The 144,179-nt window shown below is 41.2% G+C and overlaps 2 protein-coding genes across 5 annotated transcripts in view; both read right to left on the bottom strand.

Moving 5' to 3' along the window:
• Positions 1 to 5,703: 5,703 nt before the first annotated feature.
• LOC139765618 (kelch domain-containing protein 4) lies at positions 5,704 to 112,747 on the bottom strand. The gene is made up of 11 exons (XM_071693283.1): positions 112,509 to 112,747; positions 108,071 to 108,241; positions 101,076 to 101,192; positions 99,982 to 100,100; positions 67,699 to 67,865; positions 65,353 to 65,502; positions 51,082 to 51,300; positions 50,775 to 50,866; positions 30,789 to 30,866; positions 11,729 to 11,918; positions 5,704 to 5,904 (listed from the first exon to the last, which is right to left on the bottom strand). The coding sequence occupies exons 1-11, from the start codon at positions 112,722 to 112,724 to the stop codon at positions 5,750 to 5,752; spliced, it is 1,674 nt and encodes a 557-aa protein (XP_071549384.1). The 5' UTR covers positions 112,725 to 112,747; the 3' UTR covers positions 5,704 to 5,749.
• Positions 112,748 to 138,740: 25,993 nt separating this feature from the next.
• The window catches only part of LOC139765620 (WD repeat and SOCS box-containing protein 1-like), a 193,098-nt gene continuing 187,659 nt past the window's right edge, over positions 138,741 to 144,179 (bottom strand). For all 4 annotated transcript variants that reach the window (XM_071693289.1, XM_071693287.1, XM_071693290.1 and 1 more), the window contains one exon: positions 138,741 to 144,179. This exon is cut by the window's right edge and continues 8,737 nt beyond it. The gene's annotated coding sequence lies outside the window, so the exon portion shown is untranslated.

The following is a 144,179-nucleotide window of genomic DNA, read 5'->3' on the forward strand; positions in this document are numbered from 1 at the left end:
CTGCAGAAGTTGGTTACTGAGTTTGGAAGAGTGTGTGAAAAGAGAAAGTTGAGACTAAATGTGAAAAACAGCAAGGCTATTAGGTTCAACAGGGCTGAGAGGTAAGTTAGGTGGGGTGTGAGTTTGAATGAAGAAAAATTGAAGGAAGTGAAGAGTTTTAGATATCTGGAAGTGGACTTAGCAGCATATGGAACCATGGAAACGGAAGTAAGTCACAGGGTGGAGGAGGGGGCGAAGGTTCTGGGAGCTTTCAAAAATGTGGAACAAGAGAACCTTATCTGAGAGGGCAAAAATGGGTATGTTTGAAGGAATAGTAGTCCCAATGATATTACGTGGAGGTTAGGCCAGGACTCTAGATAAGGTTGTACGGAGGAGGGTGGAAGTGTTGGAAATGATATGATTGAGGACAATATGTGGTGTGAGTTAGTTTGACTGAGTAAGAAATGGAAGAGTACGAGAGATATGAGGGAAAGGTTGTCAGTAGGGACATTTGGTAGGAGCCTCTACAAACACTGCGTTAGACTTGCCCTCTGCCAGTGGCCTGTTATAAGGTTGAGGCACTAAAGGCAAAGTGGGAGTAGAGTTCAGTAGTTATGGAGACTCTATTAACATGGACACCCACCTTCAGGGAGTTCCAGGAAGGAACAGTTATGAGAGATATAGATACAAAAGTGTATTAATAAAAATGTTGTACGGTAGAGGGAACTGAAGAGAGTATGTTGACATGGTTTGGACATATAAAGAAAACGAGTGAGGAAGGTTGACAATGAGGATATATATGAATTGGAAGTAGAGGAAAAAAGAAGAAGTAGGAGACAAAATTGGAGATATAAGGAAGGATTGAAAAAGATTTTGAGCAACTGGGATCTGAACATGCAGGAGGGTGAAAGGCAAGCATGGAATATTGTGAATTTGAATGATGTGGTATACTGGGGTCGATATGCTGTCAATGGACTGAAGCAGGGCATGTGAAGCATCTGGTATAAACCAAGGAAAAGTCTGTGGGGCCTGAGTGTGAATCGGGAGCTGTGGTTTCAGTGCACTACATATGACAGCTAAAGAATAGGTGCAAGTGGATATGGCCTTTTTTAGTCTGTTCCAGGCACCATCTCACTAATGCAGGAAATGGCAATCAAGTACGAAAGTAAATGGTAATAAAGAGAGTGTGGTTGAGACAGCAAAGGAGGGTGTTGAAATGGTTTGGACACATGGAGAGAATGAGTGATGAAAGATTGACAAAGAAGATATATGGGTCAGAGGTGGAGGGAAGAAGGAGAAGCAGGATGGAATGGAGTGAAAAAGATTTTGAGGGATCGGGGCCTGAACATACAGGAGGGTGAAAGGTGTGCAAGGAATAGAATTGGAACAATGTGATGTATGGGGTGGATGTGCTGGCAATGGATTGAACCAGGGCATGTGAGGAGTCTAGGGTAAATGTAAAGGTCTGTGGGGCCTGCATGAGGAAAGGGAGCTGTAGTTTCAATGCATTACACATGACATCTAGAGTCTGAGTGTAAACGAATGTAACTTTTCTGTCTGTTCCTGGCACTACCTCGCTGGAAGGGAGGGTGAATGCTATTTCGTGTGTGGTGGGGTGGTGATGAGAACGGATGAAGGCAGCAACAAAGCAAAATGAAATAAAAAAATATAAAATATATATATATGTTGAAATACAAAGGTATGTATATGTGTGTGTGTAGACGTGTATGTATGTACATGTGTATGTGGGTGGGTTGGGCCATTCTTTCGTCTATTTCCTTGTGCTACCTCGCTAACGCGAGAGACAGCGACAAAGTATAATATATATATATATACATATATACAGGGGAGAAAGAATACTTCCCACGCATTCCTCACGTGTTGTAGAAGGCAACTAAAGGGGACAGGAGCAGGGGGCTAGACACCCTCCCTCCTTGTACTTTAACTTTCTAAAAGGAGATACAGAAGGAGTCATGCGGGGAGTACTCATCCCCCTCAAAGGCTCAGATTGGGGTGTCTAAATGTGTATGGATGTAACCAAGATGAGAAAAATGGAGAGACAGGTAGTATATTTTAGGAAAGGAACCTGGATCTTTTGGCTCTGAGTGAAAAGAAGCTCAAGGGTTAAGGGGAAGAGTGGTTTGGGAATGTCTTGGGAGTAAAGTCAGGGGTTGGTGAGAGGACAAGAGGAAGGGAAGGAGTAGCACTACTCATGAAACAGGAGTGGTGGGAGTATGTGATAGAGTGTAGGAAAGTAAACTCTAGATTGATATGGGTAAAACTCAAAGTGGATGGAGAGAGATGGATGATTATTGGTGCATAAGCACCTGGGCATGAGAAGAAAGATCATGAGAGGCAAGTGTTTTGGGAGCAGCTGAGTGAGTGTGCTAGGAGTTTTGATGCAAGAGACCGGGCTATAGTGATGGGTGATTTGAATGCAAAGAGGAGTGATGTGGCAGTTGAGGGAATAATTGGTGTACATGGGGTGTTCAGTGTTGTAAATGGAAATGGTGAAGAGCTTGTAGATTTATGTGCTGAAAAAGAACTGGTGATTGGGAACACCTGGTTTAAAAAGAGAGATATACATAAGTATACATATGTAAGTAGGAGAGATGGCCAGAGAGCGTTAATGGATTATGTGTTAATTGATAGGCGCACGAAAGAGAGACTTTTGGATGTTAACGTGCTGAGAGGTGCAACTGGAAGGATGTCAGATCATTATCTCGTGGAGTCGAAGGTGAAGATTTGTAGAGGTTTTCAGAAAAGAAGAGAGAATGTTGGGGTGAAGAGAGTGGTGAGAGTAAGTGAGCTTGGGAAGGAGACTTGTGTGAGGAAGCACCAGGAGAGACTGAGTACAGAATGGAAAAAGGTGAGAACAAAGGAGGTAAGGGGAGTGAGGGAGGAATGGGATGTATTTAGGGAAGCAGTGATGGCTTGCGCATGAGATGCTTGTGGCATGAGAAGTGTGGGAGGTGGGCAGATTAGAAAGGGTAGTGAGTGGTGGGATGAAAAAGATTATTAGTGAAAGAGAAGAGAGAGGCATTTGGACAATTTTTGCAGGGAAATAATGCAAATGACTGGTAGATGTATAAAAGAAAGAAGGAGGAGGTCAAGAGCAAGGTGCAAGAGATGAAAAAGAGGGCAAATGAGAGTTGGGGTGAGAGAGTATCATTAAATTTTAGGGAGAATAAAAAGATGTTTTGGAAGGAGGTAAATAAAGTGCATAAGACAAGGGAACAAATGGGAACATCAGTGAAGGGGGCTAATGGGACGGTGATAACAAGTAGTGGTGATGTGATGAGATGGAGTGAGTATTTTGAAGGTTCGTTGAATGTGTTTGATGATAGAGGGGCAGATATAGGGTGTTTTGGTCGAGGTGGTGTGCAAAGTGAGAGGGTTAGGGAGAATGATTTGGTAAATAGAGAAGAGGTAGTAGAAACTTTGCAGAAGATGAAATCCGGAAAGGCAGCGGGTTTGGATGGTATTGCAGTGGAATTTATTAAAAAAGGGAGTGACTATTGTTGACTGGTTAGTACGATTATTTAATGTATGTACGACTCATGGTGAGGTGCCTGAGGACTGGCGGAATGCTTGCATAGTGCCATTGCACAAAGGCAAAAAGGATAAGAGTGGGTGCTCAAATTACAGAGGTGTAAGTTTGTTGAGTGTTCCTGGGAAATTATATGGGAGGGTATTGATTGAGAGGGTGAAGGCAAGTACAGAGTATCAGATTGGGGAAGAGCAGTGTGGTTTCAGAAGTGGTAGAGGATGTGTGGATCAGGTGTTTGCTTTGAAGAATGTATGTGAGGAACACTTAGAAAAGCAAATGGATTTGTATGTAGCATCTATGGATCTGGAGAGGGCATATGATAGAGATGCTCTGTGGAAGGGAATAAGAATATATGGTAAGGGAAAAGTTTTTATAGAGGATGTAAGGCATGGGTACATGTAGGAAGAGAGGAAAGTGATTGGTTCTCAGTGAATTTTGGTTTGCAACAGGGGTGCGTGATTTCTCCATGGTTGTTTAATTTGTTTATGGATGGGGTTGTTAGGAAGATGAATGCAGGAGTTTTGGAAAGAGGGGCAAGTATGCAGTCTGTTGTGGATGAGAGGGCTTGGGAAATGAGTCAGTTGTTGTTCGCTGATGATAAAGCGCTGGTGGCTGATTCAGATGAGAAATTGCAGACGCTGTGACTGAGTTTGGTAAAGTGTGGGAAAGAAGAAAGCTGAGAGTAAATGTGAATAAGAACAAGGTTATTAGGTACAGTAGGGTTGAGGGACAAGTTAATTGGGAGGTAAGTTTGAATGGAGAAAAACTGGAGGAAGTGAAGTGTTTTAGATACCTGGGAGTGGATTTGGCAGCAAATGGAACCATGGAAGCAGAAGTGAATCATAGGGTGGGGGAGGGGGCAAAAGTTCTGGGAGCACTGAAAAATGTGTGGAAGTCAAGAACGTTATCTTGGAAAGCAAAAATGGGTATGTTTGAAGGAATAATGGTTCCAACAATGATATATGGTTGCGAGGTGTGGGCTATAGAAAGAGTTGTGCGCAGGAGGGTGGATGTGCTGGAAATGAGATGTTTAAGGACAATATGTGGTGTGAGGTGGCTGATCGAGTAAGTAATGAAAGGGTAATAGAGATGTGTGGTAATAAAAAGAGTGTGGTTGAGAGAGCAGAGGAGGGTGTTTTGAAATGGTTTGGTCACATGGAGAGAATGAGTAAGGAAAGATTGACAAAGAGGATATATGTGTCACAGGTGGAGGGAATGAGAAGTGGTAGACCAAATTGGATTTTGAGTGATCAGGGCCTGAACATGCAGGAAGGTGAAAGGCGTGCAAGGAATAGAGTGAATTGGAACGATGTGGTATACCGGGGTCGACGTGCTGTCAATGGATTGAACCAGGGCATGTGAAGCATCTGGGGTAAACCATGGAAAGTTTTGTGGGGCCTGGATGTGGAAAGGGACCTGTGGTTTTGGTGCATTATTACATGACAGCTAGAGACTGAGTGTGAACAAAAGGCCTTTGTTGTCTTTTCCTATTGCTACCTCGCACACATGAGGGGGGAGGGGGATGTTATTCCATGTGTGGCGAGGTGGCGATGGGAATAAATAAAGGCAGACAGTATGAATTATGTACATGTGTATATATGTATATGGCTGTGTGTGTATATACATGTGTACATTGAGATGTATAGGTATATGTATATACACGTGTATGGGGGTGGGTTGGGCCATTTCTTTCGTCTGTTTCCTTGCGCTACCTCGCAAACGCGGGAGACAGCGACAAAGCAAAATAATAATAAAAATATATATATATGTATACGCTGAGATGTATAGGTATGTGCGTGTGTGGAGGTGTATGTATATACATGTATATGTGGGTGGATTGGGCTATTCTTTCGTCTGTTTCCTTAAGCTACCTCGCTAACGCGGGAGACAGCAATAAAGTATAATAAAAAAAAATAACAAAAACAGACCTGTGCAATGCCTGAGACTATCTAACTTAGTGATCCTCTTATGCATAATTTCATTTGGAACCATTCAACTAATACCCTTCACAATATCTGAAAGACAAGAGTTCTCAAACATTACCTCCACATTTAGATGTAAAACATTATCCATCCTCTGACTTTAATAATTTCATAATATACGTCCTTTTTCACTGTGCATCCTCATATTTTGGTAGCATGTTTCTATCCTGTTGTTTCTCTTACAAAAATGAATTTGCATATCAATATTTTAATGACATATTAGACACATAATCCCAAATTAATCTGTATCCATTGCCTCCTCATCATCAATGTCATCATCATCATTTTCATCGTCCATTTCATCATCGTCATCTTCAGATCCAGACTCAAACCATTCAAGGTCAATTGTCTCCAAAGGAATGATGGTCTGCCACTCATCTAGTTTCTTCAAGTCTGCCAAACAACAGAAGAAAAGATATAGTTGCCACAAAGCCCACTGGTAAACTTAGGTGAATGACTGTAAATAAATGTTAAAAGGCTGTGTTTATTCTCTGCTCCAACTAGGTAATTCATTCAAGAATAATGCAAATATAAAAAAGGAATAGAGGAAAAATGAAGAAAAATGGCAGAAAACACTAAATATCCAACATCATAATTGGTAGGTAAAAAGTATAGATGGAGAGAAGGAAAAAATATGCACTTATAATGTTACATTTGGAGTTCTTGCAATTATAAGATCATATGAAAGTTTAGTTGAAAGAAAAACTTTCTCCATTACTATCAAACTTCTTAGTAAGATGCATATTCTTCATCAGGTATGGTTGAACAGATATAACTATATCATGAAAGAGATGCCTTCATCTCAAGGTAGGCAGCAGTTGAAAGACAGCCACCAACCAATGAGGGTGCGAGTTTGAAGGAAGAAAACTGAGGTGAAGTGTTTCAGATGCTTGGGAGTGGACATGGCAGCAAATGAGATCATGAAAGCACAAGTGAGTCATAGGGTGGGTGAGGGGGCAAAAGTTCTGGTGGTGCTGAAGAATGTGTGGAAGGAGTGACTGTCATGTGGGAGGGCAAAAATGGGTATGCCTTCATCCATTCTCGTTGCCACCCCGCCACACATAAAATGGCACCCCCTCCCCCACACGCGTGTGAGGTAGCGCTAGGAAAAGACAACAAAGTCCACATTTGTTCACACTCGGACTCTAGCTGTCATGTGTAATGCACTGACAATACAGCTCTCTTTCCACATCCAGGCACCACACACCTTTCCATGGTTTACCCAGACGCTTCACATGACCTGGTTCAATCCACTGACAGCATGTCCACTCTGGTATACCACATCATTCCAATTCACTCTATTCCTTCCACGTCTTTCACTCTCCTGTATGTTCAGACCTCGATTGCTCAAAATCTTTTTCACTCCATCCTTCTACCTCCAATTTGGTCTCCCACTTCTCTCCACTTCTGACATATGTCCTCTTTGTCAATCTTTCCTCACTCATTCTCTCCATGTGACCAAACCATTTCAATACACCCTCTTCTGCTCTCTCAGCCACACTCTTTTTATTACCACACATCTCTCTTACCCTTCATTACTTACTCGATCAAATCCCCTCACACCACATAGTCCTCGAACATTTCATTTCCAACACATCCACCCTCCTCCGCAAAGCCCTATCTATAGCCTATGCCTCACAACCATATAACATTGTTGGAACCACTATTCCTTCAAACATACCCAATTTTGCTCTACGAGGTAACATTCTCATCTCCCGCACATTCTTCAATGCTCCCAGATCCTTCATCCCCTCCCCCATCCTGTGACTCACTTCTGCTTCCATAGTTACATCTGCTGCTAAATCCACTCCCAGATATCTAAAACACTTCACTTCCTCCAGTTTTTCTCCACTCAAACTTACTTCCCAATTTACTTGTCCCTCGACCCTACTGAACCTAATAACCTTGCTCTCATTCACACTTACTCTCAGCTTCCTTCTTTCACACACTTTACCAAACTCAGTCACCAACTACTGCAGTTTCTCACCCGAATCAGCCACCAGCGCTGTATCATCCGTGAACAACTGACACTTTCCAAGCCATCTCATCCACAACAGACTGCATACTTGCCCCTCTCTCCTAAACTCTTGCATTCACCTCCCTAATAACCCCATCCATAAACAAATTTAACAACCATGGAGACATCATGCACCCCTGCTGCAAACCAACATTCACTGAGAACCAATCACTTTCCTCTCTTCCTACTCGTACACATGCCTTACATCCTTGGTAAAAACTTTTCACTGCTCCCAGCAACTTACTTCCCTTACCAAATACTCTTAAGACCTTCCACAAAGAATCTCTATCAACCCTATCATATGCCTTCTCCAGATTCATAAATGCTACATACAAATCCATCTGTTTTTCTAAGTACTTTTCATACACATTCTTCAAAGCAAACACCTGATCTACACATCCTCTAAAACTTCTGAACCACACTGCTCTTCCCCAGTCTGATGCTCTGTACATGCGTTCATCCTCTCAATCAATAACCTCCCATATGATTTCCCAGGAATACTTAACAAACTTATACCTCTGTAATTTGAACACTCACCTTTATCCCCTTTGCCTTTGTACAAAGGCACTACAAATGCATCCCGCCAATTCTCAGGCACTTCATAATCCACACATACATTGAATATCCTCACCAACCCGTCAACAACACAGTCACCCCCTTTCTTAATAAACTCAACAGCAATATCATCCAAACCTACCGCCTTGCCATATTTCATCTTCCACAAGGCCTTCACCACCTCCTCTTTCTTCACCAAACCACTGGGTCTTCTAGGCATTAAACTTGGCCAGATTTCATCTACCCTACTGAGACATCCTGTCCAAGTCTGAGTTTACTGAGGGAGTTGTGTTGTGATGCTAATCAAGTGAGAGGAGGAGCAGAATTGAAGGATGTGTAGGAATGCAGAACTGATTCATCAGCATATGAGTACATTTTGTTATTTCTGGAAGAAATGAAATCATTGAAAAAAAGGCAAAAAAGTGGAGAGGACAGGACAGAATCTTGTAGGACGCCTCAGCTGATAGAGAAAGGGAAAGAGGCTGATCCATGGAGATAGATCAGCCTGAGAGAAAGCTAGATATGACAGAGGAAAGTGAGGAAGGGAAGCAAAAAGATGGAAGGTTAGAGATGAGACCCAAATGCTACAACCTCTCAAAAGCTTTGGATATATTAAGGGCAACTACACAGGATTCCCTAAAATCTTTCATGGGTGATGATCAGACATTAGTTAAGAGAGAATATCACCGGTGAATCTCACCTTACGGAAGCCATACTGGTGATATGAGAAAAGACTGAGAGTTTCAAGGAGTCTGAGGATATGGGATTTGAGGAGGGATTCAAAATCTTTGGAAGTGATAAATGTCAAAGCAACAGGACAATAATTAATTAGTGGGGTTAGAACAGTTATCCTTCTCGGGTGGGATGCACGATGAGTGCTTCCAAGAAGGGAAAGTTCTGGTTTTTAAAATGAAATAGAACAAATAAGCTAGTTCACAAGGACACTCATTCAGTACATGGGGATGGATGTCACCGGGATGATACATGCCTTCCTCATTCAGAGAGGCCCTTTCTAGACAGTCCAAAAAGGGATTACAAAGAGGGGTAGTGTTACTAAGAGAAGGATCAGGGGTGAAGGAATGTTAATGTCATCCCGGGTAAGGTTTGAGAAATGGGAACTAAAGAAAGTTTTGTCTACAGGAGAGACGGCCATAGTACCATCAAAATGGAAAAATGAAGGAAATGCAGAGAACAGAAGTTCTTAGCAATGCCCTTAGCTAAAGATAAGACCTATAAGTGGGTGATGAGAAGGGGTAACTACACTTCATCTGAATAAAGGAACACTTTACCTTAAGGATAACATACCTGCAGTGATAAAAACTTAATTTGAGACAGAGGAAGGAGAGTTTTTCCAAGCCTGATATGCCTGATCCCTTGGCTGAAAAGACTTGGAATTGGAAGAATAGGGGATGAATGCTTCATTCCTACAGCAAAATCCTCTGTTATGTATTAAGCATAGACAAAAGCATAACCACATATGATTGATGAGACTAATTTACCCAAGGAAAGTCAGAAAAGAATTTTCTTAAGTAAATGCAGCAAGCTTTGTTAAGGTGCCAAAATTTATGCCGACAAGGGGCTACTGAAGGAGGAGCTGTTGAAAAAGATATATTTATGAGGGTGTGATCACATGAACCATGGAAAAGACAGTGTAGTTACAATGGGATGGACAGATCTAGAATATTTGGAGAATGGCCAAGAATAATATGGGTAGGGAAGGAGATAATTTGCTCAAGATCACCGAGAATGGAGAATGTGTGAGTTTCAATCCCCCCAACATCTGTATGAGAGGAATTCAGCCATTCCTTATGATGAATGCTGAAATTCCCTAAGTAGAGGATCTCAGTTTGTGGATGAAAGGATGCCCATTTCATGGCAGGAGATTAGATGACCAAAGATTTAAAATTTGTAAAATGAGAAGAGCTGTAGACAAAACAATTGATTTCCTTTCTTCTACAAAAACCAAATGCACTCATATGCAGACACCTCAACACTGCATTCCTCCACTTCCTTAAGTTAGGAGAACAGGGCAGTACCAGTTTATAAAAAATAGTACTTTTAATGTTGTCTTCCAATATAACAACACTGTCAGTAAGACCTAAATTAAAAGTAAAAAATGTGCTTTTAATGTTGCCTTCCAATATTACAACACTACCAGTAAGACCTTAATTAAAAGGCCAAATTACCAGAAAATCAATGGTGCTTACACCATTAAATGTAAGGCATATGAAGATGTACATGTTGGCCAGACAGGTAAGATGGAAAATAAGAAATGCTATTGACACTCATTCAGTAAGTAGAGGTGACCACAGTGATGCTTCTGCTAAACACTAGTAAGAAAACAATCACCGTGCAGATCAAAAACCCAGTTATCAACTTTGCTTTTATTCACATTTATTCTAAACTTCCTCCTTTCACACACTCTTCCAAACTCAAGACACCAACTTCTGCAGTTTCTCACTCGAATCTGCCACTAAAGGTGTATCACCAACAAACAACCAACTGACTCCCACACCCTCTTATCCTCCACAGTCTGCCTACTCATCCCTCTCTCCAAGAATCTCTCATTTACCTCCCTCACCACCCCATCCATAAACATACTGGACAACCATGGTGACATTACACACCCATGCAGCATACCAACCTTCTCTTGGTACCATTCACTCTCCTCTCTTCCTACTCGTACACAATGCCTTACACCCTTGATAAAAAGCTCTCTGCTTCTAACAGCTTACCTCCCTCACTATATATTCTTAAGACCTTCCATACGACATCTCTATTGACTCTATTATATGCCTTCACCAGATCTATAAATGCCACATACAAAAACCATCTGTTTCTCAAGGCATTTCTCATACACATTCCTTAAAGCAAATACCCAATCCACACATCATCTACCACTTCTGAACCACACTGCTCCTTACCAGTCAAATGCTCTATACATGCCTTAACCCTCTCAGGTATGCTCAACATACTTATACCTCTGTGGTCTGAACATCCACCTTTATCCCCCTTGCCTTTATACAACAGCACCATACATGCATTTTGTCAATCCTCAAGCACCTCAACATGACCTTTACAATGAAAATCCTTACTAACCAATCAAACAACACAATCACCCCCTTTCTTAATAAATACAACTGCAATACCATCTACTCCAGTTGCTTTGCCTAATTTCATCTACTCCTCTCTCTTCACCAAACCACTCTCCATGACTCTTGCACTTCGCATATCACCCAACCAAAACACCCTACGTCTGCCCCTCTAAGATCGTACACATTTAACAGTCCTTCCAAATACTCATCCCATCACTAACTGTTATCACTTTCCCTTTTGCCTCTTCACCTATTTTCCCATTTATTCCTGTTTTCCACACATTATCAACCTCTTTCCAATCATTTGATTCTAAAGTTTACTGATACTCACTCAACCCATGCACCATCCTCTTGACCTGCTGCACGGTCTTATGCATCCTCCAATCCTGGGCACTCCTTCTCTGTAAGTGCTGCCTACAGTTAATATTTACACAACATTAAAAGTGTCATATCTAATGCCTACCCCACTCCAGTCTTTCCATTTAATTTTGAGGAAAGTAACTAGAGCTAGGCAGATACATTTCTTTTTATCCATTTGCTTTTTTCTTACCTAATGCATAGAAGTCATTAAGAGTGAGCAACTTATCTCCATCTTCAAACATGCCACCAAAGAGATAGAGAATTCCGCGTTTGATGACCATCCCTGCATTAATTCTTGGTGGTGGGGAGAACACTCCTGTTGTCATACTGCTTTCTGCATAAGTAAAGGCTGAGGATGACTGAGAAGGTCCCACTGTAACCTGGGGTGTAACAGTAACAAATATTACTTTTCCCAAAGGAACATGGGAAACTCACAGAAATGTTTCTTTAGCAGCTAAAGAATGTAACAGTTACCAAAGAAACCTTGTTCTTCCCTTCCATGAAAGTTTTCTTGAATGTGTTCACATTCTAAAAACACTTAACATACAAGAAGTATTCAAATATGACAACACCATCAAGAAAGCCCTCATCAAAAACAGCCCATCAAATAATACAGGTGATGTTTATAAAGTCCCAATTTCATATTGGACAATTGGGGAAAGATTTGGAGATTAGGATCCCACAACATAAGTAGAGTGTTAGGATAACCCAACAGAGCATTGGCTTATTTCAAGACAGCTCCTTCGACTGAGAAGGAGCTATGACAGTAGCTAAATCAAATTGTTTCAGGGAAAGGAATGTAAATGAATCATGCTTGATTTCTGGCATATTTGATCACAATGTTAATATGTCTTTTGGCCATTTTAAACATGACAAACTATTAAATGAAATAAATTTATTAAGAAATATTCAACAGAATAACCCTGTCCACACAACACGTAAAGAGAGAGTGTTCAGACATAGGTCACATAATTAGTGTCCACCTGCTCACCACAGGGATTAATGAAGCCCCGCCTCACTGCCACCTCTGTGCTTTGAAGGACCTCACCTCAACACTTATATCTACCACACTACGTCTCAGGATGTAATAAACGAAAGTACTCTGTTTGTTATTTTCTCCTTCCAGTGGTGTTTGTGCATATGTCTTTTCACGAAGAAGTGGAGGTTCAAGTACATCAGTTATTATTTTACTTTGTCACTGTCTCCCGCGTCAGAGGTAGCGCAAGGAAACAGACGAAAGAATGGCCCAACCCACCCACATACACATGTATATACATACATGTCCTCACACGCACATATACATACCTATACATCTCAACATATACATATACATATACACACACAGACATAAACATATATACACATGTACATAGTTCATACTTGCCGCCCTAGTTCATTCCTGTCGCCACCCCACCACACATGAAATAACAACCCCCTCCCCCAGCATTTGCATGAGGTAGTGCTAGGAAAAGACAACAAAGGCCACATTTGTTCACACTCAGTCTCTAGCTGTCATGTATAATGCACCAAAACCAAAGCTCCCTTTCCACATCCAGGTCCCACACAACTTTCCATGGTTTACCCCAGACGCTTCACATGCCCTGGTCCAATCCAATGACAGCACATCGACCCCGGTATACCACATCATTCCAATTCACTCTATTCCTTGCACGCCTTTCACCCTCCTGCATGTTCAGGCCCCGATCACTCAAAATATTCTTCACTCCATCTTTCCACCTCCAATTTGGTCTCCCACTTCTCCTCGTTCCCTCCACCTCTGACACATATATCCTCTTGGTCAATCTTTCCTCATTCATTCTCTCCATGTGACCAAACCATTTCAAAACACCTTCTTCTGCTCTCTCAACCACACTTTTTATTACCACACATCTCTCTTACCCTATTATTACTTGCTCAATCAAACCACCTCACATCACATATTATCCTCAAACATCTCATTTCCAGCACATCCACCCTCCTCTGCACAACTCTATCTATAGCCCATGCCTCGCAACCATATATCATTGTTGGAACCACTACTCCTTCTAACATACCCATTTTTGCTTTCCAAGATTGCGTACTTGACTTCCACACATTCTTCAACGCTCCCAGAACTTTCACCCCCTCCCCCACCCTATGATTCACTTCCGCTTCCATGGTTCCATCCGCTGCCAAATCCACTCCCACATATCTAACACACTTCACTTCATCCAGTTTTTCTCCATTCAAACTTACCTCCCAATTGACTTGTCCCTCAATCCTACTCTACCTAATAACCTTGCTCTTATTCACATTTACTCTCAGCTTTCTTCTTTCACACACTTTAACAAACTCAATCACCAGCTTCTGCAGCTTCTCACCCGAATCAGCCACCAGCGCTATATCATCAGCAAACAACAACTGACTCACTTCCCAAGCTCTCTCATCCACAACAGACTGCATACTTGGCCCTCTTTCCAAAACTCTTGCATTCACCTCCCTAACAAACATGGAGATATCACACACCTCTGCCGCAAACCTACATTCACTGAGAACCAATCACTTTCCTCTCTTCCTACATGTACACATGCCTTACATCCTCGATAAAAACTTTTCACTGCTTCTAACAACTTGCCTCCCACACCATATATTCTTAATACCTTCCACAGAGCATCTCTATCAACTCTATCATATGCCTTCTCCAGATCCATAAATGCTACATACAAATCCATTTCCTTTTCTAAGTATTTCTCACATACATTCTTCAAAGCAAACACCTCATCCACACATGCTCTACCACTTCTGAAACCACACTGCTCTTCCCCAATCTGATGCTTTGTACATGCCTTCACCATCTCAATCAATACCCTCCCAAGAATACTCAACAAACTTATACCTCTGTAATTCGAGCACTCACTTTTATCCCCTTTGCCTTTGTACAATGGTACTATGCAAGCATTCCGCCAATCCTCAGGCACCTCAACATGAGTCATACATACATTAAATAACCTTACCAACCAGTCAACAACACAGTCACCCTGTTTTTTAATAAATTCCATTGCAATACCTTCCAAACCCACTGCCTTGCTGGCTTTCATCTTCCACAAAGCTTTTACTACCTCTTCTCTGTTTACCAAATCATTTTCCCTAACTCTCTCACTTTGCACACCACCTCGACCAAAACACCCTATATCTGCCACTCTATCATTAAACACATTCAACAAACCTTCTCACATCACCACTACTTGTTTTCACCTCCCCATTAGCCCCCTTCACTGATGTTCCCATTTGCTCCCTTGTCTTACGCACTTTCTTTACCTTCTTCCAAAACATCTTTTAATTCTCCCTAAAATTTAATGATACTCTCTCACCCCAACTCTCATTTGCCCTCTTTTTCAACTCTCGTACCATTCTCTTGACCTCCTGCCTCTTTCTTTTATACATCTCCCACCCATTTGCATTACTTCCCAGCAAAAATCGTCCAAATGCCTCTCTCTTCTCTTTCACTAATAATCTTACTTCTTCATCCCACCACTCACTACCCTTTCTAATCTGCCCAACTCCCACGCTTCTCATGCCACAAGCATCTTTTGCGCAAGCCATCACTGCTTCCCTAAATACATCCCATTCCTCCCCCACTCCCCTTACCTCCTTTGTTCTCACCTTTTTCCATTCTGTACTCAGTCTCTCCTGGTACTTCCTCACACAAGTGTCCTTCCCCAGCTCACTTACTATCACCGCTCTCTTCACCCCAACATTCTCTCTTGTTTTATGAAAACCTCTACAAATCTTCACTTTTGTCTCCACAAGATAACGATCAGACATCCCTCCAGTTGCATCTCTCAGCACATTAACATCCAAAAGTCTCTCTTTCGTGTGCCTATCAATTAACACGTAAACCAATAACGCTCTCTGGCCGTCTCTCCTACGTACATCAAAAACTTATGTATAATCTCTCTTTTTAAACCAAGTATTCCCAATCACCAGTCCTATTTCAGCACATACATCTACAAGCTCTTCCCCATTTCCATTTACAACACTGAACACCCCATGTATACCAATTATTCCCTCAACTGCCACATTACTCACCTTTGCATTCAAATCACCCATTTTTATAACCTGGTCTCGTGCATCAAAACTACTAACACACTCACTCAGCTGCTCCCAAAACACTTTCCTATCATGATCTTTGTTCTCATGCCCAGGTGCATATGCACCAATAATCACCCAACTCTCTCAATCAACTTTCAGTTTTACCCATATCAATCTAGAGTTTACTGTCTTACACTCTATCACATACTCCCACCACTCCTGTTTCAGGAGTAGTGCTACTCCTTCCCTTGCTCTCGTCCTCTCACTAACCCCTAACTTTACTCCCAAGACATTCCAAAAACACTCTTCCCCTTTACCCTTGAGCTTCGTTTCACTCAGAGCCAAAACATCCAGGTTCCTTTCCTCAAACATACTACCTATCTCTCCTTTTTTCTCATCCTGGTTACATTCATACACATTTAGACACCCCAATCTGAGCCTTCAAGGAGGATGATCACTCCCCGTGTGACTCCTTCTTCTGTTTCCCCTTTTAGAAAGTTAAAATACCAGGAGGGTTGGGTTTCTAGCCCCTGCTCCCATCCCCTTTAGTCGCCTTCTACGACACATGAGGAATGCGTGGGAAGTATTCTTTCTCCCCTATCCCCAGGGATAATAATATTATTATTATCAATAATGATAATCATAATAATATATCCCTGGGGATAGGGGAAAAGAATACTTCCAACATACTCCGAAAGGGGAGGAAGCAGGGGGCTAGAAATCCTCCCCTCCCATTTTTAATTTTCCACAAGAAGGAACAGAAAAGGGGGCCAAATGAGGATATACTCTCAAACGATCAGTCCTTTGTTCTTAATGCTACCTTGCTAATGTGGAAAATGGCTGGTGGCTGATTCGTGTGAGAAACTGCAGAAGCTGGTGACTGAGTTTGGTAAAGTGTGTGAAAGAAGACAGCTGAGAGTAAATGTGAATAAGAGCAAGGTTATTAGGTACAGCAGGGTTGAGGGACAAGTCAATTGGGAGGTAAGTTTGAATGGAGAAAAACTGGAGGAAGTGAAGTGTATTAGATAACTGGGAGTGGATTTGGCAGCAGATGGAACCATGGAAGCGGAAGTATCATAGGGTGGGGAAGGGGGCAAAAGATCTGGGAGTGTTGAAAAATGTGTGGGTCGAGAACGTTATCTTGGAAAGAAAAAATAACAATGTTATATGGTTGTGAGGTGTGGGCTATAGATAGAGTTGTGCGGAGGAAGGTGGATGCGCTGGAAATGAGATGTTTGAGGACAATATGTGGTGCGAGGTGGTTTGATTGAGTAAATAATGAAATGGTAAGCGAGATGTGTGGTAATAAAAGGAGTGTGGTTGAGAGAGCAGAAGAGGGTGTTTTGAAATGGTTTGGTCATATGGAAAGAATGAGTGAAAAAAGATTGACAAAGAGGATATATGTGTTAGAGGTGGAGGGAATGAAAAGAAGTGGGAGACCAAATTGGAGGTGGAAAGATGGAGTGAAAAACATTCTGAGTGATCGGGGCCTGAACATGCAGGAGGGTGAAAGGCATGCAAGGAATAGAGTGAATTGGAACGATGTGGTATACCGGGGTCGACATGCTGTCAATGGATTGAACCAGGGCATGAGAAGCGTCTGGGGTAAACCATGGAAAGTTCTGTGGGGCCTGGATGTGGAAAGGGAGCTGTGGTTTTGGTATATTATACATGACAGCTAGAGACTGAGTGTGAATGAATGTGGCCTTAGTTATCTTTTCCTAAGTGCTACCTTGCACTTTGTTGTCTTTTCCTAAGCGCTACCTTGTGCACATGCGGGGGGAGGGGGTTGTTATGTCATGTGTGGCAGCGTGGCGATAGGAATGAATAAGGGCAGACAGTATGAATGTATGTACATGTGTATAAATGTATGTGTCTGTGTGTGTATATATATGTATACGTTGAGATGTATAGGTATGTATATGTGTGTGTGTGGACGTGTATGTATATACATGTGTATGTTGGTGGGTTGGGCCATCCTTCCGTCTATTTCCTTGCGCTACCTCGCTAATGCGGGATACAGCAACAAAGTATAATAAAATAATAAATAATATAGTGAGTCAGTTGTCAGTTAGGAAGTGAGTCAGTTGTTGTTCGCTGATGATACAGTGCTGGTGGCTGATTAAGGTGAGAAACCGCAGAAGCTGGTGACTGAGTTTGGTAAAGTGTGTGAAAGAAGAAGGCTGAGAGTAAATGTGAATAAGAGCAAGGTTATTAGTACAGTAGGGTTAAGGGATAAGTCAACTGGGAGGTAAGTTTGAATGGAGAAAAACTGGAGGAAGTGAAGTGTTTTAGGTGTCTGGCAGTGGATTTGGCAGCGAATGGAACCATGGAAGCAGAAGTGAGTCACAGGGTGGGGAGGGGGCGAATGTTCTGGGAGCGTTGAAAAATGTGCAGAAGGCGAGAACTTTATCTCGGAAAGCAAAAATGGGTATGTCTGAAGGAATAGTAGTTCCAACAATGTTATATGGTTGCGAGGCTTGGGCTATAGATAGAGTTGTGCGGAGGAGGGTGGATGTGTTGGAAATGAGATGTTTGAGGACAATATGTGGTGTAAGGTGGTTTGATCAAGTAAGTAATGAAAGGGTAAGAGAGATGTGCGGTAATAAAAAGAGTGTGGTTAAGAGAGCAGAAGAGGGTGTTTTGAAATGGAGAGAATGAGTGAGGAAAGACTGACAAAGAGAATATATGTGTCAGAGGTGGAGGGAACAAGAAGCGGGAGACAGCGACAAAGCAAAATAAAATAAATAAATATATATATATATATATATATATATATATATATATATATATGTATTGATTGAGAGGGTGAAGGCATGTACAGAGCATCAGATTGGGGAAGAGCAGTGTGGTTTCAGAAGTGGTAGAGGATGTGTGGATCAGGTGTTTGCTTTGAAGAATGTATGTGAGAAATACTTAGAAAAGCAAATGGATTTGTATGTAGCATTTATGGATCTGGAGAAGGCATATGATAGAGTTGATAGAGATGCTCTGTGGAAGGTATTAAGAATATATGGTGTGGGAGGAAAGTTGTTAGAAGCAGTGAAAAGTTTTTATCGAGGATGTAAGGCATGTGTACGTGTAGGAAGAGAGGAAAGTGATTGGTTCTCAGTGAATGTAGGTTTGCGGCAGGGGTGTGTGATGTCTCCATGGTTGTTTAATTTGTTTATGGATGGGGTTGTTAGGGAGGTAAATGCAAGAGTCCTGGAAAGAGGGGCAAGTATGAAGTCTGTTGGGGATGAGAGAGCTTGGGAAGTGAGTCAGTTCTTGTTCGCTGATGATACAGCGCTGGTGGCTGATTCATGTGAGAAACTGCAGAAGCTGGTGACTGAGTTTGGTAAAGTGTGTGGAAGAAGAAAGTTAAGAGTAAATGTGAATAAGAGCAAGGTTATTAGGTACAGTAGGGTTGAGGGTCAAGTCAATTGGGAGGTGAGTTTGAATGGAGAAAAACTGGAGGAAGTGAAGTGTTTTAGATATCTGGGAGTGGATCTGGCAGCAGATGGAACCATGGAAGCGGAAGTAGATCATAGGGTGGGGGAGGGGGCGAAAATTCTGGGGGCCTTGAAGAATGTGTGGAAGTCGAGAACATTATCTTGGAAAGCAAAAATGGGTATGTTTGAAGGAATAGTGGTTCCAACAATGTTGTATGGTTGCGAGGCGTGGGCTATGGATAGAGTTGTGCGCAGGAGGATGGATGTGCTGGAAATGAGATGTTTGAGGACAATGTGTGGTGTGAGGTGATTTGATCGAGTGAGTAACGTAAGGGTAAGAGAGATGTGTGGAAATAAAAAGAGCGTGGTTGAGAGAGCAGAAGAGGGTGTTTTGAAGTGGTTTGGGCACATGGAGAGAATGAGTGAGGAAAGATTGACCAAGAGGATATATGTGTCGGAGGTGGAGGGAGCAAGGAGAAGAGGGAGACCAAATTGGAGGTGGAAAGATGGAGTGAAAAAGATTTTGTGTGATCGGGGCCTGAACATGCAGGATGGTGAAAGGAGGGCAAGGAATAGAGTGAATTGGAGCGATGTGGTATACCGGGGCTGACGTGCTGTCAGTGGATTGAATCAAGGCATGTGAAGCGTCTGGGGTAAACCATGGAAAGCTGTGTAGGTATGTATATTTGCGTGTGTGGACGTATGTATATACATGTGTATGGGGGGGGGGTTGGGCCATTTCTTTCGTCTGTTTCCTTGCGCTACCTCGCAAACGCTGGAGACAGCGACAAAGTATAAAAAAAAAAAAAAAAAAAAAAATTTATATATATATATATGTATGTATATTTGCGTGTGTGGACGTATGTATATACATGTGTAGGGGGGGGGTTGGGCCATTTCTTTCGTCTGTTTCCTTGCGCTACCTCGCAAACGCAGGAGACAGCGACAAAGTATAATAAATATAAATAATATATATATTTACTTATTTCATTATTTATTTTGCTTTGTCGCTGTCTCTAACATTAGTGAGGTAGCGCAAGGAAACAGACGAAAGAATGGCCCAACCCATCCACATACATGTATATACATACACGTCCACACACGCAAATATACATACCTATACATCTCAATGTATAAATATATATACACACACAGACATATACATATATACACATGTACATAATTCATACTATCTGCTCTTATTCATTCCCATTGCCACCTCACCACATGTGGAATAACAACCCCCTCCCCCCCTCACGTGTGTGAGGTAGCGCTAGGTAAAGCCAACAAAGGCCACATTCGTTCACACTCAGTCTCTAGCTGTCATGTAATAATGCACTGAAACCACAGCTCCCTTTCCACATCCAGGCCCCATAAAACTTTCCATGGTTTACCCCAAACGCTTCACATGCTCTAGTTCAATCCACTGACAGCACGTCGACCCCGGTATACCACATCGTTCCAATTCACTCTATTCCTTACACGCCTTTCACCCTCCTGCATGTTCAGGCCCCGATCATCAAAATCTTTTTCACTCCATCTTTCCACCTCCAATTTGGTCTCCCACTTCTCCTCGTTCCCTCCACCTCTGACACATATATCATCTTGGTCAATCTTTCCTCATTCATTCTCTCCATGTGACCAAACCACTTCAAAACACCCTCTTCTGCTCTCTCAACCACACTCTTTTTACTACCACACATCTCTCTTACACCATTATTATTTACTTGATCAAACCACCTCACACCACATATTGTCCTCAAACATCTCATTTCCAGCACATACACCCTCCTTTGCACAACTCTATCCATAGCCCATGCTTCGCAACCATACAACATTGTTGGAACCACTATTCCTTCAAACATACCCATTTTTGCTTTCTAAGATAATGTTCTCAACTTCCACACATTCTTCAATGCTCCCAGAACTTTTGCTCCCTCCCCTAACCTATGATTCATTTCCGCTTCCATGGTTCCATCCGCTGCCAGATCCACTCCCAGATATCTAAAACACTTTACTTCCTCCAGTTTTTCTCCATTCAAACTTACCTCCCAATTGACTTGACCCTCAACCCTACTGTACCTAATAACCTTGCTCTTATTCACATTTACTCTTGACTTTCTTCTTTCACACACTTTACCAAACTCAGTCACCAGCTTCTGCAGTTTCTCACATGAATCAGCCACCAGCGCTGTATCATCAGCGAACAACAACTGACTCACTTCCCAAGCTCTCTCATCCCCAACAGACTGCGTACTTGCCCCTCTTTCCAAAACTCTTGCATTCACCTTCATAACAACCCCATCCATAAACAAATTCAACAACCATGGAGACATCGCACAACCCTGCTGCAAACCTACATTCACTGAGAACCAATCACTTTCCTCTCTTCCTACACGTACACATGCCTTACATCCTTGATAAAAACTTTTCACTGCTTCTAACAACTTGCCTCCCACACCATATATTCTTAATACCTTCCACAGAGCATCTCTATCAACTCTATCATATACCTTCTCCAGATCCATAAATGCTACTTACAACTCCATTTGTTTTTCTAAGTATTTCTCACATACATTCTTCAAAGCAAACACCTGATCCACACATCCTCTACCGCTTCTGAAACCACACTGCTCTTCCCCAATCTGATGCTCTGTGCATGCCTTCACCCTCTCAATCAATACACTACCATATAATTTACCAGGAATACTCAACAAACTTTTTTAATTTTATTTCATTTTGATTTGTTGCTGTCTCCCGCGTTAGCAAGGTAGCACAAGGAAACAGACGAAAGAATGGCCAAACCCACCCACAGGCACATGTATGTACATACACGTCCACACACAGCACATATATATACCTATACATCTCAATGTATACATATATATACATTTATTTATTTATTATACTTTGTCGCTGTCTCCCGCGTTTGCGAGGTAGCGCAAGGAAACAGACGAAAGAAATGGCCCAAACCCCCCATACACATGTATATACATACGTCCACACACGCAAATATACATACCTACACAGCTTTCCATGGTTTACCCCAGACGCTTCACATGCCTTGATTCAATCCACTGACAGCACTTAAACCCCGGTATACCACATCGCTCCAATTCACTCTATTCCTTGCCCTCCTTTCACCCTCCTGCATGTTCAGGCCCCGATCACACAAAATCTTTTTCACTCCATCTTTCCACCTCCAATTTGGTCTCCCTCTTCTCCTCGTTCCCTCCACCTCTGACACATATATCCTCTTGGTCAATCTTTCCTCACTCATTCTCTCCATGTGCCCAAACCACTTCAAAACACCCTCTTCTGCTCTCTCAACCACGCTCTTTTTATTTCCACACATCTCTCTTACCCTTACGTTACTCACTCGATCAAACCACCTCACACCACACATTGTCCTCAAACATCTCATTTCCAGCACATCCATCCTCCTGCGCACAACTCTATCCATAGCCCACGCCTCGCAACCATACAACATTAGAACCACTATTCCTTCAAACATACCCATTTTTGCTTTCCGAGATAATGTTCTCGACTTCCACACATTCTTCAAGGCCCCCAGAATTTTCGCCCCCTCCCCCACCCTATGATCCACTTCCGCTTCCATGGTTCCATCCGCTGCCAGATCCACTCCCAGATATCTAAAACACTTCACTTCCTCCAGTTTTTCTCCATTCAAACTCACCTCCCAATTGACTTGACCCTCAACCCTACTGTACCTAATAACCTTGCTCTTATTCACATTTACTCTTAACTTTCTTCTTCCACACACTTTACCAAACTCAGTCACCAGCTTCTGCAGTTTCTCAAATGAATCAGCCACCAGCGCTGTATCATCAGCGAACAACAACTGACTCACTTCCCAAGCTCTCTCATCCCCAACAGACTTCATACTTGCCCCTCTTTCCAAAACTCTTGCATTTACCTCCCTAACAACCCCATCCATAAACAAATTAAACAACCATGGAGACATCAAACACCCCTGCCGCAAACCTACATTCACTGAGAACCAATCACTTTCCTCTCTTCCTACACGTACACATGCCTTACATCCTCGATAAAAACTTTTCACTGCTTCTAACAACTTGCCTCCCACACCATATATTCTTAATACCTTCCACAGAGCATCTCTATCAACTCTATCATATGCCTTCTCCAGATCCATAAATGCTACATACAAATCCATTTGCTTTTCTAAGTATTTCTCACATACATTCTTCAAAGCAAACACCTGATCCACACATCCTCTACCACTTCTGAAACCACACTGCTCTTCCCCAATCTGATGCTCTGTACATGCCTTCACCCTCTCAATCAATACCCTCCCATATAATTTACCAGGAATACTCAACAAACTTATACCTCTGTAATTTGAGCACTCACTCTTATCCCCTTTGCCTTTGTACAATGGCACTATGCACGCATTCCACCAATCCTCAGGCACCTCACCATGAGTCATACATACATTAAATAACCTTACCAACCAGTCAACAATACAGTCACCCCCTTTTTTAATAAATTCCACTGCAATACCATCCAAACCTGCTGCCTTGCCGGCTTTCATCTTCCGCAAAGCTTTCACTACCTCTTCTCTGTTTACCAAATCATTTTCCCTAACCCTCTCACATTGCACACCACCTCGACCAAAACACCCTATATCTGCCACTCTATCATCAAACACATTCAACAAACCTTCAAAATACTCACTCCATCTCCTTCTCACATCACCACTACTTGTTATCACCTCCCCATTTGCGCCCTTCACTGAAGTTCCCATTTGCTCCCTTGTCTTACGCACTTTATTTACCTCCTTCCAGAACATCTTTTTATTCTCCCTAAAATTTAATGATACTCTCTCACCCCAACTCTCATTTGCCCTTTTTTTCACCTCTTGCACCTTTCTCTTGACCTCCTGTCTCTTTCTTTTATACATCTCCCACTCAATTGCATTTTTTCCCTGCAAAAATCGTCCAAATGCCTCTCTCTTCTCTTTCACTAATACTCTTACTTCTTTATCCCACCACTCACTACCCTTTCTAATCAACCCACCTCCCACTCTTCTCATGCCACAAGCATCTTTTGTGCAATCCATCACTGATTCCCTAAATACATCCCATTCCTCCCCCACTCCCCTTACTTCCATTGTTCTCACCTTTTTCCATTCTGTACTCAGTCTCTCCTGGTACTTCCTCACACAGGTCTCCTTCCCAAGCTCACTTACTCTCACCACCCTCTTCACCCCAACATTCACTCTTCTTTTCTGAAAACCCATACAAATCTTCACCTTAGCCTCCACAAGATAATGATCAGACATCCCTCCAGTTGCACCTCTCAGCACATTAACATCCAAAAGTCTCTCTTTCGCACGCCTGTCAATTAACACGTAATCCAATAACGCTCTCTGGCCATCTCTCCTACTTACATAAGTATACTTATGTATATCTCGCTTTTTAAACCAGGTATTCCCAATCATCAGTCCTTTTTCAGCACATAAATCTATATATACATATATACACATGTACATAATTCATACTGTCTGCCTTTATTCATTCCCATCGCCACTTCGCCACACATGGAATAACAACACCCTCAAATTACAGAGGCATAAGTTTGATGAGTATTCCTGGGAAATTATATGAGAGGGTATTCATTGAGAGGGTGAAGGGATGTACAGAGCATCAGACTGGGGAAGAGCAGTGTGGTTTCAGAAGTGGTAGAGGATGTCTGGATCAAGTGTTTGCTTTGAAGAATGTATGTGAGATATACTTAGAAAAACAGATAGATTTGTATGTAGCATTTATGCATGGAGAAGGCATATGATAGGGTTCATTGAGATGCTTTGTGGAAGGTTTTAAGAGTATATGGCATGGGAGGTAAGTTGCTATATTCAGTGAAAAGTTTTTACCAAGGATGTAAGGCATGTGTACGAGTAGGAAGAGAGGAAAGTGATTGGTTCCCAGTGAATGTTGGTTCGCAGCAGGGGTGTGTAACGTATCCATGGTTGTTTAATTTGTTTATGGGTGGGGAGGTTAGGGAGGTGAATGCAAGAGTTTTGGAGAGAGGAGAAAATATGAAGTCTGTTGTAGATGAGAGGGATGTTGGTTTGCAGCAGAGGTGTGTAATGTCTCCATGGTTGTTTAATTTGTTTTTGGATGGGGAGGTTAGGGAGGTGAATGCAAAAGTTTTGGAGAGAGGAGCGAATATGATGTCTGTTGTGGATGAGAGGGCTTAGGAAGTGAGTCAGTTGTTCACTAATGATACAGCGCTGGTGGCTGATTTGGGTGAGGAACTGCAGAAGTTGGTGACTGAGTTTGGTAAAGTGTGTGAAACAAGAAAGTTGAGAGTAAATATGAATAAAAGCAAGGTAATTATTAGGTTCAGTAGGGTTGAGGAACAAGTTAATTGGGAGGTAAGTTTGAATGGAGAAAAAATGAAGGAAGTGAAGTGTTTTAGATATCTGGGAGTAGAGTTACCAGTGGATGGAACCATGGAAGGGGAAGTGAGTCACGGGGTGGGGGAGGGGGCAAAGGTTCTGGGAGCATTGAAAACTGTGTGGAAGGTGAGAACATTATCTCAGAGAGCAAAAATGGGTATGTTTAAACAAACAGTGGTTCCAACAATGTTATATGGTTGCAAGGCATGGGCTATAGATAGGGTTGTGTGGAGGAGAGTGGATGTGTTGGAAATGAAATGTTTGAGGACAATATGTGGTGTGAGGTGCTTTGATCGAGTAAGTAATGAAAGAGTAAGAGAGATGAGTGGTAATAAAAAGAGTGTGCTTGAGAGACCAGAAGACTTTGTGTTGAAATAGTTTGGATACATGTAGAGAACGAGTGAGGAAAGATCGACAAAAAGGATGTATGTGTCACAGGTGGAGGGAAGAAGGAGAAGCGGGAGACCAAATTGGAGGTGGGAGGATGGAGTGAAAAAGATTTTGAGTCTACTCATAAATATCTAAATCAGTTCACTTCCTCCAATTTTTCTCCATTCAAACTTACATCCTAATCAACTTGTCCCTCAACCCTGCTGAACCTATCAACCTTGCTCTTCTTCACATTTACTCTCAACTTTCTCCTTTCACACACTTCCCTAGACTCAGTCACCAACTTCTGCAGTTTCTCACTTGAATCAACCACCAGTGCTGTATCATCAGCAAACAACAAGTGACTCACTTCCCAGGCCCTCTCATCCCCCAATAGACTGCATACTTGCCCCTCTCTCCAATGCATTCACCTTCCTAACCACTTCATCCATAAACAAATCAAACAACCATGGAGACATCACACACCACTGTCGCAGACTGACCTTTACTGAAAACCAGTCACTCTCCTCTCTTCCTAGTTGTAAACTTTTCCCGACTTCTAGCAGCTTACCTCCTACACCATATACATTTCATCTTCCCCAAGGTTTTCACCATCTCTTCTCTCTTAACTAAACCATTTTCCCTGACACCCTCACATCACATACCACCCTGACCAAAACACCCTACAACTGCCATTCCATCATCAAACACATTCAACAAACCTTCAAAATACTCACTCCATCTCCTTCTCACTTCATCACTACCTGCTACTTCTAACCCCCTTGCCCCCTTCACCGATGTTCCCATTTGTCTTTTGCACGTTATTTACCTCCTTCCAAAACATCTTTTTATCCTCCCTGAAGTTTAATGATACTCTCTCACCCCAAATCTCATTTGCCCTCTCTTTCAACCCTTTCACCTTCCTCTTAACCTCCTGCCGCATCCTTTTAGACATCTTCCAGTCATTTGCACTCCTTCCTTGTAAGTATCATCCAAACACTCTCTTTTCTCTTTCACTAACAACTCTACTTCTTCATCCCACCACTCACTATCCTTTCTAATCTGCCCACCTCCCACCTTTCTCATGCCACATGCATCTTTTGCATATGCCATCACTGCTTCCCTAAATATATCCCATTCCTCACCAACTCACCTCACATCATTTGCTCTCACCTTTTGCCATTCTACACTCAATCTTTCCTGATACTTCCTGATACAAGTGTCCCTTTCAAGTTTACTTACTCTCACCACTCTCTTCTCTCATCAGTGAGGTAACACCAGGGACACACAAAGAAAGGTTATAACTGGTCACGTCAATTTTTTAAATGTCATGTGTAATATAACAAAACTACATTTCTTATCCACAACCAAGCTTTATGGACCATTCCATGGTTTACCCCAGACACACTGCATGCCCTGATTCAGTCCATTGACAGCACATCTACCCCAATACACCAAATCATTCCAATTCACTCCATCCCATGCACAACTCTCAACCTCCTAAATGTTCGGGCCCCAATCACTCAAAATCTTTTGTTCATCATCCTTACATCTCTAATTCAGTCTCCCCATTCTCCTTGTTCCCTCCACTTCCGACACATATATCCTCTTTGTCAACCCTTCTTCGTTCATTTTATCCAATGTCCAAACCATTTTAGCACAACCTCTTCAGCTCTCATAACCACATTCACACTATTTTAATTTCCACACCTCTCTCTTACCCTTTCATTACTTAATTGATCAAACCACCTCACACCCCATATTTGCTGAAATATTTCACTTCCAATACATCCATCCTCCTTCCTACTGCCTTATCTATAGCCTATGCTTCACATCCATATAATATTGTTGAGACTAATATTCCTACAAACATACCCAATTTTGACCTCCCAGATAATGTTCTCTTTCCACACATTCTTTAGTGCTCCTAGTACCTTCGAACCCTCATCCACTCTATTACTCACTTCCATATCCATGGTTCCATTTGCTGCCATGTCCACTCACACTTCCCTTCCTCCAAGTTTTCTGTATTTAAACTCACACCCCAACTAACCCGGCCCTCATCCCTGCTAAACCTTACAGCCATGCTTTTATTCACGTTTACTCTCAACTTCCTCCTCTCACACACTCTTTTAAACTCAGTCACCAACTTCAGCAGTACCTCACTAAAATCTGCCACCAGTACTTTACTGGCAAACAACAAATGACTCACATCACAAGCCCTTTCATCCCCTACAAACTGCATAGTCACCTCTCCATGATTCACGCATTTCCCTCTCTCATCACCCCATCCATAACAAAACTGAACAACCATGGTAATATCACACTCCCCTGCTGCAGACTGACCTTCACTGGGAACCAATCACTCTCCTCTCTTCCTACTTGTACACATGCCTTATACCCTTGATAAAAGCTCACCACTTCTAACAGCTTTCCTCCAATACCATATATTCTTAAGACCTTCCTCTATCAACCCTATCATATGCTTTCTCCAGAACCATAAATGCTACATACAAATCCATCTGTTTCTCTTAGTACTTTAGTACTTCTCACATACATTCTTTAAAGCAAACACCTGATCAATTCATCCTCTATCACTTCTGAAACCACACTGCTCCTCTGAAGTCTGATGCTCTGCACATGCCTTCAGCAGGTACATTCAACAAAATTATACCTCTGACCTCTGTAGTATGAACACTCATCTTTATCCCCTTGCTATCATACACATTCCCCCAAGCTTCAGGCATCTTACCATCATCAATACACATAACGAAAATCATTATCAACCAATCAACAACACAGTCACCCCTTCCTTAACAAATCCAACTACAATGCCAATGACTCCAGCGGTCTTGCTACTTCTCATCATATATAAGGCTTTCACTCCCTCTTCTCTCTCTACCAAACCAGTCTCTATGATTCTCTCACTTCACATACCACTTGGACTTAAACACCTGCCACTCTATCATCAAACACATTTACCGGTCCTTCAAAATACTCACTCCATCTCCTTCCACTTCATCACTACCCCTTTTGCCCCTTACACCAATGTTCTTATTTGTCCTCTTATTTTTTTCACACTTTAAATTCTTATTCTCCCTAAAGTTTACTGGTACTTACCCTAACTCTCGCACTCTCTTTCAGCGCCTGCACCTTCCTCTTGACCTCCTGCTGCTTTCTCGTATACATCCCTCAATCATTTTCATTCCTCCTATAAGTACCGTCCAAACACCTACCTTTTCTCTTTCACTAACAAGTTCATCCCACCATTCACTAACTCTTCTAATCTGCCTAAATCCAACATTTTCCATGCCAAATGCATCTCTTGTACATAACAGCACTGCACTTCTAACTACCTCCTCAAGCTTCATTTACTAATAATACCTTTAGTCCTTCTACACTCAATCTCTCCTGGTATCTCTTCACACAAGTCTCTTTTCCAAGCTCATTTGCTCTCACCACTCTCTTCTCACTGACATTGCTTCCTCTTTTCCAAAAACCTCCACACATCTTCATCCTTGGCACCACAAGATAGTGATCAGACATTCCACCAACAGCCCCTTTCAGCACATTTACATCCAAAAGTCTCTCTTTTATACCTATCAACTAATATGTAATCCAATGAAGCTGGATGACCATCTCTTTACTCACAAACATATATTTATGTTATGTCCCTCTTTTTAATCCAGGTATTCCCTATCCCTAGGGATAGGAGAGAAAGAATACTTCCCACGTATTCCCTGCATGTCGTAGAAGGCAACTAAAAGGGGAGGGAGCGGGTGGCTGCAAATCCTCCCCTCTCGTTTTTTTTTCAATTTTCCAAAAGAAGGAACAGAGAAGGGGGCCAGGTGAGGATCTTCCCTCAAAGGCCCAGTCCTCTGTTCTTAACGCTACCTTGCTAATGTGGGAAATGGCAAATAGTATGAAAGAAAGATTCCCAACCAGCAGTCCTTTTTCAGCACACAACTTCACAAGCTGTTCACCATTTCCATGATAATACTGAATACCCCAAGCACCTCAGTTATACCCTGAACTACCACATTACTCACCTTCACATTTAAATCACCCATCACTAATACCCAGTCTCTTACATCAAAACTGTTGACCCATTCACTTGGCTGCTTCCAAAGAACTTGCTACTCATGAGCTCTCTTCTCGTGACCAGGGGCATAAGAACTAATAACCACCTATCTCTCACTATCCACTTTTACTTTTATGCATATCAATCTGGAATTTACCTCTTTACACCCTTTCAAACACTCCCACAACTACTGCTTCAGGAGTAGAGCTACTCCTTCCTTAGCTTCTGCCCTCTCACCAACCCCTGACTTTCTTCCTACGACATTTCCAAACCATCCTTCCCCTTTACACTTGAGCTTTGTTTCATTCATAATCAGATCATCCAGGTTTCTTTCCTCAAACATATCAACTATCTCTCCTCTCATCTCAGTTACATCCATACACATTTAGACATCCCATCCTGAGCCTTCGAAAACTGTTACCAGCACCTCAATCCTGCCCCCTTTAGTTGCCTTCTGACATGCAGGGAATATGGTGGTAGAATTCTTTCTCCTCTACCCCTAGGATTATGATTATCATAATTAATACTATTACCAAGATTTTTATTATATTATCATTACTATTATCATTACTGTTATCATCATACAACCCAAGGAACCTATTCACAAAGGTGTTTGTATGATATACCCACAAGGCCTTCCATCCAGGATCTCCTGCAGCTGAATGTTTATAATGCACTAAGTTGCAGGGACAGAATGGATTCCTTTGAAAGAAGAAGTTCTTTGATGAGACTGTGTTCGCTTGCATAAACTTTTATCAACTGAGACTTTACACATGATATAACCTCAAGCAGGCAGAGTCTGGCGACACCACAATAATTATATTAAAACTACAAACAAGAGCTCAGTACTTACTGTAAAAACACCATCGCTCACAACCTTCTCTGTTGGTTCATCACTAAATTTCATCTTCTCCATCTTTTCCTCCATTCCCTTAAAAAATTAAAAAGTATATGAAGTATATGAGTACATTATATTTTACTTAATTCTATTTTATATATTCTACTTTGTTGCTGTCTCCCGTGTTAGCGAGGTAGCGCAAGGAAACAGATGAAAGAATGGCCCAACCCACCCACATACACATGTATATACATACACGTATACACATGCAAATATACATATCTATACATCTCAACGTATACATATATATACACACACAGGCATATACATATATACACATGTACATAATTCATACTGTCTGCCTTTATTCATTCCCATCGCCACCTCGCCACACATGAAATAACAACCCCCTCCCCTCTCATGTGTGCGAGGTAGCGCGAGGAAAAGACAACAAAGGCCACATTCGTTCACACTCAGTCTCTAGCTGTCATGTAATAATGCACCAAAACCACAGCTCCCTTTCCACATCCAGGCCCCCACAAAACTTTCCATGGTTTACCCCAGACGCTTCACATGCCCTGGTTCAATCCATTGACAGCACGTTGACCCCGGTATACATCATTCCAATTCACTCTATGCCTTGCACACCTTTCACCCTCCTGCATGTTCAGGTTCCGATCACTCAAAATCTTTTTCACTCCATCTTTCCACCTTCAATTTGGTCTCCTACTTCTCCTCGTTCCCTCCACCTCTGACACATATATCCTCTTGGACAATCTTTCCTCACTCATTCTCTCCATGTGACCAAACCATTTCAAAACACCCTCTTCCGCTCTCTCAGCCACACTCCTTTTATTACCACACATCTCTCTTACCCTTACATTACTTAATTGATCAAACCACCTCACACCACATATTGTCCTCAAACATCTCATTTCCAGCACATCCACCCTCCTCTGCACAACCATATAACATTGTTGAAACCACTATTCCTTCAAACATACCCATTTTTGCTTTCCGAGATAATGCTCTCAGCTTCCACACATCCTTCAAGGCTCCCAGAATTTTTGCCCCCTCCCCCACCCTATGATTCACTTCCGCTTCCATGGTTTCATCCTCTGCCAAATCCACTCCCAGATATCTAAAACACTTCACTTCCTCCAGTTTTTCTCCATTCAAACTTACCTCCCAATTGACCTGTCACTCAACTCTACTGTACCTAATAACCTTGCTCTTATTCACATTTACTCTCAGCTTTCTCTCTTTCACACACTTTACCAAACTCAGTCACCAGCTTCTGCACTTTCTCACATGAATCAGCCACCAGCGCTGTATCATCAGCGAACAACAATAGACTCACTTCCCAAGCTCTCTCACCCACAACAGACTTCATACTTGCCCCTTTTTCCAAAACTCTTGCACTCACCTCCCTAACAACCCCATCCATAAACAAATTAAACAAACTTGGAGACATCACACACCCCTACTGCAAACCTACATTCACTGAGAACTAATCACTTTCCTCTCTTCCTACACATACACATGCCTTACATCCTCCATAAAAACTTTTCACTGCTTCTAACAACTTGCCTCCCACACCATATATTCTTAATACCTTTCACAGAGCATCTCTATCAACTCTATCATATGCCTTCTCCAGATCCATAAAAGCTTAATATAAATACATTTGTTTTTCTAAGTATTTCTCACATACATTTGTGAAAGCAAACACCTGATCCACACATCCTCTACCACTTCTGACACCACACTGCTCTTCCCCAATCTAATGCTCTACATGCCTTTACCCTCTCAATCAATACCCTCTCATATAATTTACCAGGAATACTCAACAAACTTATACCTCTGTAATTTGAGCACTTACTCTTATCCCCTTTGCCTTTGTACAATGGCACTATGCAAGCATTCCGCCAATCCTCAGGCACCTCACCATGAGTCATACATACATTAAATAACCTTACCAACCAGTCAACAATACAGTCACCCCCTTTTTTAATAAATTCCACTGCAATACCATCCAAACCTGCTGCCTTGCCGGCTTTCATCTTCCGCAAAGCTTTTACTACCTCTCTGTTTACCAAATCATTTTCCCTAACCCTCTCACTTTGCACACCACCTCAACCAAAACACCCTATATCTGCCACTCTATCATCAAACATATTCAAAAAACCTTCAAAATACTCACTCCATCTCCTTCTCACATCACCACTACTTGTTATCACCTCCCCATTTGCGCCCTTCACCGAAGTTCCCATTTGCTCCCTTGTCTTATGCACTTTATTTACCTCCTTCCAAAACATCTTTTTATTCTCCCAAAAATTTAATGATACTCTCTCACCCCAACTCTCATTTGCCCTCATTTTCACCTCTTCCACCTTTCTCTTGACCTCCTGCCTCTTTCTTTTATACATCTCCCAATCATTTGCATTTTTTCCCTGCAAAAATCGTCCAAATGCCTCTCTCTTCTCTTTCACTAATAATCTTACTTCTTCATCCCACCACTCACTACCCTTTCTAATCAACCCACCTCCCACTCTTCTCATGCCACAAGCATCTTTTGCGCAAGCCATCACTGCTTCCCTAAATACATCCCATTCCTCCCCCACTCCCCTTAACTCCTTTGTTCTCACCTTTTTCCATTCTGTATTCAGTCTCTCCTGGTACTTCCTCACACAAGTCTCCTTCCCAAGCTCACTTACTCTCACCACTCTCTTCACCCCAACATTCTCTCTTATTTCCTGAAAACCCCTACAAATCATCACCTTCGCCTCCACAAGATAATGATCAGACATCCCTCCAGTTGCACCTCTCAGCACATTCACATCCAAAAGTCTCTCTTTCGCGCGCCTATCAATTAACACGTAATCCAATAACGCTCTCTGGCCATCTCTCCTACTTACATACGTATACTTATGTATATCTCGCTTTTTAAACCAGGTATTCCCAATCACCAGTCCTTTTTCAGCACATAAATCTACAAGCTCTTCACCATTTCCATATACAACACAACACCCCATGTATACCAATTATTCCCTCAACTGCCACATTACTCACCTTTGCATTCAAATCACCCATCACTATAACCCGGTCTTGTGCATCAAAACCACTAATACACTCATTCAGCTGCTCCCAAAACACTTGCCTCTCATGATCTTTCTTCTCATGCCCAGGTGCATATGCACCAATAATCACCCATTTCTCTCCATCAACTTTCAGTTTTACCCATATCAATCTAGAATTTACTTTTTTACACTCTATCACATACTCCCACAACTCCTGTTTCAGGAGTAGTGCTACTCCTTCCCTTGCTCTTGTCCTCTCACTAACCCCTGACTTTACTCCCAAGACATTCCCAAACCACTCTTCCCCTTTTCCCTTGAGCTTCGTTTCACTCAGAGCCAAAACATCCAGGTTCCTATCCTCAAACATACTACCTATCTCTCCTTTTTTCTCATCTTGGTTACATCCACACACATTTAGACACCCCAATCTGAGCCTTCGAGGAGGATGAGCATTCCCCGCGTGACTCCTTCTTCTGTTTCCCCTTTTAAAAAGTTAAAATACAAGGAGGGGAGGGTTTCTAGCCCCCCGCTCCCGTCCCCTTTAGTTGCCTTCTACGACACGTGAGGAATGCGTGGGAAGTATTCTTTCTCCATTATCCCCAGGGATAATATATATATATATATATATTTTTTTTTCTTTTTTTTTTTTGCTTTGTCGCTGTCTCCCGCGTTTGCGAGGTAGCGCAAGGAAACAGACGAAAGAAATGGCCCAACCCACCCCCATACACATGCCTTGATTCAATCCACTGACAGCACGTCAACCCCGGTATACCACATCGCTCCAATTCACTCTATTCTTTGCCCTCCTTTCACCCTCCTGCATGTTCAGGCCCCGATCACACAAAATCTTTTTCATTCCATCTTTCCACCTCCAATTTGGTCTCCCTCTTCTCCTCGTTCCCTCCACCTCCGACACATATATCCTCTTGGTCAATCTTTCCTCACTCATTCTCTCCATGTGACCAAACCATTTCAAAACACCCTCTTCTGCTCTCTCAACCACGCTCTTTTTATTTCCACACATCTTTCTTACCCTTACGTTACTTACTCGATCAAACCACCTCACACCACACATTGTCCTCAAACATCTCATTTCCAGCACATCCATCCTCCTGCGCACAACTCTATCCATAGTCCACGCCTCGCAACCATACAACATTGTTGGAACCACTATTCCTTCAAACATACCCATTTTTGCTTTCCGAGATAATGTTCTCGACTTCCACACATTCTTCAAGGCTCCCAGAATTTTTGCCCCCTCCCCCACCCTATGATCCACTTCCGCTTCCATGGTTCCATCCGCTGCCAGATCCACTCCCAGATATCTAAAACACTTCACTTCCTCCAGGTTTTCTCCATTCAAACTTACCTCCCAATTGACTTGACCCTCAACCCTACTGTACCTAATAACCTTGCTCTTATTCACATTTACTCTTGACTTTCTTCTTTCACACACTTTACCAAACTCAGTCACCAGCTTCTGCAGTTTCTCACATGAATCAGCCACCAGCGCTGTATCATCAGCGAACAACAACTGACTCACTTCCCAAGCTCTCTCATCCCCAACAGACTTCATACTTGCCCCTCTTTCCAAAACTCTTGCATTCACCTCCCTAACAACCCCATCCATAAACAAATTAAACAACCATGGAGACATCACACACCCCTGCCGCAAACCTACATTCACTGAGAACCAATCACTTTCCTCTCTTCCTACACGTACACATGCCTTACATCCTCGATAAAAACTTTTCACTGCTTCTAACAACTTGCCTCCCACACCATATATATATATATATATATATATATATATATATATATATATATATATATATATATATATATATATAACTGCAGAAGCTGGTGACTGAGTTTGGTAAAGTGTGTGAGAGAAGAAAGCTAAGATTAAATGTGAATAAGAGCAAGGTTATTAGGTACAGTAGGGTTGAGGGTCAAGTCAATTGGGAGGTAAGTTTGAATGGAGAAATACTGGAGGAAGTAAAGTGTTTTAGATATCTGGGAGTGGATCTGGCAGCGGATGGAACCATGGAAGCGGAAGTGAATCATAGGGTGGGGGAGGGGGCGAAAATTCTGGGAGCCTTGAAGAATGTGTGGAAGTCGAGAACATTATCTTGGAAAGCAAAAATGGTTATGTTTGAAGGAATAGTGGTTCCAACAATGCTGTATGGTTGCGAGGCGTGGGCTATGGATAGAGTTGTGCGCAGGAGGGTGGATGTGCTGGAAATGAGATGCTTGAGGACAATGTGTGGTGTGAGGTGGTTTGATCGAGTAAGTAATGTATGGGTAAGAGAGATGTGTGGAAACAAAAAGAGCGTGGTTGAGAGAGCAGAAGAGGGTGTTTTGAAATGGTTTGGGCACATGGAGAGAATGAGTGAGGAAAGATTGACCAAGAGGATATATGTGTCGGAGGTGGAGGGAACGAGAAGTGGGAGACCAAATTGGAGGTGGAAAGATGGAGTGAAAAAGATTTTGTGTGATCAGGGCCTGAACATGCAGGAGGGTGAAAGGAGGGCAAGGAATAGAGTGAATTGGATCGATGTGGTATACCGAGGTTGACGTGCTGTCAGTGGATTGAATCAGGGCATGTGAAGCGTCTGGAGTAAACTATGGAATGTTGTGTGGGGCCTGGATGTGGAAAGGGAGCTGTGGTTTCGGGCATTATTGCATGACAGCTAGAGACTGAGTGTGAACGAATGGGGCCTTTGTTGTCTTTTCCTAGTGCTACCTCGCACACATGAGGGGGGAGGGGGATGGTATTCCATGTGTGGCGAGGTGGCGATGGGAATGAATAAAGGCAGACTGTGAATTGTGTGCATGCGTATATATGCATGTGTCTGTGTGTGCATATATATGTGTACATTGAGATGTATAGGCATGTATATTTGCGTGTGTGGACGTGTATGTATATACATTGTGTATGGGGGTGGGTTGGGCCATTTCTTTCGTCTGTTTCCTTGCGCTACCTCGCAAACAAACGCGGGAGACAGTGTGGGTGAGATAAGGGGGCTCATGGAGGCTGAGTATCAGGCTTTTAAGAAAGATTGAGGGCCGCAGAAGCCGGCCCGGCTATCACAGACTCTTAAAGAGAGGTAGAGAGAGAGAGAGAGGGGGGGAGAGAGAGAGAGAGAGAGAGAGAGAGAGAGAGAGAGAGAGAGAGAGAGAGAGAGAGGTGAAGGGGGGAGTAGCTATAGGAGCCGACTGGCTGGCTGGTGGTTTGGCTCGTAAGAAAGACAAGTCGTTGTAAAGGACGATCATCTGGCTCAGGGAAGGACAGATGGGTGCGGAGACTGACTGGATGGTTCAGGAGAAGACAGATGGTTGCAGAGGATGACCCTCCTCCTCTGAGGGAAGGGTGAGAGCTATAGAGGTTGGCTGTATGTAGGGCCTGAGGAAAATCGGAAAGGTTATGTAGGTTAGGTTGATTATTGGAGACTGACGTTGATAGACTGTGATACAGAATGCTTCCCTTGATTTACGAAAGACCGATTGTAACGTTGTCTGGCGCTATCTTGATTTACGGAAGGTTAGAAGGATAAATAGATTGACTGTCAACCTATAAGAAAGATATAGAACTACGCAGTCAGATAAGCTAACAGACTCAAAGACAGCTGGATGGTTTTATAGAAATACAGTAAACTAAAAGACAAATATATATGCAATAACAATGATAGGAAGGATAGTATACGGCGTAACAGACTTAACAGATAGCAAGAACAGACACGTTGACTGAAATGCAAACAGTTAATACATTCAGAGGCAGAATATAGGAACAGAACGTGTTTGGACTAACGGGAAGGTAAGGGAGGTTTGGCGTTGAGGATCAGGTGGTTGGCAATGAATATAATTGTAGATCGAACGTTATCAAGCTTTGGGTCCGGAAGGGTCGACACGTCTCTTAAGATGAGGGCAAGTGTTCCATGGTAAACATGGAAATCGAGTTCTGAAGAGGGTAAACACTTGGCGAGATGAAGGATAGTGGCGATTGTGGTAAGGAAATTCAAGATTCTTCCCGAGAAACGTTCTGGACACAAGGTGAAAGATTGGTGTTGGTGTTTTAACGGAGGTGACCGTGGGTAGATATTCGTTCAACGATAGTGACACGTACATCGGGTGTAATAAGAGAGAGCTCCTGAGGAGGAGAAGTGGTTGAAAGTTACCTTGTTTGGGAGACACTGCTTGCTCTCGAGGCCCTGAAGTACTAGATGTAACAACAAGTTGGAAGTGTTTTTCCCGGCGTGCGGTGGCAACAGGATCAGAAATATATCTGAAGGTGACATTCAGGTGTTGGGGCAGAGTTGTCTCATAGAGCATGAACAGCGGAACGAGAGTTGCTCTCTTGAAGGTTTGGTTCGTGATGCACGCGACTTTATGGCCTTTGGTTACCAGAAGAAGATCATTAAGGGATATATATGTGAAGCGTCTAGGGTAAACCATGGAAAGCTGTGTAGGTATGTATATTTGCATGTGTGGACGTATGTATATACATGTGTATGGGGGTGGGTTGGGCCATTTCTTTCGTCTGTTTCCTTGCGCTACCTCGCAAACGCGGGAGACCGACAAAAAAAAAAAAAAAAAAAAATTTTTCTTTTTTTTTATACGATTCGCCATTTCCCACATTTGCGAGGTAGTGTTAAGAACAGAGGACTGGGCCTTAGAGGGAAAATCCTCACCTGGCCCCCTTCTCTGTTCCTTCTTTTGGAAAATTAAAAAAAAACGAGAGGGGAGGATTTCCAGCCACCCGCTCCCTCCCCTTTTAGTCGCCTTCTACGACACGCAGGGAATACGTGGGAAGTATTCTTTCTCCCCTATCCCCAGGGATATATATATATATATATATATATATATATATATATATATATATATATATTTATATATTTTTTTTTTTTTTATACTTTGTCGCTGTCTCCCGCGTTTGCGAGGTAGCGCAAGGAAACAGACGAAAGAAATGGCCCAACCCCCCCCCCATACACATGTACATACACACGTCCACACATGCAAATATACATACCTACACAGCTTTCCATGGTTTACCCCAGACGCTTCACATGCCTTGCTTCAATCCACTGACAGCACGTCAACCCCGGTATACCACATGAATCCAATTCACTCTATTTCTTGCCCTCCTTTCACCCTCCTGCATGTTCAGGCCCCGATCACACAAAATCTTTTTCACTCCATCTTTCCACCTCCAATTTGGTCTCCCTCTTCTCCTCGTTCCCTCCACCTCCGACACATATATCCTCTTGGTCAATCTCTCCTCACTCATTCTCTCCATGTGCCCAAACCATTTCAAAACACCCTCTTCTGCTCTCTCAACCACGCTCTTTTTATTTCCACACATCTCTCTTACCCTTACGTTACTTACTCGATCAAACCACCTCACACCACACATTGTCCTCAAACATCTCATTTCCAGCACATCCATCCTCCTGCGCACATCTCTATCCATAGCCCACGCCTCGCAACCATACAACATTGTTGGAACTACTATTCCCTCAAACATACCCATTTTTGCTTTCCGAGATAATGTTCTCGACTTCCACACATTTTTCAAGGCTCCCAAAATTTTCGCCCCCTCCCCCACCCTATGATCCACTTCCGCTTCCATGGTTCCATCCGCTGACAGATCCACTCCCAGATATCTAAAACACTTCACTTCCTCCAGTTTTTCTCCATTCAAACTCACCTCCCAATTGACTTGACCCTCACCCCTACTGTACCTAATAACCTTGCTCTTATTCACATTTACTCTCAACTTTCTTCTTCCACACACTTTACCAAACTCAGTCACCAGCTTCTGCAGTTTCTCACATGAATCAGCCACCAGCGCTGTATCATCAGCGAACAACAACTGACTCACTTCCCAAGCTCTCTCATCCCCAACAGACTTCATACTTGCCCCTCTTTCCAGGACTCTTGCATTTACCTCCCTTACAACCCCATCCATAAACAAATTAAACAACCATGGAGACATCACACACCCCTGCCGCAAACCTACATTCACTGAGAACCAATCACTTTCCTCTCTTCCTACACGTACACATGCCTTACATCCTCGATAAAAACTTTTCACTGCTTCTAACAACTTGCCTCCCACACCATATATTCTTAATACCTTCCACAGAGCATCTCTATCAACTCTATCATATGCCTTCTCCAGATCCATAAATGCTACATACAAATCCATTTGCTTTTCTAAGTATTTCTCACATACATTCTTCAAAGCAAACACCTGATCCACACATCCTCTACCACTTCTGAAACCGCACTGCTCTTCCCCAATCTGATGCTCTGTACATGCCTTCACCCTCTCAATCAACACCCTCCCATATAATTTACCAGGAATACTCAACAAACTTATACATCTGTAATTTGAGCACTCACTCTTATCCCCTTTGCCTTTGTACAATGGCACTATGCACGCATTCCGCCAATCCTCAGGCACCTCACCATGAGTCATACATACATTAAATAACCTTACCAACCAGTCAACAATACAGTCACCCCCTTTTTTAATAAATTCCACTGCAATACCATCCAAACCTGCTGCCTTGCCGGCTTTCATCTTCCGCAAAGCTTTTACTACCTCTTCTCTGTTTACCAAATCATTTTCCCTAACCCTCTCACTTTGCACACCACCTCGACCAAAACACCCTACATCTGCCACTCTGTCATCAGACACATTCAACAAACCTTCAAAATACTCATTCCATCTCCTTCTCACATCACCGCTACTTGTTATCACCTCCCCATTTACGCCCTTCACTGAAGTTCCCATTTGCTCCCTTGTCTTACGCACCCTATTTACCTCCTTCCAGAACATCTTTTTATTCTCCCTAAAATTTACTGATAGTCTCTCACCCCAACTCTCATTTGCCCTTTTTTTCACCTCTTGCACCTGTAAAGGCCTTTGAAGACGCCAAAGCTGGAGCACCGGCGGAGGCTCCTGTACCGGAGAGCCCCAGTCCCCAACGCCTGTTCCTGTTGTGATGAGTACGGCTTCGTTCCTCCCTCCGAGCTCTACCCGTGGGGGCCCTGGGACGCCCTCGACGAGAGTTACTCGGCTACTGCTGAGAGATTGACTTGAGGAGGCAGAAGTGATATTGTGACAGTGATTGTGTCAGCGTCGCGTCGCCTCGCCGCAGTGTATCGAGACAGACTTCCCCAGAACTTTTAAAGGGGAAGTAAATGTTTATAGTTGTGTTAATGGAGTGATAGTTTCCATGCATGGTGTTTTTGACAAGAAAATAGTGAAGTTGGAGAAAAATGTAGCTTAGACATTGAAGCTTATTGACACAGTGGTGAAATTGATGAGAACTGCTATTGACGTTTGTGTGAATAAATTGTACATTTCCTTTCCATAGCCAGAGGTTGAACCATTATGTGACATTCATTTTTTCATTCATTTCAAGCTAAAAGTTTGTTTTCTAAATTGTTTCTTACATTTTTCATATGTATATATATGTATGTGTGTGTGTGTGTGTGTGTATGTGCGTATGTGTGTGTGTGTGTGTGTGTGTGTCTATGTATATATATATGTATATTATCCCTGGGGATAGGGGTGAAAGAATACTTCCCACGTATTCCTCGCGTGTCGTAGAAAGCGACTAGAGGGGACGGGAGCGGGGGGCCGGAAATCCTCCCCTCCTTGTATTAACTTTCTAAAATGGGAAACAGAAGAAGGAGTCACGCGGGGAGTGATCACCCTCCTCGAAGGCTTAGAGTGGGGTGCCTAAATGTGTGTGGATGTAACCAAGATGTGAAAAAAGGAGAGATAGGTAGTATGTTTGAGGAAAGGAACCTGGATGTTTTGGCTCTGAGTGAAACGAAGCTCAAGGGTAAAGGGGAAGAGTGGTTTGGAAATGTCTGGGGAGTGAAGTCAGGGGTTAGTGAGAGGACAAGAGCAAGGGAAGGAGTAGCAATACTCCTGAAACAGGAGTTGTGGGAGTATGTGATAGAATGTAAGAAAGTAAATTCTCGATTAATATGGGTAAAATTGAAAGTTGATGGAGAGAGGTGGGTGATTATTGGTGCATATGCACCTGGGCATGAGAAGAAAGATCATGAGAGGCAAGTGTTTTGGGAGCAGCTAAATGAGTGTGTTAGCGGTTTTGATGCACGAGACCGGGTTATAGTGATGGGTGATTTGAATGCAAAGGTGAGTAATGTGGCAGTTGAGGGAATAATTGGTATGCATGGGGTGTTCAGTGTTGTAAATGGAAATGGTGAAGAGCTTGAAGATTTATGTGCTGAAAAAGGACTGATGATTGGGAATACCTGGTTTAAAAAGCGAGATATACATAAGTATACTTATGTAAGTAGGAGAGATGGCCAGAGAGCGTTATTGGATTACGTGTTAATTGACAGGCGTGCGAAAGAGAGACTTTTGGATGTTAATGTGCTGAGAGGTGCAACTGGAGGGATGTCTGATCATTATCTTGTGGAGGCTAAGGTGAAGATTAGTATGGGTTTTCAGAAAAGAGGAGTGAATGTTGGGGTGAAGAAGGTGGTGAGAGTAAGTGAGCTTGGGAAGGAGACCTGTGTGGGGAAGTACCAGGAGAGACTGTGTACAGAATGGAAAAAGGTGAGAACAATGGAAGTAAGGGGAGTGGGGGAGGAATGGGATGTATTTAGGGAATCAGTGATGGATTGCGCAAAAGATGCTTGTGGCATGAGAAGAGTGGGAGGTGGGCTGTTTAGAAAGGGTAGTGAGTGGTGGGATGAAGAAGTAAGAGTATTAGTGAAAGAGAAGAGAGAGGCATTTGGACGATTTTTGCAGGGAAAAAATGCAATTGAGTGGGAGAAGTATATATATATATATATATATATATTTTTTTTCAAACTATTCGCCATTTCCCGCGTTAGCGAGGTAGCGTTAAGAACAGAGGACTGGGCCTTTGTAGAATATCCTCACCTGGCCCCCCTCTGTTCCTTCTTTTGGAAAATTAAAAAATATATATATATGGAAATCCTCCCCTCTTTTTTTTTTTTTTTTTTTTTTTAATTTTCCAAAAGAAGGAACAGAGAAGAGGGCCAGGTGAGGATATTCCCTCAAAGGCCCAGTCCTCTGTTCTTAACGCTACCTTGCTATCGCGGGAAATGGCGAAGTATGAAAAAAAAAAAAATATATATATATCTTTTCACTGCTTCTAACAACTTGCCTCCCACACCATATATTCTTAATACCTTCCACAGAGCATCTCTATTAACTCTATCATATGCCTTCTCCAGATCCATAAATGCTACATACAAATCCATTTGCTTTTCTAAGTATTTCTCACATATATTCTTCAAAGCAAACACCTGATCAACACATCCTCTACCACTTCTGAAACCACACTGCTCTTCCCCAATCTGATGCTCTGTACATGCCTTCACCCTCTCAATCAATACCCTCCCATATAATTTACCAGGAATACTCAACAAACTTATACCTCTGTAATTTGAGCACTCACTCTTATCCCCTTTGCCTTTGTACAATGGCACTATGCAAGCATTCCGCTAATCCCCAGGCACCTCACCATGAGTCATACATACATTAAATAATCTTACCAACCAGTCAATAATACAGTCACCCCCTTTTTTAATAAATTCCACTGCAATACCATCCAAACCTGCTGCCTTGCCGGATTTCATCTTCCGCAAAGCTTTTACTACCTCTTCTCTGTTTACCAAATCACTTTCCCTAACCCTCTCACTTTGCACACCACCTCGACCAAAACACCCTATATCTGCCACTCTATCATCAAACACATTCAACAAACCTTCAAAATACTCACTTCATCTCCTTCTCACATCACCACTAGTTGTTATCACCTCCCCATTTGCGCCCTTCACTGAAGTTCCCATTTGCTCCCTTGTCTTACGCACTTTATTTACCTCCTTCCAGAACATCTTTTTATTCTCCCTAAAATTTAATGATACTCTCTCACCCCAACTCTCATTTGCCCTCTTTTTCACCTCTTGCACCTTTCTCTTGACCTCCTGTCTCTTTCTTTTATACATCTCCCACTCAATTGCATTTTTCCCTGCAAAAATCGTCCAAATGCCTCTCTCTTCTCTTTCACTAATAATCTTACTTCTTCATCCCACCACTCACTACCCTTTCTAATCAACCCACCTCCCACTCTTCTCATGCCACAAGCATCTTTTGCGCAATCCATCACTGATTCCTTAAATACATCCCATTCCTCCCCCACTCCCCTTACTTCCATTGTTCTCACCTTTTTCCATTCTGTACTCAGTCTCTCCTGGTACTTCCTCACACAAGTCTCCTTCCCAAGCTCACTTACTCTCACCACCCTCTTCACCCCAACATTCACTCTTCTTTTCTGAAAACCCATACAAATCTTCACCTTAGCCTCCACAAGATAATGATCAGACATCCCTCCAGTTGCACCTCTCAGCACATTAACATCCAAAAGTCTCTCTTTCACGCGCCTGTCAATTAACACGTAATCCAATAATGCTCTCTGGCCATCTCTCCTACTTACATACGTATACTTATGTATATCTCGCTTTTTAAACCAGGTATCAAGGATGTAAGGCATGTGTACGTGTAGGAAGAGAGGAAAGTGATTGGTTCTCAGTGAATGTAGGTTTGCGGCAGGGGTGTGTGATGTCTCCATGGTTGTTTAATTTGTTTATGGATGGGGTTGTTAGGGAGGTAAATGCAAGAGTTTTGGAAAGAGGGGCAAGTATGAAGTCTGTTGGGGATGAGAGAGCTTGGGAAGTGAGTCAGTTCTTGTTCGCTGATGATACAGCGCTGGTGGCTGATTCATGTGAGAAACTGCAGAAGCTGGTGACTGAGTTTGATAAAGTGTTTGGAAGAAGAAAGTTAAGAGTAAATGTGAATAAGAGCAAGGTAATTACGTACAGTAGGGTTGAGGGTCAAGTCAATTGGGAGGTAAGTTTGAATGGAGAAAAACTGGAGGAAGTAAAGTGTTTTAGATATCTGGGAGTGGATCTGGCAGTGGACGGAACCATGGAAGCGGAAGTAGATCATAGGGTGGGGGAGGGGGCGAAAATCCTGGGAGCCTTGAAGAATGTGTGGAAGTCGAGAACATTATCTCGGAAAGCAAAAATGGGTATGTTTGAAGGAATAGTGGTTCCAACAATGTTGTACGGTTGCGAGGCATGGGCTATGGATAGAGTTGTGCGCAGGAGGATGGATGTGCTGGAAATGAGATGTTTGAGGACAATGTGTGGTGTGAGGTGGTTTGATCGAGTAAGTAACGTAAGGGTAAGAGAGATGTGTGGAAATAAAAAGAGCGTGGTTGAGAGAGCAGAAGAGTGTTTTGAAATGGTTTGGGCACATGGAGAGAATGAGTGAGGAAAGATTGACCAAGAGGATATATGTGTCGGAGGTGGAGGGAACAAGGAGAAGTGGGAGACCAAATTGGAGGTGGAAAGATGGAGTGAAAAAGATTTTGTGTGATCGGGGCCTGAACATGCAGGAGGGTGAAAGGAGAGCAAGGAATAGAGTGAATTGGATCGATGTGTTATACCGGGGTTGACGTGCTGTCAGTGGATTGAATCAGGGCATGTGAAGCGTCTGGGGTGAACCATGGAAAGCTGTGTAGGTATGTATATTTGCGTGTATATACATATATTATATATATATATATATATATATATATATATATATATATATATATATATGAGTATTTTGAAGGTTTGTTGAATGTGTCTGATGACAGAGTGGCAGATATAGGGTGTTTTGGTCGAGGTGGTGTGCAAAGTGAGAGGGTTAGGGAAAATGATTTGGTAAACAGAGAAGAGGTAGTAAAAGCTTTGCGGAAAATGAAAGCCGGCAAGGCAGCAGGTTTGGATGGTATTGCAGTGGAATTTATTAAAAAAGGGGGTGACAGTATTGTTGACTGGTTGGTAAGGTTATTTAATGTATGTATGACTCATGGTGAGGTGCCTGAGGATTGGCGGAATGCGTGCATAGTGCCATTGTACAAAGGCAAAGGGGATAAGAGTGAGTGCTCAAATTACAGAGGTATAAGTTTGTTGAGTATTCCTGGTAAATTATATGGGAGGGTATTGATTGAGAGGGTGAAGGCATGTACAGAGCATCAGATTGGGGAAGAGCAGTGCGGTTTCAGAAGTGGTAGAGGATGTGTGGATCAGGTGTTTGCTTTGAAGAATGTATGTGAGAAATACTTAGAAAAGCAAATGGATTTGTATGTAGCATTTATGGATCTGGAGAAGGCATATGATAGAGTTGATAGAGATGCTCTGTGGAAGGTATTAAGAATATATGGTGTGGGAGGCAAGTTGTTAGAAGCAGTGAAAAGTTTTTATCGGGGATGTAAGGCATGTGTACGTGTAGGAAGAGAGGAAAGTGATTGGTTCTCAGTGAATGTAGGTTTGCGGCAGGGGTGTGTGATGTCTCCATGGTTGTTTAATTTGTTTATGGATGGGGTTGTTAGGGAGGTAAATGCAAGAGTCCTGGAAAGAGGGGCAAGTATGAAGTCTGTTGGGGATGAGAGAGCTTGGGAAGTGAGTCAGTTGTTGTTCGCTGATGATACAGCGCTGGTGGCTGATTCATGTGAGAAACTGCAGAAGCTGGTGACTGAGTTTGGTAAAGTGTGTGGAAGAAGAAAGTTAAGAGTAAATGTGAATAAGAGCAAGGTTATTAGGTACAGTAGGGTTGAGGGTCAAGTCAATTGGGAGGTGAGTTTGAATGGAGAAAAACTGGAGGAAGTGAAGTGTTTTAGATATCTGGGAGTGGATCTGTCAGCGGATGGAACCATGGAAGCGGAAGTGGATCATAGGGTGGGGGAGGGGGCGAAAATTTTGGGAGCCTTGAAAAATGTGTGGAAGTCGAGAACATTATCTCGGAAAGCAAAAATGGGTATGTTTGAAGGAATAGTGGTTCCAACAACGTTGTATGGTTGCGAGGCGTGGGCTATGGATAGAGTTGTGCGCAGGAGGATGGATGTGCTGGAAATGAGATGTTTGAGGACAATGTGTGGTGTGAGGTGGTTTGATCGAGTAAGTAACGTAAGGGTAAGAGAGATGTGTGGAAATAAAAAGAGCGTGGTTGAGAGAGCAGAAGAGGGTGTTTTGAAATGGTTTGGGCACATGGAGAGAATGAGTGAGGAAAGATTGACCAAGAGGATATATGTGTCGGAGGTGGAGGGAACGAGGAGAAGAGGGAGACCAAATTGGAGGTGGAAAGATGGAGTGAAAAAGATTTTGTGTGATCGGGGCCTGAACATGCAGGAGGGTGTAAGGAGGGCAAGGAATAGAGTGAATTGGAGCGATGTGGTATACAGGGGTTGACGTGCTGTCAGTGGAGTGAATCAAGGCATGTGAAGCGTCTGGGGTAAACCATGGAAAGCTGTGTAGGTATGTATATTTGCGTGTGTGGACGTGTGTATGTACATGTGTATGGGGGGGGGCCATTTCTTTCGTCTGTTTCCTTGCGCTACCTCGCAAACGCGGGAGACAGCGACAAAGTATAAAAAAAAAAAAAAATATATATATATATATATATATATATATATATATATATATATATATATATATATATATATATATATATATATATATATATTTATTTTTTTATTATACTTTGTCGCTGTCTCCCGCGTTTGCGAGGTAGCGCAAGGAAACATACGAAAGAAATGGCCCAACCCCCCCCCCCCATACACATGTATATACATACGTCCACACACGCAAATATACATACCTACACAGCTTTCCATGGTTTACCCCAGACGCTTCACATGCCTTGATTCAATCCACTGACAGCACGTCAACCCCGGTATACCACATCGCTCCAATTCACTCTATTCCTTGCCCTCCTTTCACCCTCCTGCATGTTCAGGCCCCGATCACACAAAATCTTTTTCACTCCATCTTTCCACCTCCAATTTGGTCTCCCTCTTCTCCTCGTTCCCTCCACCTCCAACACATACATCCTCTTGGTCAATCCTTCCCCACTCATTCCCTCCATGCGCCCAAACCACCTCAAAACACCCTCCCCTGCTCTCTCAACCACGCTCTTTTTATTTCCACACATCTCTCTTACCCTTACGTTACTCACTCGATCAAACCACCTCACACCACACATTGTCCTCAAACATCTCATTTCCAGCACATCCATCCTCCTGCGCACAACTCCATCCACAGCCCACGCCTCGCAACCATACAACATTGTTGGAACCACTATTCCTTGAAACATACCCACTTTTGCTCTCCGAGACAATGTTCTCGACCTCCACACATTCTTCAAGGCCCCCAGAACTTTCGCCCCCTCCCCCACCCCACGATCCACTTTGTGGAAGATGAAAGCTGGCAAGGCAGAGGGTTTGGATGGTATTGCAGTGGAATTTATTTATTGAAAGAGGGGATGACTGTATTGTTGACTGGTTGGTAAGGTTCTTCAATGTATGTATGATTCATGGTCATACATACCTAGCGCTACCTCGCGCACATTTGGGGGAAGGGAGTTGTTATTCCATGTGTGGCGGGGTGGCGATGGGAATGAATAAGGGCAGACAGTATGAATTATGTACATGTATATATATGTATATGTCTGTGTGTATATATATGTATATGTCTGTGTGTATATATATATGTATACAGTGAGATGTATAGGTATGTATATTTGCGTGTGTGGACGTGTATGTATATACATGTGTATGTGGGTGGGTTGGGCCATTTCTTTTGTCTGTTTCCTTGCGCTACCTCGCTAACGCAGGAGACAGCGACAAAGCAAAATAATAATACTAAAAATAATAATAATGACTCATGGTGAGGTGCCTGAGGATTGGCGGAATGCTTGCATAGTGCTACTGTACAAAGGCAAAGGGGACAAAAATAGTGATCAAATTACAGAGGTATAAGTTTGTTGAGTATTCCTTGGAAATTATGTGGGAGGGTATTGATTGAGAGGGTGAAGACATGTACAGAGCATCAGATTGGGGAAGAGCAGTGTGGTTTCAGAAGTAGTAGAGGATGCATGGATCAGGTGTTTGCTTTGAAGAATGTTTGTGAGAAATACTTAGAAAAGCAAATGGATTTGTATGTAGCATTTATGGATCTGGAGAAGGCATATGATAGAGTTCATAGAGATGCTCTGTGGGAGGTATTGAAAATATATGGTGTGGGAGGCAATTTGTCAGAAGCAGTGAAAAGTTTTTATCGGGGATGTAAGGCATGTGTACGTGTAGGAAGAGAGGAAAGCGATTGGTTCTCAGTGAATGTAGGTTTGCGGCAGGGGTGCGTAATGTCTCCATGGTTGTTTAATTTGTTTATGGATGGGGTTGTTAGGGAGGTAAATGCAAGAGTTTTGGAAAGAGGGGCAAGTATGCAGTCTGTTGTGGATGAGAGAGCTTAGGAAAGGAGTCAGTTGTTGTTTGCTGATGCTACAGCGCTGGTGGCTGATTCATGGGAGAAACAGCAGAAGCTGGTGACTGAGTTTGGTAAAGTGTGAGAAAGAAGAAACCTGAGAGTAAATGTGAATAAGAGCAAGGTCATTAGGTACAGTAGGGTTGAGGGACAAGTCAACTGGGAGGTGAGTTTGAATGGAGAAAAACTGGAGGAAGTGAAGTGTTTTAGATATCTGGGAGTGGATTTGGCAGCGGATGGAACTATGGAAGCGGGAGTGAATTATAGGGTGGGGGAGGGGGCAAAAGTTCTGGGAGTGTTGAAAAATGTGTGGAAGTTGAGAACATTATCTCGGAAAGCAAAAATGGGTATGTTTGAAGGAATAGGGGTTCCAACAATGTTATATGGTTGCGAGGCATGGGCTATGCATAGAGTTGTGCAGAGGAGGGTGGATGTGCTGGAAATGAGATGCTTGAGGACAATATGTGGTGTGAGGTGGTTAGATCGAGTAAGTAATAATAGGGTAAGAGAGATGTGTGGTAATAAAAAGAGTGTGATTGAGAGAGCAGAAGAGGGTGTTTTGAAATGGTTTGGTCACATGGAGAGAATGAGTATGGAAAGATTGACCAAGAGGATGTATGTGTCAGAGGTGGAGGGAGCAAGGAGAAGTGGGAGACCAAATTGGAGGTGGAAAGATGGAGTGAAAAAGATTTTGAGTGATCGGGTCCTGAACATGCAGGAGGGTGAAAGGCATGCAAGGAATAGAATGAATTGGAACGATGTGGTATACCGGGGTCGACGTGCTGTCAATGGATTGAACCAGGGCATGTGAAGTGTCTGGGGTAAACCATGGAAGGTTCTGTGGAGCCTGGATGTGGAAAGGGAGCTGTGGTTTCGGTGCATTATTACATGACAGCTAGAGACTGAGTGTGAACGAATGTGGCCTTTATTGTCTTTTCCTAGCACTACCTCGCGCACATGCGTGGGGAGGGGGTTGTTATGTCATGTGTGGCAGGGTGGCAATGGGAATGAATAAAGGCAGCCAGTATGAATTATGTACATGTGTATATATGTATATGCATGTGTGTCTATATATATGTATACGTTAAGATGTATAGGTATGTATATTTGTGTGTGTGGACATTTATGTATATACATGTGTATGTGGGTGCGTTGGGCCATTCTTTCGTCTGTTTCCTTGTGCTACCTCGCTAACGCGCGAGACAGCGACAGAGCAATATAAATAAATAAATAAATAAAAAATTAATTTCCATCTCCAATTTGGTCTCCCCATTCTCTGATACATATATCCTCTTTTGTCAACCTTTCTTCTCATTCTCTCTGTATGTCCAAACCACTTCAGCACACCTCTTCAGCTTTACTATCAACCACATTCTTATTATTACCACACATCTCTTTTCCCTCTTCAGTGAAAGGGTTCAAACACTTCAGAACCAAAATCCATCCACATGTATTATGCTTTACCACATTATCTGATCATGTCATCCATGTCAAAGCAAAAAACTGTACAGGTTTCAGAAAGATAAAAAATTACCTCATCAATATCGTCTTCTTCCTCTCCATCTTCCTTCTTTCTCCTCCTCCTCCTCTTTTCACTGGACACATCTTTCTTCCCAGTCACAGTCACTGAAATACCAAGTCTACAATTAATCGTTCAATTCAGAAAATGTTCTGAAGCCATAACCCCATCCAGAAAGCAACAAAGGCTTGGTATTCTGAAAAGAAGTTAATTTCAGAAATTTCCTGCTGAATTACTTTCTCCACACTCATTTTTTTTTCTAAAGACTTCACATATACATGAAAAAGACAGATATATCAAATGATAAAAGAATGCCATTTACCTTGATGCCAAGTTTGCTTCATTAGATCCAGCTGATATAAATCATTGTAAAAGACACCCTCTAACTTCTCTTCCTCATCCACTTCATCATGTACTCCACCAAACAAGAAAGCTTTGTCTCCACTTGATAATGAGAGTGAAAATCCACATCTTGGAGATGGCCTAACTCCTCCCTGTCTAACTGTCTGCCACTTCCATTTTATTCCTATTGTGTCATGTTCTGGTAAAGAAAAGTATCAATCAATAGTCATATGGACTAACTACGATTCATTTTTTCTAAATATCAAAAAAATTATTTGGAAGGAGGTTAACAATGTGCATAACAACAAAAACAAACAAACAATAGAAACATCAGTGAAAGGGGCAAAAGAGGAGGAAGTGGTAATACGTAGTGCTGATAAGTAGTGCTAAAGCGAAGAGATGAAGTGACTATTTTGGGAGGATTGTTGAATGGTGTGTGAAGTGAGAGAGTCATGGAGACCAGTTTGGTGAAGAAAGAGGAGGAGGAGAAAGTCTTACAAAAGATGAAATATGACAAGATAGCTAGAAATGGATGGTACTGCAGCTGAACTTAAGAAAGCATGTACCTGTTTGTTAGGATTTTCTGAGTAAGTATGGATCACGGTGAGGTACTTGAGGAGTAATGGAATGTATGTATAGTGCCTCTGTATAAAGCATGGGGGATAAAGTGAGTATTCAAACTACAGACGTGCAAGTTTGTTGAGTTCTGCAGGATGTGTCTATAGAGTACCATGTAAGAATTGATATGTTTTATGTTGGGCAGACTGGTAAGGAACTTTCTGTTAGACTTAAACAACATAAATATAGTAAAAGAACAGGACAATGATCAAATGCCTTGTTTAATCATGATAAAAATTATGATCACTGTACTGACTGGAGTAATGCCATCTCAGTTATAAATTCTAACTCCTGTACCATGAGAAGTATCAGTGAATCTTCTATTATCTAATACACAAAGAATTGTAACATTGATATTAGTGGTCTAAACAAATTGGATAGCTTTATTGTTGATAAAACTTGTAAACAGTTCCCTTTCTAGTCCACATAAAAAATTTCTATGGAACACGTTGCCAGACAAACATATCTCTGACCTCCATTCACGTAGTCACTTGTTTACCAAATGGCATCCTAGCTACGTACTTTCATTGTATATCAACCGACTGTTATATTTCTTTGTACCTCACCTGATGTGATTACACGAAATAGCACTTGAGAACTTACATGAGAAAGACAGACAACAGGAGACCTGATTGGCCCATGACTGGGTTGTCTGAAAAAAGAAAAATAAGACATAACTTGACAAAAAAAAAAAGTTATTCCACCAGTAATTTTTTAAGCCATCACCAACTCCCAGCTTCTGCACCTCAGCCTTTTAGTGTCCCCGTTACTGCTGTCATTTATACATTTATTTCTGGTGTTTTTTCTTAAGAGTATACCTGAATTTATAAAATATTTGTCTAAACAACTTTTGAAGGTTTTTATTGTTTTAGCATTCATTACATCTGATGGTAACTTATTCCAGTGCTCATCACATCTATAGGAAAAGAAGCTTTTTCCCTCGTCCATACTACATCTTTTGAGTTTTATTCCATTTGTCCTAGTAATGGCATTTTCTTGTATTTTAAAAATATGCTTGTGGTTGACTTTATCAAACGTTCAGAATTTTGAACACTTGGGTTAAGATGCTTTGAAGTCTGCATTTTTAAAGGAGAAGAGATCCAATCACTTTAGCCTCTCTTCATATGCCAGATTTCTAAGGGATGGGATAAATTTTGTCACGCATCTTTGTACTTGCTCTAATTTTTCCTTATCTTTTTTTATAGTATGAGGACCAAAACTGAACTGCATATTCAAGGTGTGGTCTTACCAGAGAATTATAAACTGTGACTGTTTCTGTCGTTTTGTAATCTTTGTTCCTGGCTATGAAACCTAACATTTGGTTGCCTTTTTCACTTGCTGCTTGACACCGTTTACTGTATTTCAAATTGTTGCTCATGAAAATTCCAAGGTCCTATTCTTCATTTATTTCAGTTAAGAGAGTTTCCGAAGTTTGTAGTCATAACATATATTTTTGTCTCTAAGTGCAGAACTTTACACTTGTCTACATTAAACTTTATTTGCTATCTGTCTGTCCACTCTGCCAGTAAGTTAAGCTCTCTTTGAATCATTTCGTAGTCCTGCCCATTTTGAGCTCTACCTCCTAGTTTAGTACTATCAGTACTGTCAGCAAATTTGGAGATCTTAGATATGAGACCAAGTTCTGGATCATTAATGTATTATCATGAAAAGAACTGGGCCTAGGACCAACCCTGTGGCACACCATTCATTATGAATAGCCAATCTGAGGCTTCGCTGTTTAATACTACATACCACTTTCTTCCGGTAAGTCAGTCTCTGATCCATGTACAGAGTTCTTTACTGATTCTGTGTGTTTTGAGTTTATGTAAAAATCTCTTGTGAAGTACTTTATCAAAAGCCTTTTGAAAATCTAAATATACTACATCAGATGGTAATTTTTCACCCCCACTCTGATAAAAAATTACAGCAAATTCGTCAGACATGATCTTCAATACTGGAAGCCGTGCTGGTTGTCCAATTTAATTTTGTGTTCTAAAAACATGATAATTTCATCTCATTATTTTTCCATCATTTTACCTAACATTTATGTAAGTCTAATTGGGTGGTAGTACAAGACAAACTTTTTGTCTCCTTTTTTATATACAGGAGTAACATTTGCTAGTTTCCCGTCAGTTGGTACCTGACCATCCGATAGAGATTTGTTAAATATTTTTTGTTATGGAGTACATCAGCAGTCTCCTTACATTTAAAATCTTGGAGCTAAGTTATCTGGGCCATTGGATTTGTTAGGATTTAATTGGTCCAGGTATTTAAGTACTTCAGAGCTCTTTATTTCTCTAACCTTCAACTCTTCTTCATCAGATCCTTGAAACGATTTCATTGGTTGTGTTATTTGAGATGCGTCTTCAATTTGTGAATACAGAGTTAAAAAAATAATTTTGTACAGCAGCCATTTCCTTGTCGTCAGTAGTTAGTGTGTCATGTTCATTTCCTAATGGTCCAATTCCTTCTTTTACTGTCTTCCTTTGTCTTATATATTTGAAGAATTCCTTAGGATTATTCTGAACTCTCAAGGATATTTTTTCTTATTCATCGCATTTACTTTGTCTTATGACCTTCTCACACTCTCATTGGGTTCTGATTAATTCCCTGTGAATTTCATTGGTTCCCAATGATTTGAATTTCTTATATGTTTTCTTCTTTAGGTGAATTAATCCTTTTGTTTTCCTATTCATCCATGATTGTTTTGAAATATTGCAAGTTCTCTTCATAAATCATAAATATTATTTTTTTTTTTTATCATACTTTGTCGCTGTCTCCCGCATTTGCGAGGTAGCGCAAGGAAACAGACAAAAGAAGTGGCCCAACCCCCCCCCCCATACACATGTATATACATACGTCCACACACGCAAATATACATACCTACACAGCTTTCCATGGTTTACCCCAGACGCTTCACATGCCTTGCTTCAATCCACTGACAATCATAAATATGTTTATTCTTAATCTTGAGTAGCATGTTTTTAGAATTATTCCACATTTCCTCTACTGTGTAAATGATAAGAAGTTTTGTCCAACTGGTACTGCAAATTTCTTGTCAAATGTTTTCAAAGTCTGCTCACCTGTAATCTGAGATCAAGAGTTTGTTGTCATTTACTTCATAATCTAAATTCATCTCTAATCTAATCAAACTGTGATCAGTGCTTGACAAACTCTTGCCTACTTTGCATGAGTTTATTAAGTTTGTGTCACTGATGAGGACAAGATCAAGAATATTTTTATCTCTAGCTGGTTTTTTAATTAATTGTTCTAGAAAAGCATCTTCATTCAGTTTTGTTAGTCTCGTTCCCTCTATGTCACCTGTTAACACGTTCTAGTTTATGTTTGGACTGTTGAAGTCTCCAACCATCATAACCTCTTTACTGTTTATCTAGTTTTGATTTCATTGTATAATATCTTACTGTCGTCTTTTTGCTTAGGAGGTCAGTAAATAACACTGAGGCGTAGCTTCCTTTTGAACTTGTTGGTAATGTCAATTTAAAGAAAGTTGTAAGTGTATGTGGTCTACTTTGCTTATCTTAAAGGCGCTTAGTTTGTTATCAATGTAGATCAAAACTCCATCACCTACCGAGTACAAGCAATCTTGTGTAAACAGTTTGTATCCGGGTACTGCTAACTCAGCAATTAAGTGCTTATTCTTTGAGTTTACCCACAATTCTGAGATTGCAATAAAGTTGGGTTTTTCAGTAATTGCATAGGATACAAGTTCATGTTTCGTAATGATGCTCTGAGAATTTGTGTGTATTAAACTTATTTTCTTCTGAGTTGATTTCTAAACTGATTTTGCCTTTTTTTTTCTTACTGTTGGTATGCACGCAGCAGTGAAAGAGAGACAGTTCTCCATTTGTTTTGAATTTGCCACCTTACTCTGACCCTCCCCACACAGGACCGCATCAGAATTGTTCCTAAAAGTTACCTGAGAGCTGACCTGTACCTGTGCTAACCCATTACTTATAATGCCAGAGTTGTCCCCACCTGACCCTACTTGACCTTTCTTTGCTAATTCCTCTGCCTGTAAGGTTACTGCTACTAGCCGAGGATCCCTACCACAAAGGTCCCATCCATCCTCTACTTTGTTCCTCAGATCCCGTTCACACTAAGATTACCCTGCAGTGACCTAACATCCACAGCTGTTCCCTCACCCTCCCCCACTCTCCTAGTTCCTTTGTTAGCTATACCGTGATTTGCTATCCTGAGTAGTTTATCTCTACTGAAAAAAAAACCTTATATTCTCATCTAGTAGTCTGCCAAGGCAGGCTTTTCCTATTCCATGTAAGTGAAGACCATCCCTGGCATACAGAGATTTATCATGACTAAAATGGTCCCACAGGTCTATACTAAACACACTACCCTCCGACCTACAGAAAGCTTTGATTCTTTTATTCATCCCAGCATTCTATGGAGGGTACAGGAATCGATATCACACCTTGGCAGCAATCCTAATATTATAAGCTTATCGTGTTTCATTTGCCCATGGGAGCAGGAGGTGGAGATACTGTTTCCTGTGGGTTGGGGAGAACCAGGAATGGATGAAGGATGTGTATATATATATATGACAATGTATGTGTATATGTTGATATGTACATGTATGTATGTATATGTGTATATGCATGGGCATGTATATACATATGTGTGCATATGTTGGGGAGAGCCAGAAATGGATGCAGGATGTGTATATATGTATATGGTTATGTATGTGTATATGTTGATATGTATATGTGTCACCAGCTTCTGCAGTTTCTCACATGAATCAGCCACCAGCGCTGTATCATCAGCGAACAACTGACTCGCTTCCCAAGCTCTCTCATCCACAACAGACTGCATACTTGCCCCTCTTTCCAAAACTCTTGCATTCACCTCCCTAACAACCCCATCCATAAACAAATTAAACAACCATGGAGACATCACACACCCCTGCCACAAACCTACATTCACTGAGAACCAATCACTTTTCTCTCTTCCTACATGTACACATGCCTTACATCCTCCATAAAAACTTTTCAATGCTTCTAACAACTTGCCTCCAACACCATATATTCTTAATACCTTCCACAGAGCATCTCTATCAACTCTATCATATGCCTTCTCCAGATCCATAAATGCTACATACATATCCATTTGCTTTTCTAAGTATTTCTCACATACATTCTTCAAAGCAAACACCTGATCCACACATGCTCTACCACTTCTGAAACCACACTGCTCTTCCCCAATCTCATGCTCTGTACATGCCTTCACCCTCTCAGTCAATACCCTCCCATATAATTTACCAGGAATACTCAACAAACTTATACCTCTGTAATTTGAGCACTCACCTTCGTCCCCTTTGCCTTTGTACAATGGCACTATGCAAGCATTCCGCCAATCCTCAGGCATCTCACCACGAGTCATACATACATTAAATAACCTTACAAACACAGTCACCCCCTTTTTTAATAAATTCCACTGCAATACCATCCAAACCTGCTGCCTTGCCGGATTTCATCTTCCGCAAAGCTTTTACTACCTCTTCTCTGTTTACCAAATCACTTTCCCTAACCCTCTCACTTTGCACACCACCTCGACCAAACCACCCTATATCTGCCACTCTATCATCAAACACATTCAACAAACCTTCAAAATACTCACTCCATCTCCTTCTCACATCACCATTACTTGTTATCACCTCCCCATTAGTCCCCTTCACTGAAGTTCCCATTTGTTCCCTTGTCTTATGCACTTTATTTACCTCCTTCCAAAACATCTTTTTATTCTCCCTAAAATTTAATGATACTCTCTCACCCCAACTCTCATTTGCCCTCTTTTTCACCTCTTGCACCTTTCTCTTGACCTCCTGTCTCTTTCTTTTATACATCTCCCTCTCATTTGCATTATTTCCCTGCAAAAATAGTCCAAATGCCTCTCTCTTCACTTTCACTAATAATCTTACTTCTTCATCCCACCACTCACTACCCTTTCTAATCTGCCCACCTCCCATGCTTCTCATGCCACAAGCATCTTTTGCGCAAGCCATCACTGCCTCCCTAAATACATCCCATTCCTCCCCAATCCCCTTACCTCCTTTGTTCTCATCTTTTTCCATTCTGTACTCAGTCTCTCCTGGTACTTCCTCACACAAGTCTCCTTCCCAAGCTCACTTACTCTCACCACTCTCTTCACCCCAAGTGTGTAAAGTGTGTGAAAGAAGAAAGCTGAGAGTAAATGTGAATAAGAGCAAGGTTATTAGGTACAGTAGGGTTGAGGGTCAAGTCAATTGGGAGGTAAGTTTGAATGGAGAAAAACTGGAGGAAGTGAAGTGTTTTAGATATCTGGGAGTGGATTTGGCAGTGGATGGAACCATGGAAGCGGAAGTGAATCACAGGGTGGGAGAGGTAGCGAAAATTCTGGGAGCCTTGAAGAATGTGTGGAAGTCAAGAACATTATCTCGGAAGGCAAAAATGGGTATATTTGAAGGAATAGTGGTTCCAACAATGTTGTATGGTTGTGAGGCGTGGGCTATGGATAGAGTTGTGTGCAGGAAGGTGGATGTGCTGGAAATGAGATGTTTGAGGACAATATGTGGTGTGAGGTGGTTTGATCAAGTAAGTAATAATTGGGTAAGAGATGTGTGGTAATAAAAAGTGTGGTTGTGAGAGCAGAAGAGGGTGTTTTGAAATGGTTTGGTCACATGGAGAGAATGAGTGAGGAAAGATTGACAAAGAGGATATATGTGTCAGAGGTGGAGGGAACGAGGAGAAGTGGGAGACCATATTGGAGGTGGAAAGATGGAGTGAAAAAGATTTTGAGTGATCGGGGCCTGAACATGCAGGAGGGTGAAAGGCGTGTAAGGAATAGAGTGAATTGGAACGATGTGGTATACCGGGGTCAACATGCTGTCAATGGACTGAACCAGGGCATGTGAAGCATCTGGGGTAAACCATGGAAAGTTTTGTGGGGCCTGGATGTGGAAAGGGAGCTGTGGATTCAGTGCATTATTACATGACAGCTAGAGACTGAGTGTGAACAAATGGGGCCTTTGTTGTCTTTTCCTAGCGCTACCTCGCACACATGAGGGAGGAGGGGGTTGTAATTTCATGTGTGGTAATTTCATGTGTGGCGAGGTGGTGATGGGAATGAAAAAAGGTAGACAGTATGAATTATGTACATGTGTATATATGTATATGTCTGTGTGTGTATATATATGTATACGTTGAGATGTATGAATTATGTACATGTGTATATATGTATATGTCTGTGTGTGTATATATATGTATACGTTGAGATGTATAGGTATGTATATTTGCGTGTGTGGACGTGTATGTATATACATGTGTATGTGGGTGGGTTGGGCCATTCTTTCGTCTGTTTCCTTGTGCTACTTCGCTAACACAGGAGACAGCGACAAAGCAAAATAAATAGTATATGTGCATATGCGTGGGCATGTATGTACATATGATTGGATGGGTTTTTCTTCACCTGTTTCCTAGCACTACCTCGCTGACACGTATAATGGCAATTAAGAATAATAAATAAAAGAATGTGAGAGGCAAGTGTTTTGGGAGCAGCTGAGTGAGTGTGTCAGCACCTTTGATGCACAAGATTGGGTCTTTGTGATGGGTGATTCAAATGTGAAGGTGAGTAATATGTCAGTTGAGGGTATAATCAGTGTATATGGGTATTCAGTGTTGTAAATGGAAATGGTGAAGAGCTTGTGGATTTGTGTGCAGAAAAGACTAGTGACTGGGAATACCTGGTTTAAAAAGAGAGATATACATAAGTATACATATGTGAGTAGGAGAGATGGTCAAAGGGCAGTATTGGATTATGTGTTAATTGATAGGCTTGTAAAAGAGAGACTTTTGGATGTTAATGGGCTGAGGGGCAGTTGGAGGGATGTCTCATCACTGTCTTGTGGAGGCAAAGGTAAAGATTTGTAGAGGTTTTCAAAAAAGAGGAGAGTGGTGAGAGTAAGTGAGCCTGGAAAGGAGACTTGTGTGAGAAAGTGCCAGGAGAGATTAAGTGTAGAAAGGCAAAAGGTGAGAGCAAATGACGAGAGGGGAGTGGGTCAGATATGGTATGTATTTTGGGATACAGTGATGGCTTGCACAAGAGATGCATGTGGCATTAGAAAGATGGGAGGTGGGCAGATTAGAAAGGATAGTGAGTGGTGGGATGAAGAAGTAAAGTTGTTTGTCAAAGAGAAAAGAAAGGCATTTGGATGAAACTTGCAAGGAAGGATTGCAATGGACTTGATGTATAAAAGAAAGAGGCAGAAGGTCAAGAGAAATGTGCAAGGATTGTAAAAGAGGGCATATGAGAGTTGGGGTGAGAGTATCATTAAATTTTAGGGAGAATAAAAAGATGTTTTGGAAGGAGGTAAATAAAGTGCGTAAGACAAGAGAATAAATGGGAACAATGGTGAAGCAGGCAAGGGGGGAAGTAATAAGAGGTAGTGATGAGGTTAAAAGGAGTTGGAGTGAATATTTTGAAGATCTGTTGAATGATGATAGAATGGCAGATATAGGGTGTTTTGGTCGGAGTGGTGTGTCAAGTGAGAGTCGGGGAGAATGGTTTCGTTAAGAGAGAAAAGGTAGTGAAAGCATTGCGGAAGGTGAAATTTGGCAAGGCGGCAGGTTTGGATAGTACTGCAGTGGAATTTATTAAAAAAGGGTGTGACTGTGTTGTTGATTGGTTGGTAAGGATATTCATTCAATGTATGTAAGGACCATGGTGAAGTGTCTGAGGATTGGCAGAATGCATGCATAGTGCCACTGTACAAGGACAAAAGGAATAAAGGTGAGTGTTCAAAATACAGAGGATTAAGTTTGTTGAGTATTTCTGGGAAATTATAAAGGAGGATATTGACTGAGAGGGTGAAGGCAAATACAGAGCATTAGACTGGGGAAGAGTAGTGATTTCAAAGTGGTACAGGAAAGAGATGGAGTTGTATGTGGCATTTATGGGTCTGGAGAAGGCCTATGTCAGGGTTGATGGAGATGGTTTGTGGAAGGTCTTAAGAGTATATGGCGTGGGAGGTAAGTCGTTAGAAGTAGTGAAAAGTTTTTACCAAGGATGTAAGGCATGTGTAAGAGAAGGAAGAGAGGAGAGTAACTGGTTTCAAGTGAAGGTCGGTTTGTAGCAGGGGTGTGTGTGATGTCCCCATGGTTAATTTGTTTATGGATGGGGTGGTTAGGGAGGTAAATGCAAGAGTTTTGGAGAGAGGGGGGAGTATGCAGTCTGTAGGGGATGTGATGGCCTGGGAAGTGAGTCAGTTGTTGCTCACCGATGATACAGCTCTAGTGGCTGATTCATGTAAGAAACTGCAGAGGTTGGTGAATGAGTTTGGAAAAGTGTGTGAGGAGAAAGTTGAGAGTAAATGTGAATAAAAGCAAGGTTATTAGGTTCAGTAGGGTTGAAGAACAACTTGACTGGGAAGTAAGTTTGAATGGAGAAAAATGGGAGGAAGTGAAGTGTTTTAGATATCTGGGAGTGAACTTAGCAGCAAATGGAACCATGGAAGCGGAAATGAGTTACTGGGTGGGTGGGGTGGGGTGGGGTGTGTGTGTGTGTGTGTGGGTGTGCGAGCGATGAATGTATGGGAGAGAACGTTATCTTGGAGAGCAAAAATGGGTATTTTTGAAGGAATAATTGTTCCAATAATATTGTATGGTTGCAAGGCATGGGCTATGGATAGGGTTATATGGAGGAGGGGGGATGTCTTGGAAATGAAATGTTTGAGGACAATGTGTGGTGTGAGGTGGTTTGATTGATTAAGTAATGTAGAGGTAAGAGAGATGTGTAGTAATAAAAGGGTGTGTTTAAATGGTTTGGACATATGGCGAGAATGAGTGAGGAAAGATTGACAGAGTATAATTTATGTGTCAGAGGTGCATGGAAGGAGAAGCGGGAGACCAAATTGGAAGTGGAAGGATGGAGTGGAAAAGATTTTGAGAGATTGGGGGCCTGAACATACAGGAGGGTGAGAGACATGCAAGGAGTAGAGTGAATTGGAACAGTGTGGTATGCAGGGGTCGATGTGCTGACAGTGGACTGAAACAGGGCATGTGAAGCAACTGGGGTAAACCACTGAAAGTTCTGTGGGGCCTGGATGTGGATAGGGAGCTGTGGTTTCGGTGCATTACACGACACCTAGAGACTGAGTGTGAACGAAGGTGGCCTTTTTGTCTGTTTTCCTGGTGGTATCTTGAAGTAGGGGGTAGTGATGGTGCTTTCTATGGGTGGGGTAGCAACAGGAATGGATGAAGGCAAGCAAGTATTCCCAGCACTATTCTGTCCCACAGGAAACAGCATCGCTACACTTTGCTTCAGCGAGGTAGCACCAAGAAAATACAAAAAGGCCACATTTGTTTACACTCAGTCTCTAGGTGTCATGTGTAATGCACTGAAACCACAGCTCCCTATCCACATCCAGGCCCCACAGACCTTTCCATGGTTTACCACAGATGCTTCACATGCCCTGGTTGAGTCCACTGACAGCACATCAACCCCGGTATACCACATCATTCCAATTTACTCTATTCCTTGCATGCCTCTCACCCTCCTGTATGTTCAGGTCCAGACCATCAAAATCTTTCCACCTCCAATTTGGTCTCCTGCTCTTCTTTATTCCCTCCACTTATGACCTGTATATCCTCTTTGTCAACATTTCCTCACTCATTCTCTCCATACGTCCAAAACATTTCAACACACCCTCTTCAGCTCTCTCAACCAAACTTTTTATTACCACACATCTCTTATGCTTTCATTACTTAATCAAACCACCTCATACCACATGCTGTCCTCAAACATTTCATTTCCAACACATTCATACTCCTCTGCACAACCCTATCTATAGCCCATGCCCACAACCATATAATACTGCTGGAGCTGCCATTCCTTCAAACATACTCATTTTTGCTCTCCAAGATAACGTTTTCTCTTTCCAGACATTCTTCATCACTCCCAGAACCTTTACCTCTCCCTTATCCTATGACACACTTCCACTTCTATGATTCCATTCACTGCAAAGTCCACTCCCAGATATCGAAAACACTTCACTTCCTCCAATTTTTCTCCATTCAAACTTACACCCAAACTAACTTGTCCCTCAATCCTGCTAAATCTAATAACCTTGCTCTAATTCACATTTACCCTCAACTTTCTCTTTTCACACACTTTTCCAAACTCAGTCACTAACATCTGCAGTTTCTCACTCGAATTAGCCAACAGTGCTGAATCATTGGTGAACAACAACTGACTGACCACTCACCACGTATTCCCTGTAGGTTATAGGTGACAACTAAATGGGGTGGATGAGAGGGATGGATGCCCTCCATTTCCTGTATTTCATTTTCTAAAAGCTGGAATAGAAGGAGTCAAGTGAGGAGTGCTCATTTTCCTTGATGGCTCAGATTGAGGTGTCTGAATGTGTGTGGTTGTAACCAAGGTGATAAGAGGGGAGAGATAGGCAGTAAATGTGATGAAAGGAACCTGGATGTTCTAGTCTGAGTTAAAAAAAAAGTTAAAAGAAAAAAGGAGATGAGAGGTTTAGAATATCTTAAGGGTAGAGTCAGGTCTAAGTGTACAGGATAGAGCTAAGAAAAGGGTAGCACTGCTGCTGAAGGAGGGGTTACAGGGATGTGTGAAAGAGTGTAAGGAAATGAGACCCAGACTGATGTGGATAAAAATGGAAGTGAATAATGAAAGATGGGTGATTATTAATGTTTATGAGAGGTGGGTGATTATTAGTGTTTAAGTATTTGGAAATAAAAGATCTAAGGAAGAGTAATGAGTGCTTTGGGAGATGCTGAATGAGTATATCAGCAGTTTTGCTGCCAAGGATCAGATATAAAGGATGTGTAATTTGAATGCGAGGCTGAGTAATGAGGTCAAAGTGGGTATATTATAATTGGGGGCATGTGGTACCTAGTGATGTGAATAAAAAAGGTGAACAGCTTGTGGAGTTGTGTGCTGAAATATGACAAGTGTTTGGGAACATCTGATTTAAAAGGAAGGACACACGTAAGTATATGTGGGTGAGTAGGAGTGATGGAAAGTGGGCATTACTGGATTATGTACAAAATGATTGGTGTTCAAAGGAAAGGCTCATGGAATGTGCTCAGAGAGGGAGCTGATGGAATATCTGATCATTACTTGGTGGAAACAAGGTGAAGATTTGTTGAGGCTTTAGGAAAGAAATGACAGGGATGGGAAAAGGGTAGTGAAAGTGAGTAGGTTTAGAAAAGAGGGTTGCATAGAGAGATACAAGGAGCAATTGAGTGTAGAATGGATAAGGGTGAGAGTAAATGATGCTAAGGAATTGGGTAAGGAATGGGAAGTATTTAGGGAAGCAATGTAAGATGACAGAAGTGTGTGGCATGCAAAAGGTAAGAGATGGACAGGTTGAGAGAGGGTAGTCAGTGCATGAATTAGGAAGTTTAGTTGCTAGTGAAACAGTACAGAGAAGTATATGAGCAATATTAGCAGGGAAGGAGTGCAAGTGACTGGGAAACACACAAGAGAAAGGAGGACAAAAGAACGTTATTTTGGAAGGAAGTTGACAGTATGAGAAAAACGAGATCAGAACATCAGAGATGAAGACAAATGGAAAACTGGTAACAAGCAGAAATGAGGTGAGGAGATGGACAGGGTATTTTGAAGGACTGCTGAATGTATTTGATAAGGTGGCAGATGTGGGATGTTTTGGATGTGGAGGTATGAGAAGTGAGTCATAGCAACTGGTTTGATGAAAAGACTAGAGTTGATGAAGGTCTGCATAAGATTAAATACCACAAAGTGGCAGGAGGTTGGTATAGCTGTTGAATTTCTTAAGATGATGGCTGTTGTTGACTGGATAGTTGTGATTTTCAATGTATGGTGAGCTGCCTGTATAAAGGTTAGTGGAATATGGTACAAGTAAAAGAGTGACAACTGAGAAGTAAATGAAAACAACTGGAAGAACATTCAGGCAATTACAGACTCAGGCAAGTCTCTTATAACATATGGAAGGCACAATATTCATCCTGTCACTGAAAGGAGGGGTCAAGTTGTTTAGTTTTACTTCTCTATATTACACAAACAATAATCAAATCACCAACAAATAGAGAAAAAAGATGAAATATACAAGGAAAACATCATGAACTATCAAATCACCAAGCTAGTTGCTGCTGAATTAGCAAGAATTGACTGAATGTGTATTACATGTAACATCAATGTATTCACATTCCTATCATACTCATTCTTATTTACTTTGACTGAAAATGATATTGAACAGGAACACACTTCATTACTGAGGAAATAAGAAATTTAAAAAGAAATTCTCAAAATAATAGAAACCACCCATGAAAATTAAAATTGCACTAAACCATTGTTCTAAGTAGATTATAACATTACAAAGGATCTGTAACCATAACCAATCCTACTCTATTCTTAAAAATCCATACTCAGATATCCAAACAACTCTTGTTATAAACACAATTTCTTTTGGGGCAGGAATGACAACAAAGGAATACAAATATCATGATAATGTGAGTATAACTTCACTGTCATTATCATTACAATAATCTATTTGCAAGCTTACAGTATTCCTTATCCAAGCAGAAAAAATCCTTTTACTTTCTTCCATGCAACTTACTATCTAATGCCAATATGTACATGTCTGCATGTGTAATGCCCTTTTCAACATCCTTCTTGACCTTCTCTTTGCTGTAACCACCATATATAAGGATACGTCCATCTGATAGGGGAACCATCTGACATGCTGATCTTGGACACGGACCATTACCTATGGAGACAAACAAAAATGTAACATAAATATGTTGATTACTGGCAGGCACCATTTAGTGAGGCACCGTCACCTAGGTTTCAGCAAAACAAGCGAGCACTGCAGTGGCTGTCATGTTTCCTTCCCTGACCCAGGATCTTGTCTTTTCTTTTCTTCACATATACATGGGTTGCTGGTATTCAACCCACTAGCACACACTTTCTTTCCATCTTACATGTAACACATGACAACATATAATGCACAGGGCTCTTTGTAACTAATTTTTGTTTAAACTTTTAATACAGTCCTCTATAGAAGGCCATTTCAATAACGTATCTCTGGGACTGAGTTGGAACAGAACTAATGCTGCAGAAGAGCTGAATGGTTCCTGAAGACATTGACCACAATCACCAAGACATCTCTAAAGACAATACTCCAACACCTGGTATTTCTCTGCCTATTTCTGCAATTTCTGCAATCTTAAAGTCAATCTTCCTTCTCTTGAACCCCAACTGTCTGCTGCCTCAATGATCATCTCTCATAAATCCAATAATAACCCAAAGCTGGTTGTCCTTTTCATGATCAAAACTCAAACCATAATCTTTGCTATCATCTCAACTCCAAGAGCTGTATTTGTGCCTATCATAGTACAAAAACATCTACTGCTTGCCTCATCCATATTCAAATCTCCCAGATTTGTGGCCAAGTGGCTCAAAACTTTACTTTCAATAGTTAAACTTTTATGCTTCATGTATTCACCCCATAATTCCTCCTACTATGTGCAACTCTTTGACTACTTAATCTACCTTCAGGCACTGCTTTCTTCACAATCTCACTCAACTCTTAATTTCTGTGGCAGTTAGAGGGAACACAAAAGCACTCACTTGCTAGGACATACCCAAAAAGCACAATCACACACAGTCTTACAGTATGAAGCAGAATAAAAAAAGTTACCACAGCATAATTAATAATCAATGTTCATCAGCAATGAAAATATACTCTTCAGAACTGGTATTATCGAAAAATTATGTATTAGTTTCATCATACTTGTTTGCTGTTTCTTGAGTCAGTGAGGTAGTGTCACAAACAATTGAAGAAAGGCTCATTTACTAACATACGTTCTTTAGCTATTATGTGTAATGCAACATAGCCACAGCCACTTATCCACAACCAGGCCCCACAAACCTTTCAGTGGTTCCCATCAACTTCATATGGTCCCGTTTAGTTCAGTGAGAAAATGTTACCCCTTGTATACCATACTATTCCAATTCACTTTATCCCTTGCAAGCCTTTCACCCCCCCTGTATGTTCAGGCCCTAATCACTCAAAATGTTTTTCACTCTATCCTTCCATCTCCAATTTAGTCTCTCTTCTCCTTGTTCCTACCACTTCTGACACATATATCCTCTTTGTCAACCTCTCCTCACTAATTTTTGCCCATGGCCAAACCATCTCAGCACGCCCTCTTCAGCTCTCTTAACCACACTACTCTTGCCCTTTTATTACTTATTTTATCAAACCATCTCACAGCACATACTGTCCTCAAACATTTCATTTCTGACACATCCACTATCCTACACTCAGATACTTCTCTATAGCCCATGTGTCTCATCAATAGAATATCACTAGAACTACTATACCTTCAGACATACCCATTTTTGCTCTTCCAGATAATGACCTTTCTTCCCAAACATTCCTCAATTCTATTAGACCCTTCCCCCAACACAATAACTCACTTCTACTTCCATGGTTCTATTTTCTTCTCATTTATTCTCAAATTCTTCCTTTCACATACTCCCCAAAATTCAGAGTTTCTCAATCAAATCTACCAATAGTGCTGTGTCATCAGCACACACTTGACTTGCTTCTTAGGCCCTCCATGCAAACATGATTATTTACATACATAAAGACTTACAAGTTATCAAACAGTAATAATCAGCACTACGAACATTAGAATACAATGGTATAATAATGGCACAACAATATAGTCACTGGATCATGTAACAAAAATCAGTCCAAAGTTCATCAAACAGAAAGGTTAAGTATCTCATCAGTGATTTCATCAAACATGTACAACAGTAAATTCTAGAATGTTTAGCAAGGTATACTGTCTCTTGGTGGAGAATCACTTTAGCTAGCAAATGACCATTATGGAAACAAGCACTTTAAAATTAAGAGGAAATCAGCTAAATAGTGCCTGATTATACTTGTACTCACCACAAACATTCAGTTTATTCCACCTGTAATCTTCCAGATTAAAGGCATACACATCACTGAAGTATTTGTATTCTCGAGAATTGTCATGAAAACCTCCAAACACAATTAGCCGTTTCTTCACAGCCACCATTCTATGACCACTACGTGCAGAAGGACCTTCACCAGACCTGAATGAAAGGTTTATGTACCAAATTCTGCTAGTAGAGGAAAATTCAAAACAAGCACTTTGAATTCTTTTATACTTATCAAAATACAGAATGAATAAGCTTTACAAGTCTTATATATAAAATATGTATGTGAAAATAAATAAAATGAATGAAACTATTCCAGGAGGAAAAATGAAAATTTGCAGGTATTACTGAAAGAGTAAAATGTGAGTACAAGCAGGAACAATGCCCAAATGGTTCTCATTGAAGGTGGGGGCAGCACCAGGGAGGTACCATCACCATGGCTATATAACCTGTTCAAGGATGGGATACCGAGCAAAGTAAATGTCAGTCTTGGAGCATGGTATGGGGGAGCATGATGTAAATCAGAAACCTTTTGTAGATGACATAGCTCTTGTAGCACACTTCTGAGAAAAACTCCAGAAGCTGGTGTTACAGGAGGTAAGAGAAGGAAGTTGTGAGTTAAGAGTGAAGTAATACGGCAAAACAAAATAGTTTATGTTTAAAAGGGTATGCCTACTGGAAAAGGAGTGGAGCTTAAGAAACAATGGGGAAGGAAGTGAATCAGTGGATGAAAGGGGGCTAAGGTTCTGAGTACACTAAGGAGCAAGTGGAAGGAAAGGTCATTGTCTGTACAGGAATAACTGGGTATGTATGAAGGAAGGGTAGTCCCAGCAATATTGTATGGATGTGATTCTTGGCTTTGAACACAGAGGAAAGGAAAAGAGGTGGATGTGTTGGAATTAAATTTCTTTGGACAATATGTAGTGTAAGACAGATTGGGTAAGGAATGACAGTGAAAGTCCCATCTACACCAGGTGCTTTTCCTACCATCAGCCTCATTATCACCCTTTTCACCTCTCTTCTTGCTATAAGCCCCTAAACTTGTATCCCTTCCCTTTCATCCTCCATACCAGCTGCTGCCTCATCTCCCATCTCAAAATACTCTTATTTTCCTTTCAGTTCCTCTTTTAGATTCAGCAATTCTCCTTTCTTACTTCTCACATTTGAATTTCTACTCTCACATCCAACTCTTTCCCTTCTCACCTTCCTTCCAAAACCATTTCTTATTTTCCCTACACTTTTCACTCAATTTTCTTCTAAAATCTTCTTTTTTTTTTTTTTTTGGCTTTTATATATCAGCTTCTTAACATTCCACTTGCAAATCTTATATTCTTCCTACTTCCTTTCCTGAACATCCACCAGGAAATTCCTTTCCTGCAATCTACCACGTGTTTTTCCCTTCAGAACTTTCAGTAAGTATTCAGGATTACTAGTAAACTGCATAGTATTCATATTTCAACAAGTGTTAACTATTCCAGAGTTCCTTACAGGTTATCAATGCTGGCTGTGATACCATGTATGGGTTTGCTTGGATTTGAATCCTACAGTGTTGGAACGAAGAGGTCCAGGGAGTGATCCCCATTTCTTTCAAGATTTTGAAGGATCTACAGCTCATGAAGCCTGATACGTACAAGAATGGGGAGGAGTAGAATATGAAAAGGCCCTAGAATAGCATATGCACTAGATATTCCTTTTAAGTGCCAAATATTTTAAATTTACATGGGAATTAGAAGTGGAAGCTTCCCAGGATCAAACTTAACAGTGTTGACAACTTGAGTGTACCATGATCTTTTCTTTCTTTTATCTGTCTCCTTTTAAGGAGACCACCAACTGCAAAAGAGTGAGTGGATAAGTCAGTGAAGTGCATAAATGCAGTAAGTTGGTCCATGAAAGTGGAGCTTGCTAAAGAGGAGCAAAATTTTTAATTTTCATGTTATCAAAAGGCAGCACTTTTGACATCTAAACTCTTCCCAGGCTGTAAGACAATTTAGATGATAATAGTCTAGAGAAATAATGGAAGATGGCCCAATCAAACAACACATAATGGGAACAGTCGCTGTAGGGAAAGAAGAGCATAGTGGTATTATTCATATAAAATCATCCTCACATTTGCAATGAACCAGAACAAATATTCAATGATAATAATGAACGATCAATCAGGAAGGTACATGAGCAGTGAAACATTTCTCAAGAGATGTTAATGTGGATTTCAATTATAAAGAGATAAACTAAGGGAATTTCGATTCTCATGGTGATGGGGAGTCATGGAGAGGCAATATGTTAGAGTGTATACAGGAAAATTTCCTTTACCAATATGTTGCAGGATGAAATGCAATGATATACCATCATTACCAGATCTTATCTTCACTCATACTAGCATGGATATTGGAAACATTTCAAGTGGTACACCATATGTAAGAAGTAATCATGTAATACTTAAGTCTGAATATGTGGTAAGGATGTAGAGCTAGAACCATCCCAGATGTGAAAGCAGTACTCTGTGGAGGGATCAATCCTTTGTATAAACAGAGCAATTGTTTGGAAGAAAAGAAATTTTGACATCCAAACACAACTCCCTTTCTTAGAGGCAGACTTGACAATTTCTGAAACATAGGGTTTCCAAGACAGAGTGTATGTTACAGTAATACCATGGACAGTATGTTCACAAAGTCAAGCGGTGGAATTACAGAACTATCAAAGGAGAGGAGAAAGTTGAGAGGAATCTTTGATGGAGATGATCAGTTGAACAGCTTCCTAAACATTTCTTTATCCATGTACTTGAAAGGTCTTTGCAATATTTGCCAGCAAAAAGTTTGTCTTAACTTTTAATGCAAGATTCTGGCGACAAGTTAGGGAAGTCAACTCCTAGGTCCCTTTCTCAAACAGATTCCTGAAATCATTTCTAACTATGTCCCATCCTCATTACTTTAAATTTACTTGGGATGAATTTCATCAATCAAGTATTACACCAACTTTGATGTCTGTCTGGGTCATTCCTGACTCCTCTGACATACATCCATTCTTTCCCTTTCACTAACGCACTCTTCATTTCATCAAAGGATTCTCCCCCTTATTCCACCTTCTTAATCAACCTCCCAAGCAGTAGTGTCAAACACTTTCTGGTTGTCCAGTTATCAACAATCCACCCAGCATTCCCTTTTGCCTAAAAAAGAGCTCATTTGTCGAAATCTAAGAGGTTCATTACAAATGATCAATTTTCCCTAAAACCATGTTGTTTCTCCTTTGTGTTGAATCATCTACTTGCTTTCTGCTTATTTTTTACATAACCTTACAGACCATACTCATCAGGAATACTAGTCTATACATCAGCTCTCTTCCCCGTCTTCTGTCTTATTCATAGGTAGAACATTTGCATTTTCCACTCTCTTTGCACTTTGCATTACTTCAGTGACATTTTGAACAGTATTTCAAGAGCTGTGTCTAGTGCATCTGCTTACATCTTCAGCAAATAGGGATAAATTTCATTAGGTTTATATGTTGTGTCTTTTCTAGTTTTTTCTCATGTTTTTTGCCATTTCCCACATTAGACAGAGAAACAGCTTCGTTCACTCACATCCTTTCCCTAACTGCCAAGTGTAATGTATCAAAACCATCCCCCCATCCACAAACAGGTCCAAAACACTTTTCTGTTGTTTTTCCAACTACACTTGTTATATCCTGGTTCGGTCCAATGAAAGCATGTCGCCCCCTGTATGCCACACTGCTCCAATTCACTCAATCACATGCACAATTTGTACCCTCCTGCATGTTCAGGCCCCTAGCACTCAAAACATTTTTCACTCCAACTTTCCATCTCCAATTTGGTCTTCCACCTCTTGTCCCTTCCAATTCTGACACAAATACAATACCCTCTTTGCTAACTTCTTTTTGCTCATTTTCTCCAAATGTACAACCATCTCAGCACATTCAGCTCTCTTAACTATATACTATTCTTACTTGCAAATTTCTCTCTTACCCTAAAATTTCTCATATGTTCAACTATCCTTACACCACATACTGTCCTCAAACATTTCATTTTCAATACATTCACCCTCCTCTATATATTCTCATCAATAGCCTATGCCTAACACACACACAAAGCCTTCAGGACTATTCTATCTATCTATATCTGAGCCCATTCCTTCCAGGAACTACCATCAAGGGGTGGCCAAGGCAAAAGTCTCCACTAATCCCAATCCATACTTGCCTTCTTTGCTTCAACCATTCCATGCATTCTTCCCATTTCCTCCAACCTATTCTCCAATGTCAAAGGTGGTCTTTCATTCACACCAACCCTTTTAATTGAACTATCATACACTCTCCTTGTAAACTCCCAATCTTGCATTCTTTCCACAAGCCCACCTCAAAGTATTATGTTTCACCCATTCTCCCACTCCACAATTCATTCCCTTTGCATTCCTTGCCATATCAAATCTCTCATACACCCTTTCATTTCTTTCTTCATTCCATCTAGTCACACCACATGCTCTTTTCAAATAGCTCATTTCCACAGCCTGGATTCTTGACCTCTGTCCCTTACTCCACATCCATGTTTCAGCTCCATAGGTCAGGGTTGGGAGGACTACGCTATCCCTTAATCCTCTTCACTTCCATACTTATACCTCTACACTTCATTATTCTATCAATGGACCAAATGGCTCTTCTACCCTGTACTGCTCTCTCCCTTATTTCTCCTTCTATAACATCAAACTTACCCAAGACAGCTCCCAGATACTTAAATTCCCTCACCCCCCCCCCCCCCCCCCCCACACACACACACACATCCACAGCACAATTTAGTACACTTTCTTCTTTCACTCTATATGGTTTTACAAATTCTATACCTTTACTCCATTTTCTTTCAAACACAATTACTTCAATTTTATGTGCATTTACCTTCAATCTCTTCCACTTACACACATCATAAAACAAACTTGCAACCTTCTGCAAGTCCTCTTCACTCTCCACAAACAAAGTATCAACTGCAAGCAGGCTTGCCACTAGCCATCATATCTCACTGCTACACCCCATCTCTGCATCCCTTTTCCCTAGTTTTGCTTTCATTTCTCTTATCATGCCATCCATGTACATATCAAAAAGCAACAGTGACATCACACAGCCCTGCCTCACCTGCATGTATCCCAAAACTTTTGCTCAGCTCTCCAACCATTTGCTCTTCTACAGAAGGCTTTTACACCATCCAAAAGTTGTCCCCTTATACTATATATCCTTAACACATCCCGCAAAGCATTCCACTTGACTGTCATGCGTTTTCTCCAGATCCATAAAAGCTGCACACAACTTCTTACCTTTCACTAAATACTTTTCCACGGTCAATTTTACTTCAAACATCTGATCCACACATCCTATACCTTTCCTAAAAAAAAACTTATTCTGCATTCAGTCACTTTCATCACTGTCAACTAATATTTTTGCGGAAGATGAAAGCTGGCAAGGCGGTGGGTTTGGATGGTATTGCAGTGGAATTTATTGAAAAAAAGGGGGTGACTGTGTTGTTGACTGGTTGGTGAGGATATTCAATGTATGTATGGCTCAAGGTGAAATGCCTGAGGGTTGGTAGAATGCATGCATAGTGCCTTTGTACATAGGCATAGGGGATAAAGGTGAGTGCTCAAATTACAGAGGTATAAGTTTGTTGAGCATTCCTGGGAAATCATATGGGAGGGTATTGATTGAGAGAGTAAAGGCATGTACAGAGCATCAGATTGGGGAAGAGCAGTGTGGTTTCAGAAGTGGTAGAGGATGTGTGGATCAGGTGTTTGAAGTGTGTGTAAGAAATACTTAGAAAAACAAATGGATTAGTATGTAGCATTTATGGACCTGGATAAGGCATATGATAGAGTTGCTAGAGATGCTCTGTGGAAGGTATTAAAAGTATATGGTGTGGGAGGCAAGTTACTGAAAGCAGTGAAAAGTTTTTATCTAGGATGTAAGGCATGTTGTTCGAGTAGGAAGAGAGGAAAGTGATTGGTTCTAAGTGAATGTTGGTTTGCAGCAGGGGTGCATGATGTCTCCATGGTTGTTTCATTTCTTTATGGATGGGGTTGTTAGGGACATGAATGCAAGAGTTTTGGAGAGAGGGGCAAGTATGCAGACTGTCGTGGATAAGAGAGCTTGGGAAGGGAGTCAGTTGTTGTTCACTGATGATACAGCGCTGGTGCCTGATTCAGGTAAGAAACTGCAGAAGCTGGTGACTGAGTCTGGTAAAGTGTAAGAAAGTAGAAAGCTAAATGTGAACAAGAGCAAGGTTATTAGGTACCGAAGGGAGGAGGGACAAGTCAATTGGGAGGTAAGTTTGAATGGAGAAAAACTGGAGGAAGTGAAGTGTTTTAGATATCTCGGGGTGGATTTGGCAGCAGATGGAAACATGGAAGAGGAAGTGAGTCACAGGGTGAGGGAGAGGGCGAAAGTTCTGGGAGTGGTGAAGAATGTGTGGAAGGTGAGAACATTATCTTGAAAAGCAAAAATGGGTATGTCTGAAGGAATAGTGGTTCCAACAATGTTATATGGATGCGAGGCATGGGATATACATAGGGTTGTGAAGAGGAGGATGGATGTGTTGGAAATGAGATGTCTGAGGACAACATGAGGTGTGAGGTGGTTTGATCAAGTAAGCAGTGAAAGGGTAAGAGAGATGTGTGGTAATAAAAAGAGTGTGGTTGGGAGAGCAGAATAGGGTGTATTGAAATGGTTTGGTGACATGGAGAGAAAGAGTGAGGAAAGATTGATACAGAGGATATATGTGTCAGAGGTGGAATGAACGAGGAGAAGTGGGAGATCAAATTGGAGGTGGAAGGATGGAGTGAGAAAGATTTTGAGCGATTGGGGCCTGAACATGCAGGAGGATGAAAGGCACGCAAGGAATAGAGTGAATTGGAACGATGTGGTATACCAGGGTCGACATGCTGTCAATGGATTGAGCCAGGGCATGTGAAGCGTCTGGGGTAAACCATGTAGTTTTGTGGGGCCTGGATGTGGAAAGGGAGCTGTGGTTTTGTTGCATTATACATGATAGCTAGAGAATGAGTGCGAACGAATGTGGCCTTTGTTGTCTTTTCCTAGCACTACCTCGTGCATGTGCAAGGGGGTCATTTCATGTGTGGCGGGGTGGTGACGGGAATGAATAAAGGCCGACAGTATGAATTATGTACATGTGTATATATGTATATGTCTGTATATATATTCACTCTATTCTTTGCCCTCCTTTCACCCTCCTGGAAGTTCAGGCCCCGATCACACAAAATCTTTTTCATTCCATCTTTCCACCTCCAATTTGGTCTCCCTCTTCTCCTCGTTCCCTCCACCTCCAACACATATATCCTCTTGGTCAATCTTTCCTCACTCATTCTCTCCATGTGACCAAACAATTTCAAAACACCCTCTTCTGCTCTCTCAACCACGCTCTTTTTATTTCCACACATCTCTCTTACCCTTACGTTACTTACTCGATCAAACCACCTCACACCACAAATTGTCCTCAAACATCTCATTTCCAGCACATCCATCCTCCTGCGCACAACTCTATCCATAGCCCACGCCTCGCAACCATACAACATTGTTGGAACCACTATTCCTTCAAACATACCCATTTTTGCTTTCCGAGATAATGTTCTCAACTTCCACACATTCTTCAAGGCTCCCAGAATTTTCGCCCCCTCCCCCACCCTATGATCCACTTCCGCTTCCATGGTTCCATCCGCTGCCAGATCCACTCCCAGATATCTAAAACACTTCACTTCCTCCAGTTTTTTTCCATTCAAACTCACCTCCCAATTGAATTGACCCTCAACCCTACTGTACCTAATAACCTTGCTCTTATTCACATTTACTCTTAACTTTCTTCTTTCACACACTTTACCAAACTCAGTCACCAGCTTCTGCAGTTTCTCACATGAATCAGCCACCAGCGCTATCATCAGCGAACAACAACTGACTCACTTCCCAAGCTCTCTCATCCCCAATAGACTTCATACTTGCCCCTCTTTCCAAAACTCTTGCATTCACCTCCCTAACAACCCCATCCATAAACAAATTAAACAACCATGGAGACATCACACACCCCTGCTGCAAACCTACATTCACTGAGAACCAATCACTTTCTCTCTTCCTACACGTATACATGCCTTACATCCTCGATAAAAACTTTTCACTGCTTCTAACAACTTGCCTCCAACACCATATATTCTTAATACCTTCCACAGAGCATCTCTATCAACTCTATCATATGCCTTCTCCAGATCCATAAATGCTACATACAAATCCAAACGAAGCTCAAGGGTAAAGGGGAACAGTGGTTTGGGAATGTCTGGGGAGTAAAGTCAGGGGTTAGTGAGAGGACAAGAGCAAGGGAAGGAGTAGCAATACTCCTGAAACAGGAGTTGTGGGAGTATGTGATAGAGTGTAAGAAAGTAAATTCTCGATTAATATGGGTAAAACTGAAAGTTGATGGAGAGAGGTGGGTGATTATTGGTGCATATGCACCTGGGCATGAGAAGAAAGATCAAGAGAGGCAAGTGTTTTGGGAGCAGCTGAATGAGTGTGTTAGTGGTTTTGATGCACGAGACCGGGTTATAGTGATGGGTGATTTGAATGCAAAGGTGAGTAATGTGGCAGTTGAGGGAATAATTGGTATACATGGGGTGTTCAGTGTTGTAAATGGAAATGGTGAAGAGCTTGTAGATTTATGTGCTGAAAAAGGACTGATGATTGGGAATACCTGGTTTAAAAAGCGAGATATACATAAGTATACTTATGTAAGTAGGAGAGATGGCCAGAGAGCGTTATTGGATTACGTGTTAATTGACAGGCGTGCGAAAGAGAGACTTTTGGATGTTAATGTGCTGAGAGGTGCAACTGGAGGGATGTCTGATCATTATCTTGTGGAGGCTAAGGTGAAGATCTGTATGGGTTTTCAGAAAAGAAGAGTGAATGTTGGGGTGAAGAGGGTGGTGAGAGTAAGTGAGCTTGGGAAGGAGACCTGTGTGAGGAAGTACCAGGAGAGACTGAGTACAGAATGGAAAAAGGTGAGAACAATGGAAGCAAGGGGAGTGGGGGAGGAATGGGATGTATTTAGGGAATCAGTGATGGATTGCGCAAAAGATGCTTGTGGCATGAGAAGAGTGGGAGGTGGGTTGATTAGAAAGGGTAGTGAGTGGTGGGATGAAGAAGTAAGAGTATTAGTGAAAGAGAAGAGAGAGGCATTTGGACGATTTTTGCAGGGAAAAAATGCAATTGAGTGGGAGATGTATAAAAGAAAGAGACAGGAGGTCAAGAGAAAGGTGCAAGAGGTGAAAAAAAGGGCAAATGAGAGTTGGGGTGAGAGAGTATCATTAAATTTTAGGGAGAATAAAAAGATGTTCTGGAAGGAGGTAAATAAAGTGCGTAAGACAAGGGAGCAAATGGGAACTTCAGTGAAGGGCGCAAATGGGGAGGTGATAACAAGTAGTGGTGATGTGAGAAGGAGATGGAGTGAGTATTTTGAAGGTTTGTTGAATGTGTTTGATGATAGAGTGGCAGATATAGGGTGTTTTGGTCGAGGTGGTGTGCAAAGTGAGAGGGTTAGGGAAAATGATTTGGTAAACAGAGAAGAGGTAGTGAAAGCTTTGCGGAAGATGAAAGCCGGCAAGGCAGCAGGTTTGGATGGTATTGCAGTGGAATTTATTAAAAAAGGGGGTGACTGTATTGTTGACTGGGTGGTAAGGTTATTTAATGTATGTATGACTCATGGTGAGGTGCCTGAGGATTGGCGGAATGCATGCATAGTGCCATTGTACAAAGGCAAAGGGGATAAGAGTGAGTGCTCAAATTACAGAGGTATAAGTTTGTTGAGTATTCCTGGTAAATTATATGGGAGGGTATTGATTGAGAGGGTGAAGGCATGTACAGAGCATCAGATTGGGGAAGAGCAGTGTGGTTTCAGAAGTGGTAGAGGATGTGTGGATCAGGTGTTTGCTTTGAAGAATGTATGTTTGTTTATGGATGGGGTTGTAAGGGAGGTAAATGCAAGAGTCCTGGAAAGAGGGGCAAGTATGAAGTCTGTTGGGGATGAGAGAGCTTGGGAAGTGAGTCAGTTGTTGTTCGCTGATGATACAGCGCTGGTGGCTGATTCATGTGAGAAACTGCAGAAGCTGGTGACTGAGTTTGGTAAAGTGTGTGGAAGAAGAAAGTTGAGAGTAAATGTGAATAAGAGCAAGGCTATTAGGTACAGTAGGGGTGAGGGTCAAGTCAATTGGGAGGTGAGTTTGAATGGAGAAAAACTGGAGGAAGTGAAGTGTTTTAGATATCTGGGAGTGGATCTGTCAGCGGATGGAACCATGGAAGCGGAAGTGGATCATAGGGTGGGGGAGGGGGCGAAAATTTTGGGAGCCTTGAAAAATGTGTGGAAGTCGAGAACATTATCTCGGAAAGCAAAAATGGGTATGTTTGAGGGAATAGTGGTTCCAACAATGTTGTATGGTTGCGAGGCGTGGGCTATGGATAGAGATGTGCGCAGGAGGATGGATGTGCTGGAAATGAGATGTTTGAGGACAATGTGTGGTGTGAGGTGGTTTGATCGAGTAAGTAACGTAAGGGTAAGAGAGATGTGTGGAAATAAAAAGAGCGTGGTTGAGAGAGCAGAAGAGGGTGTTTTGAAATGGTTTGGGCACATGGAGAGAATGAGTGAGGAGAGATTGACCAAGAGGATATATGTGTCGGAGGTGGAGGGAACGAGGAGAAGAGGGAGACCAAATTGGAGGTGGAAAGATGGAGTGAAAAAGATTTTGTGTGATCGGGGCCTGAACATGCAGGAGGGTGAAAGGAGGGCAAGAAATAGAGTGAATTGGAGTCATGTGGTATACAGGGGTTGACGTGCTGTCAGTGGATTGAAGCAAGGCATGTGAAGCGTCTGGGGTAAACCATGGAAAGCTGTGTAGGTATGTATATTTGCGTGTGTGGACGTGTGTATGTACATGTGTATGGGGGGGGGGGGTTGGGCCATTTCTTTCGTCTGTTTCCTTGCGCTACCTCGCAAACGCGGGAGACAGCGACAAAGTATAAAAAAAAAAAAAAAAAAAAAAAAACCTTAGAAAAGCAAATGGATTTGTATGTAGCATTTATGGATCTGGAGAAGGCATATGATAGAGTTGATAGAGATGCTCTGTGGAAGGTATTAAGAATATATGGTGTGGGAGGAAAGTTGTTAGAAGCAGTGAAAAGTTTTTATCGAGGATGTAAGGCATGTGTACGTGTAGGAAGAGAGGAAAGTGATTGGTTCTCAGTGAATGTAGGTTTGCGGCAGGGGTGTGTGATGTCTCCATGGTTGTTTAATTTGTTTATGGATGGGGTTGTTAGGGAGGTAAATGCAAGAGTTTTGGAAAGAGGGGCAAGTATGAAGTCTGTTGGGGATGAGAGAGCTTGGGAAGTGAGTCAGTTGTTGTTCGCTGATGATACAGCGCTGGTGGCTGATTCATGTGAGAAACTGCAGAAGCTGGTGACTGAGTTTGGTAAAGTGTGTGGAAGAAGAAAGTTAAGAGTAAATGTGAGTAAGAGCAAGGTTATTAGGTACAGTAGGGTTGAGGGTCAAGTCAATTGGGAGGTGAGTTTGAATGGAGAAAAACTGGAGGAAGTGAAGTGTTTTAGATATCTGGGAGTGGATCTGGCAGCGGATGGAACCATGGAAGCGGAAGTGGATCATAGGGTGGGGGAGGGGGCGAAAATTCTGGGGGCCTTGAAGAATGTGTGGAAGTCGAGAAGATTATCTCGGAAAGCAAAAATGGGTATGTTTGAAGGAATAGTGGTTCCAACAATGTTGTATGGTTGCGAGGCGTGGGCTATGGATAGAGTTGTGCGCAGGAGGATGGATGTGCTGGAAATGAGATGTTTGAGGACAATGTGTGGTGTGAGGTGGTTTGATCGAGTGAGTAACGTAAGGGTAAGAGAGATGTGTGGAAATAAAAAGAGCGTGGTTGAGAGAGCAGAAGAGGGTGTTTTGAAGTGGTTTGGGCACATGGAGAGAATGAGTGAGGAAAGATTGACCAAGAGGATATATGTGTCGGAGGTGGAGGGAACGAGGAGAAGAGGGAGACCAAATTGGAGGTGGAAAGATGGAGTGAAAAAGATTTTGTGTGATCGGGGCCTGAACATGCAGGAGGGTGAAAGGAGGGCAAGGAATAGAGTGAATTGGAGCGATGTGGTATACCGGGGTTGACGTGCTGTCAGTGGATTGAATCAAGGCATGTGAAGCGTCTGGGGTAAACCATGGAAAGCTGTGTAGGTATGTATATTTGCGTGTGTGGATGTATGTATATACATGTGTATGGGGGGGGGGTTGGGCCATTTCTTTCGTCTGTTTCCTTGCGCTACCTTGCAAACGCGGGAGACAGCGACAAAGTAAAAAAAAAAAAAAAAAAAAAAAAAAAAAAAATCCATTTGCTTTTCTAAGTATTTCTCACATACATTCTTCAAAGCAAACACCTGATCCACACATCCTCTACCACTTCTGAAACCACACTGCTCTTCCCCAATCTGATGCTCTGTACATGCCTTCACCCTCTCAATCAATACCCTCCCATATAATTTGCCAGGAATACTCAACAAACTTATACCTCTGTAATTTGAGCACTCACTCTTATCCCCTTTGCCTTTGTACAATGGCACTATGCACGCATTCCGCCAATCCTCAGGCACCTCACCATGAGTCATACATACATTAAATAACCTTACCAACCAGTCAACAATACAGTCACCCCCTTTTTTAATAAATTCCACTGCAATACCATCCAAACCTGCTGCCTTGCCAGCTTTCATCTTCCGCAAAGCTTTTACTACCTCTTCTCTGTTTACCAACTCATTCTCCCTAACCCTCGCACTTTGCACACCACCTCGACCAAAACACCCTATATCTGCCACTCTATCATCAAACACATTCAACAAACCTTCAAAATACTCACTCCATCTCCTTCTCACATCACCACTACTTGTTATCACCTCCACATTTGCGCCCTTCACTGAAGTTCCCATTTGCTCCCTTGTCTTACGCACTTTATTTACCTCCTTCCAGAACATCTTTTTATTCTCCCTAAAATTTAATGATACTCTCTCACCCCAACTCTCATTTGCCCTTTTTTTCACCTCTTGCACCTTTCTCTTGACCTCCTGTCTCTTTCTTTTATACGTCTCCCACTCAATTTCATTTTTTCCCTGCAAAAATCGTCCAAATGCCTCTCTCTTCTCTTCCACTAATACTCTTACTTCTTCATCCCACCACTCACTACCCTTTCTAATCAACCCACCTCCCACTCTTCTCATGCCACAAGCATCTTTTGTGCAATCCATCACTGATTCCCTAAATACATCCCATTCCTCCCCCACACCCCTTACTTCCATTGTTCTCACCTTTTTCCATTCTGTACTCAGTCTCTCCTGGTATATATTATATATTTCTTTTTTTTTTGCTTTGTCACTGTCTACCGCGTTTGCGAGGTAGCGCAAGGAAACAGACGAAAGAAATGGCCCAACCCACCCCCATACACATGTATATACATACGTCCACACACGCAAATATACATACCTACACAGCTTTCCATGGTTTACTCCAGACACTTCACATGCCCTGATTCAATCCACTGACAGCACATCAACCCCGGTATACCACATCGATCCAATTCACTCTATTCCTTGCCCTCCTTTCACCCTCCTGCATGTTCAGGCCCCGATCACACAAAATCTTTTTCACTCAATCTTTCCACCTCCAATTTGGTCTCCCCCTTCTCCTCGTTCCCTCCACCTCCGACACATATCCTCTTGGTTAATCTTTCCTCACTCATTCTCTCCATGTGCCCAAACCATTTCAAAACACCCTCCTCTGCTCTCTCAACCACGCTCTTTTTATTTCCACACATCTCTCTTACCCTTACGTTACTTACTCGATCAAACCACCTCACACCACACACTGTCCTCAAACATCTCATTTCCAGCACATCATCCTCCTGCGCACAACTCTATCCATAGTCCACGCCTCGCAACCATACAACATTGTTGGAACCACTATTCCTTCAAACATACCCATTTTTGCTTTCCAAGATAATGTTCTCGACTTCCACACATTCTTCAAGGATCCCAGAATTTTCGCCCCCTCCCCCACCCTATGATCCACTTCCGCTTCCATGGTTCCATCTGCTGCCAGATCCACTCCCAGATATCTAAAACACTTCTCTTCCTCCAGTTTTTCTCCATTCAAACTCACCTCCTAATTGACTTGACCCTCAACCCTACTGTACCTAATAACCTTGCTCTTATTCACATTTACTCTTAACTTTCTTCTTTCACACACTTTACCAAACTCAGTCACCAGCTTCTGCAGTTTCTCACATGAATCAGCCACCAGCGCTGTATCATCAGCGAACAACAACTGACTCACTTCCCAAGCTCTCTCATCCACAACAGACTTCATACTTGCCCCTCTTTCCAAAACTCTTGCATTCACCTCCCTAACAACCCCATCCATAAACAAATTAAACAACCATGGAGACATCACACACCCCTGCCGCAAACCTACATTCACTGAGAACCAATCACTTTCCTCTCTTCCTACACGTACACATGCCTTACATCCTCGATAAAAACTTTTCACTGCTTCTAACAACTTGCCTCCCACACCATATATTCTTAATACCTTCCACAGAGCATCTCTATCAACTCTATCATATGCCTTCTCCAGATCCATAAATGCTACATACAAATCCATTTGCTTTTCTAAGTATTTCTCACATACATTCTTCAAAGCAAACACCTGATCCACACATCCTCTACCACTTCTGAAACCACACTGCTCTTCCCCAATCTCATGCTCTGTACATGCCTTCACCCTTTTAATCAATACCCTCCCATATAATTTACCAGGAATACTCAACAAACTTATACCTCTGTAATCTGAGCACTCACCCTTATCCCCTTTGCCTTTGTACAATGGCACTATGCACGCATTCCGCCAATCCTCAGGCACCTCACCATGAGTCATACATACATACATTAAATAACCTTACCAACCAGTCAATAATACAGTCACCCCCTTTTTTAATAAATTCCACTGCAATACCATCCAAACCTGCTGCCTTGCCGGCTTTCAACTTCCGCAAAGCTTTTACTACCTCTTCTCTGTTTACCAAATCATTTTCCCTAACCCTCTCACTTTGCACACCACCTCGACCAAAACACCCTATATCTGCCACTCTATCATCAAACACATTCAACAAACCTTCAAAATACTCACTCCATCTCCTTCTCACATCACCACTACTTGTTATCACCTCCCCATTTGCGCCCTTCACTGAAGTTCCTATTTGCTCCCTTGTCTTACGCACTTTATTTACCTCCTTCCAGAACATCTTTTTATTCTCCCTAAAATCTAATGATACTCTCTCACCCCAACTCTCATTTGCCCTCTTTTTCACCTCTTGCACCTTTCTCTTGACCTGTCTCTTTCTTTTATACATCTCCCACTCAATTGCATTTTTTCCCTGCAAAAATCGTCCAAAAGCCTCTCTCTTCTCTTTCACTAATACTCTTACTTCTTCATCCCACCACTCACTACCCTTTCTAATCAACCCACCTCCCACTCTTCTCATGCCACAAGCATCTTTTGCGCAATCCATCACTGATTCCCTAAATACATCCCATTCCTCCCCCACTCCCCTTACTTGCTTTGTCGCTGTCTCCCGTGCTTGCGAGGTAGCATAAGGAAACAGACGAAAGAAATGTCCCAAACCACCCCCATACACATGTATATACATACGTCCACACACGCAAATATAAATACCGACACAGCTTTCCATGGTTCACCCCAGGCGCTTCACATGCCCTGATTCAATCCACTGACAGCACGTCAACCCCGGTATACCACATCGATCCAATTCACTCTATTCCTTGCCCTCCTTTCACCCTCCTGCATGTTCAGGCCCCGATCACTCAAAATCTTTTTCACTCCATCTTTCCACCTCCAATTTGGTCTCCCACTTCTCCTCGTTCCCTCCACCTCCGACACATATATCCTCTTGGTCAATCTTTCCTCACTCATTCTCTCCATGTGCCCAAACCATTTCAAAACACCCTCTTCTGCTCTCTCAACCACGCTCTTTTTATTTCCACACATCTCTCTTACCCTTACATTACTTATTCGATCAAACCACCTCACACCACACATTGTCCTCAAACATCTCATTTCCAGCACATCCATCCTCCTGCGCACAACTCTATCCATAGCCCACGCCTCGCAACCATACAACATTGTTGGAACCACTATTCCTTCAAACATACCCATTTTTGCTTTCCGAGATAATGTTCTCGACTTCCACACATTCTTCAAGGCTCCCAGGATTTTCGCCCCCTCCCCCACCCTATGATTCACTTCCGCTTCCATGGTTCCATCTGCTGCCAGATCCACTCCCAGATATCTAAAACACTTTACTTCCTCCAGGTTTTCTCCATCCAAACTTACTTCCCAATTGACTTGTCCCTCAACCCGACTGTACCTAATAACCTTGCTCTTATTCACATTTACTCTCAGCTTTCTTCTTTCACACATTTTACCAAACTCAGTCACCAGCTTCTGCAGTTTCTCACATGAATCAGCCACCAGCGCTGTATCATCAGCGAACAACAACTGACGCACTTCCCAAGCTCTCTCATCCACAACAGACTGCATACTTGTCCCTCTTTCCAAAACTCTTGCATTCACCTCTCTAACAACCCCATCCATAAACAAATTAAACAGCCATGGAGACATCACACACCCCTGCCGCAAACCTACATTCATTGAGAACCAATCACTTTCCTCTCTTCCTACACGTACACATGCCTTACATCCTCGATAAAAACTTTTAACTGCTTCTAACAACTTGCCTCCCACACCATATATTCTTAATACCTTCCACAGAGCATCTCTATCAACTCTATCATATGCCTCCTCCAGATCCATAAATGCTACATACAAATCCATTTACTTTTTTAAATATTTCTCTCACACATTCTTCAAAGCAAACACTTGATCCACACATCCTCTACCACTTCTGAAACCACACTGCTCTTCCCCAATTTGATGCTCTGCACATGCTTTCACCCTCTCAATCAATACCCTCCCATATAATTTCCCAGGGATACTCAACAAACTTATACCTCTGTAATTTGATCCCATATAATTTCCCAGGGATACTCAACAAACTTTTTTTTTTTTTTTTTTTTTTATACTTTGTCGCTGTCTCCCGCGTTTGCGAGGTAGCGCAAGGAAACAGACGAAAGAAATGGCCCAACCCCCCCCATACACATGTACATACACACGTCCACACACGCAAATATACATACCTACACAGCTTTCCATGGTTTACCCCAGACGCTTCACATGCCTTGATTCAATCCACTGACAGCACGTCAACCCCTGTATACCACATCGCTCCAATTCACTCTATTCCTTGCCCTCCTTTCACCCTCCTGCATGTTCAGGCCCCGATCACACAAAATCCTTTTCACTCCATCTTTCCACCTCCAATTTGGTCTCCCTCTTCTCCTCGTTCCCTCCACCTCCGACACATATATCCTCTTGGTCAATCTTTCCTCACTCATTCTCTCCATGTGCCCAAACCATTTCAAAACACCCTCTTCTGCTCTCTCAACCACGCTCTTTTTATTTCCACACATCTCTCTTACCCTTACGTTACTTACTCGATCAAACCACCTCACACCACACATTGTCCTCAAACATCTCATTTCCAGCACATCCATCCTCCTACGCACAACTCTATCCATAGCCCACGCCTCGCAACCATACAACATTGTTGGAACTACTATTCCTTCAAACATACCCATTTTTGCTTTCCGGGATAATGTTCTCGACTTCCACACATTTTTCAAGGCTCCCAAAATTTTCGCCCCCTCCCCGACCCTATGATCCACTTCCGCTTCCATGGTTCCATCCGCTGCCAGATCCACTCCCAGATATCTAAAACACTTCACTTCCTCCAGCCTCTCACCATTCAAACTCACCTCCCAATTGACTTGACCCTCAACCCTACTGTACCTAATAACCTTGCTCTTATTGACATTTACTCTTAACTTTCTTCTTCCACACACTTTACCAAACTCCGTCACCAGCTTCTGCAGTTTCTCACATGAATCCGCCACCAGCGCTGTATCATCAGCGAACAACAACTGACTCACTTCCCAAGCTCTCTCATCCCCAACAGACTTCATACTTGCCCCTCTTTCCAAAACTCTTGCATTTACCTCCCTAACAACCCCATCCATAAACAAATTAAACAACCATGGAGACATCACACACCCCTGCCGCAAACCTACATTCACTGAGAACCAATCACTTTCTCTCTTCCTACACGTATACATGCCTTACATCTCGATAAAAACTTTTCACTGCTTCTAACAACTTGCCTCCAACACCATATATTCTTAATACCTTCCACAGAGCATCTCTATCAACTCTATCATATGCCTTCTCCAGATCCATAAATGCTACATACAAATCCAAACGAAGCTCAAGGGTAAAGGGGAACAGTGGTTTGGGAATGTCTGGGGAGTAAAGTCAGGGGTTAGTGAGAGGACAAGAGCAAGGGAAGGAGTAGCAAATACTCCTGAAAACAGGAGTTGTGGAGTATGGTGAATAAGAGTGTAAGAAAAAGTAAATTCTCGATTAATATGGGTAAAACTGAAAGTTGATGGAGAGAGGTGGGTGATATTGGTGCCTATGCACCTGGCATGAGAAGAAAGATCAAGAGAGGCAAGTGTTTTGGGGCAGCTGTAATGAGTGTGTTAGTGGTTTTGATGCACTGAGACCGGGTTATAGTGATGGGTGATTTGAATGCAAAGGTGAGTAATGTGGCAGTTGAGGGAATAATTGGTATACATGGGTGTTCAGTGTTGTAAATGGAAATGGTGAAGAGCTTGGAGATTTATGTGCTGAAAAAGGACTGTGATTTGGAATACCTGGTTTAAAAAGCGAGATATACATAAGTAAACTTATTAATAGGAAGAGGATGGCCAGAGAAGCTTTGGATTAACGGTTTTATTGACAGGCGTGGCGAAAGAGAGACTTTTGGATGTTAATTGTGCTGAGAGGGCAACTGGAGGGGATGTCTGATCATTATCATGGTGGATTCTAAGGTGAAGATCTGTATGGGGTTTTCAGAAAAGAAGAGTGAATGTTGGGGTGAAGAGGGTGGTGAGAGTAAGTGAGCTTGGGAATGAACCTGTGTGAGGAAGTACCAGGAGAGACTGAGTACAGAATGGAAAAAAAAAAAGGTGAGAACAATGGAAGCAAGAGTGGGGGAGGAATGGGATGTATTTAGGGAATCAGTGATGGATTGCGCAAAGATGCTTGTGGCATGAGAAGAGTGGGAGGTGGGTTGATTAGAAAGGGTAGTGAGTGGTGGATGAAGAAGTAAGAGTATTAGTGAAAGAGAAGAGAGAGGCATTTGGACGATTTTGCAGGGAAAAAATGCAATTGAGTGGAGATGTATAAAAGAAAGAGACAGGAGGTCAGAGAAAGGTGCAAGAGGTGAAAAAAAAGGGCAAATGAGAGTTGGGGTGAGAGAGTATCATTAAATTTTAGGGAGAATAAAAAGATGTTCTGGAAGGAGGTAAATAAAGTGCGTAAGACAAGGGAGCAAATGGGAACTTCAGTGAAGTGCGCAAAATGGTATGTTGATACCAAGTAGAGGTGAAGTGAGAAGGAGAAGGAGTTAGTATTTTGAAGGTTTGTTGAATGTGTTGTGAATAGAGTGGGCCGATATCGGGTGTATTTGGTCCGTGGTGTGCAAAGTGAGAGGGTTAGGAAAATGATTTGGTAAACAGAGAAGAGGTAGTGAAAGCTTTGCGGAAGATGAAAGCCGGCAAGGCAGCATGTTTGGATGGTATTGCAGTGGAATTTATTAAAAAAGGGGGTGACTGTATTGTTGACTGGGTGGTAAGGTTATTTAATGTATGTATGACCATGTGAGGTGCCTGAGATTGGGCGAATTCATGCATATGCCATGTAACAAAGGCAAAGGGGATAAGAGTGAGTGCTCAAATTACAGAGGTATAAGTTTGTTGAGTATTCCTGTAAATTATATGGGAGGGTATTGATTGAGAGGGTGAAGGCATGTACAGAGCATCAGATTGGGGAAGAGCAGTGTGGTTTCAGAAGTGGTAGAGGATGTGTGGATCAGGTGTTTGCTTTGAAGAATGTATGTTTGTTTATGATGGGGTTGTAAGGGAGGTAAATGCAAGAGTCCTGGAAAGAGGGGCAAGTATGAAGTCTGTTGGGGATGAGAGAGCTTGGGAAGTGAGTCAGTTGTTGTTCGCTGATGATACAGCGCTGGTGGCTGATTCATGTGAGAAACTGCAGAAGCTGGTGACTGAGTTTGGTAAAGTGTGTGGAAGAAGAAAGTTGAGAGTAAATGTGAATAAGAGCAAGGTTATTAGGTACAGTAGGGGTGAGGGTCAAGTCAATTGGGAGGTGAGTTTGAATGGAGAAAAACTGGAGGAAGTGAAGTGTTTTAGATATCTGGGAGTGGATCTGTCAGCGGATGGAACCATGGAAGCGGAAGTGGATCATAGGGTGGGGGAGGGGGCAAAAGTTCTGGGAGCATTGAAAAATGTGTGGAAGTCGAGAACATTATCTCGGAAAGCAAAAATGGGTATGTTTGAAGGAATAGTGGTTCCAACAATGTTGTATGGTTGCGAGGCGTGGGCTATGGATAGAGATGTGCGCAGGAGGATGGATGTGCTGGAAATGAGATGTTTGAGGACAATGTGTGGTGTGAGGTGGTTTGATCGAGTAAGTAAAGAAAGGGTAAGAGAGATGTGTGGAAATAAAAAGAGCGTGGTTGAGAGAGCAGAGAGGGTGTTTTGAAATGGTTTGGGCACATGGAGAGAATGAGTGAGGAAAGATTGACCAAGAGGATATATGTGTCGGAGGTGGAGGGAACGAGGAGAAGAGGGAGACCAAATTGGAGGTGGAAAGATGGAGTGAAAAAGATTTTGTGTGATCGGGGCCTGAACATCAGGAGGGTGAAAGGAGGGCAAGAAATAGAGTGAATTGGAGTCATGTGGTATACAGGGGTTGACGTGCTGTCAGTGGATTGAAGCAAGGCATGTGAAGCGTCTGGGGTAAACCATGGAAAGCTGTGTAGGTATGTATATTTGCGTGTGTGGATGTATGTATATACATGTGTATGGGGGGGGGGTTGGGCCATTTCTTTCGTCTGTTTCCTTGCGCTACCTCGCAAACGCGGGAGACAGCGACAAAGTAAAAAAAAAAAAAAAACAAAAAAAAAAAACCTTAGAAAAGCAAATGGATTTGTATGTAGCATTTATGGACCTGGATAAGGCATATGATAGAGTTGATAGAGATGCTCTGTGGAAGGTATTAAGAATATATGGTGTGGGAGGCAAGTTGTTAGAAGCAGTGAAAAGTTTTTATCGAGGATGTAAGGCATGTGTACGTGTAGGAGAAGGAAAGTGATTGGTTCTCAGTGAATGTAGGTTTGCGGCAGGGGTGTGTGATGTCTCCATGGTTGTTTAATTTGTTTATGGATGGGGTTGTTAGGGAGGTAAATGCAAGAGTTTTGGAAAGAGGGGCAAGTATGAAGTCTGTTGGGGATGAGAGAGCTTGTAAGTGAGGAAGAGGTGGGGGGTTGTTGGTGTAGGGGGGGGGGTGTTCGCGTGATGATACAAGCGCAGTGCAGAATTCATGTGAGAAACTGCAGAAGCTGGTGACTGAGTTTGGTAAAGTGTGTGGAAGAAGAAAGTTAAGAGTAAATGTGAGTAAGAGCAAGGTTATTAGGTACAGTAGGGGTGAGGGTCAAGTCAATTGGGAGGTGAGTTTGAATGGAGAAAAACTGGAGGAAGTGAAGTGTTTTAGATATCTGGGAGTGGATCTGTCAGCGGATGGAACCATGGAAGCGGAAGTGGATCATAGGGTGGGGGAGGGGGCAAAAGTTCTGGGAGCATTGAAAAATGTGTGGAAGTCGAGAAGATTATCTCGGAAAGCAAAAATGGGTATGTTTGAAGGAATAGTGGTTCCAACAATGTTGTATGGTTGCGAGGCGTGGGCTATGGATAGAGATGTGCGCAGGAGGATGGATGTGCATGAAATGAAAGTTAGAGGACAATTTTGAGGTGGAGATGTGGAAAGAACGAGAGCGACACTACCTGACCAGTCGAGCATAAAAGGCCCTCCACCTCGCTAGTAAGCTCTCGCCTCCGCGGTGATTAAAAGCCTATTAAAAGTGGGCCCCATTCTCGTCCATCTTTCTTGCCCTCAAGCCCCCTCTTCACTTCAGATACGGCGTATGCGTTCCCGCTTCTTCCCCTCGTTCTCCCCCCAATTTCTTATGCCCTCATTCATATCCCCCTCATAAAATATATCACATTGTGCCAGTCCCCATCCGGCTTTATGCCCTTCTGTCCCTTCCCACTCTATCCAAGGCTCTCATAGTTCACCCGGGAAATGCCCTAGCCAGACAGAGGTTCAAGGTCCACACTGCCTGTTTGACCTGACTGGGGTCAACACCCATCGGAACGCAGAGACGGTAAAGAATCAATAATCGAGTGTTGGAAGTACAGACACAACAGAGTCTTGTGTGGTGGGGGGGGGTTAAGGGCCAAAACAAATCGTCATTACCTTTCGCATCCCTCAATGGCAACCGCTGGAAGACGCGACAAAGTAAAAAAAAAAAAAAAAAAAACAAAAAAAAAAATCCATTTGCTTTTCTAAGTATTTCTCACATACATTCTTCAAAGCAAACACCTGATCCACACATCCTCTACCACTTCTGAAACCACACTGCTCTTCCCCAATCTCATGCTCTGTACATGCCTTTACCCTCTCAATCAATACACTCCCATATAATTTGCCAGGAATACTCAACAAACTTATACCTCTGTAATTTGAGCACTCACTCTTATCCCCTTTGCCTTTGTACAATGGCACTATGCACGCATTCCGCCAATCCTCAGGCACATCACCATGAGTCATACATACATTAAATAACCTTACCAACCAGTCAACAATACAGTCACCCCCTTATTTAATAAATTCCACTGCAATACCATCCAAACCTGCTGCCTTGCCGGCTTTCATCTTCCGCAAAGCTTTTACTACCTTTTCTCTGTTTACCAAATCATTTTCCCTAACCCCCGCACTTTGCACACCACCTCGACCAAAACACCCTATATCTGCCACTCTATCATCAAACACATTCAACAAACCTTCAAAATACTCACTCCATCTCCTTCTCACATCACCACTACTTGTTATCACCTCCCCATTTGCGCCCTTCACTGAAGTTCCCATTTGCTCCCTTGTCTTACGCACTTTATTTACCTCCTTCCAGAACATCTTTTTATTCTCCCTAAAATTTAATGATACTCTCTCACCCCAACTCTCATTTGCCCTTTTTTTCACCTCTTGCACCTTTCTCTTGACCTCCTGTCTCTTTCTTTTATACGTCTCCCACTCTATTTCATTTTTTCCCTGCAAAAATCGTCCAAAAGCCTCTCTCTTCTCTTTCACTAATACTCTTACTTCTTCATCCCACCACTCACTACCCTTTCTAATCAACCCACCTCCCACTCTTCTCATGCCACAAGCATCTTTTGCGCAATCCATCACTGATTCCCTAAATACATCCCATTCCTCCCCCACTCCCCTTACTTGCTTTGTCGCTGTCTCCCGTGTTTGCGAGGTAGCATAAGGAAACAGACGAAAGAAATGGCCCAAACCACCCCCATACACATGTATATACATACGTCCACACACGCAAATATAAATACCGACACAGCTTTCCATGGTTCACCCCAGGCGCTTCACATGCCCTGATTCAATCCACTGACAGCACGTCAACCCCGGTATACCACATCGATCCAATTCACTCTATTCCTTGCCCTCCTTTCACCCTCCTGCATGTTCAGGCCCCGATCACTCAAAATCTTTTTCACTCCATCTTTCCACCTCCAATTTGGTCTCCCACTTCTCCTCGTTCCCTCCACCTCCGACACATATATCCTCTTGGTCAATCTTTCCTCACTCATTCTCTCCATGTGCCCAAACCATTTCAAAACACCCTCTTCTGCTCTCTCAACCACGCTCTTTTTATTTCCACACATCTCTCTTACCCTTACATTACTTATTCGATCAAACCACCTCACACCACACATTGTCCTCAAACATCTCATTTCCAGCACATCCATCCTCCTGCGCACAACTCTATCCATAGCCCACGCCTCGCAACCATACAACATTGTTGGAACCACTATTCCTTCAAACATACCCATTTTTGCTTTCCGAGATAATGTTCTCGACTTCCACACATTCTTCAAGGCTCCCAGGATTTTCGCCCCCTCCCCCACCCTATGATTCACTTCCGCTTCCATGGTTCCATCTGCTGCCAGATCCACTCCCAGATATCTAAAACACTTTACTTCCTCCAGGTTTTCTCCATCCAAACTTACTTCCCAATTGACTTGTCCCTCAACCCGACTGTACCTAATAACCTTGCTCTTATTCACATTTACTCTCAGCTTTCTTCTTTCACACATTTTACCAAACTCAGTCACCAGCTTCTGCAGTTTCTCACATGAATCAGCCACCAGCGCTGTATCATCAGCGAACAACAACTGACGCACTTCCCAAGCTCTCTCATCCACAACAGACTGCATACTTGTCCCTCTTTCCAAAACTCTTGCATTCACCTCTCTAACAACCCCATCCATAAACAAATTAAACAGCCATGGAGACATCACACACCCCTGCCGCAAACCTACATTCATTGAGAACCAATCACTTTCCTCTCTTCCTACACGTACACATGCCTTACATCCTCGATAAAAACTTTTAACTGCTTCTAACAACTTGCCTCCCACACCATATATTCTTAATACCTTCCACAGAGCATCTCTATCAACTCTATCATATGCCTCCTCCAGATCCATAAATGCTACATACAAATCCATTTACTTTTTTAAATATTTCTCTCACACATTCTTCAAAGCAAACACTTGATCCACACATCCTCTACCACTTCTGAAACCACACTGCTCTTCCCCAATTTGATGCTCTGCACATGCTTTCACCCTCTCAATCAATACCCTCCCATATAATTTCCCAGGGATACTCAACAAACTTATACCTCTGTAATTTGATCCCATATAATTTCCCAGGGATACTCAACAAACTTTTTTTTTTTTTTTTTTTTTTTATACTTTGTCGCTGTCTCCCGCGTTTGCGAGGTAGCGCAAGGAAACAGACGAAAGAAATGGCCCAACCCCCCCCATACACATGTACATACACACGTCCACACACGCAAATATACATACCTACACAGCTTTCCATGGTTTACCCCAGACGCTTCACATGCCTTGATTCAATCCACTGACAGCACGTCAACCCCTGTATACCACATCGCTCCAATTCACTCTATTCCTTGCCCTCCTTTCACCCTCCTGCATGTTCAGGCCCCGATCACACAAAATCCTTTTCACTCCATCTTTCCACCTCCAATTTGGTCTCCCTCTTCTCCTCGTTCCCTCCACCTCCGACACATATATCCTCTTGGTCAATCTTTCCTCACTCATTCTCTCCATGTGCCCAAACCATTTCAAAACACCCTCTTCTGCTCTCTCAACCACGCTCTTTTTATTTCCACACATCTCTCTTACCCTTACGTTACTTACTCGATCAAACCACCTCACACCACACATTGTCCTCAAACATCTCATTTCCAGCACATCCATCCTCCTACGCACAACTCTATCCATAGCCCACGCCTCGCAACCATACAACATTGTTGGAACTACTATTCCTTCAAACATACCCATTTTTGCTTTCCGGGATAATGTTCTCGACTTCCACACATTTTTCAAGGCTCCCAAAATTTTCGCCCCCTCCCCCACCCTATGATCCACTTCCGCTTCCATGGTTCCATCCGCTGACAGATCCACTCCCAGATATCTAAAACACTTCACTTCCTCCAGCCTCTCACCATTCAAACTCACCTCCCAATTGACTTGACCCTCAACCCTACTGTACCTAATAACCTTGCTCTTATTGACATTTACTCTTAACTTTCTTCTTCCACACACTTTACCAAACTCCGTCACCAGCTTCTGCAGTTTCTCACATGAATCCGCCACCAGCGCTGTATCATCAGCGAACAACAACTGACTCACTTCCCAAGCTCTCTCATCCCCAACAGACTTCATACTTGCCCCTCTTTCCAAAACTCTTGCATTTACCTCCCTAACAACCCCATCCATAAACAAATTAAACAACCATGGAGACATCACACACCCCTGCCGCAAACCTACATTCACTGAGAACCAATCACTTTCCTCTCTTCCTACACGTACACATGCCTTACATCCTCGATAAAAACTTTTCACTGCTTCTAACAACTTTCCTCCCACACCATATATTCTCAACAAACTTATACCTCTGTAATTTGAGCACTCACTTGTATCATAGGGTGGGGGAGGGGGCAAAAGTTCTGGGAGCATTGAAAAATGTGTGGAAGTCGAGAACATTATCTCGGAAAGTAAAAATGGGTATGTTTGAAGGAATAGTGAATTCAACAATGTTATACGGTTGCCAGGCATGGGCTATATGGATAGAGTTGTGTGGAGGAGGGTGGATGTGCTGGAAATGAGATGTTTGAGGACAATGTGTGGTGTGAGGTGGTTTGATCGAGTAAGTAATGTAAGGGTAAGAGAGATGTGTGGAAATAAAAAGAGAGTGGTTGAGAGAGCAGAAGAGGGTGTTTTGAAATGGTTTGGGCACATGGAGAGAATGAGTGAGGAAAGATTGACCAAGAGGATATATGTGTCGGAGGTGGAGGGAACGAGGAGAAGTGGGAGACCAAATTGGAGGTGGAAAGATGGAGCGAAAAAGATTTTGAGTGATCGGGGCCTGAACATGCAGGAGGGTGAAAGGCGGGCAAGGAATAAAGTGAATTGGATCGATGTGGTATACCGGGCATCAGATTGGGGAAGAGCAGTGTGGTTTCAGAAGTGGCAGGGGATGTGTGGATCAGGTGTTTGCTTTGAAGAATGTATGTGAGAAATACTTAGAAAAGCAAATGGATTTGTATGTAGCACTTATGGATCTGGAGAAGGCATACGATTGAGTTGATAGAGATGCTCTGTGGAAGGTATTAAGAATATATGGTGTGGGAGGCAAGTTGTTAGAAGCAGTGAAAAGTTTTTATCGAGGATGTAAGGCATGTGTACGAGTAGGAAGAGAGGAAAGTGATTGGTTCTCAGTGAATGTTGGTTGCCGGCAGGGGTGCATGATGTCTCCATGGTTGTTTCATTTGTTGACTGATGGGGTTGTTAGGGAGGTGAATGCAAGAGTTTTGGAAAGAGGGGCAAGTATGCAGTCTGTTGTGGATAAGCGAACTTGGGAAGTGAGTCAGCTGTTGTTCGCTGATGATACAGCACTGGTGGATGATTCGGATGAGAAACTGCAGAAGCTGGTGACTGAGTTTGGTAAAGTGTGTGAAAGAAGAAAGCTGGGAGTAAATGTGAATAAATGCAAGGTTATTAGGTACAGTAAGGTTGAGGGCCAAGTCAACTGGGAGGTAAGTTTGAATGGAAAAAACTGGAGGAAGTGAAGTGTTTTAGATATCTGGGAGTGGATTTGGCAGCGGATGGAACCATGGAAGTGGAAGTGAATCATAGGGTGGGGGAGGGGGTGGAAGTTCAGGGAGCTTTGAAAAATGTGTGGAAGTCGAGAACATCATCTTGGAAAGCAAAAATGGGTATGTTTGAAGGAAGAGTGGTTCCAACAATGTTATATTGTTGCGAGGCGTGGGCTATAGATAGAGTTGTGCAGAGGGTGGATGTTCTGGAAATGATATGTTTGAGGACAATATGTGGTGTCAGGTGGTTTGATCGAGTAAGTAAAGAAAGGGTAAGAGAGATATGTGTAGTAATAAAAAGAGTTTGGATGGGAGAGCAGAAGACAGTGTTCTAAAATGGTTTGGTCACATGGAAAGAATGAGTGAGGAAAGATTAACAAAGAGGATATATGTGTCAGAGGTGAAGGGAACGAGGAGAAGTGGGAGCCCAAATTGTAGGTGGAAAGATGGAGTGAAAAAGATTTTGAGTGATCAGGGCCTGAACATGCAGGAGGGTGAAAGGCATGCAAGGAATAGAGTGGATTGGAATGATGTAGTATACTGGAATCGACGTGCTGTCAATGGATTGAACAGGGAATGTGAAGCATCTGGGGTAAACCATGATAAGTTTTGTGGGGCCTGGATATGGAAAGGGAGCTTTGGTTTTGGTGCATTATACATGACAACTAGAGACTGAGTGTGAACGAATGTGGCCTTTGCTGTCTTTTCCTAGGGCTACCTTGCACGCATGCGGGGCGAGGGGGTTGTCATTTCATGTGTGGCTGGGTGGCAACGGGAATGAATAAGGGCAGACAGTATGAATTATGTACATGTGTATATATGTATATGTCTGTGTGTGTATATATATGTACACGTTGAGATGTATATGTATGTATTTTGCGTAAGTGGACGTGTATGTATATACATGTGTATGTGAGTGGGTTGGGCCATTCTTTCATCTGTTTCTTTGCGCTACTTTGATAACGCAAGAGACAGCGACGTATGTATATACATGCATATGTGGGTGGGTTGGGCCATTCTTTCATCTGTTTCCTTACGCTACCTCACTAACGCAAGAGACAGTGACAAAGTATAATAAATAAAATATAAATACATATACATTGAAATGTATAGGTATGTATATGCATGTGTATGTGGGTGGGTTTGGCCATTCTTTTGTCTGTTTCCTTGCACTACCTCGCTAAACGCAGGAGACAGCAAAAAAGTATAATAAAAATAAAATAAATAAATAATTTTCCAAGTATACTTAACAGACTTATTCCCCTATAACTGGTACATAAATCCTTCACACCTCTGCCTTTGAATAAATAGCTTTCACCCAATCCTCAGGCACAACCTTCTGTTTCCATGCTAAATTACAAATAAGATGCATCCACTCTATCACACTTTCTCCTCCATACTTCAGCATTTCAGCCATAATCCCATCCACTCCAGAAGCATTTCCTACCTCCATCTTTACTACAGGCCCCTGCACTTGTATCCTCTTCCTTCCATCCTCCATACCCATGCATGTAATAACTGCTGCCTCCCCTTCTTCCACATTCATCAGGTCTTCAAAATACTCTTTCCATCTTCCTTTCACTTCCTCCTTTTGATTCAACAATTCCCCTTCCTTACTTCTCACATCAACATTTCCACTCTCACATCCACCTCTTCCCTTTTTCACTTCCTTCCAGTATAGTTTCTTATTATCCGTAAACTTTTCACTTAACTTTCTTCCAAAATCTTCATCTTCTCTTTCTTTGCTTTCCTCTATATGCATTTTAACATTCTGCTTACGTATTTTGTATTCTTCCTTCCTCCTTTGCTGAACTTCAACTGGTACAATCCTATTGAGCAATCTACCATAAGCCTTTTTCTTCTCTTTTACAGCATTTTAATCTCTTTTGTCCACCATACGAAAAGTATGGCGAAAAGTATGAAAAAAAAAAAAAAAAAAAACGTTGCCCTTTTTATTCCTGTATCTCACTACCTTGTACCCAAATATTGATTCTATAACCTTTACTAGTATTTCTCTAAACATTTTAAACACCTTATTCACACATGACTGCATTCCTACATTCTCTGCACTTCCATCTAAGCTTTTAGTTCCTTTCCTTTCACACCCCTCCCTGTATTTTTCCTGATTCATCTTCACACTTGCCAACACTTTCACCTCTCCTTTCTTCTATACACCATACCTCCATTTCTTCATGGTCCTCATCCCCACTAGAACTGCAAAATGGTTAGTCTCCAAAAAAATCCTCTCACTACTCTAGCATCTAGAACAACCTTTCTCAATGTTTCATCCACCACCACATAGTCAATCAAAGCCTTCTGCTCTCTTCTCTCCATCATTCCTCAGCCATGTATATCTTGTGCTGAAAAAAGGCGTTCACAAGGAATTAAACCCTGTCAGCACAAATATCCACAAGATAACTTCCATTCTCATTCACTCCAGGCACTTCTCATTTACCAACTATCTCATCAATTTCATCACATCGCACTTTCGCATTCATATCATCTAATACAGCTCTGCTTCTCTCATTCTCAAAACCATTTATACAGTCATTCAAATTCCTCCAGAAAAGCTTCATTTCATCCTTACCTCACACAGTCTTCATATTTACAGATGCATATACATATATCCCTGCATATTTCACAATCTCATTCTTTTCTTTCACCCACACTATTCTTAATCCATTCCATCTATGCTCTAAAACACCCTCCCATACTCTTGGTGATAGCAGAATTGCACATCCTTCTTTTCCTTGATAATCTTCACTCATTCCCATCCATACCACACATCCTTTTATGCCCTCCCATAACTCACATTCATCATTTCCATTTTCACTCCAAACACCCTGCACAAGGTTATGGGTTTCCCCAATCCCTAGCACTTCCACACTACAACTTCTAAACCTCTCCACAATCTCCCTTCCTTTATTTACCCCAGTCATCCCCATCATCCTCTATTGTTCATTCCTTTTAATTAACCCTTGGCATAACTGGTAAACTCCAGTGCTGCTTCTTACCCTTTTGCACCTCATCTTTGACAGGTTACTGGCATAAAGCAACTCCAACGTAGTGTTTCCAGAGGCAGCAAGGCTCAAAAATTGTCAAAACTAAAAGCAACAGTACACCTCAGGTCCATATCTATCATTTTTGCTCTAATGTAATTGGGCAATGCCTCCCCCTTTATTTCCATCCCTAAGGAGTGTACTGACGAGGTCACCAGGAGGAGGCAGGGTGAGACTTGGCTACTCAAGTAAAACTAGAGTACCCATCAAGATGCTGAAACTCAATACTATTCCCAATTCTGAGCCTCTTTACTTTTCCCGGTAGCAGCACCTTCTACCTTATTGGTTGAAATATGACTTTCAAACACGCCCATCACCATCCTACCAGATGGCAAACTCTCTTAGCATACATTCCTCAATGCTCCCTGGGCCATCACCCCCTCACCCACCCAATGACTCCCTCAGCTCCCATGGTTCCATTCACTGCCATGTCCACTCCCAAGTATTAGATCTAAAGCACTTCATTTCTGCCAGGTTTCCTCCACTCAAACTCACACCTCAACAAACCAGTTTTTCTGCACTGCTAAATCTACTAACATTGCTTTTATTCACATTTACTTGTAACTTTCTCCTTTCAAACAATATCCCAAAGTTAGACACTAATTCCTGTAGTTACTCACTCACCACCAGCATCATGTAATCAGCAAAGAATAACAAATCACCTTCCAAGCACTCACACCCCTGCCAGACTGCAGATCTACCCCCTTCCCCTAAAACCCTCCCACACACTTCCATTAACAGTCCATTTATAAACAAATGAAAAACCATGACGACATCAAACATCTCAGTTGCAAACTGACCCACCTTCACCTGAAACCATTCACCTTCCTACCTACATACTTGCACATATGCCATCTTATTTTAACGATAAAAACTTTTCATTGCATCTAATAACTTTCCTTGTACACCATTTATCTCTAACTCCTTCCACAAGACATCTCTGTTAACCACATCATGTGCTTTCTCCTGATCTATAAATGTTTCATGCAAATCCTTCTGTTTCTGTACTTCTAACACACATTCTTCTTAGCAAACACCTGATCCACACATCCTCTACCACTACCGAAACCATCTTATTCCTCTCAATCTGATGCTTTATTAATCACCACTCTCCTATATGACTTACCAGGTAAACTCATACCTCTTGCCTTTATATACTGGCAATATACAGGCATTTTGCCAATCCTTGGGCACCTTACCATGATCCATAAATACACTCAAAATCCTAACTAACAAATCAACAACAAAGTCATCCTCTTTTTTTAAGAAATTCACCTGCAATACTATCAACTCCAACTGCCTTGTCACATTTTAGTTTATGCAAAGCTTTCATCACCTCTTCTCTTTTCACCAAATCACAAAATCAATAAGTAATATTGGTTAATATAATATGGGTCTTGAAAAAGATAAAAAAATTAGGTACTAGTTTGCAAAAACTATACAAAAGAAGGCATTCTAAATATTGTTTAAACTTATATAGCATGCATTTTACTTAAATCATAAAAGTAAAACTATATGTTGGCAACATACGTAATTTTCTCCCATTTCTTAGAGATGAAATGGAAGACCCATAGGTCTTTGAAATGGTAGAACTGAGACTGTGATTCTGAGGTGAATTCTCCACCAAATATCCACAGCTGACCACCACCCTGTAAACAGACATAAACATATAACTGTTGCCTTAATGACACTACAGTACTCTGTTTAGTGGTCACATACTGGCCACAAACCTTTACAGATGCTATTGTGGCAAACCCTCATGCTAACAAGGAATGATACAAGAGAGATATCAACAAGATTAGGTTGAGGGATAACAGTGGCTTGTTTGTTTCAATACCAGTATCACTAAACATCACTGAATCACAGCACGGTAATATATGATGTATTTCCTAAATCATTTCAGTCACTGGTAATCTTACAACTTTAATTGCTGGAGAGCTAAGAGCAATTCTTAAAGCCTGCTTCTTTCTTTTTCATGCCCTTACATATGACTTTTTCTCATTTCTGTGTGGGCTGATTTTCCACATTCTAAAATTGGTGCCTTTAACAGCAAACCACTAGCATTACCAAGGCGATCACAAGTTTCTAAGACTATGACATTCCCCACATGAAAAATAACTATCTTAACTGCAGTTTGCCAGCCATGATGAGTGTATTCATTTCTGCTCCATCATCTAAGTTTTAGCATGTTCATAGATTGTCACTGATAAACATCCTTAAGTATGATTATGCATAATTATTTAATTTTCTTATTCCTATTTTGTATGCTCTTTGTTGCTGCTCAATGGGATGGCATCCTAAAGAAAACTTTCTTTGTACAGTATATACAGTGCAATAATAAATGTTATTTATGGCTGCCAAGATGCACTGGGTAGTGCAGCTGGATCCCCAATATCTAAAAGTGTTTGTATGGTTTGTAGGCTGGCATATCTCCTATATATCTGCCTTTCAAAAAATCAAATAGGATACATATCAAGAATATCATTAAGAATTGTATCATAAACAACGACCAATATTAAACTTTGCATTATTATTGCATTATCATTACTGTTATCACCATTATCATCACTATTATCACCATTGTCATTGTCATAACTGTTATCACTATTATCATTACACCATACCTGTGACAAAGCAACAGCCTGGTGTGCAGATCTTGGTGGTGGACCTCCTGGACTGGTCACTTTTAACCAATGATCTTGTTTTATGTTATAAAAGAACAGGTCATTATACATAATAGTCTGAAACAAAAGAACAGATCACTGTACACTACCGTCTAAAGCAAAAGAACAGGTAATTGTACATGATTGTCTGAAACAAAAAAATGGGTGATATAATACATGGGAGACTACTCTCATCCAAAGAAAGCTGAATAGGAAAATATGTTCAGGCACTACATCTGAACTGGTTTTAATGCCACATAATACACAAACACCATACAATATAAATACAATCAATATATATTATTCTTATTTCTTTATTATACTTAATCACCATCTTCCACATTAGCGAGGTAACGCAAGGAAACAGACGAAAGAATGGCCCAACCCACCCAATACACATGTATATACATAAACGCCCACACATGCACATATACATACCTATACATTTCAATGTATACATACATATACATACACAGACATATACATATATACACATCTACATATTCATACTTGCTGCTTTCATCCATTCCTGTCTCCATCCCGCGGAATGCATGCATAGTGCCATTAAACATAGGCAAAGGGGATAAAGGTGAGTGTTCAAATTACAGAGGTATAAGTTTGTTCAGTATTCCTGGGAAATCATATGGGAGGGTATTGATTGAGAGGGTAAAGGCACGTACAGAGCATCAGATTGGGGAAGAGCAGTGTGGTTTAAGAAGTGGTAGAGGATGTGTGCATCGGTGTTTGCTTTGAAGAATATATGTGAGAAATACTTAGAAAAGTGAATGGATTTGTATGTAGCATTTATGGATCTGGAGAAGGCATATGATAAAGTAGATAGAGATGCTCTGTGGGAGGTAATAAGAGTATATGGTGTGGGAGCTAAGTTGCTAGAAGCAGTGAAAAGATTTTATCAAGGATGTAAGGCATGTGTATGAGTAGGAAGAGTGGAAAGTGATTGGTTCTCAGTAAATGTCGGTTTGCGGCTGGGGTGCGTGATGTTTCCATGGTTGTTTAATTCATCAATGGATGGGGTTGTTAAGGAAGTGAATGCAACTGTTTTGGAGAGAGGGGCAAGTATGCAGACTCTTGTGGATGAGAGGGCCTGGAAAGTGAGTCAGTTGTTCGCTGATGATACAGCGCTGGTGGCTGATTCGGGTGAGAAACTGCAGAAGCTCATGACTGAGTTTGGTAGTGTGTGAAAGAAGAAAGCTGAGAGGAAATGTGAATAAGAGCAAGGTTATTAGGCTCAGTAGCATTGAGGGACAATTTAATTGGAAGGTTACTTTCAAAAGAGAAAAACTGGAGGAAGTGAAATGTTTTAGGTATCTGGGATTGGATTTGGCAGCGGATGGAACCATGGCGTAGAAGTGAGTCACAGGATGGGGGGAGAGGGTGAAGGAACTGGGACCATTAAATGTATGGAAGGCGAGAATGTTATCTCGGAAAGCAAAAATGGGTATGTTTGAAGGAATAGAGGTTCCAACAATGTTATGTGGTTGCGAGGCGTGGGCTATGGATAGAGTTGTACAGAGGAAGTTGAATGTGTTGGAAATGAGATGTTTCAGGACAATATGTGGTGTGAGGTGGTTTGATCGTGTAAGTAATGAAAGGGTAAGAGAGATGTGTGGTAATAAAAAGAGTGTGGTTGAAAGAACAGAAAAGGGTGTACTCAAATGGTTTGGCCACATGGAGAGAATGAGTGAGGAAAAATTGACAGAGAGGATATATATATCAGAGGTGGAGGGAACGAGGAGAAGTGGCGAGATCAAATTGGAGCTGGAAGGATGGAAAGAAAAAGACTTTGAGTGATCAGGGCCTGAACATACAGGAGGGTGAAAGGCATGCAAAGAATAAAGTGAATTGGAACGATGTGGTATACCGGGGTTGACGTGCTGTCAATGGATTGAACCAGGGCATGTGAAGCATCTGGGGTAAACCATGGAAAGTTTTGTGGGGGCCTCGATGTGGAAAGGGAGCTGTGGTTTCAGTGCTTTACACATGACAGCTAGAGACTGAGTGTGAACGAATGTGGCCTTTGCTGTCTTTTCCTAGTGCTACCTCGCATGCACGTGGGGGGAGGGGGGGTGCCATTTCATGTGTGGCGGGGTGACGGCGGGAATGGATGAAGGCAGCATGTATGAATATGTACATTAGTAAATATGTATATGTCTGTGTACGTATATGTATGTATACGTTGAAATGTATAGGTATGTATATGTGCGTGTATGGGTGTTTATGTATATACAGTTTCTCACCCGAATCAGCCATCAGCGCTGTATCATCAGCAAACAACAACTGACTCACTTCCCAAGCCCTCTCATTGACAGCAGGCTGCTTCCTTGCCCCTCTCTCCAAAACTCTTGCATTCACCTCCCTTACAATTCCACCCATAAACAAATTAAACAACCATGAAGACATCACACACCCCTGCTACAAACTGACATTCACTGGGAACCAATCACTTTCCTCTCTTCCTACTCTTACATATGCCTTACATCCTTAATAAAAATTTTTCCTGTTTCTTGCAACTTACTCCCACACCATATATTCTTAATACCTCCACAGAGCATCTCTATCAACTCTATCATTACCTTCTCCAGATCCATAAATGCCACATACAAATCCATTTGTTTTTCTAAGTATTTCTCGCATACATTCTTCAAAGCAATCACCTGATCCACACATCCTCTACCACTTCTGAAACCACACTGCTCTTCCTCAATCTGATGCTTTGTGCATTCCTTTACCCTCTCATTCAATACCCTCCCATGTAATTTCCCGGGAATACTCACCAAACTTATACCTCTGTAATTTGAACACACCTTTATCCCCTTTGCCTTTGTACAATGGCACTATGCATGCATTCCGCCAATCCTAAAACACTTCACTTTGCACTATACATAAATTGAATATCCTCACCAACCAGTCAATAACACGAGTCACCCCCTTTTTTAATAAATTCCACTGCAATACCATCCAAACCCACCGCCTTGCCGGCTTTCATCTTCTGCAAAGATTTCACTACCTCTTCTCTGTTTACCAAACCATGCTCCCTGACCCTCTCACTTCGCACACCACCTCGACCAAAACACCCTATATCTGCCACTCTATCATCAAACACATTCAACAAACCTTCAAAATACTTACTCCATCTCCTTCTCACTTCACCACTACTTGTTATTACCTTGCTATTCCCATTAGCCCCCTTCACCGATGTTCCCATTTTTTCTCTTGTCTTACGCACTTTATTTACCTCCTTCCAAAACATCTTATTCTCCCTAATATTTAATGATACTCTCTCACCCCAACTCTCATTTGCCCTCTTTTTCACCTCTTGCACCTTTCTCTTGACCTCCTGCCTCTTTCTTTTGCACATCTCCCACTTATTTGCATTATTTCCCCGCAAAAAATCATCCAAATGCTCTCTCTTCTCTTTCACTGACACTCTTGCTTCTTCATCCCACCACTCACTACCCTTTCTAATAAGCCCACCTCCCACCTTTCTCATGGCAAAAGCACCTTTTGCGCAAGCCATCACTACTTTCTTGAATACATCCCAATCCTCCCCCACTCCCCTTACCTCCTTTGCTCTCACTTTTTTCTGTACTCAGTCTCTCCTGGTACTTCCTCACACAAGTCTCCTTCCCAAGCCCACTTACTCTCACCACTCTCTTCACCCCAACATTCTCTCTTCTTTTTTGAAAACCTCTACAAATCTTCACCTTTGCCTCTACACAATAATGATCAGACATCCCTCCAGTTGCACCAGCTCAGCACATTAACACCCAAAAGTCTCTTTTTCACGTGCCTATCAATTAATACTTAATCCTATAGTGCTCTCTGGCCATCTCTCCTACTTACATACATATCCTTATGTATATCTCTCTTTCTAAACCAGGTATTCCCAATCATCAGTCCTTTTTGAGCACACAAATCTACAAGCTCTTCACCGTTTCCATTTACAACACTGAACACCCAATGCACACCAATTATTCCCTCAGCTGCCACATTACTCACCTTTGCATTCAAATCATCCATCACTATAACCCGGTCTCATGCATCAAAACTACTAACACACTCACTCAGCTGCTCCCAAAGCACTTGCCTCTCATGATCTTTCTTCTCATGCCCAGGTGCATTTGAACCAATAATTACCCATCTCTCTCCCTCCACTTTCAGTTTTACCCATATCAATCTAGAGTTTAATTTTTTACACTCCATCACATACTTCCACCACTCCTGTTTCAGAAGTAGTGCTACTCCTTCCCTTGCTCTTGTCCTCTCACTAACCCCTGACTTTATACACCTATATATATATGTGTACGTGTAGGAAGAGAGGAAAGTGATTGGTTCTCAGTGAATGTAGGTTTGCATCAGGGGTGTGTGATGTCTCCATGGTTGTTTAATTTGTTTATGGATGGGGTTATTAGTGAGGTGAATGCAAGAGTTTTGGGAAAAGGGGCAAGTATGCAGTCTGTTCTGGATGAGAGAGCTTGGGAAGTGAGTCAGTTGTTGTTCGCTGATGATACAGCGCTGGTGGCTGATTCATGTAAGAAACTGCAGAACCTGGTGACTGAGTTTGGTAAAGTGTGTGAAAGAAGAAAGTTAAGAGTAAATGTGAATAAGAGCAAGGTTATTAGGTATAGTAGGGTTGAGGGTCAAGTCAATTGGGAGATAAGTTTGAATGGAGAAAAACTGGAGGAAGTAAAGTGTTTTAGATATCTGGGAGTGGATCTGGCAGTGGATGGAACCATGGAAGCGGAAGTGAATCATAGGGTAGGGGAGGGGGCGAAAATTCTGGGAGCCTTGAAGACTGTCTGAAAGTCGAGAACATTATCTCGGAAAGCAAAAATGGGTATGTTTGAGGGAATAGTGGTTCCAACAATGTTGTATGGTTGCGAGGCGTGGGCTATGGATAGAGTTGTGCGCAGGAGTATGGATGTGCTGGAAATGAGATGTTTGAGGACAATATGTCGTGTGAGGTGGTTTGATCGAGTAAGTAATGTAAGGGTAAGAGAGATGTGTGGAAATAAAAAGAGTGTGGTTGAGAGAGCAGAGGAGGGTATTTTGAAATGGTTTGGTCATATGGAGAGAATGAGTGAGGAAAGATTGACCAAGAGGATATATGTGTCAGAGGTGGAGGGAACGAGGAGAAGTGGGAGACCAAATTGGAGGTGGAAAGATGGAGTGAAAAAGATTTTGAGTGATCGGGGCCTGAACATGCAGGAGGGTGAAAGGCATGCAAGGAATAGAGTGAATTGGAACGATGTGGTATACCGGGGTTGATGTGCTGTCAATGGATTGAACCAGGGCATGCGAAGCGTCTGGGGTAAACCATGAAAAGTTCTATGGGGCCTGGATGTGGAAAGGGAGCTGTGGTTTTGGTGCATTATTACATGACAGCTAGAGACTGGGTGTGAACGAATGGGGCCTTTGGTGTCTTTTCCTAGCGCTACCTCGCACACATGAGGGGGGAGGGGGTTGTTATTCCATGTGTGGCGAGGTGGCGATGGGAACAAATAAAGGCAGACAGTATGAATTATGTACATGTGTATATATGTATATGTCTGTGTGTGTATATATATGCGTACATTGAGATGTATAGGTATGTATATTTGCGTGTGTGGACGTGTATGTATATACATGTGTATGTGGGCGGGTTGGGCCATTCTTTCGTGTGTTTCCTTGCTCTACCTCGCTAACACAGGAGACAGCAACAAAGCAAAATAAATAAATAAATAATAAATATATATATACTAATGGAGCTGTGGTTTCGGTGCATTATACATGACAGCTAGAGACTGAGTGTGAACGAATGTGGCCTTTATTGTCTTTTCCTAGCACAACCTTGCACATGTGCAGGGGGAGGGGGTTATCATTTCATGTGTGGCAGGGTGGCAACGGGAATGAATAAAGGTAGCAAGTATGAATTATGTACATGTGTATATATGTATATATCTGTGTATGTATATATATGTATACGTTGAAATGTATAGGTATGTATTTATGTGTGTGTGGACTTGTATGTATATACATGTGTATGTGGGTGGGTTGGGCCATTCCTTCATCTGTTTCCTTGCACTACCTCGCTAACGCAGGAGACCAAGTATAATAAAATATACATATAAAATAACTATTCACCACATAATTCAAGTTTAATTTGAAAAATTTTCTTGCAATGTCTACCTACAAAGGACTTTCATCTTAAATATTTTTTGTAATTAGTTTTCTCAAAATGCATGGTAAATAATCATTACAGTTTCCTGACTGTATGAATATTTCATAGAAGTTTGTAAGTTCTCTGACATATTTTAGTTGGTAAGTAAACTTACACAGCAATTTTCGGTGAGTCACATGGGTCTCCAGTTCCTAACCTTGTACCTACATGGGAAAATCACTGAACTAAAGTTTACAAAATCAAGAATCATTACATTTCTCAGTAATTATGTTATGAATATTTGCAATACTAGAGAAGCATCAAAACATAAACACCTTCACTCCATCTTTTTACCTTTGTTCTCCTTAGGCCATAACTCCATTCTATATAAACTAAGCTTTATGACTCAAGAATAACAACTTGCTGACTGAGAGATTGGCAAATTTTCCTCACTTCATCTTTATGGTACCTAAGACAACATAAAAGAATTCATTAATTATAGCTGACCAACATGTGCTACATACATACATATCCCCAAACCTATACCAGGTATCCATTTAAAGGCCAGCTCTCAAGTGGGTGCACTCATGTGTGTGTGTGCGTGTGTGTGTGTGGGTGTGTGTGTGGGTGTGTGTGTGTGTAGGATAAGCAGCTGGGTTAGATATGGGCTAACTGCCCAGCCTAGGATTCAAATCCAGGTGGACCTGAATACAATTCACACAAACCACTACACTAGACATCTTTCCTCAATCTTATCCTCTCTAAAATCTCATCTACAGAAGAATAAAAATCCTACCTTATTACCATTGAAGTATTCGCCACCAAATAAAATGAGCTGGTCCTTGTCTGGATGTGGTGTAAAGCTAAATGCCGTTCGTTTAGATGGAGGTGGAACCAATTCTTCTGTTACGGCAACCTTAGCTTTGTCTGCCTCAACAGCTTTGGCAAGAACAGAACATATGTCTTCCTGTGTGACAGCAAAAGTATTTAATCTTAACGCTACCTCACTAAAGCGGGAAATGGCGAATAGTAGTATGAAAGAAAGATACAAAAGATTCACCAAACATTTTCAGCAAGTTTTTCATATACAGACTCAAGCACAAAAAATTACTGAGTTCACACACTTATGACCTGGAAAATATCTATAAACTGAGGGTTGCTGACTAATGTCTTCATTCTTTGTACTATGGCCACAAGATTTCTTGCTTTCCTTACACTTAAGCAGGTTGCAGCTTTTATTTTCCAAATGTTATACATTATGTCACAATAAATCAAAGAGGGTACAAAATTACTCAGATAATATGATTTGTAGTAAACCATAAAGGAAACAAAACAAAGACCAAAGCACTTTTGAGATGTTCACGTCTTCATGACTACGGAACTCAAGGAACTCTTACCACCCACAAGGATTGTCTGTCAAGTGTGGGAACATGTGAAGTATTATCCTTATTTGTAATGAAAGAACCTGCTCTATAATCATAGTACGTCAAGCATGGAAACATGTCAACTTACATATTACCAAGGGTATCAAACTTATTTGTAATGTGAAAGCCTGCTCAATACTTCTGGTACGTCAAGCATGGGAACATGTCAAGTTACATCATAATCATAGGTACTGAACTATGTGTAATGAAAGAGCCTGCTCTATACTTATGGTATGCCATCTGTGGGACACGTTAAGTATACATTATCACAAGAATTAACTTACTTTGTAATGAAAGAGCCTTCTCTATACTTATGGTATGTCAAGCATGGGTACATGTCAAATTGCATTATCATCAAAAGTACAGGCTCTACCCTACTCACAACCTATGCAACTTACGACCATCAATAGATATGACCGGAAAAAATATAAAAAAACAAAAATGATGAAATAAGAACTAAAGAATCATACATAAAAGGTAAAAAATGAACAAAAGAATCATACATAAAAGGTAAAAAGAAACTACAGAATCATATAATAAAGATGATTAATAAAAAACGAGATAATTATGACAGAAACTGAGTAAGATAAAAGAATGCTGTACAAGTATATGAATTCTACATGCAATGCTGACATGCAATGCTGATGTGTTCTATTTACGTCCATTTTGAGATCTGACCAGTCAGTCAGAAGTGAACTCATACATATATCAGGAGGGGGGGTGTACCAACCTTCTTTGTAATGAAAGAACCTGCTCTATACTTATGGTATGTACAGGGTAGACTCTCATCACAAATGAGATTACAATCAGTAACAAAGGAATACATAAAAATTCAAACAGCAACAGACCACTGGGCCCTTTCATGGCTGTTTGTGATACTGGAAGATATCAAACACTCACAGAATAGTGTGGTGAAAGTTAGAGGGCGTACAGATAATTCAAAGAGAATAACCTTAAGATTTTCATTTTGACTATGGAGGCACAAATAATGAGTCATTACTTGAAGCAAATTATTTATCAGGGGTATTCTTAAATGTATCTATAGTCTTGTTTTCAACCACTCTACTTGGTAAATCATTCCATATGTTACCAATTCTGCTGAATAAAAAGTACTCCATCCCATTCAAGGTATACCATTTGCCCACGACTTTGTATCCATTACTACAAGTATATCAGATGAATCAAGTCTTAGGTAACTTGATAGATCAAGATTATCATAAGGCTTTAATCATTTTGAATCCTTGTATCCGACCACCTCTTACCTTCTCTTTTCTAAGCTAAACAGATGAAGTCATTTAATCTGATCTTGTAGCATTTGTTTCTCGGTCCAGGAATCATCTTGGTAGCATAACACTGGACTCTCACCATTCAGTCAATGTCTTTTTTTCAAGTACGAAGGCCTAAACTGAACACAACATTCATGATGTGGATGAACTAATGAACTGTAAAGAGTAAGGATGATTTCCCTAGACTTAGGTATGAAGGCTCTACCTTTGAAAAACGAAATTTGTTTCCTCTTTTCACTGCCTCTGTGCGCTGCTTCCTTGTCTTTAGGTCACAAGGGGTTACTACATCCAAGGTCACAAGGGGTTATTACATCCAAGTCTTCTTCCCTTCCTCATTTACCTTTTGTAGTTCAACTAATTCAACTGTAGCTTCTCTTTTCATTTTTCCTAACAATATCTAAAGCTTCGCACTTAAAAGCTATTTTGATTCATTCGCCACTTATGAACCAGTTCATTAGTTTCTCTATGTCAGTTTGAAGCTGTAGACATTCATTTGACCTATTACCCAATTTTGTATCACCAGTGAATATATCTTGCAATGCAGTCCTTTATCAATATCATTAATATATATGAGAAAGAGAACCGTTCCCAAGACTGATCCTTGTGTGACTCCACTTGTTACATCTGACTATTCTGAGAACTGACCATCAATCACAACTCTGCTTAAGGCAAGTTGACCAATTTCCTATCCACTGAAGTCCAACCCCCATCAATGCCAAGTGACAATTTTTGCTAGTAATCTTTGATGCTGAACCATACTGAAAGTTGTTAGAAAGTCTGGGTAGATAACATTGTTTTACTCACGTCATATATGTTGATTACATCATAAAAGAAATCAGGCAGATTTGTCAGCCGTGAGTGATTCGCTAAAAACCATGCTAAGAATCATTTATTAAGAGTTGGCCCACTAAATGGTTTACACATTTATATCTCAAATGATGGTTTTCATAAGTTTTCCAACAACAGACATTAAGCTAACAGGACAATAATTTTTGGATAGTAACATTATGTTTTTCTAAATATCAGTGTTACACTGGCAAACTTCCATTCATCTGGAACTTTTCTTGTAACTAGTGACATTGAAAAGGGCAGTCAGAGATTTTTTAATGTGATAAAACATGATAAGACAAGACAGACAAGAGAAATAAGTATGCTTATCATTTCTATTGTCATGAAAGGATCTGTCTTTGATAACTTTTCTAAAGATTCTCGTCAAGCTTATTCCTAACACTTCTGAAAAATGTCTCGTGTTTCTTGATTTAAGGATCCTGAAAAGTAGTGAACAATTGGTAGAGTTTTGTTAAACAGAATTTGTGTATCAACAGGACTCAACATTAATATCAACTTTGGATATTAGTGACTGTGTTCTGCAATACTAATTGTTTTAAACGTAAAACAAGTAGAACATGATTTGGAACATCAAATTGTATCCAAGGTTTATGACCATCAATGAAAATATGGGGTTGAGGAATGTTTATGTAGGTAACACACTTGGAAATGAATAAACCAAACCTATGAAGCTTCAGCTAACCTCCTTAGCAGGTGATATCTTTTCACATTAGCTGTGACAGCTGAGGCCCAAATCATAGCCATCTAATATAGCTATCATACATAAATATAAAGTGTGCATATAGAAACATTTCACTAAGGAGAGCACATTAAGTCTACAAAAACATTTCCAATGTGGTCCTTGACTTTTATTGATTAAATTTGCATAAATATTATGTTATTCCCAGGTAATTACAATACATTACTCGTACACTATAGTTTAAAACCACTACGGTGAAATCTCGTCTTGCATATTTTTACCGTACCATTTCCCTACGCTTCACAGCCCATCCTATTTTCTGGGAAAACATGACATTCTTAATACTAAGAGTTTATAATTTCATCTCCACATCTCCAAATAAACTTGAAGAAAACTGTTGAGTTTGATGTACCCATTATTTGCATATTCCAGTAAATCTAACAATATATTGATTCTTGGTAAATGACCAAAACTAATCTTTTTTACTCTGGAAATTGATCTTTACATGAATCCACATTTTTGCCCAAACTTTTAACCTATCAAAAAGATTGTTAAGTCCAGGAACTAGTGTAAATAAAGCACAAAAATGTCATCACAGCATTTATAGAAGTGTCTGTAGGGCCTGGGTGTCTGTAGGGCCTGGGTGTGAATAGAGAGCTGTGGTTACCATGCATTACTTGTGAAAGCTAGAGAATATATGAGGAAATGTGACCTTTGTGTTCCAGTCATTATCTGGCACATGCAGGAGATATAACAAGCAAGTATGAAAAAAAAACATTCATCATCTCTCCCAGTAAAAGTCAAGTTTAATTATACATTACAATCAAACGAAATACTTAATATAGATATAATTATTACAAATGAAACAAGTTAAAAGCGAGTATATAAATTATCCATAGATAGAGACAAGTCTGGCTTATTAGATTGCTAAGTTATGGAGGTAAGTCATGACGTGATACATTGTCGGCAAAATAAGCTGCATAACTTACTACTAACCTCTCCTTTGGCTGCTAATTCTTTCTTGATCTTCTGATTCTTCTTTTTCTCCGTCTTTAACACGGTTTTTTCCGCACCTTTACCTTTCTTCTTGTCTTTCTTCCCCATCTTGTCTGCTGCCACATACAAACACTGTTGTAACCTCACAAACATATCAACAATATTTAAACATTTTTCATTACAAATATAATAGCCAAAAATACAGTTTTGAATCATAATACATTTATGTGTTTGTAGATTCATTTTTGCCACAAGTTTTAGTTGTTGTTGTTATAATGATAAGAGTTATACGTAAGTAAGTGCGGCAACACCGCACCTGCACGTGGCCACCACTACCTTCTCCAAGACAAACAATTGCAAACAAACAAAATACCGAGAAAAATAGTTCTATGAATTTTCAATATATCCATCAAATAAAACTTTCTTTAATATAAATATTCAATATACCCTTCATATAAAACGGTCTAATATAAACTTTCAATATATTCTTCAAATAAAACTTATTGTGTAAATGCATTCAACATGAATTGAAAATATCATTTCCATAATAGTTAGGCCATTGATATGTAAACCACGAAGTGAAAACTATTTACTAACAACAAATTTACAAAATGACCAATTGTTACAAACACATCAATTATGATGATATATGAAGATAACAACCATATTGGGTGATTACTTCATATTGGGTGATTACCTTCATATTGGGTGATTACCTTCATATTGGGTGATTACTTCATATTGGGTGATTACCTTCATATTGGGTGATTACTTCATATTGGGTGATTACTTCATATTGGGTGATTACCTTCATATTGGGTGATTACTTCATATTGGGTGATTACTTCATATTGGGTGATTACCTTCATATTGGGTGATTACTTCATATTGGGTGATTACCTTCATATTGGTTGATTACCTTCATATTGGGTGATTACTTCATATTGGGTGATTACCTTCATATTGGGTGATTACCTTCATATTGGGTGATTACTTCATATTGGGTGATTACTTCATATTGGGTGATTACTTCATATTGGGTGATTACCTTCATATTGGGTGATTACTTCATATTGGGTGATTACCTTCATATTGGGTGATTACCTTCATATTGGGTGATTACTTCATATTGGGTGATTACCTTCATATTGGGTGATTACCTTCATATTGGGTGATTACTTCATATTGGGTGATTACTTCATATTGGGTGATTACCTTCATATTGGGTGATTACTTCATATTGGGTGATTACCTTCATATTGGGTGATTACCTTCATATTGGGTGATTACTTCATATTGGGTGATTACTTCATATTGGGTGATTACCTTCATATTGGGTGATTACTTCATATTGGGTGATTACTTCATATTGGGTGATTACCTTCATATTGGGTGATTACTTCATATTGGGTGATTACCTTCATATTGGGTGATTACCTTCATATTGGGTGATTACTTCATATTGGGTGATTACTTCATATTGGGTGATTACCTTCATATTGGGTGATTACCTTCATATTGGGTGATTACCTTCATATTGGGTGATTACCTTCATATTGGGTGATTACCTTCATATTGGGTGATTACTTCATATTGGGTGATTACCTTCATATTGGGTGAATACCTTCATATTGGGTGAATACCTTCATATTGGGTGATTACTTCATATTGGGTGATTACCTTCATATTGGGTGATTACCTTCATATTGTGTGATTACCTTCATATTGGGTGATTACCTTCATATTGGGTGATTACTTCATATTGGGTGATTACCTTCATATTGGGTGATTACCTTCATATTGGGTGTATTACCTTCATATTGGGTGATTACCTTCATATTGGGTGATTACCTTCATATTGGGTGATACCTACCTTCATATGGGTGATTACTTCATATTGGGTGATTACCTTCATATTGGGTGATTACTTCATATTGGGTGATTACTTCATATTGGGTGATTACCTTCATATTGGGTGATTACTTCATATTGGGTGATTACTTCATATTGGGTGATTACCTTCATATTGGGTGATTACTTCATATTGGGTGATTACCTTCATATTGGGTGATTACCTTCATATTGGGTGATTACTTCATATTGGGTGATTACCTTCATATTGGGTGATTACTTCATATTGGGTGATTACTTCATATTGGGTGATTACCTTCATATTGGGTGATTACTTCATATTGGGTGATTACTTCATATTGGGTGATTACTTCATATTGGGTGATTACTTCATATTGGGTGATTACTTCATATTGGGTGATTACTTCATATTGGGTGATTACTTCATATTGGGTGATTACCTTCATATTGGGTGATTACCTTCATATTGGGTGATTACTTCATATTGGGTGATTACTTCATATTGGGTGATTACTTCATATTGGGTGATTACCTTCATATTGGGTGATTACTTCATATTGGGTGATTATCTTCATATTGGGTGATTACTTCATATTGGGTGATTACTTCATATTGGGTGATTACCTTCATATGGGTGATTACTTCATATTGGGTGATTACTTCATATTGGGTGATTACTTCATATTGGGGTGATTACCTTCATATTGGTGATTACCTTCATATTGGGTGATTACTTCATATTGGGTGATTACTTCATATTGGGTGATTACTTCATATTGGGTGATTACCTTCATATTGGGTGATTACCTTCATATTGGGTGATTACTTCATATTGGGTGATTACTTCATATTGGGTGATTACTTCATATTGGGTGATTACTTCATATTGGGTGATTACCTTCATATTGGGTGATTACTTCATATTGGGTGATTACTTCATATTGGGTGATTACTTCATATTGGGTGATTACCTTCATATTGGGTGATTACTTCATATTGGGTGATTACTTCATATTGGGTGATTACTTCATATTGGGTGATTACCTTCATATTGGGTGATTACCTTCATATTGGGTGATTACCTTCATATTGGGTGATTACTTCATATTGGGTGATTACCTTCATATTGGGTGATTACTTCATATTGGGTGATTACCTTCATATTGGGTGATTACCTTCATATTGGGTGATTACCTTCATATTGGGTGATTACTTCATATTGGGTGATTACTTCATATTGGGTGATTACCTTCATATTGGGTGATTACCTTCATATTGGGTGATTACTTCATATTGGGTGATTACCTTCATATTGGGTGATTACCTTCATATTGGGTGATTACTTCATATTGGGTGATTATCTTCATATTGGGTGATTACTTCATATTGGGTGATTACCTTCATATTGGGTGATTACCTTCATATTGGGTGATTACCTTCATATTGGGTGATTACCTTCATATTGGGTGATTACTTCATATTGGGTGATTACCTTCATATTGGGTGATTACCTTCATATTGGGTGATTACCTTCATATTGGGTGATTAACTTCATATTGGGTGATTACCTTCATATTGGGTGATTACCTTCATATTGGGTGATTACCTTCATATTGGGTGATTACCTTCATATTGGGTGATTACCTTCATATTGGGTGATTACCTTCATATTGGGTGATTACCTTCATATTGGGTGATTACCTTCATATTGGGTGATTACTTCATATTGGGTGATTACCTTCATATTGGGTGATTACCTTCATATTGGGTGTATACCTTCATATTGGGTGATTACCTTCATATTGGGTGATTACCTTCATATTGGGTGATTACCTTCATATTGGGTGATTACCTTCATATTGGGTGATTACTTCATATTGGGTGATTACCTTCATATTGGGTAATACCTTCATATTGGGTGATTACCTTCATATTGGGTGATTACCTTCATATTGGGTGATTACCTTCATATTGGGTGATTACCTTCATATTGGGTGATTACCTTCATATTGGGTGATTACCTTCATATTGGGTGATTACCTTCATATTGGGTGATTACCTTCATATTGGGTGATTACTTCATATTGGGTGATTACTTCATATTGGGTGATTACCTTCATATTGGGTGATTACCTTCATATTGTGTAATACCTTCATATTGGGTGATTACCTCATATTGGGTGATTACCTTCATATTGGGTGATTACCTTCATATTGGGTGATAACCTTCATATTGGGTGATTACTTCATATTGGGTGATTACCTTCATATTGGGTGATTACCTTCATATTGGGTGATTACCTTCATATTGTGTAATACCTTCATATTGGGTGATTACCTTCATATTGGGTGATTACCTTCATATTGGGTGATTACCTTCATATTGGGTGATTATCTTCATATTGGGTGATTACTTCATATTGGGTGATTATCTTCATATTGGGGTGATACTTCATATTGGGTGATTACCTTCATATCTGGGTGATTACCTTCAATTGGGTGATTACCTTCATATTGGGTGATTACCTTCATATTGTGTATACCTCATATTGGGTGATTACTTCATATTGGGTGATTACCTTTCATATTGGGTGATTACCTTCATATTGGGTGATTACCTTCATATTGGTGATTACCTTCATAGTGGGTGATTACCTTCATATTGTGGTGATTACCTTCATATTGGGTGAATACCTTCATATTGGGTGATTACCTTCATATTGGGTGATTACCTTCATATTGGGTGATACCTTCATATTGGGTGATTACCTTCATATTGGGTGATTACCTTCATATTGGGTTGATTACCTTCATATTGGGTTATTACCTTCATATTGGGTGATTACCTTCATATTGGGTGATTACCTTCATATTGGGTGATTACCTTCATATTGGGTGATTATCTTCATATTGGGTGATTACCTTCATATTGGGTGATTATCTTCATATTGGGTGATTACCTTCTATTGGGTGATTACCTTCATATTGGGTGATTACCTTCATATTGGGTGATTACCTCATATTGGGTGATTACCTTCATATTGGGTGATTATCTCATATTGGGTGATTACCTTCATATTGGGTGATTACCTTCATATTGGGGATTACCTTCATATTGGGTGATTACCTTCATATTGGGTGATTACCTTCATATTGGGTGATTACCTTCATATTGGGTGATTTACCTTCATATTGAGTAGATTACCTTCATATTGGGTGGATTACCTTCATATTGGGTGATTACCTTCATATGGGTGATTACTTCATATTGGGTGATTACCTTCATATTGGGTGATTACTTCATATTGGGTGATTATCTTCATATTGGGTGATTACCATTCATATTGGGTGATTACCTTCATATTGGGTGATACCTTCATATTGGGTTGATTACCTTCATATTGGGTGATTACCTTCATATTGGGTGATTACCTTCATATTGGTGATTACCTTCATATTGGGTGATTACCTTCATATTGGGTGATTACTTCATATTGGGTGATTACCTTCATATTGGGTGATTACCTTCATATTGGGTGATTACCTTCATATTGGGTGATTACCTTCATATTGGGTGATTACCTTCATATTGGGTGATTACTTCATATTGGGTGATTACCTTCATATTGGGTGATTATCTTCATATTGGGTGATTACCTTCATATTGGGTGATTACCTTCATATTGGGTGATTACTTCATATTGGTGATTACCTTCATATTGGGTGATTACCTTCATATTGGGTGATTACCTTCATATTGGGTGATTACCTTCATATTGGGTGATTACCTTCATATTGGGTGATTACTTCATATTGGGTGATTACCTTCATATTGGGTGATTATCTTCATATTGGGTGATTACTTCATATTGGGTGGGTACCTTCATATTGGGGGGGGGTGATTACCTTCATATTGGGTGATTACTTCATATTGGGTGATTACCTTCATATTGGGTGATTATCCTTCATATGGGTGATTACTTCATATTGGGTGATTACTTCATATTGGGTGATTACTTCATATTGGGTGATTACCTTCATATCTGGGTGATTACCTTCATATTGGGTGATTACTTCATATTGGTGATTACCTTCATATTGGGTGATTACCTTCATATTGGGTGATTACTTCATATTGGGTGATTACCTTCATATTGGGTGATACCTTCATATTGGGTGATTAACCTTCATATTGGGTGATTACCTTCATATTGGGTGATTCTTCATATTGGGTGATTACCTTCATATTGGGTGATTACCTTCATATTGGGTGATTACCTTCATATTGGGTGATTACCTTCATATTGGGTGATTACTTCATATTGGGTGATTACCTTCATATTGGGTGATTACTTCATATTGGGTGATTACCTTCATATTGGGTGATTACCTTCATATTGGGTGATTACCTTCATATTGGTGTATACCTTCATATTGGGTGATTACTTCATATTGGGTGATTACCTTCATATTGGGTGATTACTTCATATTGGGTGATTACTTCATATTGGGTGATTACTTCATATTGTGTAATACCTTCATATTGGGTGATTACCTTCATATTGGGTGATTACCTTCATATTGGGTGATTACCTTCATATTGGGTGATAACCTTCATATTGTTGATTACCTTCATATTGGGTGATTACTCATATGGGTATACTTCATATTGGGTGATTACTTCATACTTTGTGATTACCTTCATATTGAGTGATTACCTTCATGTTTGGTGATTACCTTCATATTGGGTGATTACCTTCATATTGGGTAATACCTTCATATTGGGTGATTACCTTCATATTGGGTGATTACCTTCATATTGGGTGATTACCTTCATATTGGGTGATTACCTTCATATTGGGTGATTACTTCATATTGGGTGATTACCTTCATATTGGGTGATTACTTCATATTGGGTGATTACTTCATATTGGGTGATTACCTTCATATTGGTGATTACTTCATATTGGGTGATTACCTTCATATTGGGTGATTACCTTCATATTGGGTGATTACTTCATCTATTGGGTGATTACCTCTAGTGTTACCTCATATGGGTGATTACCTTCATATTGGGTGATTACCTTCATATTGGGTGATTACCTTCATATTGGGTGATTACCTTCATATTGTGTAATACCTTCATATTGGGTGATTACCTTCATATTGGGTGATTACCTTCATATTGGGTGATTACCTTCATATTGGGTGATTACCTTCATATTGGGTGATTACCTTCATATTGGGTGATTACCTTCATATTGGGTGATTACCTTCATATTGGGTGATTACCTTCATATTGGGTGATTACCTTCATATTGGGTGATTACCTTCATATTGGGTGATTACCTTCATATTGGGTGATTACCTTCATATTGGGTGATTACCTTCATATTGGGTGATTACCTTCATATTGGGTGATTACCTTCATATTGGGTGATTACCTTCATATTGGGTGATTACCTTCATATTGTGTAATACCTTCATATTGGGTGATTACCTTCATATTGGGTGATTACCTTCATATTGTGTAATACCTTCATATTGGGTGATTACCTTCATATTGGGTGATTACCTTCATATTGGGTGATTACCTTCATATTGGGTGATTACCTTCATATTGTGTAATACCTTCATATTGGGTGATTACCTTCATATTGGGTGATTACCTTCATATTGGGTGATTACCTTCATATTGGGTGTTACCTTCATATTGGTGATTACCTTCATATTGGGTGATTACCTTCATATTGGGTGATACCTTCATATTGGGTGATATACCTTCATATTGGGTGATTACCTTCATATTGGGTGATTACCTTCATATTGGGTGATTACCTTCATTTTGGGTGATTACCTTCATATTGGGTGATTACCCTTCATATTGGGTGATTACCTTCATATTGGGTGGTTACCTTCATATTGGGGTGATTACCTTCATATTGGGTGATTACCTTCATATTGGGTGATTACCTTCATATTGGGTGATTACCTTCATATTGGGTGATTACCTCATATTGGGTGATTACCTTCATATTGGGTGATTACCTTCATATTGGGTGATTATCTTCATATTGGGTGATTACCTTCATATTGGGTGATTACCTTCATATTGGGTGATTACCTTCATATTGGGGGTGATTACCTTCATAATTGGGTGATTACTTCATATTGGTGTGGTTACCTTCATATTGGTGAATTACCTTCATATTGGGTGATTACCTTCATATTGGTGATTACCTTCATATTGGGTGATTACCTTCATATTGGGTGATTACCTTCATATTGGTGATTACCTTCATATTGGGTGATTACCTTCATATTGGGTGATTACCTTCATATTGGGTGATTACCTTCATATTGGGTGATTACCTTCATATTGGGTGGTTACCTTCATATTGGGTGATTACCTTCATATTGGGTGATTACCTTCATATTGGGTTATTACCTTCATATTGGGTGATTACCTTCATATTGGGTGATTACCTTCATATTGGGTGATTACCTTCATATTGGGTGATTACCTTCATATTGGGTGATTACCTTCATATTGGGTGATTACTTCATATTGGGTGATTACCTTCATATTGGGTGAATTACCTTCATATTGGGTGATTACCTTCATATTGGGTGATTACCTTCATATTGGGTGATTACCTTCATATTGGGTGATTACCTTCATATTGGGTGATTACCTTCATATTGGGTGATTACCTTCATATTGGGTGATTACCTTCATATTGGGTGATTACCTTCATATTGTGTAATACCTTCATATTGGGTGATTACCTTCATATTGGGTGATTACCTTCATATTGGGTGATTACCTTCATATTGTGTAATACCTTCATATTGGGTGATTACCTTCATATTGGGTGATTACCTTCATATTGGGTGATTACCTTCATATTGGGTGATTACCTTCATATTGGGTGATTACCTTCATATTGGGTGATTACCTTCATATTGGGTGATTACCTTCATATTGGGTGATTACCTTCATATTGGGTGATTACCTTCATATTGGTGATTACCTTCATATTGGGTTGATTACCTTCATATTGGGTGATTACCTTCATATTGGGTGATTACCTTCATATTGGGTGATTACCTTCATATTGGGTGATTACCTTCATATTGGGTGATTACCTTCATATTGGGTGATTACCTTCATATTGGGTGGTTACCTTCATATTGGGTGATTACTTCATATTGGGTGATTACCTTCATTTGGGTGATATACCTTCATATTGGGTGATTACCTTCATATTGGGTGATTACCTTCATATTGGGTGATTACCTTCATATTGGTTGATTACCTTCATATTGGGTGATTACCTTCATATTGGGTGATTACCTTCATATTGGTAATTACCTTCATATTGGGTGATTACCTTCATATTGAGGTGGTATTACCTTCATATTGGGTGATTTCCTTCATATTGGGTGATTACCTTCATATTGGGTGATTACCTTCATATTGGTGAATATCCTTCATATGGTGATTACCTTCATATTGGGAGATTACCTTCATATTGGGTGATTACCTTCATATTGGGTGATTACCTTCATATTGGGTGATTACCTTCATATTGGGTGCTTAACTTCATATTGGGTGATACCTTCATATTGGGTGATTACCTTCATATTGGGTGGATTACCTTATATTGGGTGATTACCTTCATATTGGGTGATTACCTTCATATTGAGTTAAACCTTCATATTGGGTGGCTTACCTTCATATTGGGTGATTACTTCATATTGGGTGATAACCTTCATTTTGGGTGATTACCTTCATATTGTGTAATACCTTCATATTGGGTGATTACCTTCATATTGAGTGGTTACCTTCATATTGGGTGATTACTTTCGTATTGTGTTATAATCTTCATATTGGGTAATAACCTTCATATTGGGTGATAACCTTCATATTGGGTGATTATCTTCATATTGGGTGATTACCTTCATATTGGGTGATAACCTTCATATTGGTTGATTACCTTCATATTGGGTGATAACCTTCATATTGGGTGATTACCTTCATCTTCAATTCCAAATTGAGCACCTTCCTTGGTGACTTCTAGCCAGATCTATCACCATGTGAAAGGTATCTCCTCTTGCTCGTGATCTTTTTTTCATCTGCTCTTGCTCGTGATCTTTTTTGGGTTTAATACAAAAATGGTTTAAAGCAGCACAAAAATTTATTATATTCACTTGAATAATGTGAGTGAAAGCAAGAAGAGAGAGTTGCTGAGAACAGTGCTGGCATCATCTGAGATTCACAATCGTATGCACGCAGGCAATAGCACTGAGGGAAGTATGACCAAGGGTAATTTCTATCATACTTTTTTATCATACTTAACTGCCGTCTCCCACGTTAGTGAGGTAGAGCAAGGAAACAGATGAGGAAACGGCCCAACCAACCCACATAAACACCCACACACACACACACATATATACATACAAGTACATTTCAACGTATACATACAAATACATACATAGACACATACATATATACACATGTACATATCCATACTTGCAGCCTTCATCCATTCCCATCAATACCCCACCACACACAAAATAGCCACGTTAGCGAGGTAGAGCAAGGAAACAGATGAGGAAACGGCCCAACCAACCCACATAAACACCCACACACACACACACATATACATACAAGTACATTTCAATGTATACATACAAACACATACATAGACATATACATATATACACATGTACATATCCATACTTGTACATATGGGAGGGTATTGATTGAGAGGGTGAAGGCATGTACAGAGCATCAGATTGGGGAAGAGCAGTGTGGTTTCAGAAGTGGTAGAGGATGTGTGGATCAGGTGTTTGCTTTGAAGAATGTATGTGAGAAATACTTAGAAAAGCAAATGGATTTGTATGTAGCATTTATGGATCTGGAGAAGGCGTATGATAGAGTTGATGGAGATGCTCTGTGGAAGGTACTAAAAATATATGGTGTGGGAGGCAAGTTGTTAGAAGCAGTGAAAAGTTTTTATCGAGGATGTAAGGCATGTGTACGTGTAGGAAGAGAGGAAAGTGATTGGTTCTCAGTGAATGTAGGTTTGCGGCAGGGGTGTGTGATGTCTCCAAGGCTGTTTAATTTGTTTTTGGATGGAGTTGTTAAGGAGGTGAATGCAAGAGTTTGGAAAGAGGGGCAACTATGAAGTCTGTTGGGGATGAGAGAGCTTGGGAAGTGAGTCAGTTCTTGTTCGCTGATGATACAGCGCTGGTGGCTGATTCATGTGAGAAACTGCAGAAGCTGGTGACTGAGTTTGGTAAAGTGTGTGAAAGAAGAAAGTTAAGAGTAAATGTGAGTAAGAGCAAGGTTATTAGGTACAGTAGGGTTGAGGGTCAAGCCACTTGGGAGGTAAGTTTGAATGGAGAAAAACTGAAGGAAGTAAAGTGTTTTAGATATCTGGGAGTGGATCTGGCAGCAGATGGTACCATGGAAGCGGAAGTGAATCATAGGGTGGGGGAGGGGGCGAAAATCCTGGGAGCCTTGAAGAATGTGTGGAAGTTGAGAACATTATCTCGGAAAGCAAAAATGGGTATGTTTGAAGGAATAGTGGTTCAAACAATGTTGTATGGTTGCGAGGCGTGGGCTATGGATAGAGTTGTGCGCAGGAGGGTGGATGTGCTGGAAATGAGATGTTTGAGGACAATGTGTGGTGTGAGGTGGTTTGATCGAGTAAGTAATGTAAGGGTAAGAGAGATGTGTGGAAATAAAAAGAGCGTGGTTGAGAGAGCAGAAGAGGATGTTTTGAAGTGGTTTGGGCACATGGAGAGAATGAGTGAGGAAAGATTGACCAAGAGGATATATGTGTCGGAGGTGGAGAGAACGAGGAGAAGTGGGAGACCAAATTGGAGGTGGAAAGATGGAGTGAAAAAGATTTTGAGTGATCGGGGCCTGAACATGCAGGAGGGTGAAAGGCGGGCAAGGAATAGAGTGAATTGGATCGATGTGGTATACCGGGGTTGACGTGCTGTCAATGGATTGAATCAGGGCATGCGAAGCGTCTGGGGTAAACCATGGAAAGTAGTGTGGGGCCTGGATGTGGAAAGGGAGCTGTGGTTTCGGGCATTATTGCATGACAGCTAGAGACTGAGTGTGAACGAATGGGGCCTTTGTTGTTTTTTCGTAGCGCTACCTCGCACATATGAGGGGGGAGGGGGATGGTATTCCATGTGTGTCGAGGTGGCGATGGGAATGAATAAAGGCAGACAGTGTGAATTGTTTGCATGTGTATATATGTATTTGTCTGTGTGTGTATATATATGTGTACATTGAGATGTATGGGTATGTATATTTGTGTGTGTGGACGTGTATGTATATACATGTGTATGGGGGTGGGTTGGGCCATTTCTTTCGTCTGTTTCCTTGCGCTACCTCGCAAACGCAGGAGACAGCGACAAAGCAAAATAAAAAAATAAATAAATATTTTATCCCTGGGGATAGGGGAGAAAGAATACTTCCCATGTATTCCCTGCGTGTCGTAGAAGGCGACTAAAAGGGGAGGGAGCGGGGGGCTGGAAATCCTCCCCTCTCATTATTTTTTTTTTTTTTCAATTTTCCAAAAGAAGGAACAGAGAAGGGGGCCAGGTGAGGATATTCCCTCAAAGGCCCAGTTCTCTGTTCTTAACGCTACCTCGCTAACACGGGAAATGGCGAATAGTTTGAAAAAAAAATATATATATTATACGGTGGGGGAGGGGGAAAAGGTTCTGGGAGCATTGAAAAATGTATGGAAGGAGAGAACATTATCTCAAGAGAGCAAAAATGGGTATGTTTGAAGGAATAGTGGTTCCAACAATGTTATATGGTTGCGAGGTATGGGATATAGACAGGGTTGTGCAGAGGAGCGTGGATGTGTTGGAAATGAGATGTTTGAGGACAATATGTGTTGTGAGGTGGTTTGATCAAGTAAGTGATGAAAGGGTAAGAGAGATGTGTGGTAATATAAAGAGTGTTGTTGAGAGAGCAGAAGAGGGTTTGTTGAAATGGTTTGGTCACATGGAGAGAATGAGTGAGGAAAGATTGACCAAGAGGATATATGTATCAGAGGTGGAGGGAATGAGGAGAAGTGGGAGACCAAATTGGAGGTGGAAGGATGGAGTGAAAAAGATTTTGAGCGATCAGGGCCTGAACATGCAGGAGAGTGAAAGGCATGCAAGGAATAGAGTGAATTGGAATGATGTGGTATACTGGGGTCAACGTGTTCTCAATGGGTTGAACCAGGGCATGTGAAGTATCTTGGGTAAACCATGGAAAGGTTTGTGGGGCCTGTATGTGGAAAGGGAGCTGTGGTTTCGGTGCATTATACATGACAACTAGAGACTGAGTGTGAACGAATGCGGCCTTTGTTGTCTTTTCCTAGTGCTACTGTGCACGCACGCGGGGGTAGGGGGTGTCATTTCATGTGTGGCTGGGTGGCAACCAGAATGAATAAAGGCAGCAGGTATGAATTATGTACATGTGTATATATGTATATGTCTGTGTATGTATATATATGTATACATTGAAATGTATGGGTATGTATATGTGCATTTGTGGACATGTATGTATATACAAAGTATAGTATAAAGTATAATAAAAAAAAATTATTTATGTATTATGCATAATCTCCGTCCCCCACGTTAGCAAGGTAGCACAAAGAAACAGACGAGGAATAGCCCAACCCACCCACATACACATGTATATACATAAATGCCCACACACATATACATATAAATTTCAATGTATACATACATATACATATATGTACATGTACATATTCATATTTGCTGCCTTCATCCATTCCCATTGCCACTCCACCACACATGAAGTAGCATCCACCCCCTTCCACCTCCAGCAAGGTAGCACTAAGAAAAGACAAAAAAAAGGGCACATTCATTCACATTCAGTCTCTAGTTGTCATGTGTAATATACCAAAACCACAGCTCCTTTTCCACATCCAGGTCCCACAGATCTTTCCACAGTTTACCCCAGATGCCTCACATGCCCTGGTTCAATCTATTGACAGCCTGTCAACCCTGGTATATGACATTGCTCCAATTAACTCTATTCCTTGCATGCCTTTCACCACCTGTATGTTCTGTATGTTCAGGCCCTGATCACTCAGTCTTTTTTACTCAATCCTTCCACCTCCAATATGGTCTCCTGCTTCTTGTTCCCTCTTCCTCTGACCCATATATCTTCTTTGTCAATCCTTCCTCGCTCATTCTCTCCATGTAACTAAACCATTTCAACACATCCTCTTCTGCTCTCTCAACCACACTCTTTTTATTACCACACATCTCTCTTACCCTTTCATTACTTACTTGATCAAACCACCTCACACCACATATTGTCTTCAAACATCTCATTTCCAACACATCTACCCTCCTCCACACAACCCTATCTATAGCCCATGCCTCGCAACCATATAACATTGTTGGAACCACTATTCCTTCAAACATGCCCATTTTTGCTTTCTGAGATGACGTTCTTGCTTTCCATACATTCTTCAATGCTCCCAGAACTTTTGCCCCCTCCCCTACCCTATGACTCACTTCTGCTTCTATGGTTATCAGGTTTAACAGGGCAGAGACAAATTAGCCAGGTGTGAATTTGAGTTTAGAAAATTTGGAGGAAGCAAAGTGTTTTAGATCCCTGAGAGTGGACATGTGAACAAATGTGACCATGGAAGTGGAAGTGAGTCATAGGATGGGTCAGAGGGCAAAGGTTCTGGGAGCATTGACGAATGAGTGGAAATGGAGGTATTTATCTGGGAGGGTAAAAATGAATATGTTTGAAGGTACAGTAGTCCCATCATTGTATGGATGTGAGGAATGGACTATAGAGAAGGATGTGCAGAGGAGGGTGGACGTGTTGACAATGAAATGTTTGAAGACAGTATGCTGAGAGGTGTTTAAATTGAGTAGGTAATAATAAGGTAAGAAAGTGTAATAATAAGTGTGGTTGAGACAGCAGAAGAGGATGTGCTGAAATGATTTGGACATACGGAGAGAATGAGTGACAGACCAACAAAGAGGATGTTTGTGTCAGAAATGGTGGGGCGATGGAACAAGGGAAGACCAAATTAGAAATACAAGGATGGAGTGAAAATTATTCTGAGTGGTTGAGGGCCAAAAAAGCAGGAGAAATGTGGTATACAAAGGGCCTTGTGCTGTTAATGGACTCAATAAGGGCATATGAAGCAACTGGTTGAAACCTTGAAAAGTTCTGTTGGGTTCAGACATATCCCTATCAGAAACCACACTCCCCAGACAAACACAAATCACATTTCCCCATCTACACTCAGCATATCAAGACCCTTAATACCCATGACACAACTCCATAATAGAAACACCAAACATTTACTATAATATTGCCTTGTACTCTCCCCATGTAGATGCTCAAAAAACATCACTACCCTATATGACCTATGGTCCTTTCCATTTGATATGGCAGCTTCTTTAGTGCTACAGGAACCTCATAAAGATAGAAGGGGCTTCAAGGGAAGGAAATAAGTACAGCATATTCGTATGTACTGTTAATGAGATGGCCTTGATTTAGGTGTCACTTGCTTGTATTGTTTCTGAAAATAGGACATTTGCCCTCATATGATGATTCCTGGTGCCTGCTACAAGTCATCATATAACAACAGCTGATGTTTAAGGGTTAATTCAGTTAATATATTATTTTGTCAACCTGGAAACAACAGTTTTTTCCACACCTCATCTACCACATGAAGACATTTTTAATTGACTGAATACTTATGGAATGTAGGGCAATACTTCCATCCAACTGCATCTCTTACAATGTCACAACATATCCCTGGCTCAAAAATAAAAAATTTTATACCCATCCTGTAGATCTAGAATATAACAAAGGAAACAAAGAGAAGAAAGGAAAAAAATATCCAGAGACTGTATTTATTACCAAAAACTTCTGTTGTACAAAAGATTTATTAAAAGTCTTCATGCTTATCACAATACTTATGGCAAAAATTCAAGATAATATTTACATTTATCAGAAAAGGGAACATATCAGGATGAATCACACTGTCAAAATACCTTTGGAAACACATCCTTTAAAACATTACTAAATAAATGTGAAGTAATATATATACATATATATATATATATATATATATATATATATATATATATATATATATATATATATATATTTTTTTTTTTCTTTTTTTTTTTATACTTTGTCGCTGTCTCCCGCGTTTGCGAGGTAGCGCAAGGAAACAGACGAAAGAAATGGCCCAACCCCCCCCCATACACATGTACATACACACGTCCACACACGCAAATATACATACCTACACAGCTTTCCATGGTTTACCCCAGACGCTTCACATGCCTTGATTCAATCCACTGACAGCACGTCAACCCCTGTATACCACATCGCTCCAATTCACTCTATTCCTTGCCCTCCTTTCACCCTCCTGCATGTTCAGGCCCCGATCACACAAAATCCTTTTCACTCCATCTTTCCACCTCCAATTTGGTCTCCTTCTTCTCCTCGTTCCCTCCACCTCCAACACATATATCCTCTTGGTCAATCTTTCCTCACTCATTCTCTCCATGTGCCCAAACCATTTCAAAACACCCTCTTCTGCTCTCTCAACCACGCTCTTTTTATTTCCACACATCTCTCTTACCCTTATGTTACTCACTCGATCAAACCACCTCACACCACACATTGTCCTCAAACATCTCATTTCCAGCACATCCATCCTCCTGCGCACAACTCTATCCATAGCCCATGCCTCGCAACCATACAACATTGTTGGAACTACTATTCCTTCAAACATACCCATTTTTGCTTTCCGGGATAATGTTCTCGACTTCCACACATTTTTCAAGGCTCCCAAAATTTTCGCCCCCTCCCCCACCCTATGATCCACTTCCGCTTCCATGGTTCCATCCGCTGACAGATCCACTCCCAGATATCTAAAACACTTCACTTCCTCCAGTTTTTCACCATTCAAACTCACCTCCCAATTGACTTGACCCTCAACCCTACTGTACCTAATAACCTTGCTCTTATTCACATTTACTCTTAACTTTCTTCTTCCACACACTTTACCAAACTCTGTCACCAGCCTCTGCAGTTTCTCACATGAATCCGCCACCAGCGCTGTATCATCAGCGAACAACAACTGACTCACTTCCCAAGCTCTCTCATCCCCAACAGACTTCATACTTGCCCCTCTTTCCAAGACTCTTGCATTTACCTCCCTAACAACCCCATCCATAAACAAATTAAACAACCATGGAGACATCACACACCCCTGCCGCAAACCTACATTCACTGAGAACCAATCACTTTCCTCTCTTCCTACACGTACACATGCCTTACATCCTCGATAAAAACTTTTCACTGCTTCTAACAACTTGCCTCCCACACCATATATTCTTAATACCTTCCACAGAGCATCTCTATCAACTCTATCATATGCCTTCTCCAGATCCATAAATGCTACATACAAATCCATTTGCTTTTCTAAGTATTTCTCACATACATTCTTCAAAGCAAACACCTGATCCACACATCCTCTACCACTTCTGAAACCACACTGCTCTTCCCCAATCTGATGCTCTGTACATGCCTTCACCCTCTCAATCAATACCCTCCCATATAATTAACCAGGAATACTCAACAAACTTATACCTCTGTAATTTGAGCACTCACTCTTATCCCCTTTGCCTTTGTACAATGGCACTATGCACGCATTCTGCCAATCCTCAGGCACCTCACCATGAGTCACACATACATTAAATAACCTTACCAACCAGTCAACAATACAGTCACCCCCTTTTTTAATAAATTCCACTGCAATACCATCCAAACCTGCTGCCTTGCCGGCTTTCATCTTCCGCAAAGCTTTTACTACCTCTTCTCTGTTTACCAAATCATTTTCCCTAACCCTCTCACTTTGCACACCACCTCGACCCAAACACCCTATATCTGCCACTCTGTCATCAGACACATTCAACAAACCTTCAAAATACTCATTCCATCTCCTTCTCACATCACCACTACTTGTTATCACCTCCCCATTTACGCCCTTCACTGAAGTTCCCATTTGCTCCCTTGTCTTACGCACCCTATTTACCTCCTTCCAGAACATCTTTTTATTCTCCCTAAAATTTACTGATAGTCTCTCACCCCAACTCTCATTTGCCCTTTTTTTCACCTCTTGCACCTTTCTCTTGACCTCCTGTCTCTTTCTTTTATACTTCTCCCACTCAATTGCATTTTATATATATATATATATTTTTATTTTTTTTATTATACTTTGTCGCTGTCTCCCGCGTTTGCGAGGTAGCGCAAGGAAACAGACGAAAGAAATGGCCCAACCCCCCCCCATACACATGTATATACATACGTCCACACACGCAAATATACATACCTACACAGCTTTCCATGGTTTACCCCAGACGCTTCACATGCCCTGCTTCAATCCACTGACAGCACGTCAACCCCTGTATACCACATCGCTCCAATTCACTCTATTCCTTGCCCTCCTTACACCCTCCTGCATGTTCAGGCCCCGATCACACAAAATCTTTTTCACTCCATCTTTCCACCTCCAATTTGGTCTCCCTCTTCTCCTTGTTCCCTCCACCTCCGACACATATATCCTCTTGGTCAATCTTTCCTCAATCATCCTCTCCATGTGCCCAAACCACTTCAAAACACCCTCTTCTGCTCTCTCAACCACGCTCTTTTTATTTCCACACATCTCTCTTACCCTTACGTTACTTACTCGATCAAACCACCTCACACCACACATAGGATAGGGGATTAAGAATACTTCCCACGTATTCCCTGCGTGTCGTAGAAGGCAACTAAAAGGGGAGGGAGCGGGGGGCTGGAAATCCTCCCCTCTCGTTTTTTTTTTTTTTTTCAAAAGAAGGAACAGAGAAGGCCAGGTGAGGATATTCCAAAAAAGGCCCAGCCCTCTGTTCTTAACGCTACCTCGCTAACACGGGAAATGGCGGATAGTTTAAAAGAAAAAGAATATATATATATATATATATATATATATATATATATATATATATATATATATATATATATATATTTTCCCTGGTGATAGGGGAGAAAGAATACTTCCCACGTATTCCCTGCGTGTCGTAGAAGGCGACTAAAAGGGAAGGGAGCGGGGGGCTGCAAATCCTCCCCTCTCGTTTTTTTTTTTTTTTAATTTTCCAAAAGAAGGAACAGAGAAGAGGGCCAGGTGAGGATATTCCCTCAAAGGCCCAGTCCTCTGTTCTTAATGCTACCTCGCTATCGCGGGAAATGGCGAATAGTATGAAAAAAAAAATATATATATATATATATATATATATATATATATATATTTTTTTTTTCTTTTCTTTGCTGCTGTCTCCCGCGTTTGCAAGGTAGCGCAAGGAAACACACGAAAGAAATGGCCCAACCCACACCCATACACATGTATATACATACGTCCACACACACAAATATACATACCCACACAGCTTTTTATGGTTTACCCCAGACGCTTCACACAAAGTATATATATATATATATATATATTTGAATGGAGAAAAACTGGAGGAAGTGAAGTGTTTTAGATATCTGGGAGTGGATCTGGCAGCGGATGGAACCATGGAAGCGGAAGTGGATCATAGGGTGGGGGAGGGGGCGAAAATTCTGGGGCCTTGAAGAATGTGTGTAAGTCGAGAACATTATCTCGGAAAGCAAAAATGGGTATGTTTGAAGGAATAGTGGTTCCAACAATGATGTATGGTTGCGAGGCGTGGGCTATGGATAGAGTTGTGCGCAGGAGGATGGATGTGCTGGAAATGAGATGTTTGAGGACAATGTGTGGTGAGGTGGTTTGATCGAGTGAGTAACGTAAGGGTAAGAGAGATGTGTGGAAATAAAAAGAGCGTGGTTGAGAGAGCAGAAGAGGGTGTTTTGCAGTGGTTTGGGCACATGGAGAGGATGAGTGAGGAAAGATTGACCAAGAGGATATATGTGTCGGAGGTGGAGGGAACAAGGAGAAGAGGGAGACCAAATTGGAGGTGGAAAGATGGAGTGAAAAAGATTTTGTGTGATCGGGGCCTGAACATGCAGGAGGGTGAAAGGAGGGCAAGGAATAGAGTGAATTGGAGCGATGTGGTATACCGGGGCTGACGTGCTGTCAGTGGATTGAATCAAGGCATGTGAAGCGTCTGGGGTAAACCATGGAAAGCTGTGTAGGTATGTATATTTGCATGTGTGGACGTATGCATATACATGTGTATGGGGGGGGGCCATTTCTTTCGTCTGTTTCATTGCGCTACCTCGCAAACGCGGGAGACAGCGACAAAGTATAAAAAAAATATATATTTTTTTTTTTTTTTCTTTTAAACTATTCGCCATTTCCCGCGTTAGCGAGGTAGCGTTAAGAACAGAGGACTGGGCCTTTTTTGGAATATCCTCACCTGGCCCCCTCTGTTCCTTCTTTTGGAAAAAAAAAAAAATGAGAGGGGAGGATTTCCAGCCACCCGATCCCTCCCCTTTTAGTCGCCTTCTACAACATGCAGGGAATACGTAGGAAGTATTCTTTCTCCCCTATCCCCATGGATAAAATTTTATTACATATTACATATTACATATATATATATACATATATATATATATATATATATATATATATATATATATATATATATATATATATATATATATATATATATATCTTTTTCTTTCAAACTATTCGCCATTTCCCGCGTTAGCGAGGTAGCGTTAAGGATAGAGAACTGAACCTTTTAGAGAATATCCTCACCTGGCCCCCTTCTCTGTTACTTCTTTTGGAAAAAAAAAAAAAAAAAAAAAAAATGAGGGGAGGATTTCCAGCCCCCCGCTCCCTCCCCTTTTAGTTGCCTTCTACGACACGCTGGGAATACGTGGGAAGTATTCTTTCTCCCCTATCCCCAGGGATAATATATATATATATATATATATTTTTTTTTTTTTTTTTGCTTTGTCGCTGTCTCCCGCGTTTGCGAGGTAGCGCAAGGAAACAGACGAAAGAAATGGCCCAACCCACCCCCATACACATGTATATACATACATCCACACACGTAACTATACATACCTACACAGCTTTCCATGGTTTACCCCAGACGCTTCACATGCCTTGATTCAATCCACTGACAGCACGTCAACCCCGGTATACCACATCGCTCCAATTCACTCTATTCCTTGCCCTCCTTTCACCCTCCTGCATGTTCAGGCCCCGATCACACAAAATCTTTTTCACTCCATCTTTCCACCTCCAATTTGGTCTCCCTCTTCTCCTCGTTCCCTCCACCTCCGACACATATATCCTCTTGGTCAATCTTTCCTCACTCATTCTCTCCATGTGCCCAAACCATTTCAAAACACCCTCTTCTGCTCTCTCAACCACGCTCTTTTTATTTCCACACATCTCACTTACCCTTACGTTACTTACTCGATCAAACCACCTCACACCACACATTGTCCTCAAACATTTCATTTCCAGCACATCCATCCTCCTGCGCACAACTCTATCCATAGCCCACGCCTCGCAACCATACAACATTGTTGGAACCACTATTCCTTCAAACATACCCAATTTTGCTTTCCGAGATAATGTTCTCGACTTCCACACATTCTTCAAGGCTCCCAGAATTTTTGCCCCCTCCCCCACCCTATGATCCACTTCCGCTTCCATGGTTCCATCCCCTGCCAGATCCACTCCCAGATATCTAAAACACTTCACTTCCTCCAGTTTTTCTCCATATATATATATATATATATATATATATATATATATATATATATATATATATATTATTTATTTATTTATTATACTTTGTTGCTGTCTCCCACATTAGCGAGGTAGCGCACGGAAACTTATGAAAGAATGGCCCAATCCACCCACATACACATGTATATACATACACATCCACACATGCACATATACATACCTGTACATCTCAACATATACATATATATATATATACACACACAGACATGTACATATGTACACATGTACATAATTCATCAAAATACTCACTCCATCTCCTTCTCACATCCCCACTACTTGTTATCACCTCCCCATTAGCCCCCTTCACTGAAGTTCCCATTTGCTCCCTTGTCTTACGCACTTTATTTACCTTCTTCCAAAACATCTTTTTATTCTCCCTAAAATTCAATGATACTCTCTCACACCAACTCTCATTTGCCCTCTTTTTCACCTCTTGCACCTTTCTCTTGACCTCCTGCCTCTTTCTTTTATACATCTCCCTCTCATTTGCATTTTTTCCCTGCAAAAATCGTCTAAATGCCTCTCTCTTCTCTTTCACTAATAGTCTTACATCTTCATCCCACCACTTACTACACTTTCTAATCAACCCACATCCCACGCTTCTCATGCCACAAGCATCTTTTGCGCAAGCCATCACTGCTTCCCTAAATACATCCCATTCCTCCACCACTCCCCTTACCTCCTTTGTTCTCACCTTTTTCCATTTTGCACTCAGTCTCTCCTGGTACTTCCTCACACAAGTCTCCTTCCGAAGCTCACTTACTCTCACCACCCTCTTCACCCCAACATTCACTCTTCTTTTCTGAAAACCCATACAAATCTTCACCTTAGCCTCCACAAGATAATGATCAGACATCCCTCCAGTTGCACCTCTCAGCACATTAACATCCAAAAGTCTCTCTTTCGCGCGCCTATCAATTAACACATAATCCAATAACGCTCTCTGGCCATCTCTCCTACTTACATACGTATACTTATGTATATCTTTTTTTTTTTGCTTTGTCGCTGTCTCCCGCATTTGCGAGGTAGCGCAAGGAAACAGACGAAAGAAATGGCCCAACCCACCCCCATACACATGTATATACATACGTCCACACACGCAAATATACATACCTACACAGCTTTCCATGCTTTACCCCAGACGCTTCACATGCCTTGATTCAATCCACTGACAGCACGTCAACCCCAGTATACCACATCGATCCAATTCAAAGCAAAATAAAAAAATAAATAAATGTATATATATTTATATATATCATTCTTTCGTACTATTCGCCATTTCCCGCATTAGCGAGGTAGCGTTATCAACAGAGGACTGGGCCTTAGAGGGAATATCCTCACCTGGCCCCCTTCTCTGTTCCTTCTTTTGGAAAATTAAAAAAAAACGAGAGGGGAGGATTTCCCGCCACCCGCTCCCTTCCCTTTTAGTCGCCTTCTACGACACGCAGGGAATACGTGGGAAGTATTCTTTCTCCCCTATCCCCAGGGATAATTTATATATATATATATATATATATATATATATATATATATATATATATATATATATATATATATATATATAAAAGGGAAGGGAGCGGGGGGCTGGAAATCCTCCCCTCTCGTTTTTTTTTTTTTTTTTCCAAAAGAAGGAACAGAGAAGAGGGCCAGGTGAGGATATTCCCTCAAAGGCCCAGTCCTCTGTTCTTAATGCTACCTCGCTATCGCGGGAAATGGCGAATAGTATGAAAAGTATGAAAGGTGCAAGAGGTGAAAAAAGGGCAAATGAGAGTTGGGGTGAGACTGTATCATTAAATTTTAGGGAGAATAAAAAGATGTTCTGGAAGGAGGTAAATAAAGTGCGTAAGACAAGGGAGCAAATGGGAACTTCAGTGAAGGGCGCAAATGGGGAGGTGATAACAAGTAGTGGTGATGTGAGAAGGAGATGGAGTGAGTATTTTGAAGGTTTGTTGAATGTGTTTGATGATAGAGTGGCAGATATAGGGTGTTTTGGTCGAGGTGGTGTGCAAAGTGAGAGGGTTAGGGAAAATGATTTGGTAAACAGAGAAGAGGTAGTGAAAGCTTTGCGGAAGATGAAAGCCAGCAAGGCAGCAGGTTTGGATGGTATTGCAGTGGAATTTATTAAAAAAGGGGGTGACTGTATTGTTGACTGGTTGGTAAGGTTATTTAATGTATGTATGACTCATGGTGAGGTGCCTGAGGATTGGCGGAATGCGTGCATAGTGCCATTGTACAAAGGCAAAGGGGATAAGAGTGAGTGCTCAAATTACAGAGGTATAAGTTTGTTGAGTATTCCTGGTAAATTATATGGGAGGGTATTGATTGAGAGGGTGAAGGCATGTACAGAGCATCAGATTGGGGAAGAGCAGTGTGGTTTCAGAAGTGGTCAGAAGCACGTCAACCCCGGTATACCACATCGCTCCAATTCACTCTATTCCTTGCCCTCCTTTCACCCTCCTGCATGTTCAGGCCCCGATCACACAAAATCTTTTTCACTCCATCTTTCCACCTCCAATTTGGTCTCCCTCTTCTCCTTGTTCCCTCCACCTCCGACACATATATCCTCTTGGTCAATCTTTCCTCACTCATCCTCTCCATGTGCCCAAACCACTTCAAAACACCCTCTTCCGCTCTCTCAACCACGCTCTTTTTATTTCCACACATCTCTCTTACCCTTACGTTACTCACTCGATCAAACCACCTCACACCACACATTGTCCTCAAACATCTCATTTCCAGCACATCCATCCTCCTGCGCACAACTCTATCCATAGCCCATGCCTCGCAACCATACAACATTGTTGGAACCACTATTCCTTCAAACATACCCATTTTTGCTTTCCGAGATAATGTTCTCGACTTCCACACATTCTTCAAGGCCCCCAGGATTTTCGCCCCCTCCCCCACCCTATGATCCACTTCCGCTTCCATGGTTCCATCCGCTGCCAGATCCACTCCCAGATATCTAAAACACTTCACTTCCTCCAGTTTTTCTCCATTCAAACTCACCTCCCAATTGACTTGACCCTCAACCCTACTGTACCTAATAACCTTGCTCTTATTCACATTTACTCTTAACTTTCTTCTTCCACACACTTTACCAAACTCAGTCACCAGCTTCTGCAGTTTCTCACATGAATCAGCCACCAGCGCTGTATCATCAGCGAACAACAACTGACTCACTTCCCAAGCTCTCTCATCCCCAACAGACTTCATACTTGCCCCTCTTTCCAAAACTCTTGCATTCACCTCCCTAACAACCCCATCCATAAACACATTAAACAACCATGGAGACATCACACACCCCTGCCGCAAACCTACTTTCACTGAGATCCAATCACTTTCCTCTCTTCCTACACGTACACATGCCTTACATCCTCGATAAAAACTTTTCACTGCTTCTAACAACTTTCCTCCCACACCATATATTCTTAATACCTTCCACAGAGCATCTCTATCAACTCTATCATATGCCTTCTCCAGATCCATAAATGCTACATACAAATCCATTTGCTTTTCTAAGTATTTCTCACATACATTCTTCAAAGCAAACACCTGATCCACACATCCTCTACCACTTCTGGATCAGGTGTTTGCTTTGAAGAATGTATGTAAGAAATACTTAAATAGTAAATGGATTTGTATGTAGCATTTATGGATCTGGAGAAGGCAGATGATAGAGTACATAGAGATGCTCTGTGGAAGGTATTACGAATATATGGTGTGGGACGTAAGGTGTTGGAAGCAGTGAAAAGTTTTTATCGAGGATGTAAGGCATGTGTACGAGTAAGAAGAGGAAAGTGATTGGTTCTCAGAGAATGTCGGTCTGTGGCAGGGGTGCATGATGTCTCCATGGTTGTTCAATTTGTTTATGGATGGGGTTGTTAGGGAGGTGAATGCATGACTTTTCGAGAGAGGGGCAAGTATGCAGTCTGTTGTGGATGAGAGAGCTTGGGAAGTGAGTCAATTGTTGTTTGCTGATGATACAGCACTGGTTGCAGATTCGGGTGAGAAACTACAGAAGCTAGTGATTGAGTTTGGTAAAGTATGTGAAAGAAGAAAGCAGAGAGTAAATTAGAATAAAAGCAAGGTTATTAGGTACAGTAGGGTTGAAGGACAAGTCAATTGGGAGGTAAGTTTGAATGGAGAAAAACTGTTTGAATGGAGAAAAACTGGAGGAAGTGAAGTGTTTTAGATATCTGGGAGTGGATTTGGCAGCAGATGGAACCCTGGAAGAGGAAGTGAGTCACAGGGTGGGGGAGGGGGCAAAAGTTATGGGAAATTGAAGAATGTGTGGAAGGCGAGAACATTATTCTGGAAAGCAAAAATGGGTATGTTTGAAGGAATAGTGGTTCTAACATTGTTATATGGCTGTGAGGCATGGGCAATAGATAGAGTTGTGTGGAGGAGGGTGGATGTGTTAGAAATGAGATGTTTGAGGACAATATGTGGTGTGAGGTGGCTTGATCGAGTAAGTAATGAAATGGTAAAAGAGATGTGTGTTAATAAAAAGAGTATGGTTGAAAGAGCAGTAAGCGTGTTTTGAAATGGTTTGGTGACATGGAGAGAATGAGTGAGGAAAGACTGACAAAGATGATATATGTGTCAGAGGTGGAGAGAACAAGGAGAAGTGGGAGACCAAACTAGAGGTGGAAAGATGGAGAGAAAATGATTTTAAGCGATCGGGGCCTGAACATGCAGGAGGGTGAAAGGCATGCAAGGAATTGAGTGAATGAGAACAATGTGGTATACCGGGGTCGACATGCTGTCAATGGATTGAACCAGGGAATGTGAAGGATCTGGGGTACACCATGGAAAGTTTTGTGGGGCCTAGATGTGGAAAGATAGTTATTGTTTCGTTGCATTATACATGACAGCTAGATACTGAGTGTGAACAAATGTGACCTTTGTTGTCTTTTCCTAGCGTTACCTCGTGTGCATGCAGGGCAAATATTTATATAAAACTAATCACTATTCTGGATGACACTACATATTAGTGATGGCCTTTCACTTTAACATCCTTTTCTTATCATGTTGAGCCTATGTTACCCTGTTCTGTTAAATGTACAATGTTATGGCAAATTGAAAATTTTTATTCTATTGAAAGTTGTGCACATTATCAAATAAATTGTCCCCTTAACTACAGTGATGGCTTCCCTTACAAATAATGTTAACGAAATATAAATTCCATTATAGTTTTCATGAGACGTACTGTGCAAGCTGCATGACAGACCAAGTGTTCAGGAGGGGTATGATGAAGCTCTTAATACCTGTAGTGTTTAAGAGCACTTAAAATTATTAAATTATATTAACTACATACTTTCCTCATACGGTATAAGGAATGTGAAAAAAAAACATTTTACTGATTACATAATGTTCTCACAGCACATAAGGAATGTGAACAAATGATTTTACTGACAACGTAATCTCATACGGTATCAGGAATGTGATCAAATTATAACATTTCACTAACCACATAATACCCTTATACAGTAAGAGGAATGTGAACAAATCATTATAACATTTTACTGACATCATAATCTCCCCATCAGTAAAAGGAATGTGAGCAAATTCTCAAAATTATTATGAGATGACAAAAATAATGCATGGTATACATATATGATGTTGAGAAGCTATGAAGTACCTGAATGAGATATGGACATGATGATGAACTGTAATTGTGGGTGCTAAAACATCTAAAATTTTTTTAGCGATACAATAAAACTCCTTTACAAAAGAACGGAATATAAATTACATTAGGATATATTTTATGAACAAATCAGGAGAAATCACCGGCAGCAAGTGTTTGTCTGAAACAGAAGCTTAGTAAGATTTGATATCTACAATGGAAATTTACTTGTCCATACATATATTTATCATTTTCTTATACTTGATTGACATTTCCCATGTCAGTGAGGCAGCACCAGAAAACAGACGATGAATGGCCCATCCACTCATATACACTCACACACACACCCATAGTGCCATTGTACAAAGGCAAAGGGGATAAAAGTGAGTGCTCAAATTACAGAGGCATAAGTTTGTTGAGTATTCCTGGGAAATCATATGGGAGGGTATTGATTGAGAGGGTGAAGGCATGTACAGAACATCATAACCAGAGTGGTTTCAGAAGTGGTAGAGGATGTGTGGATCAGGTGTTTGCTTTGAAGAATGTATGTGAGAAATACTTAGAAAGCAAATGGATTTGTATGTAGCATTTATGGATCTGGAGAAGGAATATGATAGAGTTGATTGAGATGCTCTGTGGAAAGTATTAAGAATATACGGTGTAGGAGGCAAGTTGCTAGAAGCAGTGAAAAGTTTTTATCGAGGATGTAAGGCATGTGTATGTGTGTATGTGTAGGAAGAGAGGAAAGTGATTGGTTCTTAGTGAATGTAGATTTGTGGCAGGGGTGTGTAATGTCTCCATGGTTGTTTAATTTGTTTATGGATGGGGTTGTTAGGGAGGTGAATGCAAGAGTTTTGGAAAGAGGGGCAGGTATGCAGTCTGTTGTGGATGAGAGCTTGGGGAGTGAGTCAGTTGTTCACTGATGACGCAGCGCTGATGGCTGATTCATGTGAGAAACTGCAGAAGCTGGTGACTGAGTTTGGTAAAGTGTGTGAGAGAAGAAAGTTAAGAGTAAATGTGAATAAGAGCAAGGTTATTAGGTACAGTAGGGTTTAGGGACAAGTCAATTGGGAAGTAAGTGTGAATGGAGAAAAACTGGAGGAAGTGAAGTGTTTTAGATATATGGGAGTGGATTTGGCAGCGGATGGAACCATGGAAGTCGAAGTGAATCATATGGTGGGAGAGGGGGTGAAGGTTCTGGGAGCGTTAAAGAATGTGTGGAAGTCGAGAACATTATCTCGGAAAGCAAAAATGGGTATGTCTGAAGGAATAGTGGTTCCAACAATGTTATATGGTTGCGAGGCGTGGGCTATGGATAGAGTTGTGTGGAGGAGGGTGGATGTGCTGGAAATGAGATGTTTGAGGACAATATGTGGTGTGAGGTGGTCTGATCGAGTAAGTAATGAAAAGGTAAGAGAGATGTGTGGTAATAAAAAGAGTGTGGTTGAGAGAGCAGAGGAGGGTGTTTTGAAATGGTTTGGTCACATGGAGAGAATGAGTGAGGAAAGATTGACCAAGAGAATATATGTGTCAGAGGTGGAGGGAACAAGAAGTGGGAGATCAAATTGGAGGTGGAAAGATGGAGTGAAAAAGATTTTAAGTGATCGGGGTCTGAACATGCAGGAGGGTGAAAGGCGTGCAAGGAATAGAGTAAATTGGAACAATGTGGTATACCGGGGTCGACGTGTTGTCAATGGATTGAACCAGGGAATGTGAAGCGTCTGGGGTAAACCATGGAAAGTTCTGTGGGGCCTGGATGTGGAAAGGGAGCTATATGCCTTCTCCAGATCCATAAATGCTACATACATATCCATTTGCTTTTCTAATTATTTCTCACATACATTCTTCAAAGCAATCACCTGATCCACACATCCTCTACCACTTCTGAAACCACACGGCTCTTCCCCAATCTCATGCTCTGTACATGCCTTCACCCTCTCAATCAATACCCTCCCATATAATTTACCAGGAATACTCAACAAACTCATACCTCTGTAATTTGAGCACTCACCTTTGTCCCCTTTGCCTTTGTACAATGGCACTATGCAAGCATTCCGCCAATCCTCAGGCACCTCACCATGAATCATACATACATTAAATAACCTCACCAACCAGTCAACAATAGTCGTCCTCTTTTTTATTAAATTCCACTGCAATACCATCCAAACCCGCTGCCTTGCTGGCTTTCATCTTCCGCAAAGCTTTTACTACCTCTTCTCTGCTTACCAAATCATTTTCCCAAACCCTTTCACTTTGCACACCACCTCGACCAAAACACCCTATATCTGCCACTCTATCATCAAACACATTCAACAAACCTTCAAAATACTCACTCCATCTCCTTCTCACATTACCCCTACTTGTTATCACCTCCCCATTAGCCCCCTTCACTGAAGTTCCCATATACATATATATATATATATATATATATATATATATATATATATATATATATATATATATTATTATTTATTTTTTTATTATACTTTGTCGCTGTCTCCCGCATTTGCGAGGTAGCGCAAGGAAACAGACGAAAGAAATGGCCCAACCCCCCCTCATACACATGTATATACATACGTCCACACACGCAAATATACACACCTACACAGCTTTCCATGGTTTACCCCAGACGCTTCACATGCCTTGATTCAATCCACTGACAGCACGTCAACCCCGGTATACCACATCGCTCCAATTTACTCTATTCCTTGCCCTCCTTTCACCCTCCTGCATGTTCAGGCCCCGATCACACAAAATCTTTTTCACTCCATCTTTCCACCTCCAATTTGGTCTCCCTCTTCTCCTCGTTCCCTCCACCTCCGACACATATATCCTCTTGGTCAATCTTTCCTCACTCATTCTCTCCATGTGCCCAAACCACTTCAAAACACCCTCTTCTGCTCTCTCAACCACGCTCTTTTTATTTCCACACATCTCTCTTACCCTTACGTTACTCACTCGATCAAACCACCTCACACCACACATTGTCCTCAAACATCTCATTTCCAGCACATCCATCCTCCTGCGCACAACTCTATCCATAGCCCACGCCTCGCAACCATACAACATTGTTGGAACCACTATTCCTTCAAACATACCCATTTTTGCTTTCCGAGATAATCTTCTCGACTTCCACACATTCTTCAAGGCCCCCAGAATTTTCGCCCCCTCCCCCACCCTATGATCCACTTCCGATTCCATGTTTCCATCCGCTGCCAGATCCACTCCCAGATATCTAAAACACTTCACTTCCTCCAGTTTTTCTCCATTCAAACTCACCTCCCAATTGACTTGATCCTCAACCCTACTGTACCTAATAACCTTGCTCTTTTTCACATTTACTCTTAACTTTCTTCTTCCACACACTTTACCAAACTCAGTCACCAGCTTCTGCAGTTTCTCACATGAATCAGCCACCAGCGCTGTATCATCAGCGAACAACAACTGACTCACTTCCCAAGCTCTCTCATCCCCAACAGACTTCATACTTGCCCCTCTTTCCAAAACTCTTGCATTTACCTCCCTACCAACCCCATCCATAAACAAATTAAACAACCATGGAGACATCACACACCCCTGCCGCAAACCTACTTTCACTGAGAACCAGTCACTTTCCTCTCTTCCTACACGTACACATGCCTTACATCCTCGATAAAAACTTTTCACTGCTTCTAACAACTTTCCTCCCACACCATATATTCTTAATACCTTCCACAGAGCATCTCTATCAACTCTATCATATGCCTTCTCCAGATCCATAAATGCTACATACAAATCCATTTGCTTTTCTAAGTATTTCTCACATACATTCTTCAAAGCAAACACCTGATCCACACATCCTCTACCACTTCTGAAACCACACTGCTCTTCCCCAATCTGATGCTCTGTACATGCCTTCACCCTCTCAATCAATAACCTCCCATATAATTTACCGGCTTTCATCTTCCGCAAAGCTTTCACTACCTCTTCTCTGTTTACCAAATCATTTTCCCTAACCCTCTCACTTTGCACACCACCTCGACCAAAACACCCTATATCTGCCACTCTATCATCAAACACATTCAACAAACCTTCAAAATACTCACTCCATCTCCTTCTCACATCACCACTACTTGTTATCACCTCCCCATTTGCGCCCTTCACTGAAGTTCCCATTTGCTCCCTTGTCTTACGCACTTTATTTACCTCCTTCCAGAACATCTTTTTATTCTCCCTAAAATTTAATGATACTCTCTCACCCCAACTCTCATTTGCCCTTTTTTTCACCTCTTGCACCTTTCTCTTGACCTCCTGTCTCTTTCTTTTATACATCTCCCACTCAATTGCATTTTTTCC

Source organism: Panulirus ornatus, chromosome 55 (genome assembly GCF_036320965.1).
Source record: "Panulirus ornatus isolate Po-2019 chromosome 55, ASM3632096v1, whole genome shotgun sequence".
NCBI classification, from domain to species: Eukaryota; Metazoa; Arthropoda; class Malacostraca; order Decapoda; family Palinuridae; genus Panulirus; species Panulirus ornatus.

Coding starts and splice junctions, on each gene's coding strand:
- LOC139765618 (XM_071693283.1), bottom strand. CDS start 112,724: ATGATTCAAAACTGTATTTTTGGCTATTATATTTGTAATGAAAAATGT. Junction 108,242..112,508: donor AATTAGCAGCCAAAGGAGAG/GTTAGTAGTAAG, acceptor GCTGTCACACAG/GAAGACATATGTTCTGTTCT. Junction 11,919..30,788: donor TGAGCGATGGTGTTTTTACA/GTAAGTACTGAG, acceptor GTTACACCCCAG/GTTACAGTGGGACCTTCTCA.